Genomic DNA, 144179 nt, shown 5'->3' on the forward strand with positions numbered 1-144179 from the left:
GGGCCACTTTTGCACTCCCCTGACTTCTCTGTCCCTTTTTTGTTACAGACGGATGTGTCAGACAGAGGGCTGGGGGCCGTTTTGTCCCAGCAGGTGGGGGGAGAGGACCGCCCAGTGTTATACATCAGCCGAAAGCTGTCAGTGCGTGAGGGGCACTACAGCACCATCGAGAAAGAGTGCCTGGCGATCAAGTGGGTGGTCCTCACCCTCTGGTACTACCTGCTGGGGCGCTCTTTCACCCTCTGTTCAGACCACACGCCCCTCCAGTGGCTCCACCGCATGAAGGATGCCAACGCGCGGATCACCCGTTGGTATCTGGCGCTCCAACCTTTCAACTTCAAGGTGGTCCACAGGCCGGGGGCGCAGATGGTCGTGGCGGACTTCCTCTCCCATCAAGGGGGGGGGAGTCGGCTGCGGGCCGGACGGGCGCCCGGCCTGAGTCGGGTGGTGGGGGTATGTGGCAGCGGGGGCGTGGTCAAGCGCCGGTCTGTGACAGGAGGGCGGAGTTGGGGAAGGTAAGTGGCAGAGTCGCTTCACCTGAGTGTAATTAACCTGTGTTTGTGTGTGTTCTCCCCAGTAAACCACGCCCTATTTAAGGAGGGAGAGTGAGAGTGGAGGGGAGCTCGCCGAGAGGAGATTCACGAGTGTGCGTGTGTGTGAATCTCAGAGTGTTGCTTGGTGTGTGCCCGACTGAAAAGTGCGGCAATAAAAGCACGATATTTAATTCTGATCTCTGTCCTGCCGTCTTCTTTGCTCCACCCACACGTTAAACCCGCTACAGGCCGTAAGCCGCGTGGCATTTTAGACGTGCTGCAAGAAAATTGGGAGGAGGGACCTTCACCAAGTACAAATGAAATTCAATACGTTATTGACCTGCGCACAAAACTCCACACACTCACGCACCTAACCCAGGAGAATTTGCAGCAGGCCCAAGAACGGCAAACCCGCCTGTACGACAAGGGTACATGCCTTAGGGAGTTCACACCAGGAGATAAAGTACTCGTACTGTTGCCCACATCAAGCTCCAAATTAATCGCCAAGTGGCAAGGACCCTTTGAGGTCACACGGCGAGTCGGGGATGTTGACTACGAGGTGAGGCAAACGGACAGGGGTGGGGCGCTACAGATTTACCACCTCAATCTACTCAAACTCTGGAATGAGAAGGTCCCTGTGGCGTTGGTGTTGGTGGTTCCGGAGAAGGTGGAGCTGGGGCCAGAGGTTCAAAAGGGAGCATTGGCATCGTGTACCTCTCCGGTCCCCTGTGGAGAACACCTCTCCCCGACACAACTCGCAGAGGTTGCCCAGTTGCAGACCGAATTTTCAGACGTGTTCTCGCCCCTGTCTGGCCGCACTGACCTCATAGAGCACCACATTGAGACGCCCCCAGGGGTGGTAGTGTGTAGCCGCCCTTACAGGCTACTCGAATCCAAGAAAAAAGTGGTTTGGGAAGAACTCGAGGCCATGCTCGAAATGGGCATCGTCAAGGAGTCCCACAGCGACTGGAGCAGCCTGGTGGTCTTGGTACCCAAGGCCAACGGGTCGGTCCAGTTCTGTGTAGACTATAGAAAAGTCAATGCGGTGTCTAAATTTGACGTGTACCCAATGCTTCGTATTGATGAGTTGCTCGATCGACTAGGCACGGCTCGCTTTTACTCGACACTGGATTTGACAAAGGGTTATTGGCAGATCCCCTTGACTCCATTATCCCAAGGAAAAACGGCCTTTTCCACACCGTTCGGCTTACACCAGTTTGTCACACTTCCTTTTGGGCTGTTTGGGGCACCTGCTACGTTTCAGCGGCTGATGGATAGGGTCCTCCGCCCCCACACCACCTATGCTGCCACATACCTTGACAACATCATTATTTATAGTAATGACTGGCCGCGGCACCTACAACACCTGAGGGCTGTCCTTAGGTTGCTGAGGCAGGCGGGTCTCACAGCCAACCCAAAGAAGTGTGCAATTGGGCAAGTGGAAGTATGGTATCTGGGCTTCCACTTGGGCAATGGGCAGGTGCGTCCCCAAATTAACAAGACTGCAGCAATTGCGTCCTGCCCAAGGCCCAAGACCAAAAAGGGGGTGAGACAGTTCCTGGGACTGGCTGGCTATTATCGTAGGTTTATACCTAATTATTCGGACGTCACCAGCCCGCTGACTGATCTCACTAAAAAGGGGGCACCAGATCCGGTCCAGTGGACGGAGCAATGCCAGCGGGCTTTTTCTGAGGTAAAGGCTGCACTGTGTGGGGGGCCACTGTTACACTCCCCTGACTTTTCTCTCCCTTTTATATTGCAGACGGATGCGTCGGACAGAGGGCTGGGGACTGTTTTGTCCCAGGAGGGGGAGGGGGAGGATCGCCCGGTGCTGTATACAAGTCGAAAGCTGTCAGTGCGTGAGGGGCGCTACAGCACCATAGAGAAGGAGTGCCTGGCCATCAAGTGGGCAGTCCTTGCCCTCCGTTACTACCTGCTGGGACACCCTTTCACCCTCTGTTCAGACCACGCACCCCTCCAGTGGCTCCACCGCATGAAGGATGCCAATGCACAGATCACCCATTGGTACCTAGCACTCCAACCCTTTAAATTCAAGGTGGTCCACAGGCCGGGGGCGCAGATGGTCATGGCGGACTTCCTCTCCTGTCAAGGAGGGGGGGAGTCGGCTGCGGGCCAGACGGCTGCCCGGCCTGAGTCGGGCGGTGGGGGTATGTGGCAGTGGGGGCATGGTCAAGCATCAGCCTGTGACCGGAGGGTGGAGTCAGGGAAGGTAAGTGGCAGAATCACTACACCTGATGTGAATTAACCTGTGTTTGTGTGTCTTCCCAGCAATCACGCGGTATATAAGGAGAGAGAGGGCAGAGGAAGGGCTCTCTCCCAAACCAGATGTCTTATGTGTGTGTGTATGCATGTGGCTGGGAGAATGTACATGTGTGTCACTGAAAAGTGCAAAAATAAAGAGTTTTTGGAACTTAGTTCTGGCCTGCCGCCCTTCTGTGCTCCACCCACCCGCTCTGAAGTCTACATGGTCAAAAGAACCTTTATTAAGCAGTGATCAGAATGTGCGAGTGAAGATAAATCTCAAGGATTTATCTAACCAAAACCATCGATCCATCCGTTATCCGTAACTACTTATCCTGTGTGGGGTCACAGGCAAGCTGGAGCCTATCCCAGCTGACTATGGGCGAGAGGCGGGGTACACCCTGGACAAGTCACCAGGTCATTGCAAGGCTGACACATAGAGACAAACAACCATTCACACCTATGGTCAATTTAGAACCACCAATTAACCTAACCTGCATGCCTTTGGGGTAAACCGGAGCACACCCATGCAGACACAGGGAGAACATGCAAACTCCACACAGAAAGGCTTCCGTTGGCCAGTGGGCTCAAACCCAGAACCTTCTTGCTGTGAGGCAACAGTGCTAACCACTACACCACTGTGCTGCCCTTAACCAAAACCAGTAGCAATCGCAACAGTCTATTCCAGTTTCAAGCATGCTCAACATATATTTCTATCAATTCCCTCTTTGATCCTGAAAGGATCTGATGCATGCTTGCTCGTCCTGGACTTTCTTCGTCCATGGAGAAACAAAGACCCCAGACACACCATCTAATTCCATGTACAATTAACTCATTTATCCCTGATGAGCAAGCCTGCGGTGATGGTGGCAAGGAAAAACTCCCTCTGGTGACATGAGGAAGAAACCTTGAGAGGAACCAAACTCAAAAGGAAACCCATTGTCATTTGGGTGACAACAGAGAGCATGATTATAAATAACTTGACTCAATAACAGTGTCCTATACAGTCACAAAGTACAATTTTTGCAACCAGGAAATTTGCTATAGTTTGAACACAAAGACAATTTTGTTGAAGTATACTTGGTGATAAGTGGCATTCACAAGTCATGCCAGCATATGGGCCATAAGTGAGTGTTATGAGAAAGCTGATTCAACGTTTCCTACATGTGTATGCGAAAAGGTGGGGTGAGAAGAGGTCCCCTAAGGACTTCTTGATTGCTAAATGACTCCTGTCAAAGGTGAGATGTCAACAGGAAGGGATGACACTTTTTTAGACAACTTGCATGTATCCACTGTGGCTGAGAGTCAGTGAGGACAGCTGTTCTTGTCAGCTCTTCTCGTTCAGGCTGTGCACTAATCCTCAGTCATCTGGAAGAAATGTGTGAGTGGGCTTTTCTGTGGGCAGAGGGAGAGACACAGTGACATCACCAAGTATACTGTTCAAGTTCTCAATCAAAGCTTCAGTAATCACCGACAATGATGTCCAGATCACCGATCAATGAAACACCAAGGTTACTTTTGGTCCAAGGGGTTGGGAATGGTCGGCTCATGATTACCTCAAAAGGAGACAATCTGGATCTCAAATTGGGAGTTATTCTACTTTTGCAAGGGATGGACGGTAGAAAGTCAAGTCGGCCTCAGACGAGTCTGCAGAAGAGCTGCCGTATGTCTCGTCTGTCACAAGGTAAAGAAAAATGAGAAAACATGAAATCAATGGGTGATTCAGAAACATATGGGCAAGGTTTGCCCTCTTTGACTGCCTGCTGAGCGACTTGGTCTGCTAAGTGGTTCCCACGAGCCTCAATCAAGCCATTGGAGTCATGACCTTTGGTTTTGATGATGGACCATTGTTTTGGGCAGGGAACATGCTTTTAAAAGATCTGTGACAAGAGAAGTGTGTGATATAGGCTTACCATCAGTGGCCTTAAAGCCATGTGAGTGCCAAATTTTCGACCCCAAAGATGTAACAGGCACCTGTATAAATAGAGAATATCCATACAGAAAAACTAAATCATTCAGTTTTGAACAAGAGCTGTCAACAATCAAATGCATACCATGCTCACTGACAAGGTGGAGGTAATTTCATCAATACAGTCATGTTCCAACCATGCTGGATCTGGGCTGGACCAGCAGGATGACAACATGTGATGGACCAAAAGAGCTGCATTATTAGCTGACATGACAGGCTTGATAAGTTCTGGATGGCACACAAAATAGACTCATAAAAAGATCACCGCTCAATATTGTTTAAAATTGAGCGTGCCTGATGTGATGCATGTAAAATCACAGGGTGAGACAGTACCAGTTTTTCAGCATCAGTCACCATGAGAGCAGAGGCTGCAGCAACATGTAAACATGTGGGCATGCCCTGGGTCTTTGATACCTAAACTACAGGATGATAACCTGCACCATACTCTTGGGCCAGGACCCCCGCTGCAGTCACTCCATCCTCCAAGACATCCAGGTCAAATGGCAGATTGTAGTCAGGCAGACCCAGTGATGGAGTTGATGTGATAGCTGATGATAAGTCACATAACAGGAGAAGTGCTTCATTTCAGAGGACCAATGTCACTGAGCTGCTCTTTGAGGCAAGACTTTCTCAGGATCTTGTCATGATGAGAATAGTCTGGAATGTCCTGATGACAGTCGTTAATGAGTCCAAGAAAAGACAACATGGCAGTCTTATTCAAGGGAGGAGCCAGCTCGAGTATCAGACAGTCAATCAGATGAGAGACGACACTCACCTTGAGAGATGTCAAAGCTGAGGCATTGCAAGCGCTGACAGAACTGCAGCTTTGACCATGAGGCTTTAAATCCACACCTCGCCAGGTGCACGAGAAGAGCCAGAGAGCCTTGTTCACACATGGACTCATCTTCAGCTGAGAACAGAATGTCATCTGCATATTGGAGCAATGTGCAGCCATCATGGAGAGTCAGAGAGTTCAGTGAGTCTCAAACAACAACAGAGAAGATGCAGCAGAGTCGATCGACCCTTGAGGTAGGTGGTTCCATGTATATTATTGCCACTTTAAAGTAAAGGCAAGGGTTGAGTTTCAGCATTCACGAGGACACTGAAAAAATGCACTGCAAAGATCAATGACAGTAAAGTGGGTCTGTTGACAAAGAATAAATTTTAAAAAATGGAAACTATGTCTGGTACAGGAGGGCTGACAAAGATAACCAAGTGACCAATGCATACACAGGAACAGATGTTTTCAGACTGGCAGTGTACAGGGGTACCTTTACATGTCTGACCTTCTTGGGGTGTGACACCCAGAGAGTTTGAGGCACCTGATTCAAAATCTGAGGAACAGAGACTTCAGTGCCAGTGTCTTCCTCAGATCATACCCAGAGAAAACAGGAGAAGCAAAAGATAGGTTACCTGGTGTGCACAGAACAGTATGACCTTGTTCAAAAAAGATGGAACAGTTGAGCCAAGTCAAAATATCATGACCAAACAAATGAAAGGGGAGGTAGACATAATAAGAAAGCAATGAGAACTTAATATAAGTTTACTGAAGTGATGTTGAATTTATAATGAATATGCTTTTGTAGAGTTCATTGTTGTTGTTGTTGTTGTTTTGTTTGTTTTTTTAAATAGGGTGGTGGAGTGGTTAGTGCTGTTGCCTCAGAGCAAGAAAGTTCTGGGTTCGAGTCCAGTGGCCGGAGGGGCCTTTCTGTGTGGAGTTTGCACACAGAATTGGTGGCTCTAAATTGAACATGAGTGTGAATGGTTGTTTGTCTCGATGTGTCAGCCCTGCAATGACCTGGCGACTTGTCCAGGGTGTACCCAGCCTCTTGCCCATAGTCAGTTGGGAAAGGCTTCAGCTTGCCTGCGACCCTACACAGGAAAAGCGGTTATGGATGGGTGATTTCTTTTTTTAATTTCTTCTCTTTCTGAATATGAAGTCCAATAACTGTTAATGAAGTGTTCTTGAGAGAAATCTAGTAGTTACTAGAATTTTTAAGCTTCACATTATAGGTCTTCAAAAAAAATCATATTTTAATTTTCGGAGAAAAACTGCTCAATCTGACATTTGGAGCTCATAACATTCAGTGAGAAAAGAAAAGATTTCAACTTCAAATTCCATACTGAGTCTTGAGTCTTGCAGCTCATGTCATTGAGGGCACATGCAGTGGAAATTCTCAAAACACAAGCATTTTCAGGAAGCAGGTTATTGAAAAAGGTTGTTCTGAAAAGCAGAGTGAAATGCCTACCATCCAAAGCATGCTCATGCCATGCAGCTTTGAGGTTGTTTAACACCTGTACTTGAGCAAGGTCAGAAGCAGATTGAAATGTATTCTTAACCGTTCATCAAAATGTGCCCAGGTTGAGTTGACCGTCTGTCCATCCGACCAAATTATCAACAAAAGGTTCCACAAAATAACCTTGACATCCATGGATTAATTTAGAGTCTGATAATCGTTCTGAGACTGACCGCTTCCACTGATTTTGACACACACAACACACAAAAGGCAAAACACGAAGGAGGAGAATTTCCCTGGTGGAGTGAGTTAAAATTTCAATTAATTATAATATTGGGAAATAATTCTCAGCTTAGAGAGAATTAATCTCTCATGGCGCAGTGGTTAGCACTGTTGCCTCATAGCAAGAAGGTTCTGGGTTCGAGCCCAGTCGCCAACAGTGGCCATTCTGTCTGGAGTTTGAATGTTCTCCCCCTATCTATGTGGGTTTCCTCTGGGTGCTCCGGTTTCCCCCACAGCTCAAAGACATGCGGTTAGGTTAACATACGGCAGCCATGGCCTGAAGGTTGGGCTGAGTGCCCTTGAGCAAAGCACCGAACCCCAACTGCTCCCCAGGTACTGTAACATAGCTGCCCCCTACTCTGGGTATGTGTGTGTGCTCATTACTGACTTGTATGTGCTCATTACTTACTTGTGTGTGTGCGTGCGCACGTGTGTTCACTGCTTCAGATGGGTTAAATGCAGAGGAGGAATTTCGCTGTCTGCTTCAGTCTGTGCTTGAGTGTATGTGTAATAAATAAAGGCTTCTTGATCTTCTTGTTCAGTCTGTCTCTGGGAACACCATTGAGACCATAACCATACAGACATATGGCATGCCAAGCTGCCATATCCATGAGACATATGGCAGCTTTAGAATATGTCTGGTTGAGGAAGACTCAATGACCACCTTCTTCCCAGAAACACTTGGAGATAAGAATAACTTGGATAAATCAGACAAATCCAAAATCATAAGAATCAAGATCAGACAGATCAAATCACAGTCCTTTGCAATCAACCCGAGGAAACACCACTGGACTATTTATACAATGCATGTATGTATGTACCGTATGCATGTATGCGACTGAGATAACCGAAAACTACCACTAGATCAGCCCTACAACTGGGATAACCAAAAACTACCATCCAATTGGCCCAAGGAAACACCATGACTATTTATACAATCAGCATGTGTTCACAACCGGGATAACCAAAAACCACCATCCAGTTGGCCTGGTGACTGGGAAAAAAAAAAAAAACCCTAACATCCAATCTGCCCAAGGAAACACTTTTGGACTATTTATGTGTCAGACCCGCACGCAACAGACTTTCACTCGTGCATGCTCTGAACAGTGCATGCAACTAACTGACACTTATGTGCACTCTGAACAACTTGTGCCTCTAATTACTGACATGTGCCACGGATAAAGGCACAATCAGCAAAAGGACGGTAAGGACTCACTCAATTCGCAAAGTACTGTGTTGCGAGTCACACATTACCGAGCCTTCTTAGTGAGTTGTCCTCCTGGTTTCCTGATTCCTGTTTTGTGTTTTTGATTCTGATATTGTCTTGAGGGGCAGCACGGTGCTGTAGTGGTTAGCGCTGTCGCCTCACAGCAAGAAGGTCCGGGTTCGAGCCCCGTGGCTGGCGAGGGCCTTTCTGTGCGGAGTTTGCATGTTCTCCCCGTGTCCGCGTGGGTTTCCTCCGGGTGCTCTGGTTTCCCCCACAGTCCAAAGACATGCAAGTTAGGTTAACTGTTGACTCTAAATTGAGCGTAGGTGTGAGTGTGAATGGTTGTCTGTGTCTATGTGTCAGCCCTGTGATGACCTGGCGACTTGTCCAGAGTGTACCCCGCCTTTCGCCCGTAGTCAGCTGGGATAGGCTCCAGCTTGCCTGCGACCCTGTAGAACAGGATAAAGCGGCTAGAGATAATGAGATGAGATGAGATATTGTCTTGCCTCGTTGAGCCTATTTGTGCCTCACCTAACCCTTTGCCTGTTCCTCGTGACGAGTGCAGCCTGCCATTTTGGATTGTATTCCTGTTTCCTGTTTCTTTATCATAAAGACTCTCGACTGCACATACATCCATCTCCACTCCAGTCTACCTGCATCCCATTGCCAGAATACTTCGCCTTGCTGACAATACGATGCACGTGTGTGTGACTGGGAGAACCTGATTTCAGCTTTCCACATGGAAGAAGAGAACGCAATGTACTTCATGAAAACAAAATTCTCTGACCTTCCACTTGGATATCCCAGACAAGCCCCCATAAAACTGTTCAGTTTTGATCTGTCTGTGCGGAAGGAGCTCAAAATGACATAGGGACATCAGTAGAACATGGGAAACTCCACATAGACAGTAGCTTAAGCTCAGGCTTGAACCCAGGTTCCTGAGAAATGCATGGCTGGACCCTTTCAAATGAGTGCACAAACTCCACTCTGTGATATCTTTAAATTCTTGTTTTGGAGCAAGCCATTTCAAAATCCACAATGGTCCCCTCAGGTCATCCGTACCTTTGGGGATATGTATGGTGACAATTTCAGAACCTCCAATATTCATTCCATTTCCTTGCTTCCTCATTTTTTGTCTATCCACAGTTACACTCTACGGTCAGTGCATATGGTGTCCCATGAGCCCACCCACCAACAGTGCACTCAATGTTAGAGTGGGCATAACCATCTGAAAGTTGATGATGCAGTGTCTCTTTCATTCACAATGCTTTCTTCCATAATTCTATAGCTTCCATAAAGCTATGGGATCAGGAAAGTTCCTCATTTAATCATGACATGGATTGGGACACAATTTGGTTCAATTTATCTCAAACTTCCAGAAACATATGTAGCTCATCAGCTGATCCACTTCAAAACAATCCACAGAGAATGTGTAACTCTTTCTAAAAAAACTGTGAACGAATCGGACTTGAAGCAACAGTATAATTGCAAGATCTGTAATGCCTTCCTGGTACATTTATACACGTTTTGGGAATGCCCCAAGAGAGCAGATCTCTGGACTTTTGAAGCGGATGAACTATTTAAATTGCTTCACATTAGTGTCCCAAGAATACCAGACCTTTCTCTGTTAAATGATGACTCTGATCTTGGGTATACTCTGATTCAGGGGAAAACGTTGATAGCAGGTTTCATGGCCTCCAAGAAAGTTATTTTACAACGATGCATTTGTCCTCAGCTATCACCTTAAAGGCTCCGGATAAGTTATTTGGAAAACATTGTGAATATGGAATATAATACAGCCAAATGAAACAAGTCCACTTTATAAATGGGAGAAACATTCCTTTACAGAAGTCAAAGCCTCAGGTATGCCCCTGCATGATGAGTTATTGCATTCTGCTGGCTCGATATGGAATGTCCTGTATGTACGGTAGGCTATATCATTTTTTTTGAGTTGAGTGTTTCTCTTTCATCCGTCAACAGGCATCTATTCATTCAGGTGTGCGTATATTTATATATTTACAGTGTCTTGCAAAAGTATTCATCTCCCTTGGTGTTTGTCCCATGTTGTTGCATTCCAAGCTGGAATTAAAATGGATTTTTGGGGGGCTAGCATAACTGGATTTACACAACATGCCTACCACTTTAAAAGGTACAAACTGTTGTTTTATTGTGACACAAACAATAATTCAGATGAAAAAAAAAAATCTGGAATGTGCATAGGTATTCACCCCCCAAAGTCAATATTTTGTCGAGCCACCTTTTGCTGTAATTACAGCTGCAAGATTCTTGGGGTATGTCTCTATTAGCTTAGCACATCTAGCTCCTGGGATTTTTGCCAATTCCTCAAAGAAAAACTGCTCCAACTCCTTCAAGTTAGAGAAGTTGCATTGGGGTACAGCAATCTTCAAGTTATGCCACAGATTCTCAATTGGATTAAGGCCGGGGCTTTGATTAGGCCATTCCAAGATATTTAAAGGTTTCCCTTTAAATCACTCCAGTGTAGCTTTAGCAGTATGTTGAGGGTAATTGTCCTGCTGGAAAGTTAACCTTCACTCCAGTCTCAAACCCTCTTGCTGACTCAAACAGGTTTTCCTCCAGAATTGCCCTGTAATTAGTGCCATCCATCTTTCCTTCAGTCCTGACCAGCTTTCCAGTCCCTGCAGATGAAAAACGTCCCCACAGCATGGTGCTACCACAACCATGCTTCACTGTAGGAATGGTGTTCTCAGGTTGATGGGAAATGTTGGGCTTCCACCACACATGGAGTTTCCCATGATGGCCAAAAAGTTCAATTTTAGTCTCATCTGACGAGAGAATCTTCTTCCATGTGTTTGGGGAGTCTGCCACATACTGTTGGGCAAACTCTAAAAGTGTTTTCTTATTTTTTTTCTTTCAGCAGTGGCTTTTTTTGTGTGTGGTTACTCTTCCACAGAGCCCTGCTCTGTGGAGTGTACAGCTTAAAGTGGTCTTCTGGACAGATACTCCCATCTCCACTGTGGATCTTTGCAGCTCCTTCAGTGTCATCTTTGGTGTCTTTGTTGCATCTCTAATGAATGCCCTCCTTGCCCGGTCTGTGAGTTTTGGTGGGCGGCCTTCTCTTGTCAGGTTTGCAGTGGTGCCATGTTCTTTCCATTTTGCTATCATGGATTTAATGGTGCTCTGTGGGATAGTCAGAGTTTGGGATGTTATTTTATAACCCAACCCTGGTCAATATTTCTCCACAACTTTGTCTCTGGCCTGTTTGGAGTGGTCCTTGGTTCTCATGTTGCTTGCTTTGTAGTGTTGCAGAGGCAGGGTCCTTCCAGAACAGGCTGATTTATTCAGACATCATGTGACAGATCATGTGACACTTTGATTGCACACAGGTGGATCTTAATCAACTAATTACGTGACTTATGAAGTGAATTGGTTGGACCAGCTCTTATTTAGGGGTTTCATATGAAAGGGGGTGAATACCTATGCACACTCCAGATTTCTGTTTTTTTTTTTCCATCTTTATTACTGTTAGTGTCACAATAAAAAAAATTGCACCTTTAAAGTCATAGGCATGTTGTGTAAATCAAATGGTGCTCACCCCCCAAAAAATCCATTTTAATTACAGCTTGGAATGTGACAAAACAGGACAAACACCAGGGCAGATTAAAACTTTTGCAAGACACTGTATATGTATGTAATCTTTCACTGCTCCCTTCTACCCTAAAATGGACTAGATAATTTTTTCATCATTTCCTCATCAGACACACAAAAGCTATATCTGAAAATATCTTCCCTCAACATCCCTCCTACCCCCAAACCCCATACTTTTGGAAATTGATAAAATAATTTGATCACAAAAAAAGGCCTCCGGCCTGGCTTCATGCTCTACCTGATTTACATATAGCTGATGACCTGACTGATGTTCAACAAAATACAAATCACAAAAAAAAAAAATTCAAAGCAGACTACATGCATGCTATTGGAATAAGCTCTCACATTAACCATCACGAAAATATGTAGCATTAACATTGATCATGCCATGGCCCCTCTTTTCTGATATTAATTGCCTCTGTTTGTCTTCAGTTATTGATAAAAGAGCGACAAATCTGTCAGCAAACACCATGGTTCCTTTCAAAAGTCTGATTTTATCAAGGTAAAAAAAAAGTATGCTAGAAATGACATTAAATCAAATAAACAGAGAAACAAGGAATATAAATATACTGATTAATTTCCATAATTCTTTCAGAAGTCATTTCAGGCTAGTATCACTGTAAGAACCCACAGGCAGTAGTGCAGCAAAAAGAACAGGTGCATCCTGTTTATGTGACAGTCATATATTCATAAATGTGTATTGTAAATGTACAAAGTTGCATGAAAGTTTATGAACCTTCTGGAATTATTGTCTGGTAGAATGATCGCATGAAGTATAAAATGGCTGTTCGTCATTCAATCACACACAAAAAAAAATCAACAGTCAAGCACTTCTTCAACAGTCAATAGACTTCTGAAACAGCCACAGTATAAGTTTTTACAAGTATACGAAACTTTGTGGGCGAACAGCCTCTCCAAAAGCTCAACAGGTGTTCCAGTTCATGGATGGCATGGGAGATGTGGGGTGTAGAGGTGCTCTGCCTTATCAATAATAAATAAATAAATAAATAAATAAATACACAAATTCTGGTTACTGACAGAGTGTCTTCACTTCTGTTCACTGAAACCATGACTCGATCAAACCTAATTTCAGAGGGCAGTTGCTGAAAAACTGTACATATTGTACAAACAACTAAAAAGGAGGCAAAAAAGTATTTCAGAAGATCTGCTTGTTCAATCCCCATGAAGAAAAATATGTTTTAAATAAATACAGCACTGTTGCTCTTGATGACTTGCAACCACGTGATCAAAATGTGCTACGTCATGAGCGTCCACCATGATGGTGGATATACAAAGGAACTCGGATGGCAGCCGCTGAAAACATGTCTGTAAACAATGCTGAATTTTCTCAGTATTACCACAATTTGAACGGTCGAGCACAGATTCGATACAAAGAGAAGATAGATATGTGTGGTTTTTACCCATATTATTGAAAAAAGTCAAACTTTTCTGAAGATAAGACGCTTCTCCCGACCATCCAGTACCCAGATATCGCATTCTATCCGGTTTGGCTGCCAAAGAATCAAGTCAGACCTTGGACGAAACAAAGCCCATTTTCTGAGTGGGTGCCCAGTCTGGATTGTTTCTATCATATAATTTTGCTGGCGCTCCGAGAAGCGAAATGGTAATACACATGTTAAAATTATAACAACGACCAAGTGAACCACGACAAGCGAATGCTCATTTTATAGCAAAATTCAAGCAACACAAAATGAAATTCTTCCAAGATATTATTGAGAAAGTTTTTGAGTCTCACCTGAGATAAAATCATTCCTGCAAACACGAGCTGTTTTGGTTTTAGCCTCCTTTAGATCAGCCCTGCTGATGTTGTTCAGCCGTGCTCGTCTCCTTTCTGTACTAAGCCTCAGAGTTTCCTCGCCCTCTTTCCGAATCACAGATGGAATTCTAAAAAATCGGAACATGCCACGGTCACGAGTACTGTTGTGACCACCACCATATCCAGCACAAAAATATGACAAAGCTAAAAGAGATTTGCGCACGCGCAACGATGTTTTGTATGGAATGTCGCTTGACCCCGCATTTGTATATCCACCAATATGGCCAACATCCAGGTTTCTATTTTGCCTTGACATCACTTGCAAGTCAAGGATTCGATTCGGGACTGAACCGATCCAGTGTCGATATCAGGTGCCGATACTGACAAAAATTCACTCATCGGATATTGGACTAATGTTACCGATCTACATACTGATCCAGATTCTATTGTCGAAAGTATGCAGTACATCTCAAGCATGCAATTCTGTGCTTCAAAACATCTGGGTCAGTGTTCTACGGACAGACAAGATCAAGTATTTGGCAGAAACCCATAAAGGACAAAGAGCCACTGCACATCAACCTCAAAACCTCATTTTAAGTGTGAAGCATGGTGGTGGTAGCATCAAGGTTTCGGGCTGTTTTGCTGCTTTTCGGTTTGGAGACCAGTGACAAGAGAATAGCGCTGTGGTGGCCAGTCACCTACTTAATCAGATACTAACCTAATTTAGATGGTTAGTGGTAGTCAAAATTATTGCTGAGAACCGGATGTTTTGTCAGGCAGGATGGTCAACAATTCCTCTTTACCATTCCATAAATCTCAACAGGAAACTTTTCATCAGGGTGTTTCCTGCAAAAGGAGGTTCTACATACTTGTTTCAGCCTGGACAGCTTCATATGAAGATGGGACAGTATGGGTTGATAGCGTTGGCTGAACGAACCATTACCATATCCAAAAATGTGGAGAATCAGGAAGGAATTATTGAGTTAATGCTAAGTTACAGTTTTTACACCTTATTTGAAATGCAAATTTTCCTGTGGAAAGCCCTTATTTGTAGTTTCTAATCTTTTCTTACCCCAGCTGTAATTATCAGAGCATGAAGCCACACACACACACACACACACACGAAAACCAAGAACTGAACTTTTCTGCTTTGTTAAACAAATGTCCACTGTGCAAACAATGAGCTGAAGAGATTAAACACTAATATGACATTTGTGTTCAAATCTTCATTCATTTCATGTTGATGTATATTTCTTCAATCTCCAAAAGGAGGGAAGATTGCAAGAGAAAGTAATTTTCTCTTCGTACAATACTTCTGAGCTGTTTTTTCTGAAGAAAAAAAAATGAGACAACACAAACTCGTGATATTAATTTGAAATGAAATTGCAGTCGAACACAATTTTGTCACAAACCTGGTTATGAGTATTTTTAAAGCCAGCAGTCCAAAATCCATCATTATGATTATGAATCACTGCTACCACAACGGTTTATATTTCCAAATTATATAACTATAACTGTATTAATATCATAGAACGTTGGTGTTACAACAGCAATTTGTCATCGTTTTTTTTAATTGATTCAAGTGTTGTGGAATGAACACAAAAGTTCGTCCCTCTTGTCAGATATATTATTGTTGGCATAAACAGCTCCCTTACCACTTTTTTTTCTTTTGAAGTTAATAAGACAAAAGCTACAAGGGTCAATCTGCTTCAAATCACCCAATGACCTAAACCCCAAGTCTCTAGATTTACATGAAATTTGGGGTACATGTCAGATTTGACCCATAAAGTCCACATGTAAAATTTTAGGTCCATGCGACCAACGGTTTTGGAGATAGGGGGCGTCGTTTTTTCACGATTTTCGCGAAAAAAGGGCGTGGCTGCCAACATAAAAGGGGTCATAACTCCTGAACTAGCAGCCCGATTGAGACAAATGAGGTATCATTGGAAAGCTGAGAGCCCAAAGAATCCAAATATGTCCTTATTTGCAACATTTGGAGCATTTTAGGGGTGATGACCCTTTGACCTATATTTTGACCTTGAAATTGACAAAAAAGGTCACGTGACAGGCGGGCCAGACAAGGTTGATTTTGTACCCTAGTAAGTTACCTACAATATATCCAAAAATTGGAGATGTATTCTTTTTTGTTTTGGAGTAATCAAAAGTTGAAATTCATGCATCCTGAGCACTTCAGTGAATAAGTCAAAATAATTGGCTTCAAGATATACACAATATGCATGGTATGTATACATGTTAGTTTTCCACCAACATTCAAACTTTGGACTCCCTTGAAAGGAAGTGGTAGCCCCACATTTTCATGAAGAACATGCTCAAGAAGTTAAAACAAAAGAAACCATTCTCATCTTTCTCTTACTTTTACAGTCTAGGAATGAGTGAAGCATGTAAGTAAATCATGAATGAAAGACTTGTGCTCAAGCACCTTTGAAGACTTCAAAAGAGATTTTTAAGTCGACTGTTATTAATCTAAGTTGCTGATTGTTTTAAAAACAAACTCTATATTGGGTCTGATGCATGCACATGCATGTTTTGGCCTACAAGGCTTACTCATATGTTGTGTACATGTACTCGATCGGTCACCGTGATCACCTGAAAATTGCAAAACTGTGTGCTGACTGGGCAGCGGATGAGGAAACCTTGTAGACTACTGGATTCAGAATGACATTGGACAAGACTATGCATTTGAAGTAAAGAAGTTCATCCATTAACTAAAGCTCAGACTCTGTGATGGTCAAAACAGTTAGAGTGGAGGCCCATATGTACTTAAGTTTTGACATTATGTGCGTTTCTAATGACTTATTCACTGAAGTGCTCAGGATGCATGAATTTCAACTTTTGATTACTCCAAAACAAAAAAGAATACATCTCAGATTTTTGGATATATTGTAGGTAACTTACTAGGGTACAAAATCAACCTTGTCTGGCCCTCCTGTCACGTGACCTTTTTTGTCAATTTCAAGGTCAAAATATAGGTCAAAGGGTCATCACCCCTGAAATGCTCCAAATGTTGCAAATAAGGGCATATTTGGATTCCTTTGGCTCTCAGCTTTCCAATGATACCTCATTTGTCTCAATCGGGCTGCTAGTTCAGGAGTTATGACCCCTGTTATGTTGGCAGCCACGCCCTTTTTTTGCGAAAATCGCGAAAAAACGGCGCCCCCTATCTCCAAAACCGTTGGTCGCATGAACCTAAAATTTTACATGTGGACTTTGTGGGTCAAACACAACTTGTACCCCAAATTTCATGCAAATCTAGAGACTTGGGGTTTAGATTCTTTTTTTTTTTTGGGTGATTTGGTACAGAATGACACACAGCTTGTTATAACCTCTTATGAGAGAGGGAGAGAGAGAGAGAGAGAGAGAGAGAGAGACTGTTGGCACCCTCTGCTAGCTGTGTGTTTAATTGCCATTTGTATTTAATTTTCCACTCACCAGCCACATGTTAAAGCAGTCAGACCAGATGGTATCCCGATTGAGGCTTGGAGATGTTTGGGTGAGACGGCTGTGGAGTTCCACATGAGATTGTTTAATAAGATCCTAGAGAATGAGAAAATGCCAAATGAATGGAGAAAGAGTGTGCTAGTCCCAATATACAAGAATAAGGGAGATGTACAGAGCTGCAGTAATTACAGAGGAATGAAATTGATAAGCCACACCATGAAGCGATGGGAAATGGTATTGGAGGCGAGATTGAGAAGAGAGGTAGCAATCTGTGAACAGCAGTACGGGTTTATGCCAAGGAAGAGCACGTCAGATGCAATTTTTGCTTTAAGAATGTTAATGGAGAAATACAGGGAAGGCCAGAGAAAGCTACATTGTTTGTAGACCTGGAGAAGGCATACGATAGAGTGCCAAGAGATGAGTTATGGTATTGTATGAGAAAGAGTGGAGTGAATGAGAAGTATATGAGAGTGGTGCAAGACATGTACAACCCCGATGCCAAAAAAGTTGGAACAAAGTACAAATTGTAAATAAAAATGGAATGCAATGATGTGGAAGTTTCAAAATTCCATATTTTATTCAGAATAGAATATAGATGACATATTAAATGTTTAAACTGAAAAAATCTCATCTCATTATCTCTAGCCGCTTTATCCCTTTCTACAGGGTCGCAGGCAAGCTGGAACCTATCCCAGCTGACTACAGGCAAAAGGTGGGGTACACCCTGGACAAGTCGCCAGGTCATCACAGGGCTGACACAGACACAGACAACCATTCACATTCACACCTACGGTCAATTTAGAGTCACCAGTTAACCTAACCTGCATGTCTTTGGACTGTGGGGGAAACCGGAGCACCCGGAGGAAACCCACGTGGACACAGGGAAAACATGCAAACTCCGCACAGAAAGGCCCTCACTGGCCATGGGGCTCGAACCCAGACCTTCTTGCTGTAAGGCGACAGCGGTAACCACTACACCACCATGCCACCCTAAACTGAGAAAATGTATCATTTAAAGAGAAAAATTAGGTGATTTTAATTTTCATGACAACAACACATCTCAAAAAAGTTGGGACAAGGCCATGTTTACCACTGTGAGACTTCCCCTTTTCTCTTTACAACAGTCTGTAAATGTCTGGGGACTGAGGAGACAAGTTGCTCAAGTTTAGGGATAGGAATGTTAACCCATTCTTGTCTAATGTAGGATTCTAGTTGCTCAACTGTCTTAGATCTTTTTTGTCGTATCTTCCGTTTTATGATGCGCCAAATGTTTTCTATGGGTGAAAGATCTGGACTGCAGCCTGGCCAGTTCAGCACCCGGACCCTTCTTCTACGCAGCCATGATGCTGTAATTGATGCAGTATGTGGTTTGGCATTGTCATGTTGGAAAATGCAAGGTCTTCCCTGAAAGAGACGTCATCTGGATGGGAGCGTATGTTACTCTAGAACCTGCATATACCTTTCAGCATTGATGGTGTCTTTCCAGATGTATAAGCTGCCCATGCCACACGCACTAATGCAACCCCATACCATCAGAGATGCAGGCTTCTGAACTGAGCGCTGATAACAACTTGGGTCGTCCTTCTCCTCTTTAGTCTGAATGACATGGCGTCCCTGATTTCCATAAAGAACTTCACATTTTGATTCGTCTGACCACTTTGCCACAGTCCATTTTAAATGAGCCTTGGCCCAGAGAGACATCTGTGCTTCTGGATCGTGTTTAGATATGGCTTCTCCTTGAACTATAGAGTTTTAGCTGGCAATGGCGGATGGCACGGTGAATTGTGTTCACAGATAATGTTCTCTGGAAATATTCCTGAGCCCATTTTGTGATTTCCAATACAGAAGCATGCCTGTATGTGATGCAGTGCCATCTAAGGGCCCAAAGATCATGGGCACTCAGTATGGTTTTCCGGCCTTGACCCTTACGCACAGAGATTCTTCCAGATTCTCTGAATCTTTTGATGATATTATGCACTGTAGATGATGATATGTTCAAACTCTTTGCAATTTTACACTGTCGAACTCCTTTCTGATATTGCTGCACTATTTGTCGGTGCAGAATTAGGGGGATTGGTGATCCTCTTCCCATCTTTACTTCTGAGAGTCGCTGCCACTCCAAGATGCTCTTTTTATACCCAGTCATGTTAATGACCTATTGCCATTTGACCTAATGAGTTGCAATTTGGTCCTCCAGCGGTTCCTTTTTTGTACCTTTAACTTTTCCAGCCTCTTATTGCCCCTGTCCCAACTTTTTTGAGATGTGTTGCTGTCATGAAATTTCAAATGAGCCAATATTTGGCATGAAATTTCAAAATGTCTAACTTTCAACATTTGATATGTTGTCTATGTTCTATTGTGAATACAATATCAGTTTTTGAGATTTGTAAATTATTGCATTCCGTTTTTATTTACAATATGTACTTTGTCCTAACTTTTTTGGAATTGGGATTGTATGAGAACAGTGAAACAGCAGTGAGCAGTTGGAACAACTGAATGGTTCAAGGTGAAGGTGGGACTCCATCAAGGATCTGCTTTGAGTCCTTTTTTGTTTGCCATCGTGATGGATAGCTTGACGGACAAAGTGAGGCAAGAGTCACCATGGAACATGACGTTTGCGGATGATATTGTGATATGTGGTGAAAGTAGAAAGGAGGTTGAGTTGGGTTTGGAGAGATGGAGGTATGCATTGGAACGAAGAGGAATGAAGGTGAGCAGTAGCAAAACAGAATACATGTGCATCAAAGAGAATGGGGATGAGTGGAGTGAAGATGCAAGGAGTAGATGTAAAGAAAGTTGGTGAATTCAAGTACCTGGGGTCGACTGTGCAGGAAAATGGGGGCTTCAATAGTGAGATGAGAAAGAGAGTGCAGACAGGGTGGAGCAGCTGGAGAAGGATTTTGGGAGTCATTTCTAATAGGAAAGTCCCAGCAAAAGTGAAAGGTAAGATGTAGAAGATAGTCGTGAGATCAGCTGTAATGTATGGATTGGAGACAGTACCTTTAACGAAGAGACAGGAGGCAAAGTTGGAGGTGGTGGAGTTGAGGATGTGAAGGTTTGCGATGGGAGTGACAAGATTGGACAGGATAAGGAACAAACACATCAGAGGGACAGCACATGTGGAGAGCATGGGAATTAAGCTCAGAGACATGAGACTGAGATGGTATGGGCACATTCTGAGAAGAGATGTAGAGCATGTGGGAAGGAGAATGTTGAGGACGGAGCTGCCAGGCAAACGAAAACGAGGAAGGCCAAAGAGGAGAAACATGGATGTGGTGAGAGAGGACATGAAAGTGGCAGGTGTGGTAGAGAAGGATGCAGAAGAAAGGGAGCAATGGAGACTAAAGATCCGCTGTGGCGACCCCTAATCGGGAGCAGCCAAAAGAAGAAGAAGAAGAAGACCTCCATGAATACACTGCTGATGGAAGTGCGAGATTGTCATGTGACTACAGCAAAAATGTTTGTTTGTTTTTTTACTGCTGTCTTAGGAGAAGTATCACTGTGTGTCGAGCGCAGTAATACTCGACAGTGTCTTCTGTCCTCACGCTGTTCATGTGCAGATACACCTGCTTCTTACTGTTGTCTCTGGAGATGGTGAAGCGGCCATTAACTGCACTGGAGAAAAACTTCCTGTCACTATCATCCTCGATAGTTGCAACAAATTCCAGCCCTTTTCCAGGAGCCTGTCTGATCCAAGCCATCCATGAGCTCCCAAAGTCAAATCCAGAAGCTGTGCAGGTCAGGTTATGAGACTGATCAGGTTTGATGATCACTGAATCAGACTCAATCAGTGTCTGACTGCAGGAATCTGAAATACAAGAACACACAAAAACAGGTGTTACAGTTAAAATGAAAGAAATAAAGAAGGGAAAAGATGTTATATTTTAATTGTGAAATCGATGAGACTAACATTGAATGAACATTGCGAGAGCAAAGTAACTCAAAACTCTGCCTCGTCCCATCTCAAAGAATTCAAATGATTCCTGTTGCTGTAAATGAACATAAACTGCTGGTATGTTGTTGAGCTGAATGTATCGGCATAAATGGTTCAAACGCAGGATTTCATTTGCATGTCACGCCCACTGGAGACATAAAGAGTCACAGAGGAACAGCCATGAAGATAAAAAGTTGACTGTAAAACTCCAGCTGTGTTTCCTGCTGTCAAGTCCATAACTGCTCTTTACTCATTAGATCTCATATGTCTTTTAGTGCATCACTGTGTATCACTGTAACACCCAGAAGAACATGAAATTTTCTGATCACTGATCATCACTGAACAACACAAACTTTACAGATTTAATTTTTCAGCTGTGTCTCTCATCCAGTTTATCCGAGAGAAACTGATTGTAGTTCCAGAAATAATTCAGCTCACAAATCATCACTGACTCATTCAGTCAGGAGCTCACGCCAATCCTTGCCTGTTGTTAAAGCTTTGTCAGGTCTATAATATGAAGATCCACGGGCTGATTTTGCATGTGCCGAGGATGAGAGCGATGACACATTTTACAGTTTGTCAGTTCAGTTTAGTCATTGTTTTTAATAATTGGTGAACATGCAAGTGAGCTTCAAAGTTCTTGTAATTTAGTAATTTCCTTCACTTTAGAGATGGTTGTTAATTATTCATGAACATATTTGATAGAATGAAGAAATGTTTTGAGTCACTGTTTATTTCAGTGTTTATAATATACATGTTGAAAGTGTCTGAATTAATATGTTGAGTGTTGCTGTTGTTATTGAGACGATGTCTCTGCTCCTAATTCTGAGAGATAATACTTGTGTCTTTTCTCATTTCAGAAAAAAAAAAAAAATCAAGTTTCATGAGTTTAACCTCAGGAGAAGTGAGATACTGCCCTCTATAGGTGCAGAAACATTTACACATTTATTTTCACTCTTCATGAAATATTCTGTCAAATGAATGAAACGTTCAATCTGACGAATATTGAAAGAATATAATTTGAATACAGTTCTTTGATTAAAACTTCATTCCAGTGAAATTTATTTTAAAACATGGGGAGGAGATTCATCTGATGGAGAATGTGTGACTTTTCATGGAACAGAAACCTCTTTATTAAATACTATAATTTTCAATCAAATATGAAAGTATCAGTGAAACAGGATTGATAAGTTTTGTATCTTGTGGACATTCTGTTATACTGTAAACTGTATGAGGTGTTTTTGTACAGGGATGTTGTTGATTTGTCTCACTGTGGATAACGAGCGCAGTAATACACAGCTGTGTCTTCAGTCTGAAAGTTTTGCCCGTGTAAAATCACAGTGTTGCTGGAAGCCTCAGCTGAGAAACGGATCTTGCTCTTAAGTGAATCTTTGCTGCCAGTATTACTGGAGCTGCAGTACCAGCCGATCCATTCCATCGCGTGTCCTGATGCCTGTCGTATCCAGTTAGTACAGGAACTTGTGGCTGAGTATCCAGTGATCTTACAGGGGACTGAAAATGATTCTCCAGGCTTACCCACCATGACTGCAGGCTGAACCAGTTCAATACATTTAATTCCTGTGAACAACAAACAATTATTCAGGTGCCTTCTTTCTAAAGGAAATATGTCCACAATTATCTGTTTCTCTCCAAAATTCTCCACATACTTACCAGATGCAGCTGTTAACAGCAGGAGTAGAAATGTTGAGACCATGGTTTGAGTGGAACCTGAACCTGGAACCTCACTTCTCTTGAGTGCACCTCAAATATTTTATAGGGGGTTTGATTTGCATGACAGTGTTGAAGCTTTCATAAAGGCACAGCAGGCTTAAAGACATGAGGCATTTCCTGCAAATGGAAAAACACGTACACATTCACAAAATATAAGAGTTCCTGATGATATACTGACTAATTCACCAAACAGTGTGGATTCTGCAGCCTGGTTTAATGAGACACTGCTATAATCGATCTGTAAGGTCTTAGCTTCATAACAATGTTATAGTTAGAGTTTATGACTTTAATGTAAATCCCAGGAGAACATGTTCTCATATTTATTCCACTCTCTCAGTCCTTTGAAGCTCAGCATGTTGGGTAGATGTTGTGTGAATAGAGAAAGAGCGCCCCTCACAGGCCATAAAGCTGAAAGAAAAACATCATGTTCAGACATTTCTAATGTGGCTGCAGGATAAATATACAGGAGAAACTACAAGACCAAAGGTGCAGGAAACTTTCTAAGTTTGACTGTTTGTCAAAAAAGGAAAATAATTTTCACTTCTATTGGTGAGAAGCAGCTGCATTATTTTTCTCTGGCTGTTCAATAGCTTCTTGATGGCAGAGAATAGATTTATGGATGATTTACTCGACCTTCCTTTTTCTCCAGAATGCCTTTGGAGGAGAAACTAAAAGTCAGTGGACTAATGACACATTTTCTGATCAAATACAAATTACACAAAAGGACAGACAACAAAACTGCACTTTTAGTGTTTTGTTGTAATAATTTACTCCACATTATTCCCCTTACAGAAAAAACACATGAACTTCACATGTGATTTCTCACATGTGAAATATGTGGAAAATGTGTTTTGCACATGGGAAACATGTTATTTGCACTTGGGAAACGTGGTTTTGGCCCAATTTTATGTGAATCACATGTGGGAATGTTTTACACATGTGGTAACATGTTTTCCACATGTGCTCTACATGGTAACACGTTACAAAATCTGATACCATGTATTCCACATGTGGTAACATGTGATCACTTGTGAAATACATGGGAAATTCATGTGTTTTTTCTGTAAGGGTCGGATGATGCCATGGTTCTAAAAATAGCACAAACTATTCAAACTTAGTTTCTTGCAATGGAAAGAAAATTATGACTGAGAGGGTGTGGCAGCGGGGGCGTGGTCAAGCCCCAGTTTGTGACTGGAGGGTGAGGCCGGGGAAGGTCAGTGGCAAAATGATCACACCTGTGTCAAATTACTGGTCCGTATATATATATATATATATATATATATATATATATATATATATATATATATATATATATATATATATATGTGTGTGTGTGTCTTTCAGTGTCAGCTGAGGGCTGATGTGGAGGGAGAAAGTGCCTCCCTGTGTGCTGTGTTTGGATGTGAAATCAGCATAAAAGCTGAAAAGCTGAAATAAAAATTGCCCTGCAGTGAACCCGCCTGTCCCAGTGCTTCAATGTTTCACCACCCAAAAAAAAAAAAAGTGTTACAGATGGTTTGCAGAGCTATAAGCACCGTGTTCATGATTGAAGTGAAACTCACCGGATGAAGCTGCCAGCAGCAGCAAAAATGGAAGGAACATCGTTGAACTAAAAGCAGTGCTAAATTCTCCAGAACCCACAGTGACCGAGGCTGATATTTCTCTATCTGTAGTTGGAAGGGGGGGGAATTTGGCAGAAACATTTGCATATTGTGATGCTGATCCATTCAAAACAGCCTGCTGGTTTCTGTCCTAGACAGGTTTTAATCATCAGGATGAAAAATGTTCTTTGGTGCTGAATTTGGTTTGTTTTTATGAAAGACTGAATGTAAGAATGATGATTATTCTCAATGCTTGAGGACATTGGGATCATGAGAATGGAAAAATTCTACTTTTCTTCAAAGTCATGATAAAATGCTCTCACACTTTCTCACACATGATACACAAACTCTGATTTGCTGGGGTGATTATTCTTATTTAATGATCTAACAGTAGAACAAGTTCTTGACAGAGATGTGATTATAATAGCGTGTATAAATGTGCAGCAGTGTTAGAGCTGTAGCACTGTGGTTTCTACGCCACAAAAGAATAAAAAAAATTAACATGAAACTCTGTTGTAATTTGTGGGATTATTTATTTTTTAGTTCGATGTGGATGGATAAGTTTCGTCTCTTGTGGTCATTCTGTTATACTGTATGCTGTCTGAGGTGTTTTTGTACAGGGATGTTGTTGATTTGTCTCACTGTGTGGATAATGAGCGCAGTAATACACAGCTGTGTCTTTACTCTGCATGTTCTGTCCCCGTAAGGTCACAGTGTTACTGGAAGTGTCTAGAGAAATGACAGATTTGTCTTTCAGTGAATCTTTCTGTAGCCCTGTCTAGATTAAAAAAAACATCTAAAAAGATAAATAAGTAATAAGTAAGTTCTGTTTATAAGTTAATTTCATTAAAATGCATGTCTTTGTGATTGAGATAATTACATAAAATCCATGTCAGTTCATATTTCATACAAAAGGTTAAAAATAACTATGGTTGATGATATTACATGTGAGAATTATATGTTAATAAGCAATGTTGTTTATTACAGTGTATAGGCATCTGATGTACTCATTTTGTAACATATCCTTATTCTACCTGTCAGTTTGCTCAGTTTCCATAGTTATGAAAACCTCTCATCCAATCAAACAGGCTAAGGGGGTGGGACATCCGGGACGTACAGGGAACAGCAACAGAGAGAGACTGGATACACGAGCGGGAAAAACGCATGCGATGTAGCGTGTGCTATCGTGCCGAGTATTGCCTTCATTTCCAGTGTTAAATGCAGAGTTTACCAGAGGAACAGGGCATACTAAGGTGTACTGAAGGTAAATGTTTATGGAAGTTGTGGTAAATACGGACTGTTTTACTACTGTTTGTGATGATGAATGCTAAACGTGATGAGCATCTAGCTCGTGCTAACATGCTAGTAGCAGTGGTGTAGTGGAGATTTTTAAAGTGGGGGTACGCGATTCGTGACGTCATCGATTTGATATCATGTCAGAAGCGGTAGCCTTTGTTTGGTCGCCTATGTTTGGTATGAATGATTTGTATAAATGTTACATTCTTTTAACAACACAAGAGGGCACAAGAAGACACTTTTTTCAGACATTTTTATGTGTGCAATTTTCATTCGTGTTTGTCAGTACAGCCCAACTGTTATGGCGAAAAGCCACGGTTTATTTTGTCTCCAATAAATATGCCGAAATGGCTAAAGAGGAACAAATTCGCCTTCTCCTTCCGAATGCATCGTTGTAGACAGCACCACTCTGCTGCTGGAACCCAACATAAACCTTGCATAGGTTTAACATGGACTATCAGGCGTGAAGCCAAAATATTGGAAATTATGATACACAAACACCTTTGTTCATGTTCAATTCATGTTCATTTGAGCCGAGCTGCATTCGGAATTCGATATTTTTACTAGCCTACTTACTGCCGTGGCAACAGCTACAGCATGTGTCCAGAAGTTCAAAAATAGTCACGTCACTTACTCACATCGCATACAAACAAGCAATGGGCTGAAATTTATTATAAAAGGCACCAATTGAATAAATCAAGCATTTAGTCTGGCGCGATTGAGGCACCTGCATATACAAAATACATGACATGCAGCCATTAAAATGGCGGAGTCAACCGTTTACATAATTCTAATATCTCGGCTGCATTTAGAATGCATTCTACTTTGCGTCGCTACATTTTACGTAACGTTCGATGGGGGGGCATTGATGATGAGCACAAAGGCACGTGTCACTTACTGTAGAGCGTATAAACTCAGGCCATTGAATGACAGTTTTTTTTTTTTAATCTCACCTCGGGAGAAGTGGGTGGACGGCGTACCCCCGTGTACCACGCCCACTACACCCCTGGCTAGTAGTGATTTTACACACATTTGAATGTAGTAGCCTAACGTTACTCTATGTGTTTAATGTGTGTACTGAAGTATGCTATGTGAACTCGGAAGGAGCTCGCGGAATTGCACAGAGACTATGAATATGAGTGATTTAGAGCCGTGTGTATATGCTCGCCAGGGAATCCAGAACAGGACACACATCCTGGACCTTTTTTTTTGTTTACCTTCAACGGCGAGTGGCGGCTAGTGGCAGCGGGTGTGACCAGTCAGCAGTCCCCGGGTTTTTCTTTCCTCTCTCCCTCCTCATTCATTCACAACATTCATCCCCATTCCTGACAAGCAGCATACAAACTGACTGAGGCCAGACTGTGAGTACAAACAGTTACAAATATACCGGATCGACTCACTGCATTTTATTTCGCTTGTTTAAGTGAAGTGGTCACCCAGTTTAAGACCTCACCGCTCACAAGCCACGATTCAGGCCTGCACCGTTTTGTTTTTTTGGGTTGTGTGCACACAAGGGTTTATGTTAAATGTGAAATAATTTGCTTTGTATTTATGACGTTATTCATATAAAAAAAGACAAGTTAAACTTGGAGGAATTTCTGTTTATTCATCGTAGGATTTTACATTATTTAATTTGAAGTTCTACTAAGTGGAGGCACCAAATAACTTATGCACTTACCTTATTTCTGAAAAGAAGAAAAAAGAGAGTCTTCTCCTTAGTTACATTTTATTAAGGTTAATACGGCACCACACACCAACAAAATTAAGAACCTAGAGCCCACCCTAATAGTTAAGGTGATTCCTCAGTTCATAGGGCAGGGTGCTACATTTCTTTGCAATATCCCCATCCTAATAAATGATATCTCGTCTCATTATCTCTAGCCGCTTTATCCTGTTCTACAGGGTCACAGGCAAGCTGGAGCCTATCCCAGCTGACTACGGGCGAAAGGCGGGGTACACCCTGGACAAGTCGCCAGGTCATCACAGGGCTGACACTTAGACACAGACAACCATTCACACTCACATTCACATCTACGGTCAATTTAGAGTCACCAGTTAACCTAACCTGCATGTCGTTGGACTGTGGGGGAAAACGGAGCACCCAGAGGAAACCCACGCGGACACGAGGAGAACATGCAAACTCCGCACAGAAAGGCCCTCGTCGGCCATGGGGCTTGAACCCAGGACCTTCTTGCTGTGAGGCAAAAGCGCTAACCACTACACTACCGTGCCACCCAATAATAATTATGAGAAAAACAAGCTTTTATATCATTATCAGCCCTGGTCAGACTGCACTCTTGAGAACTGCATGAAGACAGAGATCAATCTCATGTGTATGAAGATCCTATTTTATGTTTTTTAAAGTTTATGATGGCAATGTCAAATCCTGAAGTTTCATTTATCGGTCCAGAAGAGCAGTATGTCACTGAACCCCTCATTCTAATGGTGCTGGTTCTCAACTAATGAGCACAGTTACTTGTTGTCTTGTGGACTCCTGAACACAAATCATTCTGGTGTTGCTCAGAGCATGAATTTAAACAGCTAAATTTGTGAGATTATTTTGTCATTGTGCACTGAATGAAGTGAACATACTTTCCAGGAAACAAGAGGCACAACTTCTGAGCTCCGTCACATCTGTAGATGAAGAGATTTACCTCCAACTGATCAGAGCAGTTTAGAGAACTGGAATATGATCATCATTAAAGCTGTTAAAGCCAAACTTTCAGTGTCCAAAGACAGACATTATCTTAAAATTATAAACTGTGATATTCATATCACCTGGCCTTTGGAGAGTCTGAATGCTGCAGTAACACTTCACCTCATTCACATTAACTATGGATTGGAATGGAATGGATTGACAGATTATTCATGATGGATTAACTGTATATCCAGCTCAGGACAAGAAATAATTTCAGTTGAGGTCAAAGATGAAACATGATGTTGATTTCCCTTTGTCTTTGAAACAGAGAGGGGTCTGAGCCCTGCAAGCTCATTTATACCAGGCGTCCCTGGGGACAAGTGGACTACAGGGAGATGAAAATGAACAGGGATGTTTTTGTACAGGGCTGCAGGGAGTCTGTAGTGCTGTGTGTCTGGCGCAGTAATACACAGCTGTGTCCTCGGTCTGAGAGTTTTGTCCTCTTAAATAAACTGTTCTGCTGGATGTGTCCTGGCTGAAACTGATCTTGCTCTTCACTGTATCTTTGAGATCAGTGCGACCATCATTACACAGATATCCGAGCCATTCCAGAGCCTTCCCAGCAGGTTGTCGTATCCAGTGAATACAATAGCTCGACGCTGAGGTCTTACAAGAGATGGAGAACGACTCTCCAGGTTTCACGAGTGCAGAGGCTGACTGAGTGAGCTCCACAGCACCAACACCACCTGAGAACAACAACAATAAAACATCATCAAATCATTTGCCCAACCAGGTATGAAATCTAAACTCATTCAGCCAAAATGGAGACTTACAGAATGCAGCTGTGAGCAGCAGCAGCACTGATGAGAGCATCGTTGTTTGGGATAAAACTGAAGTGAATTAAACTGTTCAGCTGCTCTCCTCCTCACCACACACACACACACTCACCAACCTCATATAAGAGACATCAGTGAAGGATTTGCATCAAATGCATCACATGACCTTGAAGACTCGGGTTTTAAAACTAAACACTTGCGTATCTCTGTGACCAAGTGATTCAAGTTTCAAGTTTCAAAGTGTCTCAAAGTGTTTATTGTCATATGCACAGTAAGGAACATATCCTCTTGCACAATGAAATTCTTAGTTCGCCGTCCACCAAGAGTGCCAAATTACAACAATAAATACGTGGAAGAAATAATACAACGTAAAGCCAATATAGTGCAAAATAAAAAGCAAAAAACAAAACAGTATTTTACAAAATCAAGGTAATGTAGTGCACAATAGGCAGTATAATACAAAAATAAGGCAATGATAGAACGTAGCAGCAAAAAAGGGCAGTCATGTGCAAACATGGGCAAACAGATGTAAACAGTCAAGAACAGTTTACAGGGAGGTAGTCCCTGGTTATCGACTCCTGTCAGCTGTTCAGGAGTCTGATGGCGGTGGGAAAGAAAGAGTTCTTTAACCTGACCGTCCTGCATTTCACACTTCTGTACCTCCGGGCTGAGGGTAGAAGTGTGAACAGTCCATGCTGGGGGTGGGTGGGGTCTTTGAGGATGGAGGCAGATCTCCTGTGGACTCTGTGGTGGTAAATGTTCTGCAGAGAGGGCAGTGGAGTTCTGGTGATTCTCTCAGCAGTCTTTGCCACTCTCTGCAGGAGTTTGCAGTCCATAGCCGTAGTGCTGCCAGACCACACAGTGAAGCAGTTGGTCAGAATGTTCTCAATTGCGCAGCTGTAGAAGTTGCTCAGGATCTTGGGAGACATACCAAACTTCTCAGCCTCCTCAGAAAGTACAGCCACTGTTGAGCCTTCCTAACCAGCTGTGTGGCGTTAGGTGTCCATGTGAGGTCCTCACTGATGTGAACATCCAGGTATTTGAAGTTGCTCACCCTCTCTACTTCAAGCTCCCGGATGAACAGTGGCAGATGAGGTCTCGTCTCCTTCCTCATGTCCACTATCATCTCCTTCATCTTGTCTATGTTGAGGGTGAGGTTGTTGTCCTCACACCATGACACCAGACTAGCCACCTCCCTCATGTAGGCTGTTTTGTCTCCACCAGTGATGCGTCCTATCGCTACGGTGTCGTCCGCAAACTTCAGGATGATGTTGTCCTTGTGGGAGGCAACACAATCGTGGGTGAATGGGGTGTAGAAGATGGGGCTGAGGGGGCATCCCTATGAGGTGCCAATGTTTGTGGTAATGCTGTCTTTCATTCTATTACCAATTCTGACAGTCTGAGGCCTGCCAGTCAGGAAGTCAAGGAGCCAGTCACTGAGGGTAGGGTGCAAAGCAAGTGTGGACAGTTTTTGGTTGAGTTTGTGGGGGATGACCCTGTTGAAGGCAGAGCTGTAGTCAACAGAGTCTTCTGATGTAGGAGTATTTTTTTTCCAGGTGGGAGAGGATATAATGGAGGGCAGCAGCGATGGCATCTGAGGTGGACCTGTTGGGCCTGTAGGCATACTGCAGGGGGTCCAGTATACTGCTTTGAATGTGGGCCACTTTCTGAAAGCACTTTGAGATGATTGGAGTGAGTGCTATCGGCCTGTAATCATTCAGGCAGGTGGGTGGGCTCTTCTTGGGAAGAGGGACGATGGTTGTGGTCTTGAAGCAGGAGGGAACGGTGCTCTGGCTGAGGGAAAGGTTGAAGATAGCAGTGAAAACATCAGCCAGCTCATTGGCACATACTCTGAGGGACCTCCCAGGGATGTTGTCTGGTCCTGCTGCCTTCCTGGGGTTGATCTTCCTCAGAGCTTTGTGTACCTGGCCTGATGAGACTGTGGGTGGTGGTGGTGGTGGTTTTTTTTTTGGGGGGGGGTTGGTTGCTGCAGGTGTGTGTGCCTCCTCTCTGTGCTGTAGCTGGAGGTCTCAAAGTGGGTTTAGAAAGTGTTGAGGTCATACCGGCAGGCTGTCTGTGGAGCTGATGGTGCTGGTGGTGGTCCTGAAGTCTGTGAAGTGCTGTAGGCCTTGCCACATCCGCCCGGGGTCAGCAGTAGAATAGAAGCGGTCCAACTTCTCTCTGTACTCCCTCTTGGCCGCTGTAATGGCTTTCCTCAGTCCATACTTTGCCGCTTTGTACTCCATTTCATTGCCTGATCTAAATGCAAGAGATCGAGCATGCAGCATGTGTCATACCTGACTGTTTATCCAGGGCTTTTGGTTGGGGAACTTCCTGATCTGTATGGTGGGCATGATGTTGCAGACCCTCACATTTTCAGAACAGCGGCTCTGACAGTAGATTAGGCGACAAGGTTGACAGAACAGCGCTTGTTCTAAGATATTTTCATTTCTAAATAATTTACACAGACACTTATATCATGGATGCTCCACATAAATGTATTTAAAACATGGGGAGGAGATTCATCTGATGGAGAATGTGTGGCTTTTCATGGAACAGAAGCCTCTTTATCAAATACTACAATTTTCAATCAAATATTCAAGGATCAGTGATATAGGCAATAAGGATTAAATACTGAATTTAGAATGATAATTATTATCAATGCTTGAGGATACTGGGATCATCTCATCTCATTATCTCTAGCCGCTTTATCCTTCTACAGGGTCGCAGGCAAGCTGGAGCCTATCCCAGCTGACTATGGGCGAAAGGTGGGGTACACCCTGGACAAGTCACCAGGTCATCACAGGACTGACACATAGACACAGACAACCATTCACACTCACTTTAGAGTCACCAGTTAACCTAACCTGCATGTCTTTGGACTGTGGGGGAAACCAGAGCACCCAGAGGAAACCCACACGGACAGAAGATGCAAACTCCGCACAGAAAGGCCCTCGCCGGCCATGGGGCTCGAACCCGGACCTTCTTGCTGTGAGATGACAGCACTAACCACTACACCACCGTGCCGCCCTACTGGGATCATGATTGTGGAAAAATTCTACTTCTCTTCAAAGTCATGACAAAATGCTCTCACACTCTCTCACACATGATACACAAACTCTGATTGGTTGAGGTGATTATTGTTCCTGAATGATACTACAGAATAACAAGTTCTTGTTCGTGATGTGATTATAATAATGTGCAGAATGTGAAGCAATAATGGAGATGTCACACAGGGGTTTAAAATCTATGCTACAAACTACTTAAAAATAATTTACATGAAACTTGTTGTAATTTGTGGGATTATTTATTTTTTAGTTTGACTCAGATCTACAAGACATTTTCAACAGAAGAATAAGAATAAGCCTTTATTTGTCACATGCACACTCAAGCACAGTGAAATTCATCCTCTGCATTTAACCCATCTGAAGCAGTGAACACACGCGGACACACACTCACAGCAGTGGGCAGCCATAGTACAATGCCCAGGGAGCGGTTAGGTACCTTGCTCAAGGGCACTTCAGCCAAAGGCAACCCCATGAAGACAATCTGTTATACTGGACACTGGATGAGATGTTTTTGTACAGGGATGTTGCTGATTTGTTTCACTGAGGAGAGCGAGCGCAATAATACACAGCTGTGTCTTCAGTCTGCAGATTCTGTCCTCGAATTGTGATTATGTTAGTAGCAGTGTCTCTGGAGATGCTGAACTTAGTTTTTAGCTTCTCATTGGAATACAGAGTCCCACCACTATAGATGTGTCCAATCCACTCCAGACTTTTTCCTGCAGGTTGTCAGATCCAAGATGTACCTTTGCTTGTAACTGAAACCTTGCAGTGGATGGAGAGACTCTGGCCTGGCTGGACTGTCATGGAAGCAGGCTGAGTCAGTTCCTCACCATGCACATCTGTGGAGGAAAACACATGGTGATTTCTCACACAATATATGCTGCACATTTATTGATATTGTCGTATATGAATGAATCTGATAAAGCACTCACAGGAAGCAGCTGCCAGCAGGAGCAGTAGAGATGGAGAGAACATGGTGTGTGTTGTTTGTACTGGGGTCTTCTCTGTTCTCCAAAGTTGTACAGAAACCATCACAGCACATAAATTGAGTGATATCCAGCCCTGATGCTTGTATTTGCTTATCTGCTGATGATGGGAGGAGAACGGATTTAAAATTTATTTAAATCATGAGGAGGAGATTCATCTCAGAGAGAATGTGAGGCTTTTTAATGGAACAAATCTTTTCCATGACAGAAAGGTCTTTCAAAACTTCCATTATTTATAAATCAATAATAGAGGGAATTAAACATTTAGAGAAACTCATAACAAGAATTAGAGACTAAATTTCGGGCAATAATTATTATCTGTCTTTGAGGACATAAATCCCCTTCTGCCCACTTCTGCATTTATTTTTCTTTGCAATATTTTCTCACAAACTCTGTTGGTTATTTTCCCCACAATATAAATGTTAGGACTGGGACTGTTTTGGCCTCTAGAAGCCACTGTTATTTCCATCTTGTCATGTTTGTTTTGGCCTCTAGTTGCCGCCACTGTGTTTTTGTGTTTGTCTTCATTGCCTGTTTCCTGCCCCACCCTGTTCGTTAATTAGTGTGTGTATATATACCCCTCTGTTTGTTCCCTTGTCACGGAGTCTTTTTCCTATGCTATGCCTGTTAGTGCTAGTTCCATGTTCCTTGCCCGTGTCTTTGTGGTTTTTGTACTTTGCTTTCTTTTTGAAACTTTTTGTATTTTGTTTGTACGATTTTTGAGATCTTTTGGGCGTTTGCATTTTTGCCTTTTCTTATTTTTGGACTTTGAACTTTTGGATATTTTTTATTTTCCCTTTATCTTCTGAGCTTTTGGATTACTTTTGTTTTTTTGCCACGGATTGTACATTTTGTAAATAAGCTTTTTGATACTTTTCTACTTCCGCCTCACGCCTCTGCACTTGAGTCATCCCCCTGGTGGTCTAGTGGGGGTTTGCTGGATTATCACACCAGCGAACCAGGTTCGAATCCCAGCAAAACCCTAACAGAAAGTCTATCTGTCTACCCGGCCAACCTTCAGGGAATGATGGCTGCGTTAACATGCCTCGGATCCGCCATGGACACTCATGGACGGACTCTCGCAAGCCAACGTGAGACCCTTGCTCACCACGAGGTACTGCTTCAGCAGATTGGGAAAACCCTGGCACAGCTGACTTCTCTGCCCCCATCTCCTCCGCCTGATTCCGCTCCTGCTCCAGTGCCTCCTGCCATGCTGCCTTCTTCACCTCGCGAACCCAGCCTTCCTGCACCACAGAGGTATGACGGCAAGCACAGTGAGTGTCGAGAGTTCCTTACCCAGTGCCAACTCACCTTTGAGCTTCAGCCTACCACCTACACTACGGATCGCCGCAAGATTGCCTTTGTGATAACCTTGTTAGCTGGTAAGGCGCGGGCCTGGGCCACTGCTATCTGGCAGAGACAGGGACCCGAGTGCTCTGATTTCCAGCTGTTTACTGAGGAGATGCTTCGTGTCTTCGATCAAGCAGACATCAGTAACGACGCAGCCAGAAAGCTCATGTCCATCCGGCAAGGGGGAAGCGTCGCAGACTACCCCATCTCGTTCCAGACGCTCGCAGCAGTAAGTGGATGGAACGAGACTGCCCTGGTGTCAGCCTTCCACCATGGTCTGTCTGACCCCATCAAAGATGGTCTGGCTTCTATCGGATGCCCTAGTGACCTCGAAACACTGATCTCACATTCTACTCGTCTGGATAACAGGATGAGAGAACGCCACCAAGTCCTGAGCCTCCCCGGCCTCCCTGCCTCTACCTGGAGCCCGTCTACCTCCTCCAGTGACTGTCCAGAACCCATGCAAGTGGGTCATACTCGCCTCTCTGCATCTGAGAGGGAGCGCAGAAGGAGGGAAAAGTGCTGCATCTACTGTGGCAAGCCTGGTCACTTCCGAGCATCATGTCCCGAACTCTCAGGAAAAGGACCAGCCCGTCCAGCCGAGGGAGGATTGTGATGGGGCCTACCCTCTCTCCTGAACTTCCTGGCCAAGGAGTTTACATCCCAGTTTCCATCTCCTGGGGTGAGTCCGTCCACTCTTGTCAAGCCTTGTTAGACTCCGGGGCAGCTGGAAACTTTATGGATGTTCACTTTGCCCAAAGTATCAATGTCCCGGCTGCACCTCTTGAAGTCCCACTGTCTGTGTCTGCCCTGGATGGCCAAGCCTTAGGTGATGGAAGAGTCACCCAAGTAACTTCTCCAGTCTTCCTCCAGTCTCAAGGTCACAAGGAAGAAATATCCCTGCACCTGATTCCTTCACCAGAGTTCCCAGTGATTCTAGGCCTTCCTTGGCTTACCCGCCACAACCCTCGCATAGACTAGGTAACAAGCCAGGTTGTGGAATGGGGCCCTGCGTGCCATGCCACTTGTCTGCTCTCTAGCTCTTCTGTGTCTCCTGCCGAGCCCCCTGATCTCACCGAGCTATCTCAAGTTCCCACAGAGTACTGGGATTTGAAGGAGGTATTCAGCAAAAGCAGGGCCACCATTCTTCCTCCGCACTGGGCCTATGACTGTGCCATCGACTTGGTCCCTGGGACTACCCCTCCTCATGGCAGACTGTTTTCCCTCTCTCAGCCAGAACGCAAGGCCATGGAGGAATACCTCAAAGATGCCCTAGTCTCTGGGTTCATTCGACCCTCCACCTCACCTGCTGGTGCCGGCTTCTTCTTTGTCGGCAAGAAGGATGGGGGGGCTCCGACCTTGTATTGACTACAGGGGCCTGAACAAGATCACTGTGTGCAACCGATATCCCCTTCTGCTGATGTCCACAGCATTCGACCTGCTCCAAGGCGCCACCGTCTTCACCAAGTTGGACCTATGGAACGCTTACCACCTCATCCATATCCGACAGGGAGATGAGTGGAAGACTGCCTTTAACACCCCGTCTGGGCACTACGAACACCAGGTGATGCCCTTCGGACTCACCAATGCACCAGCTGTTTTTCAGGCCCTAATCAACGACATCTTGAGGGACATGATTAACCTGTATGTTTTTGTCTACCTCGACGACATCCTTATCTTTTCCAAGACCATGCAGGAGCACCGCCACCATGTCTGCCAGGTTCTCCAGAGGCTGCTACAGAACAATCTGTTCGCCAAGGCCCAGAAATGCGAATTTCATGTTCCCGAGGTCTCCTTTCTGGGTTTTATTGTACGGACAGGCCAACTCCAAATGGACCCAGCCAAGACCCTGGCTGTCCGGGACTGGCCCACTCCCAAGTCCGTCAAAGAGGTTCAGCGGTTCTTAGGATTTGCTAACTTCTACCGCAAGTTTATCAGGAACTTTAGTTCTGTAGCAGCACCCATGTCGGACCTCACCAAAGGGACTGGTGGATCTTATGTCTGGTCTTCTCAGGCGGAAAAGGTGTTCAAAGACCTCAAGCACCGCTTCTGCACGGCACCCATTCTGGTCCTCCTGGACACCTCCCAACCATTCATCGTGGATGTGGACACCTCGGACAGTGGTGTCGGCGCGGTGCTCTCTCAACGTTCGGAAGGAAAGCTGCACCCCTGCGCATACTTTTCCCACCGCCTGAGTCCTGAGGAGTCCCGGTACGATGTGGGGGATCGAGAACTGCTAGCGGTCAAACTGGCCCTTGAGGAGTGGAGGCACTGGCTGGAGGGAGCGCAACATCCATTCCTGGTTTGGACGGACCACAAGAACCTGGAGTACCTCCAGCAAGCCAAGAGACTGAACCCACGACAGGCTAGGTGGGCCCTGTTTTTCAGTCGGTTTGACTTCACCCTATCGTACTGCCCCGGCTCCAAGAACACCAAACCTGATGCACTGTCCAGGCTGTTCTCTGCCACTAACAGGGAGAGTGAAGTCGGGCCTATTATCCCTATGTCCCGGATTGTGGCCCCTGTCCACTGGGGTATTGAGGAGGCCGTCCGACGAGCCCAACGCCAGGACCCTGGTCCTGGGACGGGGCCACCGGGCCTCTTGTATGTCCCACATCAAGCCCGGGCCAAGGTTCTCCAGTGGGGTCACTCTTCCCCTCTCACCGCCCACCCGGGAGCTCGAAGGACCCTGGACTTTTTGAGAAGGCGCTTCTGGTGGCCTAGCATGGAGAAGGAAGTGAGGTCATTCGTCCTTTCCTGCGAAGTGTGCACCAGAAGCAAGAACCCATGACAGCACCCCCAGGGTCTCCTGCATCTTCTGACCATTCCCCGGCGTCCCTGGTCCCACGTGGCAGTCGACTTCATCACGGGTCTCCCCGAGTCACAAGGTAACACTGTCATATTGGTCATAGTTGACAGATTCTCCAAGGCCTGCCGCTTTTTACCACTGTGCAAGCTCCCTTCTGCTCTTGAAACTGCTAAGCTATTATTCACTCATGTCTTCCGAGTCTTTGGTCTCCTGCAGGACATTGTCTCAGACCGAGGGCCCCAGTTCTCCTCCTGAGTGTGGCACAGGTTCTGCAAGGTCATCAGAGCCACTGCCAGCCTCTCCTCTGGGTTTCACCCACAGTCCAATGGCCAGACGGAGAGGCTCAACCAGGACCTGGAAACCACCCTGCGAGGCCTGGCTATGGATAACCCGACATCGTGGAGCACCTGGCTGCCATGGGCAGAGTACGCCCACAACACCCTGCAGTCATTGGCCACCAAGCTGTTGCCATTCCAGTGCCAATTCGGGTTCCAGCCACCTCTGTTCCTGGACCAGGAGGAGGACGCGGGGGTGCCCTCGGTCAACCAATATGTGAGACGGTGTCGCAAGACCTGGAGCAAGGTCAGGAAGACCCTAATCCAGACCTCCAGAACCAACCAGACTCAGGCCAACCGCCATAGAAGACCTGCCCACTCCTTCCGCCCTGGGCAGCGGGTTTGGCTGTCCACCAAGGACCTTCCGCTGCGGGTGGAGAACCACAAGCTTGCTCCTTGCTACATTGGCCCCTTCAAGATGGTGCGCAGGGAGAACCCTGTCGCCTACCGGCTCCAGTTGCCCCGGACTCTGAGGATCAACCCCACATTCCATGTTTCCCTGTTGCGGCCCGTACTGACGTCCACGTATGCCCCTGCCCCTAGGAACCCCCCCACCCCACCCCAGCATCTTCCAGGGTCAGACTGTGTTCACCATGCATCGCCTGCTTGACTCCCGCTGGGTCCGCGGCGGGCTTCAATATCTAGTAGATTGGGAGGGCTATGGCCCTGAGGAACGCTGTTGGGTCCCCGCCCGGGACATTCTAGATAAAGGACTATGCCGGGGCTTCCATTCGGCCCATCCGGATCGCCCTGGGAACGTCAGGAGACGCTCCTGGGGGGGGGGGGGGTCCTGTTAGGACTGGGACTGTTTTGGCCTCTAGAGGCCGCTGTTATTTCCATCTTGTCATGTTTGTTTTGGCCTCTAGAGACCGCCACTGTGTTTTTGTGTTTGTCTTCATTGCCTGTTTTCTGCCCCGCCCTGTTTGTTAATTAGTGTGTGTATATATACCCCTCTGTTTGTTCCCTTGTCACAGAGTCTTTTTCCTATGCTATGCCTGTTAGTGCTAGTTTCCTCTGTTCCATGTTCCTTGCCTGTGTCTTTGTGGCTTTTGTACTTTGCTTTCTTTTTGGACCTTTTTGTATTTTGTTTGTACCATTTTTGAGATCTTCTGAGCGTTTGCATTTTTGCCTTTTCTTTTCTTATTTTTGGACTTTGAACTTTTGGATATTTTTTATTTTCCCTTTATCTTCTGAGCTTTTGGATTACTTTTGTTTTTTGCCATGGATTGTACATTTTGTAAATAAACTTTTTGATACTTTTCTACTTCCGCCTCACGCCTCTGCACTTGAGTCATCCCCCTGGTGGCCTAGTGGGGGTTTGCTGGATTATCACACCAGCGAACCAGGTGCAAAACCCTAACAATAAACACATTAGTTCTTTAAACCACAGTGACCTGAAGAAGGATGAAGCAGAAAACGTGTCACGCAGCATCACATGAGCTCCCAGACACTGCCATGTTTCTGGTCTTTTGTTGCTCCCACAGGTTTCATATCTGACCACATGCTCCTGTGACTTTATTAGAGCTGATTCCCCTCCTGATGCACACCTCAAGTTTGGATTTTTCTCACAACTCTTTTTTTTTTCAGAATGAAACATAATTCCAGCCACATTGTTGGACATCAGTCCTCTTTCAGTCCGATTAAGCCTAGGTCACAATCGGACGTACAATTTTTTGGCCGTGCGATTTTTGGCATTTCCCAAATCGCTGCGTTTTTTTTTTTGTTGTTCATGGAGAAAGACGCACGTTGGCAGTAAGTTTGTCTTGCAACCTGGAAAAAAAACATAAGTGCCCGTAGAGTTTGTTTGACATGACAAAGAACCTCTGCGGCCAGTCTCCGGCTCGAAAATCAGCACATCACACGCGCAACCTCCGTGCGTTTCTTGCATTTTTTGCATGTAGACCGGCCGTAGGAGCACGTACGGCCGGTTGTGACCGAGGCTTTAATCTCTCAGTCAATTTAACCTCAATATGTTGGGCAGATGTTGTCAAAGTAGAGAAAGGGGGCCTCTCAGAAGCAAAATAAAAAGCAGAATGTTCATGATGATGTTTATCAGAAATGACTCTGGGGTTCAGTTTCCTGCTGCACTGAAAAAAATGGCCTGTTAAATTAACAGAAAAAAATCTTGCATATCGGTTGCACCTATTAAAATCATATCCACTAAGACCAATTAAGTCATGTTCTGTTTGACTGCAGCTCCATTTTTTCAGTGTGAGGGAATGTTTACAGCTCATGAGGATGTACTTGTGTAAGTTTTTGTACAGCTCTGGAGTCTGTTGTGTCAGTGTGAGTCTCGTGCACAATTATAAACAGCCATGTCTTCAGTTTTCAGACTCTTCACGTCGAGGTACAGCATGTTTTTATTGGTGTCTTTAGTGATGGAGAACTGGCCCTGCAGAGACTGAGCGAATATCGTTTCACTGTAAATGCGCCCGATCCACTCCAGTCCTCGTCCGGGTTTCTGACGGATCCAGTGCATCCAGTAGCTGCCCATTGAGAATCCGGAGACAGTACAGGACAGAGTGACTGACTCTCCAGGTCTCTTCATCACAGATGCAGAGGAGGTCAGGGACTGTCCATAAGAATCTGGAAGAGAAGAATATAACTCGGTCATATTATAATGTTTATCAGGACAGAATGGCTCTTTTTCCTTCCAATAATCTCATGAAAAATCTGAAACTTACATGAAATAAGTCCAAATAAAATACACTGTCCGAAAATCATCCTTCTCTGAGTTCTACTTCAGCCAGATTTAAAGTGTATGGGAGTGTTATCTATCACACAACTCACTGGAAACTAGAAGAGCCAAGAACATGCTGTTTATACCCGACTCTATTTGAATAGGGAGTGTCCATGAGCACTGTGGATGGATTAAAACCACAACCACAGGGAGCTCAGTGTAGAGATGAGTGGATGATTAGAAGGTTCTATGTGGAACCTGACAACAGAATGTTTCACTCTTCGAAATAGTTCACAGTGGAACCATTTTGAGAATGAAAAAAGGATATGATTTTATCCAGTCTAACATCATGCAGATTCACATTTCATATGAGAAGTTTAAACAGAGGTTTATTTTTATAAAATTAGACAATCGATCAACTTCCTTCTTTCAATCCTTATGAATTTACCATGAAAACAGGTTCTCCAGAACAAGGAGCCTTATCTACTGATCAACACAACACAGGCTGCTGATACGCTGTATGTAATTCTGTTTAATCTGAGGGTCATGATTCACAGCAGTGTGTGAGAAGAAAAATGGCCTGAATGTGCAGAGAGCAACAGGTTGAGATGGTTGAGTTTGTACAGACTGCCCTCTAGAGGCACAAAAGTCCTGTTTTCAAAAATATCCAGAACTGGCAGGAGAGATTTTAAAGAAAAAGGTTCAAATGTTCTTGCTGTCAGTAAAAAGGTCTCCCATGGAGCAGCGATACAAATGAAGGAAGTCTGAATTCCAGATTGGAGCATTTATATCAGCAGGGTTTAAAAGAGAGAAAGCACTCAGATACAGTATCAGTGGGAAATTAAGTCATTTAGAAGCGTGTCTTTCTGATGGAGTTTTTCTTCACTCTCTGTGATGAAGCGTCTTTAATGTAATTTAAAGAGCAAAATAAAGAAACGTCCTGAAAGATTAATGAAATGGATGAAATGCATTGATACCACTGTGCTGCTGAATTCTTGAATCTGATTAAAGTGTTGATTCATTTTTTTGTGTTTTTTTTTTTTGAGGTCGACTTGTTGGACACGTTTTGTATCTTGTGGACATTCTGTTCAACTGTACACTGTATGAGGTGTTTTTGTACAGAGATGTTGTTGATTTGTCTCACTGTGGTGTTCGAGCGCAGTAATACACAGCTGTGTCTTCAGTCTGCATGTTCTGCCCTGTTAATGTTACTGTGCTGCTGGACGTGTCTCTGGAAACCTGAAACCGGCTTTTCAGTTTCTCACTGGAGCCAGTGCTCCCATCATAACCTACCCATCCGATCCACTCCAGAGATTTTCCTGCAGGCTGTCAGATCCAGTGTGTAGCATAATTACTATCAATGAATATCCAGACACTTTACAGGTCAGAGTCAGTGACTGACCAGGGGTTAATACTGTGGATCCGGTCTGGATCAGCTCAACACAGTGAACACCTGGGAAAGAAAAGATATTTTAATGTTGGAAAAGCAAAAAGCTGCCAGTAAAAATACAACTGTATTAAATATCAAATGTAAAAACACTTCCAGTGTACGGCTGCCAGCAGCAGCAGCAGGAGGGATGTAGAGATCATGGTATGTGTTGAAGCAGAAGAAGTAAAAGCTCTTGGTCTTCACTGCTTAAATATATACAGTAACAGGGAATGACATTTGCATGGAGACACTCCTTATCTTCAGGGAAATTTGATGGTTTCTTTGATATGAGAAAACCTCCCATCTCTCAAACATCTCTAATCTGTGAGTTTAAAAAATAATAATTTGGACCAAATATTTGAACAATTAAAAAGATGAAAACAGTTGTTCAGGGGTGAGCTTATGGACTATTACCTGTTTTCAGGTTAATTTATTTGAAGCAATCATATGAGAATATCACCACATTCGCGAATGAATAAAACACAACAGTTATAGAGTGTGCAGTTATAGAAAAATAATCAACGTTGGGGTGAATTGAAAAAAAAAAACGCTCAAAGAAATCCATGAGAAGATTCACTTTTTATTTAGAAATGTCAAATGACTGTATTCCATTTTCTCTCAGCATTCATTCATTTCTTGATGTGAGAAATTATTCTGACACATTGTCCTCCCAAAGTACAAATCACACAAAAGGACAAACATCAGAACCATAAATTTAGTGTTTGTTTGTGAAACTTTGTTTGTCATGTTTGGTATGAGGAGGAAAAATGGCATGAACCCAGGAGAGGATTATAGACTTGAAACACTGAGATAATTAGAAATGATAATTGCAGGTGTCTGGCTGTCTTGGGGTGTGTATTTGTTTTCTACACATCATTCTTATTCTGCCATCAGTGAGACCTCGTGATATAATTCATTACTCAGCCTTAATATATTTAATGTCAAGTGACTGATAGATGTTGCCTTGTTTCTGTTCGAGTGGAGGACAAACCTAATATGAACACGAATAATTAAATGTCGTTCAATAAGCTGAACTTTTTTTAACAAGTTCAAACTTTTCAATAAAGCATTCATGCGATATTCATGATGTAGAAGGACTGAATGAGGAAATCTTCAACACTAATTAATAGAAATATTGCTGATCGGAAATGTTTCACTGAAGTGGACAAAGTTTTTGGTGTCAGAAATGTTTTGGGTAAATTAATTGAATCATAAGAAGATAAAAAGTAAAAGTGTGACTGAGAGGGTTTATTAGTTGCATTGAGAGGATGTCTCTAACACGGCTCAAAGTTTTTGTAAGGGGAATCCACTAATCTGTGTCACTGTGTGTATCTTGCGCAGTAATAGACAGCTGTGTCTTCAGTCTGCAGATTCTGTCCTCGAATTGTAATTGTGTTAGTAGCAGTGTCTCTGGAGATGCTGAACTTATTTTTCAGTTTCTCACTGTAACCTGTACTACCACCACTATAGAAGTATCCAATCCACTCCAGACTTTTTCCTGCAGGTTGTCGGATCCAAGCTGTACTATAGCTCGTAACTGAGTATGAAACCTTGCAGTGGATGGAGAGACTCTGGCCTGGCTGGACTGTCATGGAAGCAGGCTGAGTCAGTTCCTCACCATGCATATCTGTGGAGGAAAACACATGGTGAGATCTCACACAATATACGCTGCACATTTATTGTTATTGTAGGACATGAATGAATTTGATAAAGCACTCACAGGAAGCAGCTGCCAGCAGGAGCAGTAGAGATGGAGAGAACATGGTGTGTGTTGTTTGTACTGGGGTCTTCTCTGCTCTCCAAAGTTTAACAGAGACCATCACACCATATAAATAGAGCGATATCCAGCCCTGACGCTTGTATTTGCTTATCTGCTGATGATGGGAGGAGAACGGATTTAAAATGTATTTAAATCATGAGGAGGAGATTCATCTTATGGAGAATGTGTGGCTTTTTTAATAGAACAAATCTTTTCCATGATAGAAAGCTCTTTACCAAGTTCCATTATTTATCAATCAATAATAAAGGGAATTATACATATAGAGAAACTCACAACAAGGATAAGATACTAAACTTAGGGAGATGATTATTATTTGTGTTTGAGGACATAAATTCCCCTCCTGCCCACTTCTGCATTTTTTTTTTTTGTAATATTTTCTCACAAACTCTGTTGGTTCTTTTTGCCACAATATAAACACATTAGTTTTTTTTAAACTATAGTGAGAGAGTATGGGACAATGGAAAACTCACTGCCCATACAAAAGTGCAGGTGTACAGAGCCTGTGTCATCAGCACACTCCTGTATGGTAGTGAAACCTGGACACCATACTCATAAGAGCGGCGGCTAAACAGCTTCCACCTTCGCTGCCTGAGGCGTATACTGGATATCACCTGGAGGGATAGGATCACCAACACAGCAGTCCTGGAGAGAGCGCAGCTTCCCAGCATGTACTCTCTTCTGAGGCAGCGACGTCTCCGCTGGCTGGGCAATGTCCGGCAGATGGACGATGGACGAATCCCGAAGGACATCCTCTATGCAGAACTGTCATCTGGCAAGAGACAAACTGGCCGCCCCCAGATTCGCTACAAGGACGTCTGTAAGCAAGACCTCAAGTGCTTCAACATCAGCTCTGTCACTTGGGAAAATGCAGCTCAGGACTGCCTTCAGTGGCAGCAGGCACTCCGCAGGGGGCTGCTAGAATATGAAACCACCCTGGCTTGTCACCAGGAAGCAAAGAGGACAAGGAGGAACCAACAACAGGACACCACCACACCACCAACATTAACGGAACCGATCTACGCATCTGATATCTGCAGCTGAGTCTGCCTCTCACGGATTGGTCTTCTCAGCCAAAGCAGATGCTGCGCGAAAACCTAACTCCAGGCACAAGAAATCCATGGTCTTCTGAGACTGCGATGCCGATGAGTGACATGAACAAGGATGAAGCAGAAAACATGTCATGCAGCATCACAGGAGCTCCCAATACACTGCCATGTTCATGTTTCTGGTCTTTTGTGGCTCCCACAAGCTTCATATCTGACCACATGCTCCTGTGACTTTATTAGAGCTGATTCCCCTCCTGATGCACACCTCAAGATTGTACTTTTCTGATAACTTTTTTTTCAAAATCAAACTAATTCCAGTCACAATGTTGGACATCAGTTCTCTCTCAGTGATTTTAATCTCTGCCCTTTTAACCTCAACATGTTGGGCAGATGTTGTTGAAGTAGAGAAAGAGTGTGTCTCAGAGGACTTGAAGCAAAATGAAAAGCAGAATGTTCATGCATTTCTAATGTTGCTGCAGATCTCTCGAACCCCATTTCTGGAAAATTTGGGATATTTTCCAAAATGCAATAAAAACAAAAATCTGTGGTCCGTTAATGAATGTGAGCATTTATTTAATTGACAAAAGTACAAAGAAAAGATTTTCAATAGTTTTACTGACCAACTTCATGATATTTTGTGTATATGAACAAAGTTAGAATTTGACGCCTGCAACACACTCAAACTAGTTGGGACAGAGGCAAAATAAGACTAAAATGTTGATACGATATTCAAGTCCCACTGTTTTGGAAGATTCCACAATTCACAGGTATTGTATCTGACCAGGTGGGTGGAGCACAGAAGCACGGCAGGCTAGGACTGAGTTCACAAAAACTCTTATTCTTTAGCTTTTCAGCTTTCTACACTCTCCCAGCCACACGCAAGTGTTCTGGTTGGGGAGAGAGCACCCTTTCTCTGCTCTCTCTCTCCTTTTAAAGGGTGCGGTCACTGGGGAAGACACACAAACACAGGTTAATTCTCATCAGGTGTAATGATTCCACCACTGACCTTCCCTGACTCTGCCCTCCATTCACAGACTGACGCTTGGCCACGCCCCCACTGCCACAGCAGGTTAATTGGAGAGATGGAAAAATTCTACTTTTCTTCAAAGTCATGACAAAATGCTCTCACACTTTCTCACACATGATACACAAACTCTGATTTGTTGGGGGTGATTATTGTTATTTAATGATATAACAGCAGAACAAGTTCTTGTTAGTGATGTGATTATAATAGTGTGTATAAATGTGCAGCAGGGTGAGAGATGTAGCAGTGTGGTTTCAAATCTACGCCACAAATGAATAAAAAAAAATTAACATGAAACTCTCTTGTTATTTTGTGGGATTATTTATTTTTTACTTCGACGTGAATGGATGAGTTTTGTATCTTGTGGACATTCTGTTATCCTCTCCACTGTATGAGGTGTTTTTGTACAGGGATGTTGTTGATTTGTCTCACTGTGTGGTTGACGAGCGCAGTAATACACAGCTGTGTCTTCAGTCTGCATGTTCTGTCCCTGTAAGGTCACAGTGTTACTGGAAGTGTCGCGAGAGACGACAAATTTGTCTTTCAGTGAATCTTTCTTGTAAATATCCCCATTATAATAAATGATATTGATCCATTCCAAAGATTTTCCTGCAGGTTGTCGAATCCAAGCTGTTCCAAAGTGGCTGCTGCTATCAGTGATCGAAGCTCCAGACACTCTACAGGTGAGGGTTAAAGTCTCTCCTGGCTTTATCACCACTGAGTCTGGCTGGATGAGCTCAGTAGCACAGAACACATCTGTGAAAAGAGAAAAAGAAAAGGTTGCCATGTTGAACTGAAAGGATCAGATGAACTCATAAAGCTTCAATCTAAACACTCACAGGGGGCGAGAGCCAGCAGCAGCAGTGGACCTGAAACAAACATGTTTGTGTTGAAGCAGGACGAATGAGAACCGCTTCCTCTCGAGATAAGCACGGTGCTAATATTACAAGAGGAGACGGAGATTTGCATAAACATTACAGAGGAACTGTGTTGAGTGCAGCTCTGCAGATGTTCATCACAGTCACATCGCATATCTCGATTTAACATCAATTTAATGTTGGAAATAATTAATTTATGATTATTACTAGTAAGATTTTTTTGTTGAAAATAATGGTTCATAAATAAATAAATAATGCAATTCTCCCTTGTTATATTGGTTGTCGTGAAAAATAAACTGAATTTTTGCCATAATACATCAAAATAATAATAATAATGAGAAAAACAAGTTTTTATATCATTATCAGCCCTGTTCAGACTGCACTCTTGAGAATTGCACGAAGACAGAGACCAATCTCATGTGTATGAAGGTCCTAGTTTCTAGTTTTTAATGTTTATGATGGCAATGTCAAATCTTAAAGTTTCATTTATTGATCCAGAAGAGCAGTACGTCACTGAGCCCCTCATTCTAATGGTGCTGGTTCTCAACTAATGAGCAGCGTTATTTGTTGTCTTGTGGACTCCTGAACACAAACAGGGCTGTGAAAAATCCGCGGAATTCTGCGAATTTGGCCGCCAAAAATATAATTTTAGTAAATCATCTAATTTTGCAATAAAAAATTGGGGGGGGGGGGGGGGGGATTGTTGTCACCGAGCCGGCGAGTCTGGGAAAGAGCCTACTGCAAATTGTTCTTTCTGTCACGACATTGTAATTTTTTGGTATCTTTTTTTCTTTTGCGACAATGACAGACCAGTTTACCGCATTTGTGCCATGCTTACAAACCACGGCGCGAATCTTGTGTTCTTTTCATTTTACCATTGTGCTCTTTAAACACGCTTTCGATATCAACGGTTTTGAAAAGGAGAATTTTGCGGTATGTCCCCGTCACGGAGGGACGTCGTTCAGAGGGAGGACGGTGAGACCGACGATGTCAAAACAATTGACAAGGAAAACGGTATCAAAAATCCATGGAATTGGCGATGGCTGGAGTTTAAAGCCGGTAGTGAATATCTCCATGAGCACATACGGAAGATAAAAGAACCGGGGAAAGCTTACTGCATCTTGTGCCATCAGGATGTGAAGTACGGTTCTGGTGGAAGAACACGTTTAGTTGACCATGTTAAAGGAAAAAAACATGCGGAATTGGTGAAATTGAAGCTGTCAAACTATAGATTACCAGGTAGACCATCTTGTTCACATTTATTATTTATGTAGTTTTAACTTATGTTATTGTTCATAATGTTCATGATTATCATGAATACGTAATGAAAGAGAGACCAAAAGAGCAAGGAAAAGCCATATAGAAAATCAGAAAGAAAAGAGTAGGCTTTCTAAGCTGAAGAAACTGCTAACAAAGAAAAGGAAATAAATATAAATATTGACTTGTAAATAGTTGTATATAGTTTTTGACTAGAATCTGTCTAACATGAACAAGAAAGACATTTTGGTATTGAATCAGTTCAAAAACAAGAACATTCGTGACTATTATTTAATAGTCAGTCTAGAATTTCCCCCCTGGGAAAGACATTACGGTACCCAATGAATTGATACGAATCAACAGAAGAATATAAGTGAATTTACAATATGAGGAAGGTTATTGATATATTTTCATTCTTCAAGTGAACCCTTATCAGTTAAAAGGTAAATCAGTTCATATTGTATTATTTCAACATAATAATAACAGTTCAAATTAAATGGCATGTTTGAGAAAATATTCGCTTTCAGGAGATGCTTCAAATCTTTCAATATACACAAAATCTGTTCAGCTTCTGGGGGGATGCGCCCCCCAGACCCCCTGCTAAAATTGTTTTGGATTTTGTCATTTCTATTTCACAGTCCTGCACAAATTATTCTGGTGTTGCTCAGAGCATGAATTTAAACAGCTAAATTTGTGAAATTATTTTGTCATTGTGCACTGAGTGAAGTGAACAGACAGTTAGGTCCATAAATATTTGTACAGAGACCACGTTTTTCTAATTTTGGTTCTGTACATTACCACAATGAATTTTGAACAAAACAATTCAGATGCAGTTGAAGTTCAGACTTTCAGCTTTAATTCAGTGGGTTGAACAAAATGATTGCATAAAAATGTGAGGAACTAAAGCATTTTTTAAACACAATCCCTTCATTTCAGGGGCTCAAAAGTAATTGGACAAATTAAATAATTGTAAATAAAATGTTCATTTCTAATACTTGGTTGAAAACCCTTTGTTGGCAATGACTGCCTGAAGTCTTGAACTCATGGACATCACCAGATGCTGCGTTTCCTCCTTTTAAATGCTCTGCCAGGCCTTTACTGCAGCGGTTTTCAGTTGTTGCATGTTTGTGGGCCTTTCTGTCTGAAGTTTAGTCTCGAACAAGTGAAATGCATGCTCAATTGGGTTGAGATCAGGTGACTGACTTGGCCATTCAAGAATATTCCACTTCTTTGCTTTAATAAACTCCTGGGTTGCTTTGGCTTTATGTTTTGGGTCATTGTCCATCTGTATTATGAAACGCCGACCAATCAGTTTGGCTGGATTTGAGCACACAGTATGTCTCTGAATGCCTCAGAATTCATCCGGCTGCTTCTGTCCTGTGTCACATCATCAATAAACACTAGTGACCCAGTGCCACTGGCAGCCATGCATGCCCAAGCCATCACACTGCATCCGCCGTGTTTTACAGATGATGTGGTATGCTTTGGATCATGAGCTGTACCACGCCTTCGCCATACTTTTTTCTTGCCATCATTCTGGTAAAGGTTGATCTTGGTTTCATCTGTCCAAAGAATGTTCTTCCAGAACTGTGCTGGCTTTTTTAGATGTTTTTTAGCAAAGTCCAATGTAGCCTTTTTATTCTTGAGGCTTATGAGTGGCTCGCACTGTGCAGTGAACCCTCTGTATTTACTTTCATGCAGTCTTCTCTTTATGGTAGATTTGGATATTGATACGCCTACCTCCTGGAGAGTGTTGTTCATTTGGTTGGCTGTTGTGAAGGGGTTTCTCTTCACCATGGAAATTATTCTGCAATCATCCACCACTGTTGTCTTCTGTGGGTGTCCAGGTCTTTTTGCATTGATGAGTTCACCAGTGCTTTCTTTCTTTCTTTCTTTCTTTCTTTCTTTCTCAGGATGTACCAAACTGTAGATTTTGCCACTCCTAATATTGTAGCAATTTCTCGGATGGGTTTTTTTCTGTTTTCGCAGCTTAAGCATGGCTTGTTTCACCTGCATGGAGAGCTCCTTTGACCGTATGTTTTCTTCACAGCAAAATCTTCCAAATGCAAGCACCACACCTCAAATCAATTCCAGGCCTTTTATCTGCTTAATTGAGAATGATATAACGAAGGAATTGCCCACACCTGCCCATGAAATAGCCTTTGAGTCAATTGTCCAATTACTTTTGGTCCCTTTAAAAACGGGGTGGCACAGGTAAAGGAGCTGAAACTCCTAAACCCTTCATCCAATTTTAATGTAGATACCCTCAAATGAAAGCTGAAAGTCTGGACTTTATGTCCATGTCCATTATATAACTATAACTTGAATATGTTTCAGTAAACAGGTAAAAAAAATAAAATTTGTGTCAGTGTCCAAATATATATGGACCTAACTGTACTTTCCAAGCAACAAGAGGCACAAATTCTGAGCTCCGTCACATCTGTAGATGAGGAGATTTACCTCCAACTGATCAGAGCAGTTTAAAGAACTGGAATATGATCATCATTAAAGCTGTTAAAGCCAAACTTTCAATGTCCAAAGACAGACATTATGTTCAAATAATAAACTGTGATGTTCATATCACCTGGCCTTTGGAGAGTCTGAATGCTGCAGTCACACTTTACCTTCTTCACATTAACTATGGATTGGAATGGAATGGATTGACAGATTATTCATGATGGATTAACTGTATATCCAGCTCAGGACAAGAAATTATTTCATATTGAGGCCAAAGATGAAACATGATGTTGATTTCCCTTTGTCTTTAAAATACAGAGGGGTCTGAGCCCTGCGAGCTCATTTATACCAGGCGTCCCTGGGGACAAGTGGACTGCAGGGAGATGAACATGAACAGGGATGTTTTTGTACAGGGCTGCAGGGAGTCTGTCGTGCTGTGTGTCTCTGGCACAGTAATACACAGCCGTGTCCTCGGTCTGAGAGTTTTGTCCTCTTAAATAAACTGTTCTGCTGGATGTGTCGTGGCTGAAACTGATCTTGCTCTACACTGTATCTTTGAGATTCATGCTACCACCACTACACAGATATCTGAGCCATTCAAGAGCTTTCCCAGCAGGTTGTCGTATCCAGTAAATACAATAGCTTGACTCTGAGATCTTACAAGAGATGGTGAACGACTCTCCAGGTTTCACGAGCACAGAGGCTGACTGAGTGAGCTCCACAGCACCAACACCACCTGACAACAACAACAATAAAACATCGTCAAATCATTTGCCCAACCAGGTATGAAATCTAAACTCATTCAGCCAACATGGAGACTTACAGAATGCAGCTGTGAGCAGCAGCAGGACTGATGAGAGCATCGTTGTTTGGGACAGAACTGAAGTGAATTAAACTGTTCAGCTGCTCTCCTCCTCACCACACACACACACTCACACTCCCCAACCTCATATAAGAGAGATCAGTGAAGGATTTGCATCAAATGCATCACATGACCTTGAAGACTCGGGTTTTAAAACTAAACACTTGCGTATCTCTGTGACCAACTGATTCAAGTTTCAAAGAGTTTCAAAGTGTTTATTGTCATATGCACAGTAAGGAACATGTCCTCTTGCACAATGAAATTCTTAGTTTGCCGTCCACCATGAGTGCCACATTACAACAATAAATAGGTGGAAGAAATTTTACAAAGTCAAGCAAATATAGTGCAAAATAAAAAGAAAAAAAACAGTATATTACAAAATAAAGGTGATGTATTTACCTTTTTTTTCCTTATTTACCTCAGAGCTAGTCACTGAGGGTGGGGTGCAAACCAAGTGTGGACAGTTTTTGAATGAGTTTGTGGGGGATGACCCTGTTGAAGGCAGAGCTGTAGTCAACAAAGAGTCTTCTGATGTAGGAGTCTTTGTTTTCCAGGTGGGAGAGGGTATAACGGAGGGCAGCAGCAATGGCGTCTGAGGTGGACCTGTTGGGCCTGTAGGCATACTGCAGGGGGTCCGGTATACTGCTTTGAATGTGGGCCAGTACCACTCAATCAAAGAATTTTGAGATGATTGAAGTGAGTGCTTTCGGCCTGTAATCATTCAGGCAGGTGGGTGGGCTCTTCTTGGGAAGAGGGACAATGGTTGTGGTCTTGAAGCAGGAGGGAACAGTGCTCTGACTGAGGGATAGGTTGAAGATAGCGGTGAAAACATCAGCCAGCTCATTGGCACATACTCTGAGGGACCGCCAAGGGATGTTGCCTGGTCCTGCTGCCTTCCTGGGGTTGATCTTCCTCAGAGCTTTGTGTACCTGGCCTGATGAGACTGTTGATGGTGGGGTGGGGGGATTGGTTGGTGCAGGTGTGTGTGCCTCCTCTCTGTGCTGTAGCTGGAGGTCTCAAAGCGGGTGTAGAAAGTGTTGAGTTCATCCAGCAGGCTGTCTGTGGAGCTGATGCTGCTGGTGGTGGTCCTGAAGTCTGTGAAGTGCTGCAGGCCATGCCACATCCGCCCGGGGTCAGCAGTAGAATAGAAGCTGTCCAGCTTCTCTCTGTACTGCCTCTTGGCCGCTGTAATGGCTTATCTCAGTCCATACTTTGCCGCTTTGTACTCCATTTCATTGCCTGATCTAAATGCAAGAGAGTGAGCATGCAACATGCGTCACACCTGACTGTTTATCCAGGGCTTTTGGTTGGGGAGCTTCCTGATCTGTATGGTGGGCACGATGTTGCAGACTCTCACATTTTTAGAACAGCGGTTTTGACAGTAGTTTCGGCAACAAGGTTGACAGAACAGTGCTTGGTCGAATATGTTTTCATTTCGAAATAATTTACACAGACACTTATATAATGGATGCTCCACATAAATTTATTTAAAACATGGGGAGGAGATTCATGTGATGGAGAATGTGTGGCTTTTTATGGAACAGAAGCCTCTTTATCATATCCTATAATTTCAATCAAATATTCAAGGATCAGTGATATAGGCAATAAGGATTAAATACTGAATTTAGAATGATAATTATTATCAATGCTTGAGGATATTGGGATCATGATCGTGGAAAAATTCTACTTCTCTTCAAAGTCATGACAAAATGCTCTCACACTTTTTCACACATGATACACAAACTCTAATTGGTTGAGGTGATTATTCCTGCTGAATGATACTATAGTACAACAAGTTCTTGTTCGTGATGTGATTATAATCGTGTGCAGAATGTGAAGCAATAATGGAGATGTCACACAGGGGTTTAAAATCTATGCTCCAATCTACTGAAAAAATAATTAACATGGAACTTTGTTGTAATTTGTGGGATTATTTATTTTTTAGTTTGACTTGGATCTATAAGACATTTTCAACAGAAGAAGAAGAATAAACCTTTATTTGTCACATGCACACTCAAGCACAGTGAAATTCATCCTCTGCATTTAACCCATCTGAAGCAGTGAACACACGCACACACACACCCAGAGCAGTGGGCAGCCATCCTACAGTGCGCGGGGAGCAGTTAGGGGTTAGGTACGGTACCTTGCTCAAGGGGAATTCAGCCCAAGGCCACCCCATGAAGACATTCTGTTACAATGGACACTGCATGAGGTGTTTTTGTACAGGGATGTTGTTTATTTGTCTCACTGTGGAGAGAGAGCACAATAATACACAGCTGTGTCTTCAGTCTGCAGATTCTGTCCTCGAATTGTGATTGTGTTAGTAGCAGTGTCTCTGGAGATGCTGAACTTAGTTTTTAGTTTCTCATTGGAATATAGACTCCCACCACGATAGATGTGTCCAATCCACTCCAGAGTTTTTTCCTGCAGGTTGTCGCATCCATGACGTACCTTCACTCGTGACTGACTATGAAACCTTGCATTGGACGGAGAGACTCTGGCCTGGCTGGACTGTCATTGTGATATCTCACACTGTAAAAAATTTTACGGGCGGGTGTTGATTGAACATAGATTTTACATATCATTTGACTCAGAAATGTCATTTTCACTTACAACCAACTAAACCAGTTCAGCCTAATACACTTTCTCTCATTGTGATATCATGTTGAGCTATCAAGAATTTTAACATCCAAATATCAAAGATATCCTTGTTGATAGAACTAGCTGCAACCTGTTGCAACGCTGCATGTTGGTATCCTTGTTGGTAGAACCAATGACGCATATATACACGTGCTGTATGGGGTTTCCTTACCTCTGCACAGGGGCAAATCACATCAAGGAGGAACGTGCTTGTTCTGAAGAACTTTGCCTTGCTTGGAGTATTGGTTGTCTTTCATGGTGAGTAGTGTATGTTTGCTTGTTTTAGAAGACGGGTTGTGCTCGTCATCGTGTTCTTCTATAGGACTATATAAAATGGATCAGTTATTGTGAATGTTTATTGTCTCCAACGAACTGCATTCGCCAAGTTGGGATTGTTAACTGGTGTTAGCTTCGCTAGTCATGTTCACCATGTTAGCCATACAACAGTTTCGAATCCATTAACTTTCATGTGGGATTAAATAGTATTCCTAAAAATAACTGCACCACAGAGTCTACGTTTTGAGGTGACGATCATACATTTCGCAGAAATTGCACTAGCATTTATGGCACTGTGAATGAACATTTACAGGGAACATGGTATTGGAGACAGGATCTTCAAGCACGGGTGCGGGCACGTATGCTATTACATAGTCCACGGTACAAGTGTGAAAAGGTGTATCAAGCTTGCCGAGCCTACTGTGTGTTTTTGGCTGTTGACCACAATGTCGGAGTTGCCAGAAGGACATGCTGGCCTACATACTATGTGGACCTCTTCCCTCCCCTCTTCTGCTTGTGACCAATCTGACAGCAACATCTCTGGATCAATCTCCTCCTTGGACACAGCAAGTTTACATTCAGACGATTCCAGGCCCAGCTCTTCTCTCCAAACAGACACTGTCAAGAGCCCACTGAGAGAGGACAGGAAGTGGCCCTCTCCATTCCCCATCCCAAAACTCTCCTATGACATTGAGCTAAAATTGCAGAAAGGAAATGAGGTCTATGCAAAAGAAAATAAGGCTCTTGAGGTGAGCAGAGCTATAAAAACAGAAATTTTGGATAAACTTGCACAGGCCATTTTTGACCTCAGAGGAGGCTACCCTGCCAAAGATGAACTTGAATCAGTTGTATCTGCTCTGGTACTCAAGTATCCATGCCTAAGAGACACAGACAGCATAACCGGTTACAATGCATGGCTTGTGAGTCTCAAGTACAAGCTTGGCAACTACAGGGCAAAACTGCATGAGGCAGGATGCAATGAGATGGACGTGAACAGTAAAAGGCGACAAGGAGATGGGGAAGATATCCCATTCACTCTCAAAAAAGCCAGAAGGGGAGAAGTGAATCACATCCCAGACGACCCTGACCACCATGATGATCGTACACTTGAAGAGGAGCGGCTTGCTCTGGTGGAAGAATTCAAGAAAAAAAACAAGAACACGGCCGAGATGAGGATGAAGATGAGTCTGACCTTTTCCCTATGCCATAAGGAAATTGTGGAGATGCAGCCTATGGTGTCTGAGGTCCAGGAGAGATGGCCTGCACTGTTTTCACCGAGGGAGGTAAGGATTAGAGGTCTGCGCGGGTCGGATTTTTCAGTCCCGCTCCCGCTCGTTCCCGCATTGTGCAGTCCCGCTCCCGCCCGCGCCTGCAAAGAATTATGATTTTTCAGTCCTGCTCCTGCCCGCGCCCACAAAGAATTATGATTTTCAGTCCCGCTCCTGCCCTCGCCTGCCATATTTTATCCCGCTCCCGCCCGCAAACCCCGCATGATGCAGACGTTCGTGTTATTTCTCAGGAAAGTTCTTGTCTTGACACAGCGTGATGGTGCCCCGCCCCCTACTTTGAGTGGATTTGAGCATAAATATCTACAGCTCACATTCACATTTGTTATTATTTACCTTGTTTCTGAATTCAGCATGTAGTGTCTCTAATAATAATAATTAGTGCTGTCAAGCGATTAAAATATTTAATTGCAAATCGCACATTTTTGTCACATGAGAAACCATTGTAATTCTCTGATCAGCATAAAAAAGTGAATGGGCTTGCTTTGTACCATGAGTGAAGTGATTTACTGCTTGAGTTAGTCTACAACTCTAATCAGAGAGACAGGTTACACAGTGACCGTAGGCTTGACTCAATGCTATCCCAGAAATCCTTCCTGTAATATGCAAATTTGGCCGCCTCTGATTGGACAGCCAAATTTGCATATTACAGGAAGGATTTCTGGGATAGCATTGAGTCAAGCCTACCGTCACTGTGTAACCTGTTTAAAACACATTTTTAGTTAGCGGGACTGCAGCTTATCACTGCTCCCACCTGCGCCTGCATATGTGCACTCCCACTCCCGCCCGCATATGTGCACTTCCGGTCCCACCTGCGCCCTCAATGAGCTTTCAAAATTTGTCCCACGCCGCACTGCTTTGCGGCGGGTCCCGCGAGTCCCACGGGACTCCCGCGGGAGTGCAGGGCTCTAGTAAGGATTTACCATTTGAAATGTTCTTATCCTATTGTTGTATGACTATTGAAAACCTGTTAAAATCCGGATTTCAGACACCCTTTTTCCTGGCATGGAAGTCATGTATTTGAACTTCAACTAAGGTTTAAACTGGAGGACAATACATTGTATCACAGAAGTGAGTACACCCCTCATATTTCTGCAGATTTGTAAGTATATCTTTTCATGGGACAACATTAAAGAAATTTCACTGTGACACAATGAAAAGTAGTCAGTGTACAGCTTATATAACTGTTTCAATTTATTCACTCAAAATAATTCAGAATACAGCCATTAATGTCTCATCCTCTGGCAACAAAAGTGAGTACACCCCTATGTAAAAAATGCATAGAGGGGGTTGTGATCATCTTCAGTAGTCACAGTACATGTTGACATGCATGTTTCTTTGGGTGATCTTCAGCTTCCCAATGTTAACGGCATTAATTCAGCCCCCAACCAGTCCCACTACCATGCTTGACTGTAAGCATGGGACACTTTTCTTTGTACTACTCACTTGGTTACCGCCACACATGCTTGACTTTTCATTGTATCAAAGTTACATTTCTTTACTGTTGTCCCATGAAAAGATATACTTGCAAATCTGCAGAAACTTGAGGGGTGTACTCAATTCTGTGATACACTGTATATTTATGATACATTTGTTCATGAAGTGAACACAATGGAAATATCAGTCATTAAAAACGTTAACATTTTGGTAAGTGTTTTCCTTTGACAATTATTTGTAAGTGTCTTTTTTGCGCCAGTGATTTATTGTATGTTTTAAGGTACAGGTAACTTGAAAAAAACATCATATGAAATGTAGAAATACATGTTATTATAGCAAACATTTATTTGTTATTATAAGAAGAGTAGCCTAATTTGGGTAACAGCAAAAATACGTTGGTTGAAATCAAATGTAAACTCAAATTTTCTAGGCAACATGATGCAAGAGAATTTTGAGTTGAGATGGTCAACAACAAGTAGTATGTTGGCTGAACTCAAATTTAAACTCAGAAATCCTTGTTGACTTAACAAGGATCTTTGTTGACTTAAGAAGGATTTTCTTGTTTAAATTTGAGTTCAACCAACTTACCTTTTGTTGTTGACCATCTCAAAACAAAATTCTCTTGCATCATGTTGCCTAGAAAATTTAAGTTGAGATGGTCACTTTTTTTTTTTTACAGTGCACGCAATATATGCTACACATTTATTGTCATTGTAGTAAATGAATGAATTTGATAAAGCACTCACAGGAAGCAGCTGCCAGCAGGAGCAGTCGAGATGGAGAGAACAAGGTGTGTGTTGTTTGTACTGGGGTCTTCTCTGTTCTCCAACGTTTAACAGAGACCATCAGACCACATAAATAGAGCGATATCCAGCCTTGGCGTTTGTATTTGCTTTTCTGCTGATGATGGGAGGAGAATGGATTTAAAATTTAATTAAATCATGAGGAGGAGATTCATCGAATGGAGAATGTGTGGCTTTTTAATGGAACAAATCTTTTCCATAACAGAAAGTTCTTTACCAACTTCAATACCAGATCAATCATAGAGGGAATTGTACAGAGAAACTTGCAACAAGGATTAGATACTATATTTAGGGTGATAATTATTATCTGTGCTTGAGGACGTAAATTCCCCTCCTGCCCATGTCTGCATTTATTTTTATTTTATAATATTTTCTCACAAACTCTGTTAGTTCTTTTTCCCACAATATAAACACATTATGCCTTGAAACCACAGTGACGTGAACAAGGATGAAGAAACGTGTCAAGCAGCATCACATGAGCTCCCAATACACTGCCATGTTCATTTTTCTGGTCTTTTGTGGCTCCCACAAGCTTCATATCTGACCACATGCTCCTGAGACTTTATTAGAGCTTATTCCCCTCCTGATGCACACCTCAAAATTGGACTTTTCTGACAATTCTTTCTTTCTTTCTTTCTTTCTTTCTTTCTTTCTTTCTTTTTAAATGAAAAATATTTCCAGACACATTGTTGGACATCAGTCTTCTCTCAGTCATTTTAACCTCAACATGTGGGGCAGATGTTGTCAAAGTAGAGAAACAGCGCCACTCAGAGGACTTGAAGCAAAATGAAAAGCAGAATATTAATGAAGACGTTCTTGATAAATGACTCTGGGGTTCAGTTTCCTGCTGAGGGAATATTTACAGCTCATGAGGATGTGCTTGTCTAAGTTTTTGTACAGCTCTGGAGTCTGTTGTATCAGTGTGAGTCTCGTGCACAGTAATAAACAGCCGTGTCTTCAGCTTTCAGACTCTTCACTTCGAGGTACAGCATGTTTTTATTGGTGTCTTTAGTGATGGAGAACTGGCCCTGCAGAGACTGAGCAAATGTCGTGCCAGTGCCAGTGTCAATGTAGCCGATCCACTCCAGTCCTTTTCCTGGTTTCTGACGGATCCAGTGCATGTAGTAGCTGCCCATTGAGAATCCAGAGACAGTACAGGACAGAGTGACTGACTCTCCAGGTCTCTTCACCACAGAAGCAGAGGAGGTCAGGGACTGTCCATAAGAATCTGGAACAGAAGAGTATAACTCGGTAATGTTATCATGTTTATCAGGACTGAATGGCTCTTTTTCCTCCCAATAATCTCATGAAAAATCTGAAACTTACATGAAATGAGTCCAAATAAAATACACTGTCCTAAAATCATCATTCTCTGAGTTCTGCTTCAGCCAGATTGAAAGTTTATGGGAGTGTTATCTATCACACAGCTCACTGGAAACTAGAAGAGCCAAGAACATGCTGTTTATACCCGACTCTATTTGAATAGGGAGTGTCCATGAGCACTTTGGATGGATTAAACCCACAACCACAGGCTGCTCAGTGTAGAGATGAGTGGATGATTAGAAGGTTCTACCGGTATGTGGAACCCGACAACGAAAGAGTTGAGAGTAAAACCATTTTTAGAAGCTGAGAACCCTTAATCATCCACAGAACCTTTAAACCATTTGAATGTCTCTGAATGGAAAAAAGGATATGATTTTATACAGTGTAACATCATACAGATTCACATTTCATAGGAAAAGTTTAAACAGGGGTTTATTTGTATAAAATTAGACTATTGATCAACTTCCTCATTTCAGTCCTTATGAATTTACCATGAAAACAGGTTCTCCAGAACAAAGAGCCTTATCTACTGATCAACACAGCACAGGTCGCTGAACGCTGGATGTAAGTCTGTTTAATCTGAGGGTCATGATTCACAGCAGGATGTGAGAAGAAAAATGGCCTGAATGTGCAGAGAGCAACAAGTTGAGATGGCTGAGTTTGTACAGACTGCCCTCTAGAGGCACAAAAGTCCTATTTTCAAAATATCCAGAACTGGAAGGAGAGATTTTAAAGAAAAAGGTTCAAATTTTATGCTTATCCAAAAAAATATCAAAAAGAAAAACATGAAAAATGACAGTCAACCATGTCATTTACATTTGGCCTATAACCTATAACACAGGAATTTGGATAAAACATCATTAAACATTACTGAACAACAAAAACATTAGTCTAGAATGTTCATTTGCTCATCCAGGCATCATTTAGGCTCTTCCTCCATTCTGGTCTTTTTGCTCTGCTCTGCTCTGACTGCTCTGCCAATTCACCTAGGAGAAAGCCGACAGTATTAATTTATTTGAAATACTGAATCACATTTTAATTTACATTAAATGATTTTGTTGTAATAAGCCTATAACTTTTTAGATAAAGGCTAATGCCATGGGTAACCACTCACCAGAGATGTTTTAGGCTAGGCCTACTTCTTATATTTCAGCCCTTTCCTGGCTACCTCCAAAAGTGCCTTATTGGCCAGGAACTTCTCGTACATCTCTGTGCAATCCTCTGTAAGGTTGATTCAGACCTGGAGCTCTGCCTTCACTGAGTCTACCTCGAGACGATTCCTTTCATTATGCCATGCAGTGGTCATTATGGAAAACACTCTTTCAGTATGAGCATTGCTGCAGGGAATGGAAAATAGGTAGGCACTGATGATCTTCAAGCTGTTCAGAGATACATCTGTCTGGGTGAAGAGTTTCAAATATCTCTCCTCAGTGCTCCAGTTCTCCACCTCCACAGAGCTGCTGACAAATTTCTCCACAAAGGAATACTCTTCATAGAGGTCATCCATTTCCACATCCACTCTGCACACCTTCACTGCTTCACAGAACTGATCAAAGAGGACTGCATGTTTCAGACTTAACTTGCTCACCTGGCTGTGGAAGCTCTGTTCAGAGAAGTCATATCTGTCTTGGAGATATTTGAGTGCCCTTTCGTAGACCACAACAAACTCAGCCTTGTATCTCTTGCTCAGATGTGGAGTGAGCTCTTTCAGCTTATTGTTCACAGTGAATCTGAAGTAGCTGTCTCGTTGTCTCCTCTCCAGCTGGTTCTGTAAATTGGTCATCAGGTGGTAGACGGAGGTGATGCAGAAGGATTTCCCTTCAAGTGCCTGAATGCACTCACTGAATAGCACCAATACATGGCTGAGGGAAAAAAAAAAAAAGTACAGCTCATGCAGTGACTGCTCTTCATCTCCGAAGCACTCCCACAGGACTTTTGAACATGCATCCTCTCCCAGGCTCCTGAAGTAGCTTGAGAGTGGTCCCCAGTACTTCACAATCTTGTCCACAGCTGGCAGTAGAGATAGCCACCGTGTCATCACATGTCGCACAATGTTGCATCGATCCATTTCGAGGAACTCGCAAAATTCCTGAAGGTGCGCTGTCCTTGTGGCAGAGGTGCTGAAATGGCTGTAGATTTTGAGGACAACATTTTCCACGTCCACACTCATTTTTGCTGTTGTGAATTTACTGGTATTGTGCAACAGATGTGCGAGGCAGTTGGCAGAACGAATGCCTTCATTTGCGTCATTTAGTTTCTGAAACACACTGTTATGCTTCCCGTAATTAACGCTGGCATTATCTGCTGTGTAAGCCGACACTTTGTTCAAATCCAGACCAGCGGATTCCAGCTTGCTCATTATTTGGTTGGCAAAAGCTGCAGATGTCTCGTCACTGTCATTATAAAAATCCATCAGGAAGTGTTGGAGTCCCAGTTCGAAGTGGAAATATCTGAGAACCATAGGGAAACACTTGATTGCGCCCTTGTTCGAGGCATCTGAGGCGAGAGAAAAATACAGATCGTTTTCTTTTATGTAGTCGATGTGGGTGCGTGTGGAATATGGGGCTAACACATTCGAGCACAGCGCTTGTGCTTTCGTTCTGCCCAATGTCAATCCTTTGGCCACTGCTGAATCACTATATACCTGCCTGTCAACTTTCGCAGAGCAGTCTAAACTCCTGTACGAGTGATGGTGTTTAATGGTGTGGAACAATTTAGTCAGCTCAGCAGCAGTGGTTTTGTCATCGATTGGGGTTGGTAGAGCTGGGGCAAAAAACGAAACTAAAGATGACTGTCCAGCCCTGCTGGCATTCTCTCTGTGGCGGTCTGTGTCCGCGTGTCTGGCTATCGCACCTTTACCTCTGCTCCCCACATCAATGTCAATGCGACAGAGCTTGCAGAAGGCGAAGTGTTCTCCTTTTTGGCTCTTGCCGACAAAACGATGCTCTAAGCACCAAGCATTTTTAAAGGATGTCTTTCGTTTCGGCATGAGTATTGTTCAACAGCATGCGTGCCAACATTCATAGGTTTTTCCGTACAAACATTCGCACTGCGCGCGCAGCTCGGAGGAGCAAAAATCAGTCAATCGCGTGAGCGCAGCTTTTGAGTGACAGCAGCTTCCTGACAATCAGAGGCTGCAGAGGCTCCATCAGCTGCGCGCGCAGCGCGAATGTTTGTATACGAGAAATCCCTGTAGGCTATCTTTGCCTGTATGTCATTGCAGAATAGCAAGTGTAAATAATGGGCGGGGATTTGTGACGATTGATGCAACGGTGGCGGCTGAGGGTCCGAAATGAGGACAAAATGTAAAAAGTGAGGACGCGTGACAGACGTCCGGACAGACGGCTCTAAAACCGGACTGTCCGGACGAAATCCGGACGAATGGTCACCCTAAGTATCACTGTGTGTGTCGGGCGCAGTAATACACTGCAGTGTCTTCTGTCCTCACGCTGTTCATGTGCAGATACACCTGCTTCTTACTGTTGTCTCTGGAGATGGTGAAGCAGCCATTAACTGCACTGGAGAAAAACTTCCTATCACTATCATCCTCGATAGTTGCAACAAATTCCAGCCCTTTTTCAGGAGCCTGTCTGCCATCCAGGAGCTCCCAAAGTCAAATCCAGAAGCTGTGAAGGTCAGTTTATGAGACTGATCAGGTTTGATGATCACTGAATCTATCTCAGTCTGACTGCAGGAATCTGAAATACAAGGACACACAAAGACAGGTGGTACAGTTAAAACGAAAGAAATAAAGAAGGGAAAAGATGTTATATTTTAATTGTGAAATCGATAAGACTAACATTGAATGAACATTGTGAGAGCAAAGTAACTCAAAACTCTGCCTCGTCCCATCTCAAAGAATTCAAATGATTCCTGTTGCTGTAAATGAACACAAACTGCAGGTGTGTTATTGAGCTGAATGTCTCGGCATTAATGATTCAAACGCAGGATTTCATTTGCATGTCACGCCCACTGGAGACGTAAAAAGATTCACAGAGGAACAGCCATGAAGATAAAAAAGTTGACAGTAAAACTACAGCTGTGTTTCCTGCTGTCAAGTCCATAACTGCTCTTTACTCATTAGATCTCATGTCCTTTTAGTGCATCACTGTGTATCACTGTAACACCCAGAAGAACATGAAGTTTTTTGATCATCACTGAACAACACAAACTTTACAGATTTCATTTTTCAGCTGTCTCTAATCCAGATTATCAGAGAGAAATTGAATGGAGTTCCAGAAATAATTCAGTTCACAAATCATCACTGACTCATTCAGTCAGGAGCTCATGCCAACTTGCCTGTTGTTAAAGCTTTGTCAGGTCTATAATATGAAGATCCAAGGGCTGATTTTGCATGTGCCGAGGATGAGAGCGATGACACATTTTACAGTTTTTCAGTTCAGTTTAGTGGTTGTTTTTAATAATTGGTGAACATCCAAGTGACCTTCAAAGTTCTTGTAATTTCGTAATTTCCTTCATTTTCGAGATGGTTGTTAATTATTAATGAACATATTTGATAGAAAGAAGAAATGTTTTTAGTCACTGTCTATTTCAGTGTTTATAATATTGTTGAAGGTGTCTGAATTGATATGTTGAGTGTGTTACTGTTGTTATTGAGACGATGTCTCTGCTCCTAATCCTGAGAGATAAGACTTGTCTTTTCTCATTTCAGAAAAAAAAGCAAGTTTCATGAGTTTAACCGCAGGAGAAGTGAGATACTGCCCTCTATAGGTGCAGAAACATTTACACATTTATTTTCACTGTTCATGAAATATTCTGTGAAATGAATGAAAGGTTCAATCTGACGAATCTTTTATAATTTGAATACAGTTCTTTGATTAAAACTTCATTCCAATTAAATTTATTTAAAACATGAGGAGGAGATTCATCTGATGGAGAATGTGTGGCTTTTAATGGAGCAGAAGCCTCTTTATTAAATGCTATAATTTTCAATCAAATTTGAAAGTATCAGTGAAACAGGATTGATAAATTTTGTATCTTGTGGACATTCTGTTATACTGTACACTGTATGAGGTGTTTTTGTACAGGGATGTTGATTTGTCTCACTGTGGATCACGACCGCAGTAATACACAGCTGTGTCTTCAGTCTGCATGTTCTGCCCTGTTAATGTTACTGTGCTGCTGGACATGTCTCTGAAACGGATCTTGCTCTTGAGTGAATCTTTGCTGCCGGTATCACTGGAGCTGCAGTACCAGCCGATCCATTCCAGCGCGTGTCCTGATGCCTGTCATATCCAGTTAGTACAGGAACTTGTGGCTGAGTATCCAGTGATCTTACAGGGGACTGAAAATGATTCTCCAGGCTTAACCACCATGACTGCAGGCTGAACCAGTTCAATACATTTAATTCCTGTGAACAACAAACAATTATTCAGGTGCCTTCTTTCTAAAGGAAATATGTCCACAATTATCTGTTTCTCTCCAAAATTCTCCACATACTTACCAGATGCAGCTGTTAACAGCAGGAGTACAAATGTTGAGACCATGGTTTGCGTGGAACCTGAACCCAGAACCTCACTTCTCTTGAGTGCACCTCAAATATTTTATAGGGGGTTTGATTTGCATGACAGTGTTGAGGCTTTCATAAAGGCACAGCAGGCTTAGAGACATGAGGCATTTCCTGCAAATGGAAAAACACGTACACATTCACAAAATATAAGAGTTCCTGACGATTTACTGACTAATTCACCAAACAGTGTGGATTCTGCAGCCTGGTTTCATGAGATACTGATATAATCGATCTGTAAGGTCTTAGCTTCATAACAATGTTGTAGTTAGAGTTTATAACTTTAATGTAAATCCCAGGAGAACATGTTCTCATATTTATTCCACTCTCTCAGTCCTTTGAAGCTCAGCATGTTGGGTAGATGTGTGATTAGAGAAAGAGCGCCCCTCACAGGCCTTAAAGCTGAAAGAAAAACATCATATTCAGACATTTCTCATGTGGCTGCAGGATAAATATACAGGAGACACTACAAGACCAAAGGTGGAGGAAACTTTCTAAATTTGACTGTTTGTCAAAAAAGGAAAATAATTTGCACTTTTCCTGATGAGAAACAGTTGCATTATTTTTCTCTGCCTGTTCAATAGCTTCTTGATGGCAGAGAATAGATTCATGGATGATTTACTCAACCTTCCTTTTTCTCCAGAATGCCTTTGGAGGAGAAACTAAAAGTCAGTGGACTAATGACACATTTTCTGATCAAATACAAATTACACAAAAGGACAGACAACAAAACTACATATTTAGTGTTTTGTTGTAATAATATACTCCACATTATTCAGATGATGCCATGGATCTAAAAATAGCACAAACTATTCAAACTTTCTTGCAATGGAAAGAAAATTATGACTGAGAGGGCGTGGCAGCGGGGGCATGGTTGAGCCCCAGTTTGTGACTGGAGGGCGAGGCCGGGGAAGGTCAGTGGCAAAATGATCACACCTGTGTCAAATTACTGGTCCGTATGTGTGTGTGTGTGTCTTTGTCTTTCAGTGCCAGCTGAGGGCTGATGTGGAGGGAGAAAGCACCTCCCTGTGTGCTGTGTTTGGATGTGAAATCAGCAAAAAAGCTGAAATAAAAATTGCCCTGCAGTGAATCCGCCTGTCCCAGTGCTTCACCGCCCCCCCCAAAAAAAAAAAAAAACGTGTTGCAAATGGTTTACAGAGCTATAAGCACTGAGTTCATGATTGAAGTGAAACTCACAGGACGAAGCTGCCAGCAGCAGCAAAAATGGAAAGAACATCGTTGAACTAAAAGCAGTGCAAAATTCTCCAGCGCCCACAGTGACTGAGGCTGATATTTCTCTATCTGTAGTTGGAAGAGGGGGATTTGGCAGAAACATTTGCATATTGTGATGCTCTTCCATTCAAAACAGCCTGCTGGTTTCTGTCCTCGACAGGTTTTAATCATCAGAATGAAAAATGTTCTTTGGTGCTGAATTTGGTTTGTTTTAATGAAAAACTGTAAGAATGATAATTATTCTCAATGCTTGAGGACATTGGGATCATGATCATGGAAAAATTCTACTTTTCTTCAAAGTCATGACAAAATGCTCTCACACTTTCTCACACATGATACACAAACTCTAATTTGTTGGGGGTGATTATTGTTATTTAATGATATAACAGTAGAACAAGTTTTTGTCAGTGATGTGATTATAATAGTGTGTATACATGTGCAGCAGTGTTAGAGCTGTAGCACTGTGGTTTCAAATCTACACCACAAACGAATAAAAAAAAATAACATGAAACCCTGGTGTAATTTGTGGGATTATTTATTTTTTAGTTCGATGTGGATGGATATGTTTTGTATCTTGTGGACATTCTGTTATACTATACACTGTATGAGGTGTTTTTGGACAGGGATGTTGTTGATTTGTTTCACTGTGTGGTCTTCGAGCTCAGTAATACACAGCTGTGTCTTCACTCTGCATGTTCTGTCCCCGTAAGGTCACAGTGTTACTGGAAGTGTCTCGAGAAACAACAAACTTGTCTTTCAGTGAATCTTTCTTGTCAATATCCCCATCATAATAAATGGTGTTGATCCATTCCAAAGGTTTTCCTGCAGGTTGTCGAATCCAAGCTGTTCCAAAGTGGCTGCTGCTATCAGTGATCGAAGCTCCAGACACTCTACAGGTGAGGGTTAAAGTCTCTCCTGGCTTTATCACCACTGAGTCTGGCTGGATGAGCTCAGTAGCACAGAACACATCTGTGAAAAGAGAAAAAGAAAAGGTTGACATGTTGAACTGAAAGGATCAGATGAACTCATAAAGCTTCGATCCAAACACTCACAGGGGGCGAGAGCCAGCAGCAGCAGTGGAGATGAAGCAAACATGTTTGTGTTGAAGGAGGACGGATGAGAACCGCTTCCTCTCGAGATAAGCACGGTGCTAATATTACAAGAGGAGATGGAGATTTGCATAAACATGACAGAGGAGCTGTGTTGAGTGCAGCTCTGCAGATGTTCATCACAGTCAAATCACATGTCTCGATTTAACATCAATTTAATGTGGGAAATAATTAATTTATGATTATTACGTGTAATATTTTTTTTGTTTAAAATAATGGTTCATAAATAAATAAATGATGCAATTCTCCCTTCTTATTTTGGTTGTCATGAAAAATAAACTGAATTTTTGCCATAATACAACAAAATAATAATCATAATAATGAGAAAAACAAGCTTTTATATCATTATCAGCCCTGTTCAGAATTGCATGAAGGCAGAGATCAATCTCATGTGTATGATGATCCTAGTTTATGATTTTTAATGTTTATGATGGCAATGTCAAATCTTGAAGTTTCATTTATCGATCCAGAAGAGCAGTGCATCACTGAACCCCTCATTCTAATGGTGCTGGTTCTCAACTAATGAGCACAGTTATTTGTTGTCTTGTGGACTCCTGAACACAAATCATTCTGGTGTTGATCGGAGCATGAATTTAAAGAGCTAAATTTGTGAGATTATTTTGTCATTGTGCACTGTGTGAAGTGAACATACTTTCCAGGCAACAAGAGGCACAAATTCTCAGCTCCATCACATCTGTCGACAAGGAGATTTACTTCCAACTGATCAGAGCAGTTTAGAGAACTGGAATATGATCATCAATCAAGCTGTTAAAGCCAAACTTTCAATGTCCAAAGACAGACATTATGTTCAAATCATAAACTGTGATGTTCATACAGTATCACCGGACCTTTGGAGAGTCTGAATGCTGCAGTTACACTTCACCTCCTTCACATTAACTATGGATTGGAATGGAATGGATTGACAGATTATTCATGACGGATTAACTGTATATCCAGCTCAGGACAAAAAATAATTTCATGTTGACGCCAAAGATGAAACATGAGGTTGATTTCCCTTTGTCTTTGAAATAGAGAGGGGTCTGAGCCCTGCGAGCTCATTTATACCAGGTGTCCCTGGGGACAAGTGGACTGCAGGGAGATGAAAATGAACAGGGATGTTTTTGTACAGGGCTGCAGGGAGTCTGTAGTGCTGTGTGTCTCTGGCACAGTAATACACAGCCGTGTCCTCGGTCTGAGAGTTTTGTCCTCTTAAATAAACTGTTCTGCTGGATGTGTCCTGGCTGAAACTGATCTTGTTCTTCACTGTATCTTTGAGATTCGTGCTACCACCACTACACAGATATCCAAGCCATTCCAAAGCTTTCCCAGCAGGTTGTCGTATCCAGTTAATACAATAGCTCGACTCTGAGGTCTTACAAGAGATGGAGAACGACTCTCCAGGTTTCACGAGCACAGAGGCTGACTGAGTGAGCTCCACAGCACCAACACCACTTGAGAACAACAACAATAAAACATCATCAAATCATTTGCCCAACCAGGTATGAAATCTAAACTCATTCAGGCAACATGGAGACTTACAGAATGCAGCTGTGAGCAGCAGCAGCACTGATGAGAGCATCATTGTTTGGGATAAAACTGAAGTGAATTAAACTGTTCAGCTGCTCTCCTCCTCACCACACACACACACTCACAATCACCAACCTCATATAAGAGACATCAGTGAAGGATTTGCATCAAACGCATCACATGACCTTGAAGACACGGGTTTTAAAACTAAAACACTTGCGTATCTCTGTGACCAACTGATTCAAGTTTCAAAGTGTTTATTGTCATAGGCACAGTAAGGAACATGTCCTCTTGCACAATGAAATTCTTAGTCTATCGTCCACCATGAGTGCCAAATTACAACAATAAATAGGTGGAAGAAATCATAGAAAGTAAAGGCAATATAGTGCAAAATAAAAAGCAAAAAAAAAACAGTATATTACAAAATAAAGGTAATGAATTTACCTTTTTTTTTTTCTTATTTACCTCAGAGCCAGTCACTGAGGGTGGGGTGCAAACCAAGTGTGGACAGTTTATGGGTGAGTTTGTGGGGATGACCCTGTTGAAGGCAGAGCTGTAGTCAACAAAGAGTCTTCTGATGTCGGAGTCTTTGTTTTCCAGGTGGGAGAGAGTATAATGGAGGGCAGCAGCGATGGCATCTGAGCTAGACCTGTTGGGCCTGTAGGCATACTGCAGGGGGTCCGAAATACTGGTTTGAATGTGGGCCAGTACCACTCTCTCAAAGCACTTTGAGATTAATGGAGTGAGTGCGATCGGCCTGAAATCATTCAGGCAGGTGGGTGGGCTCTTCTTGGGAAGAGTGACAATGGTTGTGGTCTTGAAGCAGGAGGGAACAGTGCTCTGGCTGAGGGAAAGGTTGAAGATAGCAGTGAAAACATCAGCCAGCTCATTGGCACATACTCTGAGGGACCGCCCAGGGATGTTGTCTGGTCCTGCTGCCTTCCTGAGGTTGATCTTCCTCAGAGCTTTGTGTACCTGGCCTGATGAGACTGTTGATGGGAGACTGTTGATGGTGGTGGTGCGTTGGTTGGTGCAGGTGTGTGTGCCTCCTCTCTGTGCTGTAGCTGGAGGTCTCAAAGCGGGTGTAGAAAGTGTTGAGGTCATCTGGCAGGCTTTTTGTGGAGCTGATGGTGCCGATCCTAAAATCTGTGAAGTGCTGCAGGCCTTGCCACATCCGCCCAGGGTCGGCAGTAGAATAGAAGCTGTCCAGCTTCTCTCTGTACTGCCTCTTGGCCACTGTAATGGCTTTCCTCAGTCCATACTTTGCCGCTTTGTACTCCATTTCATTGCCTGATCTAAATGCAAGAGAGTGAGCATGCAACATGCATCATACCTGACTGTTTATCCAGGGATTTTGGTTCGGGAACTTCCTGATCTGTATGGTGGGCACGATGTTGCAGACCCTTATATTTCTAGAACAGCGGCTCTGACAGTAGTTTCAGCTTCAAGGTTTACAGAACAGTGCTTGTTCTAATATGTTTTCATTTCTAAATAATTTACACAGACATATCATGGATGCTCTACATAAATTGATTTAAAACATGGGGAGGAGATTCATCTGATGGAGAATGTGTGGCTTTTAATGGAACAGAAGCCTCTTTATCATGTACTATAATTTTCAATCAAATATTCAAGGATCAGTGAAATAGGCAATCAGGATTAAATGCTGAATTTAAAATGATTATGATTATCAATGCTTGAGGATATTGGGATCATGATTGTGGAAAAATTATACTACTCTTCAAAGTCATGACAAAATGCTCTCACACTTTCTCACACATGATATACAAACTCTGACTGGTTGAAGTGATTACTGTTCCCGAATGATATGACACTATACCAAGTTCTTGTTTGTGATGAGATTATCATAGTGTGCAGAATGTGAAGTGTAGCTCTTGTACTCTGGACCTGTGGAAAAGCACTAAATATCTACCTAGGCTCGGTAGAGAGGTATGGCTTAAAAAATCTCACAACTCTGGAAAAAAAAAAACTAATCAGGAAACACTTATTGAGAAGTGGAACAATTGGCAGATTTATTGAATATATACACCAGCTGTGCACTCCAGGCACAGCGTTAACATGGAAATGTTGTGACTGAGTCACAGACAAGAAAAGAAAAATTTAAAGAAGAGCTCTTCAAAATAAAATAAATAAGGATAATTCAGTCCTTGGTTCCCGAAAATATCAAAAATGTGTCCCCAATAAGAGTCCGTTCCTAAAAAATAATCCTATATAACAGTTCAAACTCAGGTTGAGTCAATGGAGTTAACTGGTCAAGAGTACTCTTATCTGGTATCAGTGATTCAAGTGGGTTCCGCTGAGGCAGTCACACAGCTGGCCACACCGCTCTCCTGACCATCCTCAAGGCCAATTTATGCTGACAACCCAGTCCTCGCAGACGTTGTCGCAGACAGCGTCTGCGTAGCCCCCCCCACTTTCACAGACGCTCTGTGCGCACCTCCCAAAAATTGTGACCACGGCAGAAGCCTCGCAGACAGTGTCGCAGACAAGAGGGCTCTGACTGGTCCACTCTACATCCGCTGTACACGCACTTCCGCTTCCCTACTTTCCCGGTTTGTTTTGTTTTCATGACCGGCATTTTTAAAAACACGAGCGAAGATGGAGCAGCATGAAGAGCGGTTGATTGAGGAAGTACATACATCTATACAACTCCAGATCTAGTCATTATATAAAAAAGTTCTAGTCATTATAAGTAACCGGAGGATAAACACTCCACTAACCACACCCACCAACTACTCCTAGCGACTTCCCGCCCCCTTGCGTTGTGCCGGTGAATAACATCGCGCACGCCTATACTCCCCGCTCAACAATAAATTACAACTGTCTGCGAAAAGCTATCTGAGAAAGCCTTGTCGCAAGAGCATGCAGAGGCCTTACGTCCTCGCTGGGCTTGGCTCGCCATCTTGGAATCTGTTTCTTTATCCACAAAAAAAACCCAGCCTACACAAAATGTATACTCATGAGTGTTCTAATTCTGAGATCTCATTTCTTCATATTCTGTTACTCATTTCTGTAACCAGTATCCAAGGGTACATCCCTTTTTAACCATAATGTGAATAACTCATTACATTAACCCACAATGTTACAATATACAGTAAGCATTCACATTACTTTCTCCCCAGTGTAAAGAATATGTATTGCATGAATTAAACAATAAATTTTCTAGTTCAATCTTAAGTGTGTATTGTGTCTTTTCATATATTGTTAATTGCTGTATCAACACCTTTTAACCATTACAACACTATTATAACATATTTACATTATTAGTAATGACATTTCCTTTTCTTAGCTTCAGCAAAAATATACACATGAACTCAAAATGATTGCATATGCAACGCAGTTACAGTGAAAACCATCACCACTCGCTAACTGGCTTAAAGCAAGTGGTTTAATGTGAACAAATAAATGCCATGTTCCTTTCAGATTGTTCAGAACACAGTTCGGTGCAGTGCTGGCCACTGTATTAGGCAGCACGGCATACTAGAGCATTCACTAACTAGTCAGGACACGATGATATGCGGTATACCAAAGTGGGTAAAAACATTAACACTACTTCCAAATAGGAAGCGCAATTGCAAATGGGATAACTAATATAAAGGTTCATTATGAAAATAATACAATTCTATCTCATGCAATATACGCTGATATCTCATACGGTGATCTCTCATGCAATATACGCTGCACATTTACTGTTATTGTTGTAAATGAATGAATTTGATAAAGCACTCACAGGAAGCAGTTGCCAGCAGGAGCAGTCGAGATGGAGAGAACATGGTATATGTTGTTTGTACTGGGGTCTTCTCTGTTCTCCAATGCTTAACAGAGACCATCACATAAATAGATCGATATCCAGCCCTGATCCTTGTATTTGCTTATCTGCTGATGATGGGAGGACAACAGATTTAAAATTTATTTAATTCTTGAGGAAGATATTCATCTTATGGAGAATGTGTGGCTTTTTAATGGAACAAATCTTTGCCATGACAGAAAGCTCTTTTCCAACTTCAATACGAGGTCAATAATAGAGGGAATTATACATACAGAGAAACTCACAACAAGGATTAGATACTAAATTTAGAGCGATAATTATTATCTGTGCTTGAGGAAATAAATTCCACGCCTGCCCACTTCTGCATTTATTTTTCTTTGCAATATTTTCTCACAAACTCTGTTGGTTCTTTTTCTCACAATATAAACACATTAGTCCTTGAAACCGCAGTGACGTGAACAAGGATGAAGCAGAAAACGTGTCACGCAGCATCACATGAGCTCCCAATACACTGCCATGTTCATGTTTCTGGTCTTTTGTGGCTCCCACAAGCTTCATATCTGACCACATGCTCCTGTGACTTTCTTACAGCTGATTCCCATCCTGATGCACACCTCAAGTTTGGACTTTTCTGACAATTGTTTCTTCTTCTTTTTTTTTCAAAATGAAACATATTTCTAGACACATTGTTGGACATAAGTCCTCTCTCAGTCCGTTTAATCTCTCAGTCATTTTATCCTCAATATGTGGGGCAGATGTTGTCGAAGTAGAGAAAGAGCGCCTCTCAGAGGACTTGAAGCAAAATAAAAAGCAGAATGTTCATGAAGATGTTCATAATAAATGACTCTGGGGTTCAGTTTCCTGCTGAGGGAATATTTACAGCTCATGAGGATGTGCTTGTGTCAGTTTTTGTACAGCTCTGGAGTCTGTTGTGTCAGTGTGAGTCTCGTGCACAGTAATAAACAGCCGTGTCTTCAGTTTTCAGACTCTTCACTTCGAGGTACAGAATGTTTTTACTGGTGTCTTTAGTGATGGAGAACTGGCCCTGCAGAGACTGAGCAAATATTGTGCTAGTGCCAGTGTCAACGCGCCCGATCCACTCCAGTCCTCGTCCTGGTTTCTGACGGATCCAGTGCATCCAGTAGCTGCCCATTGAGAATCCGGAGACAGTACAGGACAGTGTGACTGACTCTCCAGGTCTCTTCACCACAGAAGCAGAGGAGGTCAGAGACTGTCCATAAGAATCTGGAAAAGAAGAGTATAACTCGGTAATGTTATAATCTTTATCAGGACAGAATGGCTCTTTTTCCTCCCAATAATCTCATGAAAAATCTGAAACTTACATGAAATGAGTGCAAATAAAATACAATGTCTAAAAATCATCCTTCTCCGAGTTCTGTTTCAGCCAGATTTAAAGTGTGTGGGAGTGTTATCTATCACACAGCTCACTGGAAACTAGAAGAGCCAAGAACATGCTGTTTATACCCGACTCTATTTGAATAGGGAGTGTCCATGAGCACTATGGATGGATTAAACCCACAACCACAGGCTGCTCAGTGTAGAGATGAGTGGATGATTAGAAGGTTATATGTGGAACTCGACAACAGAATGTTTCACGGTTAGAAAGAGTAGAGAATAAAACCATTTTTAGAAGCTGAGAACCCTTAATCATCCACAGAACCTTTAAACCATTCGAACGTCTCTGAATGGGAAAAAAAGGATATGATTTTATACAGTGTAACATCAAACAGATTCACATTTCAGATGAAAAGTTTAAACAGGGATTACGGTATTTGTATAAAATTAGACAAATCGCTCAACTGCCTTATTTCAATCCTTATGAATTTACCATGAAATCAGGTTCTCCAGAACAAAGAGCCTTATCTACTGATCAACACAACGCAGGTTGCTGATATGCTGTACGTAATTCTGTTTAATCTGAGGGTCATGATTCACAGCAGAATGTGAGAAGAACTAGATAGAACTCGACACCAACGGCGTCGATGGGATGCCTCCGCCCGGTAGACTTCACGCCTTATTAAGTTGTGATTTGGGGATGGATATTTGACCTCACAGTAACCTTGACCTGGTGAAATTACTTGTATTAGCCTTGGAGATAGTGTTCACAAGGTTTTCGGACAGACATTTGACCTCACAGTGACCTTGACGTTAGACCTTTTGATCTCAAAATCTAATCAGTTCATGTTTGTCCCAATGCGCATAGATGGTGAAAGTTTGGTGAAATTCCTTTCAGTAGCCTTTGAGATATCGTGTTCACAAGGTTGCGGGACGGACGGACGCACGCACGGATGGACACACGGACAACCTGAAAACATAATGCCTCCTGCACCTTAAGGCGGCAGAGGCATAACAACCCCCCCAAAAAAAGCAACAAAATATGGAATAAAAGTATTTGATGGTATGAACGCATCTTTTTTATTTTTCAATAATTATTATTCTAGCATTTTTCACAAATTGCTACTGTCATTTTGCCAGTTTGTTTACATTCTAAGCAGAAATTATCTTGTTGTACGGAAGCCGTGAGAGGCCCTTCATATAATCTTTTTTTATTCACCTTGTTATCCCGAGATAACGACATAATTAATTCAGGATCTCGAGAAAACAACACAACTAATTTGAGATCTCGAGAAAACAAAACCGTTATTTTGTGATCTCTAGAAAACAAAACAATTGTTTCATGATCTCAGCTGGATCACTGTGTCTCCGTCGGTAGAGACGAAGCCGGGCCAGTCTTCTGCGGAGGTGCCGCAGACTAATTTTGAAATTATCCCTTATTAAAAGACTTAATGCAATCTCTCCCTGTGTCAACCCCTGATCAAAATATTGCCTTATTAGGTGATCGATTATTCTAGTCATTCTAATGACCAAAGTTGCGTCTATACAGAATGAGAAATATCCCCAAAGTCAGCATATCACAAGTCTCTTCTTGGCGCACCTGAATGAACCATTTCTCAGCTGTTTACTCGAGATCATGAAATAATTGTTTTGTTTTCTCGAGATCACGGAATAATTGTTTTGTTTTCTCGAGATCACGGAATAATTGTTTCCTCGAGATCTCGAAATAACGGTTTTGTTTTCTCGAGATCTTGAATTAGTTGTGTTGTTTTCTCGAGATCCTGAATTAATTGTCGTTATCTCGGGATAACAAGGTGAATAAAAAAAGGATTATATGAAGGGCCTTTCTCGGCTTCCGTATTGTTAGACATTTTGTATCAAGTTTTTATTTATCGAATTTGTTAAAAATAAAAATAAAGATAGAACTCGACGCCAATGGCGTCGATGGGGATGCCTCCGCCTGGGAGACTACACACCTTATTAAGTTGTGATTTTGGGATGGAAATTTGACCTCACAGTAATCTTGACCTGGTGAAATTACTTGTATCAGCCTTGTAGACATTGTGTTCACAAGGTTTTCGGACAGACATTTGGCCTCACAGTGACCTTGACCTTAGACCTTTTGATCTCAAAATCTAATCAATTCATGTTTGTCCCAAAGTGCACAAATGGTGAAAGTTTGGTGAAATTCCTTTCATCAGCCTTTGATATATCGTGTTCATAAGGTTTCGGGACAGCTGCATGCACGGACGCACGGACAGACGGCCAACCCGAAAACATCATGCCTCCTGCACCTTAAGGTGGCGGAGGCATAAATATGTGGAAGTTAGATGTTGCCTGTTTACCTATGACAATATACAGAGGATGTACAAAGTTATTTGCATGTTTGTATCACATTTAATTACAAATACATGTATAAATGTGACCGGGTGCAGGGGCTAAAGTTTTATGTAACTATTTGCAGACAGGAGTAGTGACAGTGGAAGTTTTTGAGGATTGTCCTTGTAAGCAGTTTATGTTTAAAGATAGAACTCGACACTAACGGCGTCGCTGGGGATGCCTCCGCCTGGTAGACTACATGCCTTATTAAGTTGTGATTTGGGGATGGACATTTGACCTCACAGTAATCTTGACCTGGTGAAAGTACTTGTATTAGCCTTGGAGATATTGTGTTCACAAGGTTTTCAGACAGACATTTGACCTCACAGTGACCTTGACCTTAGGCCTTTTGATCTCAAAATCTAATCAGTTTATCTTTGTCCCCAGATGCACAAATGGTGAAAGTTTGGTGAAATTCCTTTCATCTGCCTTGGAGAAAGTGTGTTCACAAGATTTTCGGACAGACATTTGACCTCACAGTGACCTTGACCTTCGCCCTTTTGATCTCAAAATCTAATCAGTTCATGTTTGTCCTAAAGCGTACAAATGCTGAAAGTTTCGTGAAATTCCTTTCATCGGCCTTTGAGATATCGCGTTCACAAGGTTTCGGGACGGACGGACACACGCATGACAGACGGACAACCGAAAACATAATGCCTCCTGCAACTTACGGTGGTGGAGGCATAAAAATGGCCTGAATGTGCAGAGAGCAACAGGTTGAGATGGTTGAGTTTGCACAGACTGCCCTCTAGAGGCACAAAAGTGTTGTCAAAATATCCAGAACTGGAAGGAGAGATTTAAAAAAAAAAGGTTCAAATGTTCTTGCTGTCAGTAAAAAGGTCTCCCATGGAGCAGCGATACAAATGAAGGAAGTCTGAATTCCAGATTGGAGCATTTGTATCAGCACGGTTTAAAAGAAAGAAAGCGCTCAGATCCAATATCAGTGGGAAATTAAATAATTTATAACCGTGTCTTTTTGATGGAGTTTGTTCTTCACTCTCTGTGATGAAGCTTCTTTAATGTCATTTAAAGAGCAAAATAAAGAAACTTCCTGAAAGATGAAATGCACTGACACCACAGTTCTGCTGAATTCTTGAATCTGCTTAAAGTGTTGATTTATGTTTTGTGGGATTTTTTTTTTTTTTAAGGTCAACTTGCTGAATAAGTTTTGTATCTTGTGGAGATGTGAATCTTCCACTAAACCTGGTTGAGACTAGAGGTGTGGATTGGGACTGGGATGACTCTTAGTTTGTTGGGTGAAGAACCATCAGAGCCACAATTCACACACCATGCTGACACTGATGCCCTTTCTACCTCTGGGAGTTTTTCCAGTGTTTCCAGGGGCAAAGTTCATAGATATATGTATCCATTTTGAAGAAAAAAAAAATCTAGTTCAGGCCCTTCCTACATTTGTTTTAAATCCAGAAGCACGTGGATATTTGGAGCAGTAAACAGATACAGAGAATGTTTTCCTGTCTATCAATTCCAGCTGAAGCAGCTTCAGTTAGTTCAGATACAGTCTGTGTCTGGTTTTTGTACAGCTGCTTCCTCAGCTCCAGTCACTGTGGCTCTTCGGGCGCAGTAATAAACCGCAGTGTCCTCTGTCCTCAGACTCTTGGCCTCTAAGTACTGTGTGCTTGCTGGGACGTTTTCTGTCATGGTGAACTGGTTCTTCACAGACTCTGCATATGTTGCTTGATTATTGCCTGTACTCATCTCACCAATCCATTCCAGAGCTTTCCCTGGTTTCTGCCGTATCCAGTGCATGTTGTAGCTCGTCATCGAATATCCACTTATTTTACAAGAAATCTTCACAGTTTCTCCAGGTCTCTTGACCACAGCAGGAGACTGGTCCAGTCTGATCTCAGCACTGCAAAAACCTGCCAGATAAAGCAATCAGAAATAATCATGAACACATTCAATCATACACTCAGTGGGAAACATACTGTATAAAGAAGTCTCAGAGACCTTGTGTTAACATGAGGATAAAAATGCACTGGTGAATGACGCTCAGCCCCATAATCAAACTCTGTGATGGCTGGAAGTTCTGGAATTCAGCTGGGTGATATGAGTTTTAGCTGAGCAACAAGCTGATTTTTATGCAGAGCAAATAAGAACAGGATGGATTTGCATCGACATCCTTTTAGCCAATTGAGTCAGGTCTATAATATGAAGATCCACGGGCTGATTTTGCATGTCCCGAGGATGAGAGCGATGACACATTTTACAGTTTGTCAGTTCAGTTTCGTGGTTGTTTTTAATAATTGGTGAACATGCAAGTGGCCGTCAGAGTTCTTGTAATTTAGTAATTTCCTTCACTTCAGAGATGGTTAATTATGAATGAACATATTTTATTGAACGACTAAGGCACTGTCGATATCAGTGTTTATAATATACATGTTGAAGGTGTCCGAATTGATATGTTGAGTGTGTCTCCTCTCATCTCATCTCATTATCTCTCGCCGCTTTATCCTGTTCTACAGGGTCGCAGGCAAGCTGGAACCTATCCCAGCTGACTACGGGCGAAAGGCAGGGTATACCCTGGACAAGTCGCCAGGTCATCACAGGGCTGACACATAGACACAGACAACCATTCACACTCACACCTACGGTCAATTTAGAGTCACCAGTTAACCTAACCTGCATGTCTTTGGACTGTGGGGGGAAACTGGAGCACCCAGAGGAAACCCACATGGACACAGGGAGAACATGCAAACTCCGCACAGAAAGGCCCTCGCCAGCCATGGGGCTCGAACCCGGACCTTCTTGCTGTGAGGCAACAGCGCTAACCACTACACCACCGTGCCGGCCATGTTGAGTGTGTTACTGTTGTTATTTAGACGATGTCTCTGCTCCTAATTCCGAGAGATAATACTTGTTTCTTTTCTCATTTCAGAAAAAAAAGCAAGTTTCATGAGTTTAACCTCAGGGGAAGTGAGATACTGCCCTCTATAGGTGCAGAAACATTTACACATTTATTTTCACTGTTCATGAAATATTCTGTGAAGTGAAGAAATGAAAAAAGGTTCAATATGACTAATCTTGAAAGAATATAATTTTAATGCAATTCTTTGATTAAAACTATTGTTTGTGTGTTTGAAATGACACAAACTATGAAAATTTCATTCCAGTGAAATTTACTGAAAACATGGGGAGGAGATTCATCTGATGGAGAATGTGTGGCTTTTCATGGAACAGAAGCCTTTTTATCATATCCTATAATTTTCAATCAGATAGGAAAGGATCAGTGAAACAGGATGGATAAGATTTGTATCTTGTGGACATTCTGTTTTACTGCACACCAGTGGCGGCTGGTAGTCTTTCAAACAGGGGAGGCTGGTCGGTTACGATATTTCCAGATTTTAAAAGAAAAAACACCAATTTTGCGCATACTCTTGCCTCTGATCTGGCTGATTGTTGGCAGGGTCACAAACTGTGAAATAACAGGTTCTTTTGGCCCATTAGCCTATACTGTCCAATATACATGATGGTGGTGTTGGGGGGGGGGGGGTATATTTTAACATTTTATATTTTAAAATTGTGGCATGTTTAAAAATTGATCATTATTGAAAGCAGCTCTTTGTCAGGAACCTCAGCAGTAGAGCTGGGTGCCACACATTTCATTCAGTGACACTTTCCCTATATTTTACTTATTTTGACTGAGAAATGTTTTATTGACAATTTTGTTAACCCTTCACTTTTAATCCAGGTCTGTAGTGTGAAATGTTCTCGGCTGTGTTTTTGTTTAAAAATGTTTTCCAAATTGTAGCTGTGTTTAATTCATATCCAGAAAAATATATATTCCAATATAATATACTCAGCATAAACATTTTAAATAGATTCTATATTTTTGGTCCATCCATGACATATTACTAAAGTAGCCTATTTACTGTTGTTGATGTGGGTCACTTGCTGTTAGCCAATTCACTTTCTCATACCAGGAGAGCTGAAAGGAACGAGTATTATTCCCTACCTTTTTCACCAAGTCAATTTGAGGCGTTGGTCTACCCTCCTCTTTAATTTTTTCCTCCAAAGGAAGACTGGCAAATGGCTTCGCCAAAATTAAATCAGCAATGCTTGGCATCCGTGCGCAGCTTTCTTGCTAGCTGACTAGCCCCCTCAAGTTCAGTCACTCAAATAAACAAAATTTCTGGAACTAAGATAGCAAACTTGACAACACTATATTTACACTTTATTTACAATGAAAATATATACAAACTAAAAAAGCTGGTAGACACCGTATGTAATGAATGAAATCGAAATATAAGCTGATCTCTTACAATACACCACAGCACTTGCGAATCCGCATGGGACTGAACTGAAATTCACCGCTGCCTGTCTATAGTTGAAGCGAGCTGTCAATCCAAGAAAATATCCAGCCGCTTTCACCAATCACCAGTCTCCTCGCGGAAACTGCCATGTCCCTCCCATGTGAGGCTGGGAGTCCGTAGGCGGGCGTTTTCGCAGTATTTGTCCAATAATCGTCTTGCATTTTGAGATTGAAAAGCACATAGCTCCCAAATGCCGTTGAAGTCCACAGAGGCTGGGAGTCCGTAGGCGGGCATTTTCGCAGTATTTGTCCAATAACCGTCTTGCATTTTGAGATTGAAAAGTGCAGAGCTCCCAAATGCCATTGAAGCCCACTGAGGCTGCGCTGCATCGCGCTGTCACGAGGGGAGAAACTCACGCACACATTAAAGTTATAAGGGCATTTTTAGAGGAGGCTGAGCCTTCCTCGTTGTCTTAGAGCAATCGCCCGTGGTGGGGAATGTGGAGAGGGGTTAGCTGAGATGAGCAACCAGAATCAGGAGGGTGGGGAACGTGGAGAGTTAGCTGAGTTAGCTGAAGTGAGCAGCATGATTCCCATGGAATCATCAAACCCAGCTAATTTTCCAACAGATCATGGTAATTTCCCTGAAAACATTGCAGATGCTAATGTGAAGAGGTATATCCTTCAAACTGGCCCATGTAAGCCAAATGGTCCCTTTCCCGTCACTGGCAATTGCAGTTTTTCAACCCATTACTACACATCTGTCACTAAAGCTGGTTTTAAACTTCCATGAAGCTGGTTATGCTACTTGCCCAAGCTTGACTGTGCATATTGCGAGCCTTGCTGGCTTTTTGCTAATCGTCAAACCCCCTCCTACAATAATGCCGGGGTAAACGGAGTTAGAGATTGGAAACATATCTCCTCCAAAATTGCAGTGCATGAATCTACCCAGATCCATCTCGGTGCACGTGTAGTCTATGAGCAGTGGTACAATAGATGCTGATATGGAGAGGGATGTTCATAATGCGGCTAACTTTTGGAGGCAAGTGTTAGAGCGCATTGTGAATGTCACACTGACTTTAGCGTCATGTAACATGGTATTTAGGGGACACCGAGAGTCCATTGGGCAGGGGAATGCAGGAAACTTTTTGTCCATCATTGAACTGTTGGCCCGCTATGACCCTGTCCTGAAAGAACTGATCAGCCGGCCCGAGGGATCAGTTAAATATCTGAGCCATGCTATTCAGGATGAGATCATTTATATATTATCACAGAGAGTCAAGATCAACATAGTTCATGAAATAAATGCATCTCCATTTTATTCCATCATTATGGACACAACTCAAGATGTAGCAAAGCGTGATCATCTGAGCCAGGTCTCCAGGTATGTTTTAATTGATCAAGATGAAATGGGTGTTGCTACAGATATCAGGATAGTTGAGGCTTTTCTTGGATTCGAGATAACTGTGAATGCATCCGCTTCTGAACTGGAGGGCCGAATTTTTAGCTGCATTGAAGGGAATGGCTTAGCTCTCTCCAGATGCCATAGACAGGGTTATGATGGCGCAGCGAACATGAGCAGAATTTATTCTGGTGTTCAAGCGAGAATAGCGGACTGGGAGCCCCTTGCTTTGTACGTGCACTGTGCGGCTCATTGTCTGAATTTGGTACTGAATGATTCTGTCAAAACTATCCCAGAGTTCCCACAGAGTATCACAGAGTATCCCACAGTTTTATGATGTGGTTGAACAACTGTACAACTTTTTTGCCAACAGTGTTAAGAGATGGGAATTATTTGGCGACTTATTGAGCCCAGAGAGCAAGGACATAACCTTGAAACGCCTCTGCCCAACCTGCCGGTCCTCCCACTATGATGCACTTGTTGCGTTAAAGTACAGATATGGAGACGTCATTAAAGCTCTTGACAAGCTCTCACTTACAAGCGAGAAAATGAATGAACGAGATGAGGCAGATGCACTTACAAAGGCCATTACTAAATTTCAGTTTGTATTTTTAATCAGCCTTCAGACAAAGATTTTGGAGTGCACTAATGCCATCTCAGGCCTAGAAATTCATATATTTTTTCACCAGCCAGCCAGACTAGTTACCTTCCAAACAGAAAATCAACTAGCCAAAATTTGTTCATGTATGAATTTTACTTCTGTCAAAAATAACGCAAAAGAGAGTAGTTACCATTGTTCATGACTAATGTGCACTTATTTCAAGACCCGAGTATTTTGATACTGTTGTTAAATACATAAATGAGAACAACACAGAGCACCATAATATCAACAAATAATAATATATTGGAAAACTTGGCAATTTGGTGTATGAGTATTGAAAACAAATATACTTACTATCGTGACTATAGCACACAAAATATGTCCAACATGCTTTCTGTATTTAACCATTTATGAGAGAGAAAGCATTAGGAGCTTCATATTGACTAGGAAACAACTTGAAAAAAATTAATTATTCCATAAAAATCGTATCGCAGCCAAGGCCTACCCTGCTCCCACATTTGCTTATAAGTCCTTTGTTGTTTCTCCTTCTCGTATGCTTTATCGGTGGCCTTTTTCTCCTCTTCAGACCGAGGTCGCTTTGTCCCCGTCTCTGGCGGTTTCTGTACACCTTTCAGAAAATTCCACGTCGCAACGTAGCTTTGGCAGATGTAGATGTAAACAACAAAAAAACACACGTGTTTAAATGGGCGATAATGTGGCCACATCTATTGAATTTGATAACGTGATGTGGCAGTGGGGGCGTGGCCAAGCGTCGGTCTGTGAATGGAGGGCGGAGTCAGGGAAGGTAAGTGGTGGAATCATTGCACCCGTGTTTGTCTGTCTTCCCCAGTGACCGCGCCCTTTAAAAGGAGAGGAGAGCAGAGAAAAGGAGCTCTCCCCGACCAGAACACGTGTGTGTGTTTGTGCACGCGCAGCTGGGAAATGATAAAAGGCTGAAAAGCTAGCAATAAACAGTTCATTGAGAATTCAGTTCTGGCCTGCCGTGCTTCTGTGCTCCACCCACCAGGTCCAATACTACACATGATTACCGCGATATTCAACGAGATGCGTTATATGCATGCGCAGTAGAGAAAAAAACGACAGCCTGACTCGTACACGATATGATTCGGAATTCTTTGGTAATTTCCGTTCTGCCGATAAACACATCGATTAACACAGACACGGCACACGTTTAATATGTGGCGGCTTTAGTTGACGGTGTGCCTGAATCTTCGCTTCATATATATATTTTTTTATTTTCAACTAGCCAGCTGGGCTGGCTAGTGACAGGAATTACCCGCCAAATGACAAATTAAGTCGCCTCGGGCGACTGGACCACCGCGAATTTCGAGCCCTGCATCTCAAAGTTACTGCAGGAGAAGACCACTGATGTCCTCAAAGCGTCTGCATTATTGCAGAATGCTGTACGAACTCTACAGGAGTACAGGGAGCAATTTGATGAGGCAAAGGCTTCCACTCTGGCACTGGCTGTGAAATGGGGCAGTCAAACGCAATTTGTAGCCACCAGGTTGAAAAAAGTGAAGCGCCACTTTGATCACCTTAGCGAAGACAGTCGGCTTTCCGATGCAGAACATTATTTTCGGGTGAATGTGTTCTATGCACGCCTTGATGTAATCATTCAGCAGCTGTCACAAAGGTTTGTCAGTTTAAATCGGACTGCTCATTTGCATCCAAATACGCTCCAGCATGCCAAGGACAAGGAGCTATACGAAGTGGCCTGTCGACTGTGTGATCACTATAGAGGATGTGCAGTCACGTGACCTGTCCGTGTTTAATCCGCCTACTCCGCCATATTGGACGGCTTCAGGATTGTTTACCTTGCATGAGTGTAATGGATCCAGGGAGTAATCCCCAAGAAAATTCGGAAAATACCCCATCTACATCGCGCAATTACTTGTCTAAGTTTGTTCAGCATTTTGAAGGTGACGTGAGGCAGCGTTACATGGAAAAGTGTTCCAGGTTGGGGATTGCAGATCCGTACAACTTGCCGCAATCCTTGTTCAGGGAAATTCGGAGCTGCGGTGCCGGCGATTTGCCCGATCTGGCCTACCACGACATTTACAATTTTCTTGTTAATCGTAAATCGTGTTACACTGGCAAAGCCCTCAAAGCTTACAAGAGCCTGGAAGCTTATAAATATTTTGTTGCGGGATGGATATCTCAACTATACCTCTGGAAGGTTCCGAAGAAGGAAGTCTACTTGATAACCTCATGGGTAAGTGGCATTAAGACATTTATCATAAAGAGACTATGCAGGACGTTTTATCGCTTATTTAGCAATTTTAATACAGAATTTACTCTGATGAAATTATTCAGACACTCCAACGCCCCCCCTAAAGAAAAAAATCGGATCTGCGCGATTCAGCCGTGAAAAAGGCGCATCCGCCATTTTCATCCCTGTTTAAACTCATAGGTTAACCGACTTTAACTGGCTAATGAGGCTCGGTGGTCGGTCAAGATTTTTTTTTAGTTTTTGCCATCCCTACTATGGATTGGCCTTTCAAAGGCATATATGAGCCAAAAAGATAAAACATTGTCATAGACTAGGCCAGGGTAGTAGGGCTAGGCATAGCCATTTTAAACATTAGAGACTGTCTAGTTTCTAAGTATGCAGTTATCATTCAATCCGAAAATCAACTTAACAGATGTACTAGGAGTATTGAATTAGAAGATTACACCTACCTGATATGAAGTGTTCACTACAAATTCAGCTGGTAGAACTGGGGTACCAGTTTTCTCTTCGCACAGCGGACACCCATTTTGCGCGTCTCTCCTCGTCTGCGGGGAATCTATAAAATGACAGGCCCTCCTTTTGGCCCTGTCTATTGGTACAACCAAATGCTGAACAAGATATAACCATTCTCGAAAGATCTACTCCCACACACTTGATAATTAGAACGGGTTCGTCTAAGTTCTATGCGCGTCCTTGCCGTCCAAAAAGGCAGATAAACAAATATCACGTGACCTCGTGACGTCATGTGCACGCTCTCTATAGTCGGGATATTGACTCCAGCTTTCCTGGTCAACTAGTGTCATTTAGGGCTTGTTTCAAGGAGCAGATAGCGAGACACACATCTGTGCTTAGCCTGGCCAGGTTGCTGGTAGTAGATCATCCAGCAGTAACCTCTACATTTAGTGAGGTGTGCACGGCCTTTTTGTTTTTTCTCACTCTCCCCATCTCAGTTGCGACAGCAGAGTGATCTTTCTCCAAATTAAAATTGATAAAAAATTATCTCAGGAGCACAATGGGTCACGAGAGACTCTGTGGATTGGCCATTTTATCAATTGAGAATGAGCGAGCAAGAGCGCTTAACATCCCTCAAATAGTCGACAATTTTTCGGCGCGCTAGGCACGTCGAATGCCTTTTTAATGACGAACGCAGGTTTCAGTGTCGGCTTTGTAGTTGAAGACGTGCTTACACAATGAGAGTGTATCATTCATGATTGCTGGATTTTTTTTGTTGTTGTTTCATGTCTATTTGGAACATAATAACAAATGAATGGAAAATACAGGCTATGAAGGCCTATAAAAATAAAAAAGAAAATAATAATAAAAAAAACTTTGAGCAAGTTCTGTTCTCATATAGCCTGATTATATGCTGCAGGCCTTCTGTTTATTTGAAATTTCGCCATGGCTAGGTCCAAAGGCTACATTCTTAAAAACTCTGGGCTCACGCTAGCCGCTCGCACGTCCGCAAATTGCGAAGTTTTATTCCAATTTGCGAAAAAAAATCATCTGTATTCGCATTTTATGCGAAAGTCATTTAAAGTTTAAGCAAAATCCATCAAACAATTGTGATTTCTCAAGATAAACAGTACCTTTCAGGGCCTGAATTTGGGTGTGGGATTGCGGGTATCGCGCATATATATATTTTTTAATTCCCACACCTTTAACGATTCCAATGCAAGAGATTCCCGCACACATTACTGCATTGCCTGACAACGTCAATCTAATAATGGATCAGTGTGAATGCGCGACTACCTTCTGTTCTCAAGGTTACTTGAATTGAACCATCCTTTTACTGACTGACCCCCCTCTTATCTCCCCCCGTAGCCTACTCAGAAAAAAAAAAAAAACAGCAGACACAGACAGTTCACACACACACACAGATACAGCGCACGCACTCTTCCTCTCTCGGACTTTAGCTGTAAAACAAACCTGGACCGCTGGCTAAAACGTACAAGTGCAGTGGCAGAAGTTTCCCCTGCTAAGAGGAAAACTCCTGAATCCGATGGTGGTAATAGCAGTGTGAACGATACCGTTGAGAATACACAGGACGAGACAGCTAACGTTAACGTCGACGTTGTGAAGGGGATTAGATCAGAGCATGGCTATAAGAAAAAAGTATTTACAAGGAAAAGCAAAGGACACTGATGCTGACAAAAGGGATGACCACTAGGAGAAAGAGTAGGAAAGACTACATATGTACAAGAATCCTGCACTCAGCAAAGATGAATTGTTCAGTGTTGAGAACAATTTGATTTTTTTTAATTAAAGATGGCATATGACACAGGAGACAGGGCTATATGGTATAAGAGAATCCTGAAAAGTCAACAAAGACTGTTGTCATGTTAACGTTCTATATGTGGACTGAAACAAAGTTTGTAAATTCATTTAGTGTTAAAGGTCCCATGGCATGGTGGTTTGTTGATGCTTTAAACGGGCTCATGGAGGTTTCCGGATGTTATATCTGCAGCCTTTCTCGAAATGAACCCTCGGCACGTAGATATAGCCTCCTGGGAGAAAGCCCCATTTCAGCGCTTTTCCCAGTGCGTCGTTTTGCTAATGAGAAGCAGGAGGCGGGGAAGGGTAGAGGGTGGGGGCGGGTCTTATCATTAATATTCATGACATGTAAACGTGTTACCTCTGATTGGTTAACAGCACTGTGACGCTACCTCCAGTGGGTCAGAACAAGCGGATGTGGGTGTCTTACTATGGCGAGAGAGAAGGAACAAACCGCGAAGGGAAAAATACCGCGCGCTGACGTCATTAAGGTGCGACGCGAGGAAATAAAATAAATTCAACAAATGTTTGGGTTTTTACTGAACAAACAAACAAATAAAATGAACGAGTGACTTAAAAAAAGAATGTGGGTGTCTTTGTAAAAACTGTTTTGATTGGCTATTATAACAGAGCATGCTGCATGCTTTTTGGTTTTGTAGCGCAGAGTACCTGGCTAACTGCAGGAAGCGGTTAGCTGCACAGCTAATGTAGCCATTGCAAGGCTAACGTGGCACCGATTTTAAAACACGGCAAAACATAAGCTCATAAGTTATAGTCAATTTCCCGACTAAACTCAGTTTAACAGAGCATGCTGCATGCTTTTTGGTTTTGTAGCGCAGAGTACCTGGCTAACTGCAGGAAGCGGTTAGCTGCACAGCTAATGTAGCCATTGCAAGGCTAACATGGCACCGATTTTAAAACAACTTTTGAGCTGGGCGGGCAATCCATACAGTGGGTGGGAATCCGGGGGGGGCATGGGGATCATCTCCCTTGCTGACGTAGGCAAGGGAAGAGTTTATCAACGCGCCGTTTTGATGCGCCATTCTCAAATGTTGGGCATAGTTTGGTTTACACATTATGAAATTTCTAGCCACTGGGGTGACTTAAGAAGGTCAGAGGAACTCATTTTAACGTTAAAAAACCTCAGAAAGTGAAAATTTCATGCCATGGGACCTTTAAGAACAGTTTGATAGTGTTTTCTTATTTTAATTGTAGACATTAAACAGAGGACAGGGATGATCAGATCAAACATGAGAATAGAAAAATGATATAAAAGCTGATAAAAAAGATGATATAAAAATGTTATCAAAGGAAAAAGCAAAGGTCACTGATTAAAGAGATGGTCACAAAAAGAAGAGACAAATAACACAAACATAGTTAAGAGAATCCTGAAAAGTCAGCAGACTGGTTTAAGTTAGATTTTAAGTTAGACTTGTTGTGTCAATAAATTCATTGAGTGCTATTAAGAACAGACTGATTTTTTTTCTTTTTTTATAATTAAACAAAGCAGTGACACTTAAAGAATAGTGCATGAAGATGAGGAAGAAGCAGCTGTGTAAAGCAACACTAAGGAGATTGTAAAATTAGCTTAACTAAAAGGCACACAACCTTCCAAACTCTTCCTAGAGCCTTACTCGCACTGCTAGAAAAAGGCTATTGGTGTTTGATGGCATAATACAGTCAGTCAGCAATGTCATGCTGTAAAGGATCTCTTTCATTTTGTGGTGGTTTTCTACCCTCCACCCGAAACTGAACAGTCCATATCTTAGACGGCTGGTGGGAATAATACTTGCATTTATCCACCCGGCCTTTGTCTGACAATGCTATCCAAATTTGGAGATATCAAAATGAAAAGTCTACTAAAAAGGATACCTCAAATGGTGACAAAAGGTTACATACTGTAGAGATCTTCAATCTGAGTAGTAGCAGAAGGTAAGACCTAAGCTATTTAAGCCCACAAGTAGCGTTCCCCACAAACTGTATAAATCCCCCCCATTTGAGTCACTGAGGGGGGAATTTCCCCCCATTCTGAAAATGAAATTCAGGCCCTGCCTTTCGTGTCCATCTTCGATGTTTTGATTTATAACCAACGCCCCCGAGTTTCGAAGCTTCTTATTGGTTGACCGCAAATTACGTCTTCCAATAGCATCGGACCTTACATATAAAATGATCAATTTCCGAGTTGCGCTGATAATGTCAGCAATTCTCGCTCATTAGTGAACAAGATTATAGCGAGGTTTGTTTAAAATAAATTATCCGACTTTACGTATGACAAAAACTTATCTAAAAAGTGAGAACATATTAGAATATTCTGTTAGCTTTCTCAGTTAGGGATAAAAACACGATATAACCATTCTAAAGATGTATTTTCTATATAATATCAACCCTGACAGAACTTTGGAAGAACTCACAGATGAACCAGGATATATCGACCAAGTGTACCTTGTTTTCAGAGCGTTTTGACGCACATGGTTCAAAGTTTTGACTGCAAGTGTTTCATTTGAGAAATTAATGGTGAATATCATTATATTTGGGTTATGAGATTAATTTATAAGAAACAAACATTGATTTTAACTCCCTGAGCTCCCTTCATCCTACCCATAAAGACACCCCCCTCCCCCTAAACACACACACACATGGATCCCAATTATACACACACACACACACACACACACACACACACAGGCCAGTCAGCATACTGGCCTATGCATAGATAGCAAAGAATGCAAAGCACATCACACCAGATGTTAGATATAATTATAATGAAAAATATGGACTCCGTAAACCAGATTAAGCGGGTTAAATTAAACACACAATTTCATTACATATATACAGTTGGTGAAATGATCAAAATAAGAGGATTCACCAACAAACTACAATAACAATTCATTTTTCAATATTATGTCAGTGCAAGAAACATTTAGAAGTATAACATATCTTGCTAAAAAATTACTTTGCTAAAAAGAAAATTGTTCTTTTAGCATTTCTTGCTAAGGGAAATTGCAAATTGCTAAAGAAAAATTTGAGTCTTTAGCACTTTTTGCTAAAACAATTTGGGTCCTAGAGTGAGCACAGAAACTGCTTTTTGTTAGATATAGCCTGAGTAGGCCTATATGCCACAAGCCTTCTAATTTGTTTGCAATTTCACCATGTGAGCGGGGGACCTGATTGGTGTTTTGCCCCGGGGCCTTGTGTGCAGTTGTTCCGCCACTGATTATTATTATCAGTACTTGAGTAAATTGGGATCATGAACAGGGAAAAAAAAATCTACGTCTCTTCAAAATCATGACAAAATGGTCTTACACTTTCTCACACAAGCTCTGATTTGTTGAGGTGATTATTGTTCCCTAATGAGACTACAGTATCACAAGTTCTTGTTTGTGAAGTGATTAGATTAGTGTGTATAATGTGAAGCAACGTTAGAGATGTCATCCTGGGTTTCAAATCTACACTACAAACTACTTGAAAACTAATTAACATGCAACACTGTTGTAATTTGTGGGATTATTTATTTTTTAGTTTGACTTGCATCAACAAGACATTCTGTCATACTGTACACTGAATGAGGTGTTTTTGTACAGGGATGTTGTTGATTTGTCTCACTGTGTGGTTCACGAGCGCAGTAATACACAGCTGTGTCTTCAGTCTGCAGATTCCGTCCTCGAATTGTTATTGTGTTAGTAGCAGTGTCTCTGGAAATGCTGAACTTATTTTTCAGTTTCTCACTGTAATCTGTACTCCCACCACTGCTCATTTTTCCAAACCACTCCAGAGTTTTTCCTGCAGGTTGTCGAATCCAATGTGTATGATAGCTCATAACTGAGTATGAAACCTTGCAGTTGATGGAGAGACTCTGGCCTGGCTGGACTGTCATGGAAGCAGGCTGAGTCAGTTCCTCACCATGCACATCTGTGGAGGAAAACACATGGTGGTATCTCACACAATATACGCTGCACATTTATTGTCATTGTAGTAAATGAATGAATTTGATAAAGCACTCACAGGAAGCAGCTGCTAGCAGGAGCAGTAGAGATGGAGAGAACATGGTGTGTGTTGTTTGTACTGGGATCTTCTCTGTTCTCCAAAGTTTAACAGAGACCATCACCCACATAAATAGAGCGATATCCAGCCTTGATGCATGTATTTGCTTATCTGCTGATGATGGGAGGAGAATGGATTTCAAATTGATTTAAATCATGAGGAGGAGATTCATCTTATGGAGAATGTGAGGCTTTTGAATGGAACAAATATTTTCCATGACAGAAAGTTCTTTACCAACTTCCATTATTTATAAATCAATAATAGAGGAAATTATACATGTAGAGAAACTCACAACAAAGATTAGATCCTAAATTTCAGGTGATAATTATTATCTGTGCTTGAGGACATAAATCCCCTCCTGCCCACTTCTGCATTTATTTTTCTTTGCAATATTTTCTCACAAACTCTGTTGGTTCTTTTCCTCACAATATCAACACTTGAATCCTTGAAACCACAGTGACGTGAACAAGGATGAAGCAGAAAATGTGTCACGTAGCATCACATGAGCTCCCAATACGCTGCCATGTTCATGTTTCTGGTCTTGTGTGGCTCATCCATACAGTTTTAAATACAATACCTACAATTCAAAACAATTAGTTTTTATTGCACTTATTTAATTCCTGGGCTCCCATTAGTAACAGGGAGTGATGTTGCATCCCATTCCAACTTTCCAACAGATTATTAGACTCTAATAGAATAGATGAGCCAAAATAATTGGGGATCTTTTATAATGGGCCCTGAATCGTGACCAGTATGAAAAGGTGGGCCTCAAAGCAGAAAAGGTTGAGAACCCCTGATTTAGACGATGTCTCTGCCCCTAATTCTGAGAGATAATCATTGTGGGGTTTTTTCTCATTTCAGAACAAAAAGAAAGGTTCATGAGTTTAACCTCAGGAGAAGTGAGATACTGCCCTCTATAGGTGCAAAAACATTTACACATTTATTTTTACAGTTCATGAAGGATTCTGTGAAATGAAGAAATAATAAAAGGTTCAAAATGACTAATCTTGAAAGAATATCATTATTATGCAGTTCATTGATCAAACTTACTTTTTGTGTGTTTGAAATGACACACACTATTAAAACTTCATTCCAGTGAAATTTATTGAAAACATGGGGAGGAGATTCATCTGATGGAGAATGTGTGGCTTTTAATGAAACAGAAACCTCTTTATTAAATACTATAATTTTCAATCAAATACTAAAGTATCAGTGAAACAGGATGGATAAGTTTTGTATCTTGTGGACATTCGGTTATACTGTACACTGTATGAGGTGTTTTTGTACAGGGATGTTGTTGCTTTGTCTCACTGTGGTCTTCGAGCGCAGTAATACACAGCTGTGTCTTCAGTCTGCATGTTCTGCCCTGTTAATGTTACTGTGCTGCTGGACGTGTCTCTGGAAACCTGAAACCGGCTTTTCAGTTTCTCACTGTAGTAAGTGTTACCACTACCACATACATATCCGATCCACTCCAGAGTTTTTCCTGCAGGTTGTCGGATCCAGCCTGTACAGTAGCTGCTATCAGTTACTGAATATCCAGACACTTTACAGGTCAGAGTCAGTGACTGACCAGGGGTTAATACTGTGGATCCGGTCTGGATCAGCTCAACACAGTGAACACCTGGGAAAGAAAAGTTATTTTAATGTTGGAAAAGCAAAAAGCTCTCAGGAAGAAAAAGTGTATTAAATGTCAAATGTAAAAACACTTACAGTGTACGGCTGCCAGCAGCAGCAGCAGGAGGGATGTAGAGATCATGGTGTGTGTTGAAGCAGAAGAAGTAAAAGCTCTTGGTCTTCACTGCCTAAATATATAACAGGGAAGGACATTTGCATGGAGACATTCCTTATCTTCAGGGAAATTTGATGGTTTCTTCGATATGAGAAAATCTCCCATCTCTCAAACATCTCTAATCTGTGAGTTTTAAAAATAATAATTTGGACCAAATATTTGAACAATTAAAAAAATGAAAACAGTTGTTCAGGGGTGAGCTTATGGACTATTACCTGTTTTCAGGTGAATTTATATGAAGCAATCACATAAGAATATCACCACATTTGGGAATGAATAAAACACAACAGTTATAGAGTGTGCAGTTCTAGAAAAATAATCAACGATGGGGGAAATTGAAAAAAAAAAAAACTCAAAGAAATCCATGATAAGATTCACTCTTTATTTAGAGATTTGCAAATGACTGCATTCCATTTTCTCTCAGCATTCATTCATTTCTTGATGTGAGGAATTATTCTGACACACTGTCCTCCCAAAGTACAAATCACACAAAAGGACAAACATCAGAGCCATAAATTTAGTGTTTGTTTGTGAAACTTTGTTTATCATGTTTGGTATTTGGAGGAAACATGGCATGAACCCAATAGAGAATTATACATTTGAAACACTGAGAAAATTAGAAATGATAATTGCAACTGTCTTTAAGTGTGTGTATTTCTTTTCCACACATCATTCTTATTCTGCCATCAGTGAGACCTCGTGATATAATTCAATACTCATCTTTAATATATTCAGTGTCAAGCGACTGATAGATGTTGCCTTGTTTCTGTTTGAGTGGAGGACAAACCTAATGTTAACACGAATAATTAAATGTCGTTCAATAAGCTGAACTTTTTTTAACAAGTTCAAACCTTCTTGAAAAGCGTGCATGTGATATTCATGATGTAGAATGAAGAAATCTTCAACACTAATTAATATAAATATTGCTGCTCGGAAATGTTTCGCTGAAATGAACGAGGTTTTTGTTGTCAGAAATGTTTTGGGTAAATGAATTGAATCAGAAGAAGATAAAAAGTAAAAGTGTGACTGAGATGGTTTATTAGTTGCATTGAGAGGATGTCTCCAACACGTCTCAAAGATTTTGTCAGGGGAATCCACTATTCTGTGTCACTGTGTGCATTACGAGCGCAGTAATACACAGCTGTGTCTTCAGTCTGCAGATTCTGTCCTCGAATTGTTATTGTGTTAGTAGCAGTGTCTCTGGAGATGCTGAACTTAGTTTTCAGTTTCTCACTGTAATAGAGACTCCCACCACCACTGATGTGTCCAATCCACTCCAGAGTTTTTCCTGCAGGTTGTCGGATCCAATCTGTATAATAGCTTGTAATTGAGTATGAAACCTTGTAGTGGATGGAGAGACTCTGGCCTGGCTGGACTGTCATGGAAGCAGGCTGAGCAGGCCCGGCGCCATGGGGGGGCGAAAGGGGGCGTCGCCCCCTCGTGGCTACAGCCCCGCCCCCTCAACGGAGACTCAGATCACTTAATTGTTCATCTCATTATCTCTAGCCGCTTTATCCTTCTACAGGGTCGCAGGCAAGCTGGAGCCTATCCCAGCTGACTATGGGCGAAAGGCGGGGTACACCCTGGACAAGTCGCCAGGTCATCACAGGGCTGACACATAGACACAGACAACCATTCACACTCACATTCACACCTACTGCCAATTTAGAGTCACCAGTTAACCTAGCCTGCATGTCTTTGGACTGTGGGGGAAACCGGAGCACCCGGAGGAAACCCACGCGGACACGGGGAGAACATGCAAACTCCACACAGAAAGGCCCTCGCCGGCCCCGGGGCTCGAACCCAGGACCTTCTTGCTGTGAGGCAACAGCGCTAACCACTACACCACCGTGCCGCCCACACTTAATTGTTTTCTTATGAAAATATAATGTATTATAGACGTATTAATAATTTGCATTTTCAAATACAAAATATTAAGTGGTTGCGCATTGCACAAAAATACATTTCACATAAATCACTACTAAAACTGGCATGGTAGAACAAATCTGATTGGTTGTTATGATTCTTACGTTGCAATCGTAGAATTCAACGCTATTAAGGTAGGATTATTTCAAAAGGCCTGAATTTAATACTAACCCTGTTTTAGACATATGTATCAATCCTAACTACTGGGGACTACTAGTTATTGTGGGTGTATGTGTGAAATGCTGACACAGCCGCACACACACAGACCTGTGATAAGGACAAGGGTCGTGCGGGCAGGGGTTTTACATGTACACTTACAAGTGCACTGTCTCTGCAATATCCTGCAATATGCAGTCAGTTTACGGGAGTAGTCTTTCCCCTTCCGAATTAAACGAATTCAATCACAATATTGTGAATCATTTTCTTTCTTTGTCGGCTAAGTTTATCTCCGTTTATGTTGGTGTATGTGTTCATATATGGTCCGCTTTGTGCGCAAATAGCGTAAGAATATGTGTCGTTGACGTCACCCCCCATGCAGCGGGGGTGAAAATTCATCACTTCAGAGTGTTTAGTCCCCTACACGCCTAAACTGGGATCGCGGATTAAGTGGTTAGCGTTGACTCGGTGCGAGTCAGGAAGGCTATTACTGGTGCGGCCGCGGGGTCTGTTGATTTTTTTAAATTATGATTTTGGCCGCCGAGCCAAGTACCTTAGACTTGCATTGACGTTTTGTTTTCATGCCACGGAGCTATTTGTATGTATTTTAAATGTAAAGGACTTGCCTGTAGGTTTGTGTGTGTTGTTTTATGTTTGGCATCTTTCCGGTTGTAACGCGTGTCTGTGAGAAAATTGGAGGGGAGGGTTAACAGGTGGGCACGGGAGTTGATAAAACTGCCCTGGTAATATGCCACATGATTTTCCCGGACTAAAGCAACCTTCGGGGCCATGGTTTTGTGGTTGGCGCAGTTAATTGTTTGAAACACGTTGTCAGACCGCCATCACTACTACACACTATATGAAAAAATATTTGCCCCCTTGCGATTTCTAATTGCCCCCTTAGTAAACTGTTCCTGGCACCGGGCCTGAGGCTGAGTCAGTTCCTCACCATGCATATCTGTGGAGGAAAACACATGGTGACATCTCCCACAATATACGCTGCACATTTATTGTTATTGTCGTCAATAAATTAATTTGATAAAGCACTCACAGGAAGCAGCTGCCAGCAGGAGCAGTAGAGATGGAGAGAACATGGTGTGTGTTGTTTGTACTGGGGTCTTCTCTGTTCTCCAGAGTTTAACAGAGACCATCACACCACATAAATAGAGCGATATCCAGCCCTGACGCTTATATTTGCTTATCTGCTGATGATGGGAGGAGAACGGATTTCAAATTTATTTAAATTGAGGAGGAGATTCATCTTATGGAGAATGTCTGGCTTTTTAATAGAACAAATCTTTTCCATGATAGAAAGCTCTTTACCAACTTCCATTATTTATCAATCAGTAATAGAGGGAATTATACATATAGAGAAATTCACAACAAGGATTAGATACTAAACTTAGGGAGATGATTATTATTTGTGTTTCAGGACATAAATTCCCCTCCTGCCCACTTCTGCATTTATTTTTGTTTTGTAATATTTTCTCACAAACTCTGTTGGTTCTATTCGCCACAATATAAACACATTAGTTTTTTAACCATAGTGAGAGAGTATGGGACAACGGAAAACTCACTGCCCATACAAAAGTGCAGGTGTACAGAGCCTGTGTCATCATCACACTCCTGTATGGTAGTGAAACCTGGACACCATACTCATACCAAGAGCGGTGGCTAAACAGCTTCCACCTTCGCTGCCTGAGGCGTATACTGGGTATCACCTGAAGGGATCGGATCACCAACACAGCAGTCCTGGAGAGAGCGCAGCTTCCCAGCATGTACTCTCTTCTGAGGCAGCGACGTCTCCGCTGGCTGGGCCATGTCCGGCGGATGGACGATGGATGAATCCCGAAGGAGATCCTCTATGCAGAGCTGTCATCTGGCAAGAGACAAACTGGTCACCCCCAGATTCGCTACAAGGACGTCTGTAAGCAAGACCTCAAGTGCTTCAACATCAGCTCTGTCACTTGGGAAAATGTAGCTCAGGACCGCCTTCAGTGGCAGCAGGCACTCCGTAGGGGGCTGCTAGAATATGAAACCACCCTGGCTTGTCACCAGGAAGCAAAGAGGACAAGGAGGAACCAACAACAGGACACCATCACACCACCAACATTAACGGAACCGATCTACGCATGTGATATCTGCAGCCGAGTCTGCCTCTCACGGATTGGTCTTCTCAGCCAAAGCAGATGCTGCACAAAAACCTAACTCCAGGCACAAGAAATCCATGGTCTTCCGAGACTGCGATGCCAATGAGTGACAAGAACAAGGATGAAGCAGAAAATATGTCACGCAGCATCACATGAGCTCCCAATACACTGCCATGTTCATGTTTCTGGTCTTTTGTGGCTCCCACAAGCTTCATATCTGACCACATGCTCCTGTGACTTTATTAGAGCTGATTCCCCTCCTGATGCACACCTCAAGATTGTACTTTTCTGATAACTTTTTTTTTTCAAAATCAAACTAATTCCAGTCACATTGTTGGACATCAGTTCTCTCTCAGTCATTTTAATCTCTGTCCTTTTAACCTCAACATGTTGGGCAGATGTTGTTGAAGTAGAGAAAGAGCGCCTCTCAGAGGACTTGAAGCAAAATGAAAAGCAAAATGTTCATGCATTTCTAATGTTGCTGCAGATCTCTCGAACCCCATTTCTGGAAAATTTGGGATATTTTCCAAAATGCAATAAAAACAAAAATCTGTGGTTCGTTAATGAATGTGAGTGTTTATTTAATTGACAAAAGTACAAAGAAAAGATTTTCAATAGTTTTACTGACCAACTTCATGATATTTTGTGAATATGAACAAAGTTAGAATTTGACGCCTGCAACACACTCAAACTAGTTGGGACAGAGGCAAAATAAGACTAAAATGTTGATACGATATTCAAGTCCCACTGTTTTGGAAGATTCCACAATTCGCAGGTATTGTATCTGACCAGGTGGGTGGAGCACAGAAGCACGGCAGGCTAGAACTGAGTTCACAAAAACTCTTATTCTTTAGCTTTTCAGCTTTCTACACTCTCCCAGCCACACACAAGTGTTCTGGTTGGGGACAGAGCACCTTTTCTCTGCTCTCTCTCCTTTTAAAGGGTGCGGTCACTGGGGAAGACACACAAACACAGGTTAATTCCCAACAGGTGTAATGATTCCACCACTGACCTTCCCTGACTCCGCCCTCCATTCACAGACTGATGCTTGGCCACGCCCCCGCTGCCACAGCAGGTTAATTGGAGAGATGTAAAAATTCTACTTTTCTTCAAAGTCATGACAAAATGCTCTCACACTTTCTTACACATGATACACAAAAGCCCTATTTGCACGGGATAAGTATTACCTATGGACCTCTGGTAATTCGCAATTACCCCCGCACCTCTGTGTTATTGTGTGGCGCATTCGGACGGGATAAGCAAAAGTCTGTAATTCACTGAATTTACAGACATTGTGACCGGATGTGTCGTAAGTTCACAGCATCCTGTTTCGTCTTGTAGACAGGAGTTTCTGCTTATCTGGTTCAAATACAGGATAGGCCTACTACCACTTGCCCCTGAAATGCTGTTTCTCAAAATTTCGCCCGTATCCTCCATTATTCACTCCAGAAAAGTACAAGAGACATGCGTTTAATAATTACAAACACAGACATGCGCATTCACACGGGACTTGTATTACCACTGGACGTCTGTGTTTTGCCGAAACACAGTAGGTAATTCGCGGCGGAATTATTACTTGGCAAATTACGGACATGGCGCATTCGCACGGGACTAAGAACTCAGACATTCTCTGTAATTACCAGAGAATTACCAGAGGTCCACAGGTAATACTTATCCCGTGCAAATAGGGCAAAACTCTAATTTGTTGGGGTGATTATTGTTATTTAATGATCTAACAGTAGAACAAGTTCTTGTCAGTGATGTGATAATAGCGTGTATAAATGTGCAGCAGTGTGAGAGATGTAGCACTGTGGTTTCAAATCTACGCCACAAACGAATAAAAAATTAACATGAAACTCCGTTGTAATTTGTGGGATTATTTATTTTTTAGTTTGCTATGGATGGACAAGTTTTGTAGCTTGTGGTCATTCTGTTATACTGTACACTGTCTGAGGTGTTTTTGTACAGGGATGTTGTTGATTTGTCTCACTGTGTGGATAACGAGCGCAGTAATACACAGCTGTGTCTTCACTCTGCATGTTCTGTCCCTGTAAGGTCACAGTGTTACTGGGAGTGTCGTGAGAGATGACAAATTTGTCTTTCAGTGAATCTTTCTTGTAAATATCCCCATTATATTAAATGATATTGATCCATTCCAAAGGTTTTCCTGCAGGGTGTCGAATCCAAGCTGTTCCAAAGCGGCTGCTGCTATCAGTGATCGAAGCTCCAGACACTCTACAGGTGAGGGTTAAAGTCTCTCCTGGCTTTATCACCACTGAGTCTGGCTGGATGAGCTCAGTAGCACAGAACACATCTGTGAAAAGAGAAAAAGAAAAGGTTGACATGTTGAACTGAAAGGATCAGATGAACTCATAAAACTTCGATCCAAACACTCACAGGGGGCGAGAGCCAGCAGCAGCAGTGGAGCTGAAGCAAACATGTTCGTGTTGAAGGAGGACGAATGAGAACCGCTTCCTCTCGAGATAAGCACGGTGCTAATATTACAAGAGGAGATGGAGATTTGCATAAACATGACAGAGGAGCTGTGTTGAGTGCAGCTCTGCAGATGTTCATCACAGTCACATCACATGTCTTGATTTAACATTAATTTAATGTGGGAAATAATTAATTTATGATTATTACTAGTAAGATTTTTTGTTGAAAATAATGGTTCATAAATAAATAAATAATGCAATTCTCCCTTCTTATATTGGTTGTCGTGAAAATTAAACTGAATTTTTGCCAAAATACATCAAAATAATAATAATAATAATAATAATAATAATAATAATAATAATGAGAAAAACAAGCTTTTATATCATTATCAGCCCTGGTCAGAATGCACTCTTGAAAACTGCACGAAGACAGAGATCAATCTCATGTGTATGAAGATCCTAGTTTCTGTTTTTTAATGTTTATGATGGCAATGTCAAATCTTGAAGTTTCATTTATTGATCCAGAAGAGCAGTGCATCACTGAACCCCTCATTCTAATGGTGCTGGTTCTCAACTAATGAGCACCGTTATTTGTTGTCTTGTGGACTCCTGAACACAAATTATTCTGGTGTTGCTCAGAGCATGAATTTAAACAGCTAAATTTGTGAAATTATTTTGTCATTGTGCACTGAGTGAAGTGAACATACAGTTAGGTCTATAAATATTTGGACAGAGACAACATTTTTCTAATTTTGGTTTTGTACATTACCACAATGTATTTTGAACAAAACAATTCAGATGCAGTTGAAGTTCAGACTTTCAGCTTTAATTCAGTGGGTTGAACAAAATGATTGCATAAAAATGTGAGGAACTAAAGCATTTTTTAAACACAATCCCTTCATTTCAGGGGCTCAAAAGTAATTGGACAAATTAAATAATTGCAAATAAAATGTTCATTTCTAATACTTGGTTGAAAACCCTTTGTTGGCAATGACTGCCTGAAGTCTTGAACTCATAGACATCACCAGACGCTGTGTTTCCTCCTTTTTAATGCTCTGCCAGGCCTTTACTGCAGCGGTTTTCAGTTGTTGTTTGTTTGTGGGCCTTTCTGTCTGAAGTTTAGTCTTTAACAAGTGAAATGCATGCTCAATTGGGTTGAGATCAGTGACTGACTTGGCCATTCAAGAATATTCCACTTCTTTGCTTTAATAAACTCCTGGGTTGCTTTGGCTTTATGTTTTGGGTCATTGTCCATCTGTATTATGAAATGCCGACCAATCAGTTTGGCTGCATTTGGCTGGATTTGAGCACGCAGTATGTCTCTGAATACCTCAGAATTCATCCGGCTGCTTCTGTCCTGTGTCACATCATCAATAAACACTAGTGACCCAGTGCCACTGGCAGCCATGCATGCCCAAGCCATCACACTGCCTCCGCCGTGTTTAACAGATGATGTGGTATGCTTTGGATCATGAGCTGTACCACGCCTTCACCATACTTTTTTCTTGCCATCATTCTGGTAAAGGTTGATCTTGGTTTCATCTGTCCAAAGAATGTTCTTCCAGAACTGTGCTGGATTTTTTAGATGTTTTTTAGCAAAGTCCAATCTAGCCTTTTTATTCTTGAGGCTTATGAGTGGCTTGCACTGTGCAGTGAACCCTCTATATTTACTTTCATGCAGTCTTCTCTTTATGGTAGATTTGGATATTGATACGCCGACCTCCTGGTGAGTGTTGTTCACTTGGTTGACTGTTGTGAAGGGGTTTCTCTTCACCATGGAAATTATTCTGCAATCATCCACCACTGTTGTCTTCTGTGGGCGTCCAGGTCTTTTTGCATTGATGAGTTCACCAGTGCTTTCTTTCTTTCTTTCTTTCTTTCTTTCTTTCTTTCTTTCTTTCTCAGGATGTACCAAACTGTAGATTTTGCCACTTCTAATATTGTAGCAATTTCTCGGATGTTTGTTTTCTGTTTTCGCAGCTTAAGGATGACTTGTTTCACATGCATGGAGAGCTCCTTTGACCGTATGTTTTCTTCACAGCAAAATTAGTTAGTTAGTTAGTTAGTTAGTTAGTTAGTTAGTTAGTTAGTTAGTTAGTTAGTTAGTTAGTTAAAACTTTATTTTTCGAGGGTGGCATAAAATATCACATGATAATATACATATGGCCCTCAAATCTTCCAAATGCAAGCACCACACCTCAAATCAATTCCAGGCCTTTTATCTGCTTAATTGAGAATGACATAACAAAGGAATTGCCCACACCTGCCCATGAAATAGCCTTTGAATCAATTGTCCAATTACTTTTGGTCCCTTTAAAAATGAGGTGGCACATGTTAAAGTGCCATTCCACCACTGGATGTATTCTTTGGCATAAAATACAATATATTTTATGAAAACATGACTAGACAGAGAAATCTTTTAGCTTCAAAATGATATCTCATCTCATTATCTCTAGCCGCTTTATCCTTCTACAGGGTCGCAGGCAAGCTGGAGCCTATCCCAGCTGACTACGGGCGAAAGGCGGGGTACACCCTGGACAAGTCACCAGGTCATCACAGGGCTGACACATAGACACAGACAACCATTCACACTCACATTCACACCTACAGTCAATTTAGAGTCACCAGTTAACCTAACCTGCATGTCTTTGGACTGTGGGGGAAACCGGAGCACCCGGAGGAAACCCACGCGGACACGGGGAGAACATGCAAACTCCACACAGAAAGGCCCTCGCCGGCCCCGGGGCTCGAACCCAGGACCTTCTTGCTGTGAGGCGACAGTGCTAACCACTACACCACCGTGCCGCCTTCAAAATGATATATCAATCATAATTTTTTGACAACGACAAGTATATTAATTTTGCGACCAAAGTCACCTACCCTTTTAATTTCCGCGTGGTAGTGAAACGTGATGTCATCGGCAGGTTCCCCTTCTTGTGTTCCACGTGTTGGTCTATTTTTAGACCAGGAAACCCCCAAAGTGAGAGAGTCATTTCTCCTCGTATATGGGGGCCAAAAAAATTGCGAAAAATTTTGAGTTAATCTTTCAGTTAGCTAGATTTATTGGTATTAGCTAGATTTATTGGTATTATTTTTATCGTGTGCTATCCGCCATTGCTGATAATATGTGCCACGTTACACGTCACGTGGTACACAAGAAGGGGAACCTGCTGATGACATCATGCGCGGAAATTAAAAGGGTAGGTGACTTTGGTCGCAAAATTAATATACTTGTCGTTGTCAAAAAATTATGTTTGATATATCATTTTGAAGCTAAAAGATTTCTCTATCTAGTGATACCATTTATATATGTTGTCAAAATATATTGTATTTTATGCCAAAGAATACATCCAATGGTGGAATCGCACTTTAAGGAGCTGAAACTCCTAAACCCTTCATCCAATTTAAATGTGGATACCCTCAAATGAAAGCTGAAAGTCTGGACTTTATGTCCATGTCCATTATATAACTATAACTTGAATATGTTTCAGTAAACAAGTAAAAAAACAAAATTTGTGTCAGTGTCCAAATATATATGGACTTAACTGTACTTTCCAAGCAACAAGAGGCACAAATTCTGAGCTCCGTCACATCTGTAGATGAGGAGATTTACCTCCAACTGATCAGAGCAGTTTAAAGAACTGGAATATGATCATCATTAAAGCTGTTAAAGCCAAACTTTCAATGTCCAAAGACAGACATTATGTTCAAATCATAAACTGTGATATTCATATCACCTGGCCTTTGGAGAGTCTGAATGCTGCAGTCACACTTTACCTTCTTCACATTAACTATGGATTGGAATGGAATGGATTGACAGATTATTCATGATGGATTAACTGCATATCCAGCTCAGGACAAGAAATTATTTCATGTTGAGGCCAAAGATGAAATATGATGTTGATTTCCCTTTGTCTTTGAAATACAGAGGGGTCTGAGCCCTGCGAGGTCATTTATACCAGGCGTCCCTGGGGACAAGTGGACTGCAGGGAGATGAACATGAACAGGGATGTTTTTGTACAGGGCTGCAGGGAGTCTGTAGTGCTGTGTGTCTCTGGCACAGTAATACACAGCCGTGTCCTCGGTCTGAGAGTTTTGTCCTCTTAAATAAACTGTTCTGCTGGATGTGTCCTGGCTGAAACTGATCTTGCTCTTCACTGTATCTTTGAGATTCGTGCTACCACCACTACACAGATATCCAAGCCATTCCAGAGCTTTCCCAGCAGGTTGTCGTATCCAGGTAATACAATAGCTCGAATCTGAGGTCTTACAAGAGATGGAGAACGACTCTCCAGGTTTCACGAGCACAGAGGCTGACTGAGTGAGCTCCACAGCACCAACACCACCTGAGAATAACAACAATAAAACATCATCAAATCATTTTCCCAACCAGGTATGAAATCTAAACTCATTCAGCCAACATGGAGACTTACAGAATGCAGCTGTGAGCAGCAGCAGCACTGATGAGAGCATCGTTGTTTGGGATAAAACTGAAGTGAATTAAACTCTTCAGCTGCTCTCCTCCTCACAAACACACTCACACTCACCAACCTCATATAAGAGACATCAGTGAAGGATTTGCATCAAATGCATCACATGACCTCGAAGACTTGGGTTTTAAAACTAAACACTTGCGTATCTCTGTGACCAACTGATTCAAGTTTCAAAGTGTTTCAAAGTGTTTATTGTCATATGCACAGTAAGGAACATGTCCTCTTGCACAATGAAATTCTTAGTTTGCCGTCCACCATGAGTGCCAAATTAGAACAATAAATAGGTGGAAGAAATTTTACAAAGTCAAGCCAATATAGTGCAAAAGAAAAAGAAAAAAAAACGGTATATTACAAAATAAAGGTAATGAATTTACCTTTTTTTTCCCCTTATTTACCTCAGAGCCAGTCACTGAGGGTGGGGTGCAAACCAAGTGTGGACAGTTTATGGGTGAGTTTGTGGGGGATGACCCTGTTGAAGGCAGAGCTGTAGTCAACAAAGAGTCTTCTGATGTAGGAGTCTTTGTTTTCCAGGTGGGAGAGGGTATAATGGAGGGCAGCAGCAATGGCGTCTGAGGTGGACCTGTTGGGCCTGTAGGCATACTGCAGGGGGTCCAGTATACTGCTTTGAATGTGGGCCAGTACCACTCAATCAAATAATTTTGAGATGATTGGAGTGAGTGCTTTCGGCCTGTAATCATTCAGGCAGGTGGGTGGGCTCTTCTTGGGAAGAGCGACGATGGTTGTTGTCTTGAAGCAGGAGGGAATGGTGCTCTGGCTGAGGGAAAGGTTGAAGATAGCGGTGAAAACATCAGCCAGCTCATTGGCACATACTTTGAGGGACCGCCCAGGGATGTTGTCTGGTCCTGCTGCCTTCCTGGGGTTGATCTTCCCCAGAGCTTTGTGTACCTGGCCTGATGAGACTATTGATGGTGGTGGTGGTTGGGTGGGGTCAGGGGGGTTGGTTGGTGCAGGTGTGTGTGCCTCCTCTCTGTGCTGTAGCTGGAGGTCTTAAAGCAGGTGTAGAAAGTGTTGAGTTCATCCGGCAGGCTGTCTGTGGAGCTGATGGTGCTGGTGGTGGTCCTGAAGCCTGTGAAGTGCTGCAGGCCATGCCACATCCGCCCGGGGTCAGCAGTAGAATAGAAGCTGTTCAGCTTCTCTCTGTACTGCCTCTTGGCCACTGTAATGGCTTTCCTCAGTCCATACTTTGCCGCTTTGTACTCCATTTCATTGCCTGATCTAAATGCAAGAGAGTGAGCATGCAGCATGCGTCATGCCTGACTGTTTATCCAGGGCTTTTGGTTGGGGAGCTTCCTGATCTGTATGGTGGGCACAATGTTGCAGACTCTCACATTTTTACAACAGCGGCTCTGACAGTAGTTTCGGCTACAAGGTTGACAGAACAATGCTTGGTCGAATATGTTTTCATTTCGAAATAATTTACACAGACACTTATATCATGGATGCTCCACATAAATTTATTTTAAACATGGGGAGGAGATTCATCTGATGGAGAATGTGTGGCTTTTTATGGAACAGAAGCCTCTCTATCATATCTTATAATTTCAATCAAATATTCAAGGATCAGTGATATAGGCAATAAGGATTAAATACTGAATTTAGAATGATACTTATTATCAATGCTTGAGGATATTGGGATCATGATCGTGGAAAAATTCTACTTCTCTTCAAAGTCATGACAAAATTCTCTCACACTTTTTCACACATGATACACAAACTCTAATTGGTTGAGGTGATTATTGCTGCTGAATGATTCTATACTACAACAAGTTCTTGTTAGTGATGTGATAATAATAGTGTGCAGAATGTGAAGCAATAATGAAGATGTCACACGGGGTTTTAAAATCTATGCTCCAAACTACTGAAAAAATAATTAACATGGAACTTTGTTGTAATTTGTGGGATTATTTATTTTTTAGTTTAACTTGGATCTATAACACATTTTCAACAGAAGAAGAATAAGAATAAGCCTTTATTTGTCACATGCACACTCAAGCACAGTGAAATTCATCCTCTGCATTTAACCCATCTGAAGCTGTGAACACATGCACACACACCCAGAGCAGTGGCAGCCATACTACAGTGCACGGGGAGCAGTTAGGGGTTAGGCACCTTGCTCAAGGGGAATTCAGCCCAAGGCAACCCCATGAAGACATTCTGTTACAATGGACACTGAATGAGGTGTTTCTGTACAGGGATGTTGTTTATTTGTCTCACTGTGGAGAGCGAGCACAATAATACACAGCTGTGTCTTCAGTCTGCAGATTCTGTCCTCGAATTGTTATTGTGTTAGTCGCAGTGTCTCTGGAGGTGCTGAACATAGTTTTTAGTTTCTCATTGGAATGTAGACTCCCACCACGATAGATGTGTCCAATCCACTCCAGAGTTTTTCCTGCAGGTTGTCGCATCCATGACGTACCTTCGCTCATGACTGACTATGAAACCTTGCAGTGGATGGAGAGACTCTGGCCTGGCTGGACTGTCATGGAAGCAGGCTGAGTCAGTTCCTCACCATGCACATCTGTGGAGGAAAACACATGGTGATATCTCATGCAATATATGCTACACATTTATTGTCATTGTAGTAAATGAATGAATTTGATAAAACACTCACAGGAAGCAGCTGCCAGCAGGAGCAGTGGAGACGGAGAGAACAAGGTGTGTGTTGTTTGTACTGGGGTCTTCTCTGTTCTCCAAAGTTTAACAGAGACCATCAGACCACATAAATAGAGCGATATCCAGCCCTCACATTTATATTAGCTTTTCTGCTGATGATGGGAGGACAACGGATTTAAAAGTTACTTAAATCATGAGGAGGAGATACATCGAATGGAGAATGTGTGGCTTTTTAATGGAACAAATCTTTTCCATAACAGAAAGTTCTTTACCAACTTCAATACCAGATCAATAATAGAGGGAATTGTACATACAGAGAAACTTGCAAGGATTATTATCTGTGCTTGAGGACATAAATTCCCCTCCTGCCCATGTCTGCATTTATTTTTATTTTATAATATTTGCTCACAAATTCTGTTCGTTCTTTTTCCCACAATATAAACACATTAGTCCTTGAAACCACAGTGATGTGAACAAGGATGAAGCAGAAAACATGTCAAGCAGCATCACATGAGCCCCCAATACCCTGCCACGTTCATGTTTCTAGTCTATTGTGGCTCCCACAAGCTTCATATCTGACCACATGCTCCTGAGACTTTATTAGAGCTGATTCCCCTCCTGATGCACACCTCAAGATTGGACTTTTCTGACAATTCTTTCTTTCTTTTTTTTTTTTAATGAAACATATTTCCAGACACATTGTTGGACATCAGTCTTCTCTCAGTCATTTTAACCTCAACATGTGGGGCAGATGTTGTCAAAGTAGAGAAACAGCGCCACTCAGAGGACTTGAAGCAAAATGAAAAGCAGAATATTAATGAAGACGTTCTTGATAAATGACTCTGGGGTTCAGTTTCCTGTTGAGGGAATATTTACAGCTCATGAGGATGTGCTTGTGTCAGTTTTTGTACAGCTCTGGAGTCTGTTGTGTCAGTGTGAGTCTCGTGCACAGTAATAAACAGCCGTGTCTTCAGCTTTCAGACTCTTCACTTGGAGGTACAGCATGTTTTTATTGGTGTCTTTAGTGATGGAGAACTGGCCCTGCAGAGACTGAGCGAATCCAGTGCCAGTGCCAGTATCAATGTAGCCGATCCACTCCAGTCCTTGTCCTGGTTTCTGACGGATCCAGCTCATGTAGTAGCTGCCCATTGAGAATCCGGAGACAGTACAGGACAGAGTGACTGACTCTCCAGGTCTCTTCACCACAGAAGCAGAGGAGGTCAGGGACTGTCCATAGGAATCTGGAACAGAAGAGTATAACTCGGTCATGTTATAATGTTTATCAAGACAGAATGGCTCTTTTTCCTTCCAATAATCTCATGAAAAATCTGAAACTTACATGAAATGAGTCCAAATAAAATACACTGTCCTAAAATCATCCTTCTCTGAGTTCTGCTTCAGCCAGATTGAAAGTGTGTGGGAGTGTTATCTATCACACAGCTCACTGGAAACTAGAAGAGCCAAGAACATGCTGTTTATACCCGACTCTATTTGAATAGGGAGTGTCCATGAGCACGATGGATGGATTAAACCCACAACCACAGGCTGCTCAGTGTAGAGATGAGTGGATGATTAGAAGGTTCTATGTGGAACCCAACAACAGAATGTTTCACGGTTCGAAAGAGTTGAGAGTAAAACCATTTTTAGAAGCTGAGAACCCTTAATCATCCACAGAACCTTTAAACCATTCAAATGTCTCTGAATGGAAAAAAAGGATATGATTTTATACATTGCAACATCATACAGATTCACATTTCATAGGAAAAGTTTAAACAGGGGTTTATTTGTGTAAAATTAGACTACTGATCAACTTCCTCATTTCAATCTTTATGAATTTACCATGAAAACAGGTTCTCCAGGACAAAGAGCCTTATCTACTGATCAACACAGCACAGGTCGCTGATATGCTGGATGTAATTCTGTTTAATCTGAGGGTCATGATTCACAGCAGGATGTGAGAAGAAAAATGGCCTGAATGTGCAGAGAGCAACAGGTTGAGATGGTTGAGTTTGCACAGACTGCCCCCTAGAGACACAAAAGTCTCATCTCATCTAATTATCTCTCATCTCATCTCATTATCTGTAGCCGCTTTATCCTGTTCGACAGGGTCGCAGGCAAGCTGGAGCTTATCCCAGCTGACTACGGGCGAAAGGCGGGGTACACCCTGGATAAGTCACCAGGTCATCACAGGGCTGACACATAGACACAGACAACCATTCACACTCACATTCACACCTACGGTCAATTTAGATTCACCAGTTAACCTAACCTGCATGTCTTTGGACTGTGGGGGAAACCGGAGCACCCGGAGGAAACCCACGCGGACACGGGGAGAACATGCAAACTCCGCACAGAAAGGCCCTCGCCGGCCACAGGGCTCGAACCCGGACCTTCTTGCTGTGAGGCGACAGCGCTAACCACTACACCACCGTGCCGCCCATATCCAGAACTGGAAGGAGAAATTTTAAAGAAAAAGGTTCAAATGTTCTTGCTGTCAGTAAAAAGGCCTCCCATGGGGAGGCGATACAAATGAAGGAAGTCTGAATTCCAGATTGGAGCATTTGTATTGGCATGGTTTAAAAGAGCGAAAGCAGTCAGATACAGTATCAGTGGGAAATGAAGTCATTTATCACCCTGTCTTTATGATGGAGTTTGCTCTTCACTCTCTGTGATGAAGCTTCTCTGATGTCATTTAAAGAGCAAAATAAAGAAACATCCTGAAAGATAAATGAAATGCACTAATACCACAGTTTTGTTGAATTCTTGAATCTGATTAAGGTGTTGATTAATTAATCAATTAATTAATTATACTGCAGGTCTGTTTACTATAGAAAGGCAACACACAGGTTAATATTAATTATAAATTGTAATCGTTTATCATTCCATAGGAACAACTGACACATGATTTGGATGGTGGATGTTTCACACAGATTTCAAAAATAAGAAAGAAAATAGTGAGATTTCATGTAATGTTCCTTTTTCCAGATGTTCTTCTCAGCATTGAGGAAAGTCATACAGTTCAGTTTTTGTCTCAATGTTTCCTTTGTTCTTCAACACTGATGATGAAAATGTGAGATAAACTTTTGACAACAGCATGCATGTGTTTTTGTATTGACACCTCAACAGAAGCATCAGTGTGTGTTGCGAGCGCAGTAATACACAGCTGTGTCTTCAGTCTGCAGATTCTGTCCTCTCAGAGTCACCGTGCTGCTGGAGCCGTCTTTAGAAATACTGAACTTGTTTTTTAGAGAATCTTTAGAACCAATTGTTCCACCACCCCAGATGTCGTTTATCCATTCCAGAGTTTTTCCCGCAGGTTGTCGGATCCAAGCCGTGGCGTAGCTGTTGTCAGTAACAGAGTAGCCGGATACTTTACAGTTGAGGGTTAAAGAATCTCCTGGCTTTAACATCACTGAGGTGACCTGAGTGAGTTCTACTGCACAGTCCACATCTGAAAAAAATAAGAGATGTCACAATTTCAGTCAGAAATGTCTTTACAGTATGTTATAACTGCAATAATTTGCTCTGAGCTCTGAGTACATGATTGAAGTGAAACTCACAGGATAAAGCTGCCAGCAGCAGCAAAAATGGAAGTAACATAGTTGAACTAAAAGCAGTGCTAAATTCTCCAGAGCCCACAGTGACCGAGGCTGATATTTTTCCATATGTAGTTGGAAGGGGGGAAATTTTGCATCAACATTTGCATATTGTTATGCTCTTCCATTCAAAACAGCCTGCTGGTTTCTGTCTTCGACAGGTTTTAATCATCAGAATGATAAAAAAAAATGTTCTTTGGTGCTGAATTTGGTTTGTTTGTATTAAAGACTGAATATGGAAGTGAAATTTAGTCCTGTAAATGATTTTAAATCTCCTTACTCATGGAAACTGGAAGTCCAGATCATCACACACTTGTCTCATGGGACATTATTTTGTTAAAATCTTGAATAAATTTGCTGATCTGAGCAGAAATGTCCATCAATGTCAATCATTTCACACTAAAAGACAACAGCAATGTTTTGGGAGGCACATCACATTAGAATGAAAAACTCCTTCATTCATTTACAGTAAACACTTTATCCTGGTCAGGGTTGCAGTGGATCTGGAGACTATTCCAGGTAATACTGGGTGTGGTGAGTGGATGTGTACAGGATGAGACATCATTCTATCGCAGGCCACTACACACATATTCTTATGTTCACTCCCAAATATATGGGATTTTTAAAGTCAATAAACACACACACAGACACACACACACACACACAACATGCAGTAAAACTCACTCAGTAATAACATGTAAGTCATACAAGAGACAATCTAAAAGTTTTGGTTCTTTGACCTCCATGAATACACTGCTGATGAAAGTGCAAGATTGTTATGTGACTACAGCAAAAATGTTCTTTTTTATTGATGTCTCAGGAGAAGTATCACTGTGTGTGTCGAGCGCAGTAATACTCTACAGTGTCTTCTGTCCTCATGCTGTTCATGTGCAGATACACCTGCTTCTTACTGTTGTCTCTGGAGATGGTGAAGCGGCCATTAACTGCACTGGAGAAAAACTTCCTATCACTATCATCCTCGATAGTTGCAACAAATCCCAGCCCTTTTCCAGGAGCCTGTCTGATCCAAGCCATCCAGGAGCTCCCAAAGTTAAATCCAGAAGCTGTGAAGGTCAGTTTATGAGACTGATCAGGTTTGATGATCACTGAATCAGACTCAATCAGTGTCTGACTGCAGGAATCTGAAATACAAGGACATACAAAGACAGGTTTTACAGTTAAAATGAAAGAAATAAAGAAGGGAAAAGATGTTATATTTTAATTGTGAAATTGAGAAGAATAACATTGAATGAACATTGCGAGAGCAAAGTAACTCAAAACTCTGCCTCGTCCCATCTCAAAGAATTCAAATGATTCCTGTTGCTGTAAATGAACATAAACTGCTGGTGTGTTGTTGAGCTGAATGTCTCGGCATAAATGGTTCAAACGCAGGATTTCATTTGCATGTCACGCCCACTGGAGACGTAAAAAGATTCACAGAGGAACAGCCATGAAGATAAAAAATTGACGGTAAAACTCCAGCTGTGTTTCCTGCTGTCAAGTCCATAACTGTTCTTTCCTCATTAGATCTCATGTCCTTTTCGTGCATCACTGTGTATCACTGTAACACCCAGAAGAACATGAAGTTTTCTGATCACTGATCATCACTGAACAACACAAACTTTACAGATTTCATTTTTCAGCTGTGTCTCTCATCCAGATTATCCGAGAGAAACTGAATGGAGTTCCAGAAAAAATTCAGTTCACAAATCATCACTGACTGATTCAGTCAGGAGCTCATGCCAACTTGCCTGTTGTTAAAGCTTTGTCAGGTCTATAATATGAAGATCCACGGGCTGATTTTGCATGTGCCGAGGATGAGAGCAATGACACATTTTACAGTTTGTCAGTTCAGTTTAGTGGTTGTTTTTAATAATTGGTGAACATGCAAGTGACCTTCAAAGTTCTTGTAATTTCGTAATTTCCTTCAATTTCGAGATGGTTGTTAATTATTAATGAACATATTTGATAGAAAGAAGAAATGTTTTTAGTCACTGTCTATTTCAGTGTTTATAATATTGTTGAAGGTGTCTGAATTGATATGTTGAGTGTGTTACTGTTGTTATTGAAACGATGTCTCTGCTCCTAATCCTGAGAGATAAGACTTGTCTTTTCTCATTTCAGAAAAAAAGCAAGTTTCATGAGTTTAACCTCAGGAGAAGTGAGATACTGCCCTCTATAGGTGCAGAAACATTTACACATTTATTTTCACTGTTCATGAAATATTCTGTGAAATGAATGAAAGGTTCAATCTGACGAATCTTTTATAATTTGAATACAGTTCTTTGATTAAAACTTCATTCCAATGAAATTTATTTAAAACATGAGGAGGAGATTCATCTGATGGAGAATGTGTGGCTTTTAATGGAATAGAAGCCTGTTTATCAAATGCTATAATTTTCAATCAAATTTGAAAGTATCAGTGAAACAGGATTGATAAGTTTTGTATCTTGTGGACATTCTGTTATACTGTACACTGTATGAGGTGTTTTTGTACAGGGATGTTGATTTTGTCTCACTGTGGATCACGAGCGCACAGTGGCGGTTCTAGACCAAAATTACTAGGGGGGCCGAGGTGGGGCCAGTGTTTTTTCAGGGGGGCACATATGGGCAAAACATGGCAATATTTAAGCGTTCAAAATGTTTTGTTTAGTTTATTTAAAACCAAAACAAAATACATTGAGCATAAATACAATGAGATAAACATTCTGTCTCAATAGCCTAAACATAAAATAAACTGTGCTCAGTAAATCTTAAAACCATGTTTCTCTTTTTTGTAAAATAAGATTTCTATTTTTGCATACAATGAACCTTTTCTTCAGACGTGGCTGCACTGGAGTGTTGTCCAAGCACTTGCTGATATCTGGAGAAAGGTGAATACAGTAAATATGAGAGTGCGACTGAGAACAACATTTATTTATCATTATTCATTTATTATTATATCTATTATTTGTATTTTATATTTATTAATTGGCGGCACGGTGGTGTAGTGGTTAGCGCTGTCGCCTCACAGCATGAAGGTCCTGGGTTCGAGCCCCGGGGCCGGCGAGGGCCTTTCTGTGCGGAGTTTGCATGTTCTCCCCGTGTCCGCGTGGGTTTCCTCCGGGTGCTCCGGTTTCCCCCACAGTCCAAAGACATGCAGGTTAGGTTAACTGGTGACTCTAAATTGACCGTAGGTGTGAATGTGAGTGTGAATGGTTGTCTGTGTCTATGTGTCAGCCCTGTGATGACCTGGCGACTTGTCCAGGGTGTACCCCGCCTTTCGCCCGTAGTCAGCTGGGATAGGCTCCAGCTTGCCTGCGACCCTGTAGAAGGATAAAGCGGCTAGAGATGATGAGATTTATTAATTATTATTCAGACTTCACACTTTCAGGGTAGGCTATATGAATTGTAGGTCGACACTGCTCACACACATACATTTATTCAACATCACAAACCTGATGGTGCTGTACTTGATATGCATGGTGAATCTGGTTGTCCCAATGACTTGTTGGGTTGTCCCTCATTCTGTCCCTCAATCTGATCCTGAATGTCTTCATCCTCACTCTCAGATTGCCTTTCAGATGCCTCACTTTCCACCTCTCCAACCACCACCTCTGGCTCTCTCTCCACCTCTGGCTCTCTCTCCTCTTTCATAATCTTCATCTTCCTTACTCTCTCTATGTTGCTTTTTGCCAACAGGGACAAAAAAGGACATAATCTCCTTCTTGCTTCTTTCCATGATGATAGCCTACAGTAGGTCTGTACTAAAAAGTAAACGGAGAGGAATGTAGCCTCTACATATCAAAAGGCCATTCAAGTTTTACAAGCAGGTTAAACACTGTCGGTTATTTTACCCATTTCCCAAAAATATTAAGTTAGGCTACTTATTGCTGTGCAACGCACTTTTAAGAAAGCGCAATAAAACGGATTTATTATTGTAGTGAACAACAACAGTAAAACACGGATATGTGCAAACACTGACGTTACGAAATTGAATAATTTTCCTTACCTTCGCCTCTTTGCAGTAGCCTAGTTCTTGCAGGGCTGCAATCTCTCACGTCCGAAGTTTACACACTGTAAAAAAAAATATATTTGTTGTTTTAACTTAAAAAAGTTAGTGCAAGGGTTGCCTTAAGGGCTGCCTTAAAATTTTGAGTTCACTGAAAATTAATATAGTAAGTTCACAACAATTTAACTTACTATGTGAATTCCAGTGAACTCAAAATTTTAAGGCAGCCCTTGCACTAACTTTTTTTAAGTTAAAACAACAAATATTTTTTTACAGTGCAATTCGCGCTGCTGCGGGTCTTTCTGCTGCAGGTAACAGTGTGCGTGTAGCGCTTTAAGGAGTCCGTGTAGAACACTCCGTCATGTCAGTTCCGATCTTCGAGCCAGCGCACGTCAAAATTAATAAATCTTGTTACCTGTTCAGCACAGGGGCCACAACAGGGGCCAGGAGCAATTTTACAGGGGCACTGGCCCCCCCTGGCCCCCGTTTAAAACCGCCTATGCGAGCGCAGTAATACACAGCTGTGTCTTCAGTCTGCATGTTCTGCCCTGTTAATGTTACTGTGCTGCTGGACGTGTCTCTGAAACGGATCTTGCTCTTGAGTGAATCTTTGCTGCTGGTATCACTGGAGCTGCAGTACCAGCTGGTCCATTCCAGCGCGTGTCCTGATGCCTGTCGTATCCAGTTAGTACAGGAACTTGTGGCTGAGTATCCAGTGATCTTACAGGGGACTGAAAATGATTCTCCAGGCTTAACCACCATGACTGCAGGCTGAACCAGTTCAATACATTTAATTCCTGTGAACAACAAACAATTATTCAGGTGCCTTCTTTCTAAAGGAAATATGTCCACAATTATCTGTTTCTCTCCAAAATTCTCCACATACTTACCAGATGCAGCTGTTAACAGCAGGAGTACAAATGTTGAGAACATGGTTTGCATGGAACCTGAACCTGGAACCTCACTTCTCTTGAGTGCACCTCAAATATTTTATAGGGGGTTTGATTTGCATGACAGTGTTGAGGCTTTCATAAAGGCACAGCAGGCTTAGAGACATGAGGCATTTCCTGCAAATGGAAAAACATGTACACATTCACAAAATATAAGAGTTCCTGACGATTTACTGACTAATTCACCAAACAGTGTGGATTCTGCAGCTTGGTTTCATGAGATACTGATATAATCGATCTGTAAGGTCTTAGCTTCAGAACAATGTTGTAGTTAGAGTTTAGGACTTTAATGTAAATCCCAGGAGAACATGTTCTCATATTTATTCCACTCTCTCAGTCCTTTGAAGCTCAGCATGTTGGGTAGATGTTGTGTGAATAGAGAAATAGCGCCCCTCACAGACCTTAAAGCTGAAAGAAAAACATCATGTTCAGACATTTCTAATGTGGCTGCAGGATAAATATACAGGAGACACAACAAGACCAAAGGTGGAGGAAACTTGCTAAATTTGACTGTTTGTCAAAAAAGGAAAATAATTTTCACTTCTACTGGTGAGAAACAGCTGCATTATTTTTCTCTGGCTGTTCAATAGCTTCTTGATGGCAGAGAATAGATTTATGGATGATTTACTCAACCTTCCTTTTTCTCCAGAATGCCTTTGGAGGAGAAACGAAAAGTCAGTGGACTAATGACACATTTTCTGATCAAATACAAATTCCACAAAAGGACAGACAACAGAACTGCACTTTTAGTGTTTTATTGTAATAATTTACTCCACATTATTCGGATGATGCCATGGATCTAAAAATAGCACAAACTTCAAACTTTCTTGCAATGGAACGAAAATTATGACTGAGAGGGCGTGGCAGCGGGGGCGTGGTCAAGCCCCAGTTTGTTATTGGAGGGCGAGGCCGGTGATGGTCAGTGGCAAAATGATCACACCTGTGTCAAATTACTGGTCCGTGTGTGTGTGTGTGTGTGTGTCTTTGTCTTTCAGTGCCAGCTGAGGGCTGATGTGGAGGGAGAAAGCGCCTCCCTGTGTGCTGTGTTTGGATGTGAAATCATCAAAAAATCTGAAACATAAATTGCCCTGCAGTGAACCCGCCTGTCCCAGTGCTTCAGTTTTTCACCACCCCGAAAAAAAAGTGTTACAGATGGTTTACAGAGCTATAAGCACCGAGTTCATGATTGAAGTGAAACTCACAGGATGAAGCTGCCAGCAGCAGCAAAAATGGAAGGAACATCGTTGAACTCAAAGCAGTGCAAAATTCTCCAGAGCCCACAGTGACTGAGGCTGATATTTCTCTATCTGTAGTTGGAAGGGGGGGAATTTTGCAGATTTGCATATTGTGATGCTGATCTATTCAAAACAGCCTGCTGGTTTCTGTCCTTGACAGGTTTTAATCATCAGAATGAAAATTGTTCTTTGGTGCTGAATTTGGTTTGTTTTTATGAAAGACTGAATGTAAGAATGATAATTATTCTCAATGCTTGAGGATATTGGGATCATGAGAATGGAAAAATTCTCCTTTTTTTTCAAAGTCATGACAAAATGCTCTCACACTTTCTCACACATGATACACAAACTCTGATTTGCTGGGGTGATTATTCTTATTTAATGATATAACAGTAGAACAAATTCTCGACAGAGATGTGATTATAATAGTGTGTATAAATGTGCAGCAGTGTTAGAGCTGTAGCACTGGGGATTCAAATCTACACCACAAACGAATAAAAAATTAACATGAAACCCTGGTGTAATTTGTGGGATTATTTTTTTTTTTAGTTCGATGTGGATGGATAAGTTTTGTATCTTGTGGTCATTCTGTTATACTGTACACTGTATGAGGTGTTTTTGTACAGGGATGTTGTTGATTTGTCTCACTGTGTGGTCTTCGAGCGCAGTAATACACAGCTGTGTCTTCACTCTGCATGTTCTGTCCCCGTAAGGTCACAGTGTTACTGGAAGTGTCTCGAGAAACAACAAACTTGTCTTTCAGTGAATCTTTCTTTTCAATGTTCCCATTATAATAAATGGCGTTGATCCATTCCAAAGGTTTTCCTGTAGGTTGTCGAATCCAAGCTGTTCCATAGTGGCTGCTGCTGTCAGTGATCGAAGCTCCAGACACTCTACAGGTGAGGGTTAAAGTCTCTCCTGGCTTTATCACCACTGAGTCTGGCTGGATGAGCTCAGTAGCACAGAACACATCTGTGAAAAGAGAAAAAGAAAAGGTTGACATGTTGAACTGAAAGGATCAGATGAACTCACAGGATGTGAGTTCACAGGATGAAGCTGCCAGCAGCAGCAAAAATGGAAGGAACATCGTTGAACTCAAAGCAGTGCAAAATTCTCCAGAGCCCACAGTGACTGAGGCTGATATTTCTCTATCTGTAGTTGGAAGGGGGGGAATTTTGCAGATTTGCATATTGTGATGCTGATCTATTCAAAACAGCCTGCTGGTTTCTGTCCTTGACAGGTTTTAATCATCAGAATGAAAATTGTTCTTTGGTGCTGAATTTGGTTTGTTTTTATGAAAGACTGAATGTAAGAATGATAATTATTCTCAATGCTTGAGGATATTGGGATCATGAGAATGGAAAAATTCTCCTTTTTTTTCAAAGTCATGACAAAATGCTCTCACACTTTCTCACACATGATACACAAACTCTGATTTGCTGGGGTGATTATTCTTATTTAATGATATAACAGTAGAACAAATTCTCGACAGAGATGTGATTATAATTGTGTGTATAAATGTGTAGCAGTGTTAGAGCTGTAGCACTGGGGATTCAAATCTACACCACAAACGAATAAAAAATTAACATGAAACCCTGGTGTAATTTGTGGGATTATTTTTTTTTTTAGTTCGATGTGGATGGATAAGTTTTGTATCTTGTGGTCATTCTGTTATACTGTACACTGTATGAGGTGTTTTTGTACAGGGATGTTGTTGATTTGTCTCACTGTGTGGTCTTCGAGCGCAGTAATACACAGCTGTGTCTTCACTCTGCATGTTCTGTCCCCGTAAGGTCACAGTGTTACTGGAAGTGTCTCGAGAAACAACAAACTTGTCTTTCAGTGAATCTTTCTTTTCAATGTTCCCATTATAATAAATGGCGTTGATCCATTCCAAAGGTTTTCCTGCAGGTTGTCGAATCCAAGCTGTTCCATAGTGGCTGCTGCTGTCAGTGATCGAAGCTCCAGACACTCTACAGGTGAGGGTTAAAGTCTCTCCTGGCTTTATCACCACTGAGTCTGGCTGGATGAGCTCAGTAGCACAGAACACATCTGTGAAAAGAGAAAAAGAAAAGGTTGACATGTTGAACTGAAAGGATCAGATGAACTCATAAAGCTTCGATCCAAACACTCACAGGGGGCGAGAGCCAGCAGCAGCAGTGGAGCTGAAGCAAACATGTTTGTGTTGAACGAGGACTAATGAGAACCGCTTCCTCTCGAGATAAGCACGGTGCTAATATTACAAGAGGAGATGGAGATTTGCATAAACATTACAGAGGAGCTGTGTTGAGTGCAGCTCTGCAGATGTTCATCACAGTCAAATCACATGTCTCAATTTAACATCAATTTAATGTGGGAAATAATTAATTTATGATTATTACGAGTAAGATTTTTTTGTATAAAATAATGGTTCATAAATAAATAAATGATGCAATTCTCCCTTCTTATTTTGGTTGTCATGAAAAATAAACTGAATTTTTGCCATAATACATCAAAATAATAATAATAATAATAATAATAATAATAATGAGAAAAACAAGCTTTTATATCATTATCAGCCCTGTTCAGAATTGCATGAAGACAGAGATCAATCTCATGTGTATGAAGATCCTAGTTTATGATTTTTAATGTTTATGATGGCAATGTCAAATCATGAAGTTTCATTTATCGATCCAGAAGAGCAGTGCATCACTGAACCCCTCATTCTAATGGTGCTGGTTCTCAACGAATGAGTAACATTATTTGTTGTCTTGTGGACTCCTGAACACAAATCATTCTGGTGTTGATCGGAGCATGAATTTAAACAGCTAAATTTGTGAGATTATTTTGTCTTTGTGCACTGTGTGAAGTGAACATACTTTCCAGGCAACAAGAGGCACAATTCTCAGCTCCATCACATCTGTAGACGAGGAGATTTACCTCAAACTGATCAGAGCAGTTTAAAGAACTGGAATATGATCATCAATCAAGCTGTTAAAGCCAAACTTTCAATGTCCAAAGACAGACATTATGTTCAAATCATAAACTGTGATGTTCATATCACCTGGCCTTTGGAGAGTCTGAATGCTGCAGTTACACTTCACCTCCTTCACATTAACTATGGATTGGAATGGAATGGATTGACAGATTATTCATGATGGATTAACTGTATATCCAGCCCAGGACAAGAAATAATTTCATGTTGAGGCCAAAGATGAAACATGAGGTTGATTTCCCTTTGTCTTTGAAATACAGAGGGGTCTGAGCCCTGCGAGCTCATTTATACCAGGCATCCCTGGGGACAAGTGGACTGCAGGGAGATGAAAATGAACAGGGATGTTTTTGTACAGGACTGCAGGGAGTCTGTAGTGCTGTGTGTCTCTGGCACAGTAATACACAGCCGTGTCCTCGGTCTGAGAGTTTTGTCCTCTTAAATAAACTGTTCTGCTGGATGTGTCCTGGCTGAAACTGATCTTGCTCTTTACTGTATCTTTGAGATTAGTGCTACCATCACTACACAGATATCCGAGCCATTCAAGAGCTTTCCCAGCAGGTTGTCGTATCCAGTTAATACAATAGCTCGACTCTGAGGTCTTACAAGAGATGGAGAACGACTCTCCAGGTTTCACGAGCACAGAGGCTGACTGAGTGAGCTCCACAGCACCAACACCACCTGAGAACAACAACAATAAAACATCATCAAATCATTTGCCCAACCAGGTATGAAATCTAAACTCATTCAGCCAACATGGAGACTTACAGAATGCAGCTGTGAGCAGCAGCAGCACTGATGAGAGCATCGTTGTATGGGATAAAACTGAAGTGAATTAAACTGTTCAGCTGCTCTCCTCCTCACCACACACACACTCACAATCACCAACCTCATATAAGAGACATCAGTGAAGGATTTGCATCAAATGCATCACATGACCTTGAAGACTCGGGTTTTAAAACTAAACACTTGCATATCTCTGTGACCAACTGATTCAAGTTTCAAAGTGTTTCAAAGTGTTTGTCATAGGCACAGTAAGGAACATGTCCTCTTGCACAATGAAATTCTTTGTCTATCGTCCACCATGAGTGCCAAATTACAACAATAAATAGGTGGAAGAAATCAGAGAAAGTAAAGGCAATATAGTGCAAAATAAAAAGCAAAAAAAAAAAGTATATTACAAAATAAAGGTAATGTATTTACCTTTTTTTTTCCTTATGTACCTCAGAGCCAGTCACTGAGGGTGGGGTGCAAGCCAAGTGTGGACAGTTTATGGGTGAGTTTGTGGGGGTTGACCCTGTTGAAGGCAGAGCTGTAGTCAACAAAGAGTCTTCTGATGTCGGAGTCTTTGTTTTCCAGGTGGGAGAGAGTATAATGGAGGGCAGCAGCGATGGCATCTGAGCTGGACCTGTTGGGCCTGTAGGCATACTGCAGGGGGTCCGGTATACTGGTTTGAATGTGGGCCAGTACCACTCTCTCAAAGCACTTTGAGATGAATGGAGTGAGTGCGATCGGCCTGAAATCATTCAGGCAGGTGGGTGGGCTCTTCTTGGGAAGAGTGACAATGGTTGTGGTCTTGAAGCAGGAGGGAACAGTGCTCTGGCTGAGGGAAAGGTTGAAGATAGCAGTGAAAACATCAGCCAGCTCATTGGCACATACTCTGAGGGACCGCCCAGGGATGTTGTCTGGTCCTGCTGCCTTCCTGAGGTTGATCTTCCTCAGAGCTTTGTGTACCTGGCCTGATGAGACTGTTGATGGGAGACTGTTGATGGTGGTGGTGCGTTGGTTGGTGCAGGTGTGTGTGCCTCCTCTCTGTGCTGTAGCTGGAGGTCTCAAAGCGGGTGTAGAAAGTGTTGAGGTCATCTGGCAGGCTTTTTGTGGAGCTGATGGTGCCGGTCCTAAAATCTGTGAAGTGCTGCAGGCCTTGCCACATCCGCCCAGGGTCGGCAGTAGAATAGAAGCTGTCCAGCTTCTCTCTGTACTGCCTCTTGGCCACTGTAATGGCTTTCCTCAGTCCATACTTTGCCGCTTTGTACTCCATTTCATTGCCTGATCTAAATGCAAGAGAGTGAGCATGCAACATGCATCATACCTGACTGTTTATCCAGGGATTTTGGTTCGGGAACTTCCTGATCTGTATGGTGGGCACGATGTTGCAGACCCTTATATTTCTAGAACAGCGGCTCTGACAGTAGTTTCAGCTTCAAGGTTTACAGAACAGTGCTTGTTCTAATATGTTTTCATTTCTAAATAATTTACACAGACATATCATGGATGCTCTACATAAATTGATTTAAAACATGGGGAGGAGATTCATCTGATGGAGAATGTGTGGCTTTTAATGGAACAGAAGCCTCTTTATCATGTACTATAATTTTCAATCAAATATTCAAGGATCAGTGAAATAGGCAATCAGGATTAAATGCTGAATTTAAAATGATTATGATTATCAATGCTTGAGGATATTGGGATCATGATTGTGGAAAAATTATACTACTCTTCAAAGTCATGACAAAATGCTCTCACACTTTCTCACACATGATATACAAACTCTGACTGGTTGAAGTGATTACTGTTCCCGAATGATATGACAGTATACCAAGTTCTTGTTTGTGATGAGATTATCATAGTGTGCAGAATGTGAAGTGTAGCGCTTGTACTCTGGACCTGTGGAAAAGCACTAAATATCTACCTAGGCTCGGTAGAGAGGTATGGCTTAAAAAATCTCACAACTCTGGAAAAAAAAAAAACTAATCAGGAAACACTTATTAAGAAGTGGAACAATTGGCAGATTTATTGAATATATACACCAGCTGTGCACTCCAGGCACAGCGTTAACATGGAAATGTTGTGACTGAGTCACAGACAAGAAAAGAAAAATTTAAAGAAGAGCTCTTCAAAATAAAATAAATAAGGATAATTCAGTCCTTGGTTCCCAAAAATATCAAAAATGTGTCCCCAATAAGAGTCCGTTCCTAAAAAATAATCCTATATAACAGTTCAAACTCAGGTTGAGTCAATGGAGTTAACTGGTCAAGAGTACTCTTATCTGGTATCAGTGATTCAAGTGGGTTCCGCTGAGGCAGTCACACAGCTGGCCACACCGCTCTCCTGACCATCCTCAAGGCCAATTTATGCTGACAACCCAGTCCTCGCAGACGTTGTCGCAGACAGCGTCTGCGTAGCCCCCCCCCACTTTCACAGACGCTCTGTGCGCACCTCCCAAAAATTGTGACCACGGCAGAAGCCTCGCAGACAGCGTCGCAGACAAGAGGGCTCTGACTGGTCCACTCTACATCCGCTGTACACGCACTTCCGCTTCCCTACTTTCCCGGTTTGTTTTGTTTTCATGACCGGCATTTTTAAAAACACGAGCGAAGATGGAGCAGCATGAAGAGCGGTTGATTGAGGAAGTACATACATCTATACAACTCCAGATCTAGTCATTATATAAAAAATTTCTAGTCATTATAAGTAACCGGAGGATAAACACTCCACTAACCACACCCACCAACTAGCGACTTCCCGCCCCCTTGCGTTGTGCCGGTGAATAACATCGCGCACGCCTATACTCCCCGCTCAACAATAAATTACAACTGTCTGCGAAAAGCTATCTGAGAAAGCCTTGTCGCAAGAGCATGCAGAGGCATTACGTCCTCGCTGGGCTTGGCTCGCCATCTTGGAATCTGTTTCTTTATCCACAAAAAAAACCCAGCCTACACAAAATGTAGACTCATGAGTGTTCTAATTCTGAGATCTCATTTCTTCATATTCTGTTACTCATTTCTGTAACCAGTATCCAAGGGTACATCCCTTTTTAACCATAATGTGAATAACTCATTACATTAACCCACAATGTTACAATATACAGTAAGCATTCACATTACTTTCTCCCCAGTGTAAAGAAAATGTATTGCATGAATTAAACAATAAATTTTCTAGTTCAATCTTAAGTGTGTATTGTGTCTTTTCATATATTGTTAATTGCTGTATCAACACCTTTTAACCATTACAACACTATTATAACATATTTACATTATTAGGAATGACATTTCCTTTTCTTAGCTTCAGCAAAAATATACACATGAACTCAAAATGATTGCATATGCAACGCAGTTACAGTGAAAACCATCACCACTCGCTAACTGGCTTAAAGCAAGTGGTTTAATGTGAACAAATAAATGCCATGTTCCTTTCAGATTGTTCAGAACACAGTTCGGTGCAGTGCTGGCCACTGTATTAGGCAGCACGGCATGCTAGAGCATTCACTAACTAGTCAGGACACGATGATATGCGGTATACCAAAGTGGGTAAAAACATTAACACTACTTCCAAATAGGAAGCGCAATTGCAAATGGGATAACTAATATAAAGGTTCATTATGAAAATAATACAATTCTATCTCATGCAATATATGCTGATATCTCATACGGTGATATCTCATGCAATATACGCTGCACATTTACTGTTATTGTTGTAAATGAATGAATTTGATAAAGCACTCACAGGAAGCAGTTGCCAGCAGGAGCAGTCGAGATGGAGAGAACATGGTATATGTTGTTTGTACTGGGGTCTTCTCTGTTCTCCAATGCTTAACAGAGACCATCACATAAATAGATCGATATCCAGCCCTGATGCTTGTATTTGCTTATCTGCTGATGATGGGAGGACAACAGATTTAAAATTTATTTAATTCTTGAGGAAGATATTCATCTTATGGAGAATGTGTGGCTTTTTAATGGAACAAATCTTTGCCATGACAGAAAGCTCTTTTCCAACTTCAATACCAGGTCAATAATAGAGGGAATTATACATACAGAGAAACTCACAACAAGGATTAGATACTAAATTTAGAGCGATAATTATTATCTGTGCTTGAGGAAATAAATTCCACGCCTGCCCACTTCTGCATTTATTTTTCTTTGCAATATTTTCTCACAAACTCTGTTGGTTCTTTTTCTCACAATATAAACACATTAGTCCTTGAAACCGCAGTGACGTGAACAAGGATGAAGCAGAAAACGTGTCACGCAGCATCACATGAGCTCCCAATACACTGCCATGTTCATGTTTCTGGTCTTTTGTGGCTCCCACAAGCTTCATATCTGACCACATGCTCCTGTGACTTTCTTACAGCTGATTCCCATCCTGATGCACACCTCAAGTTTGGACTTTTCTGACAATTGTTTCTTCTTCTTTTTTTTTCAAAATGAAACATATTTCTAGACACATTGTTGGACATAAGTCCTCTCTCAGTCCGTTTAATCTCTCAGTCATTTTATCCTCAACATGTGGGGCAGATGTTGTCGAAGTAGAGAAAGAGCGCCTCTCAGAGGACTTGAAGCAAAATAAAAAGCAGAATGTTCATGAAGATGTTCATAATAAATGACTCTGGGGTTCAGTTTCCTGCTGAGGGAATATTTACAGCTCATGAGGATGTGCTTGTGTCAGTTTTTGTACAGCTCTGGAGTCTGTTGTGTCATTGTGAGCCTCGTGCACAGTAATAAACAGCCGTGTCTTCAGCTTTCAGACTCTTCACTTCGAGGTACAGAATGTTTTTACTGGTGTCTTTAGTGATGGAGAACTGGCCCTGCAGAGACTGAGCAAATATTGTGCCAGTGCCAGTGTCAATGCGCCCGATCCACTCCAGTCCTCGTCCTGGTTTCTGACGGATCCAGTGCGTGTAGTAGCTGCCCATTGAGAATCCGGAGACAGTACAGGACAGTGTGACTGACTCTCCAGGTCTCTTCACCACAGAAGCAGAGGAGGTCAGGGACTGTCCATAAGAATCTGGAAAAGAAGAGTATAACTCGGTAATGTTATAATCTTTATCAGGACAGAATGGCTCTTTTTCCTCCCAATAATCTCATGAAAAATCTGAAACTTACATGAAATGAGTGCAAATAAAATACAATGTCTAAAAATCATCCTTCTCCGAGTTCTGTTTCAGCCAGATTTAAAGTGTGTGGGAGTGTTATCTATCACACAGCTCACTGGAAACTAGAAGAGCCAAGAACATGCTGTTTATACCCGACTCTATTTGAATAGGGAGTGTCCATGAGCACTATGGATGGATTAAACCCACAACCACAGGCTGCTCAGTGTAGAGATGAGTGGATGATTAGAAGGTTCTATGTGGAACTCAACAACAGAATGTTTCACGGTTAGAAAGAGTTGAGAATAAAACCATTTTTAGAAGCTGAGAACCCTTAATCATCCACAGAAACTTTAAACCATTCGAACGTCTCTGAATGGGAAATGATTTTATACAGTGTAACATCAAACAGATTCACATTTCAGATGAAAAGTTTAAACAGGGATTATGGTATTTGTATAAAATTAGACAAATCGATCAACTGCCTTATTTCAATCCTTATGAATTTACCATGAAATCAGGTTCTCCAGAACAAAGAGCCTTATCTACTGATCAACACAATGCAGGTTGCTGATATGCTGTACGTAATTCTGTTTAATCTGAGGGTCATGATTCACAGCAGAATGTGAGAAGAACTAGATAGAACTCGACACCAACGGCGTCGATGGGATGCCTCCACCCGGTAGACTTCACGCCTTATTAAGTTGTGATTTGGGGATGGATATTTGACCTCACAGTAACCTTGACCTGGTGAAATTACTTGTATTAGCCTTGGAGATATTGTGTTCACAAGGTTTTCGGACAGACATTTGACCTCACAGTGACCTTGTCGTTAGACCTTTTGATCTCAAAATCTAATCAGTTCATGTTTGTCCCAATGCGCACAGATGGTGAAAGTTTGGTGAAATTCCTTTCAGTAGCCTTTGAGATATCGTGTTCACAAGGTTGCGGGACGGACGGATGGACGCACGCACGGATGGACACACGGACAACCTGAAAACATAATAAATAAATTTATTAAATAAATAAATTTCCAGTATCGTCTTCATTTTTATTATACTGTCGCTTTCATTTTTGTACTTTTCACTTTCGCTTTCCTTTTTCCGGTTTTTTTTTTTCCGGTTTTTTCTCTTTCTTTTTTCGGAAGAACCCCGAGACCGGAAGCTTTCTTTTTTTCTCCTCCACAAGCGGAGGCCATCTGATCTGCTTTAATATCAACAGATCTTCATTTAAGGTACGTGAATCTTTTCATCATGGCACACCTTCAGCCTGTTCAGTGTGCTGAGTGCAGGATGTTTAGTCATTCTTCCTCCGTCACTAGCGATAGCTCTATTAGCTTTACTTGTGATAAGTGCAGATTAGTTAGCTCTCTGACGGAGAAGATTTCAGTGCTAGAAGCGCGTGTCCAGGCTTTAGAGCAGGTTAGTGAGCGTGAGAACAGTGTAGTTTCTGTTAGGGAAAGTCTGGACGCCCTAGGTGGAGTTAGCAATCCCCCAACTCCGGCATTAGAGCCCTTACAGCGGGGCGAATGGGTGACGGCTCGGCGGCATAAGCGTAGAGCCAAAGCTACCGCTGAGGCTCACCCACGGGAGCACCACTCCTCTCCGCGTCACGTGTCGAACAGGTTTGCTCTCCTTAGTGATGCACCCACTGAGAAACCTGAAAGAGCTCTGGTTATAGGGGACTCTATCATACGGCACGTGAAATTAGCTCAGCCTTTAGGGGCACCAGCAGCTTTAGTCAGGTGTATACCGGGAGCCAGGGCGCCGGACATAGCAGGTAATCTTAGGGTCCTAGGCAAGCACAGGTTCTCAAAGATAGTTATCCATGCAGGAGCTAATGATATACGCCTTCGTCAGTCTGAGGTTACTAAGAGTAACTTTGTAGAGGTGTTTAAATTAGCGAAGGCGATGTCCGATGCTGTAGTATGCTCTGGCCCCATCCCAATGCGGCGTGGCGATGTAGCTTACAGCAGGTTATGGTCGCTGAACTGCTGGCTGTCCAGGTGGTGCTCTGAAAACAGTGTGGGCTTTATAGATAATTGGGCTAATTTTGAGGGCACTGCTGGCCTGTTAGGGCGGGACGGTATCCATCCCACTCGGGAAGGTGCTGCTCTCATTTCCTGCAGCATAGGTCATAGTCTCAGAACAGGCCTAGTTAATTTCTGACAATCCAGAGCCAAGGCCAGGGAGCAGACGAACAGGCTAAACCGACTGTCTGCTAGCTGCACAGAGTCGTCACTCAGGGCCCACTACATCGAGACTGTGTCTGTTCCCCGAGCTCAACAAAAATGTAGAAATTTTCAGAGAGTTTGTTCCAGTAACCTAATCAATATAAAATTAGATCAGACTGACTGTACAGCTGCTGCCAGCACCTTTGATCTAAAGGTGGGGCTATTAAATATTAGATCTCTTACATCTAAAGCGCTAATGGTTAATGAACTCATTACTGATCAGGAGTTTAATGTACTGTGTTTAACAGAAACATGGATTAAGCCAAATGAATATATAGCATTAAATGAAGCGAGTCCTCCTGGATACAGTTATATACACCAGCCTCGTCTAACTGGCAGAGGAGGAGGCGTCGCGGTTATTTATAACGATTATCTAGGTGTAACACACAAACCTGGTTATAAATTTAATACATTTGAAGTTCTTCATACTCATATAATGTATGTAGCCTCAAAAGATAAGTCTACCCAGTTAATTCCATTGCTTATTATTTACAGGCCCCCGGGGCCATATTCTGAGTTTCTTTCTGAATTTGCAGATTTTATCTCAGATTTGGTTATTTCCTTAGACAAAGCTTTAGTTGTCGGAGATTTTAATATTCACTTTGATAACCCAGAAGACCCTTTAAAAACAGCGTTTGTGTCCATCTTAGATTCAGTCGGGATTAAGCAGAATGTCATAGGACCGACCCATAATGGTGGTCACACCCTTGATCTAATACTAACATTCAGATTAAACGTAGACAATATAGTCATACTTCCACAGTCTGAAGTTATCTCAGATCATTGTCTCATCTCATTCAAAATATGTCTGAGTAATAATATATGCACCTCACCACGCTACTGTATTAAACGTACTTTCACGTCAACTACTGCACAGAGCTTTATAAATGATCTCCCAGAGTTATCAACTTTGATTGGGTCATTGTCAGCCCCTGCAGAACTCGATCAGGCAACTGAATGCTTAGAGTCAACATTCCGCCATACTTTAGATAATGTAGCTCCTCTAAAAAGGAAAATGGTCAGAGACAAAAAATTAGCACCCTGGTATAATGATGACACTCGCACATTAAAACAGACCACTCGAAAATTGGAACGTAAATGGCGTCAAACAAAATTGGTAGTGTTCAAATTGGCGTGGAAGGAGAGCTTCCTGAAGTATAAAAAAGCTCTTAGTGCTGCGAGATCAACATATCTCTCCTCCCTAATAGAAGATAACAAAAATAATCCTAGATTCCTATTTAATACTGTAGCAAAATTAACCAGGAATAAGTCCACTATCAACACATGCACACCTGCAGTATGTAGTAGCAACGACTTCATGAATTTTTTTAATGACAAAATTGAGAATATCCGACAAAAAATTCAAACTACTAATTTAAGGTTAGACAATGAAAGCGACCTTGTAGTTAACAATATAACTGTATCAGATCATCAGTTAGAATGTTTTACTCCCCTAAAAGAAACGGAATTACTCTCATTAATCTCTACATCAAAAGCCTCAACTTGCGTACTAGATCCCTTACCGACACATCTATTCAAACAGATAATGCCTGGAGTAATTGAACCGCTTCTAAAAATAATAAATTCTTCTCTTATGATTGGCTATGTACCCAAATCCTTTAAACTAGCAGTTATCAAACCCCTGATTAAAAAACCTGACCTTGATCCCTGTCAGCTGTCCAATTATCGGCCAATATCAAACCTCCCCTTTATCTCCAAGATCCTTGAAAAAGCTGTGGCACAGCAGTTATGCTCATATTTACATAGGAATAACATCCATGAAATGTATCAGTCAGGATTTAGACCTCATCATAGCACAGAGACAGCTCTGGTTAAAGTAGTAAACGACCTACTGCTGGCGTCTGATCAGGGCTGTGTCTCGCTACTTGTGTTGCTTGACCTTAGTGCAGCATTTGATACCATTGATCATTCCATTCTTCTGGATAGACTAGAAAATGTTGTGGGAGTTAAGGGAATGGCCCTCTCCTGGCTCAGGTCTTATCTAACTGATCGTTATCAGTATGTCGATATAAATGGTGATATTTCTAGACGTACCGAGGTAAAGTTTGGTGTTCCACAAGGTTCTGTCTTGGGTCCACTGCTTTTTTCTCTATATATGTTACCTTTGGGCGATATTATTCGTAAACATTGTATTAGTTTCCACTGTTATGCTGATGACACACAGTTGTATGTCTCTGCAAAACCTGATGAGAGACACCAGCTTAATAAAATTGAGGAATGTGTTAAGGACATTAGACACTGGATGCTTATAAATTTCCTTCTGCTTAACTCTGACAAGACTGAAGTACTTGTGCTAGGACCACATAAAGCTAGAAGTAAGTTTTCTGATTACACAGTAACTCTGGATGGCCTTTCTGTTTCTTCACGTGCAGCAGTAAAAGACCTCGGAGTGATTATTGACCCCAGTCTTTCATTCGAAACTCACATTGATAACATCACCCGGATAGCTTTCTTTCATCTCAGAAATATTGCAAAGATAAGAAATTTAATGTCATTGCATGATGCAGAAAAACTAGTCCATGCTTTCGTTACCTCCAGGTTGGATTATTGTAATGCCTTACTGTCTGGATGTTCCAATAAGTGCATAAACAAGCTCCAGTTAGTTCAAAATGCCGCAGCAAGAGTCCTTACTAGAACTAGAAAATATGACCACATCACGCCTGTCTTATCCACACTGCATTGGCTCCCAATCAAATTTCGTATTGATTATAAAATACTACTATTGACCTTTAAAGCACTAAATGGTCTCGCACCACAGTACCTGAGTGAACTTCTGCTCCTCTATGACCCGCCACGCCTACTTAGATCAAAAGGTGCAGGCTATCTGCTGGTACCTCGTATAGTGAAGGCTACATCAGGGGGCAGAGCCTTTTCTTACAAAGCCCCACAGTTATGGAACAGCCTTCCAAGTAATGTTCGGGAATCAGACACAGTCTCAGCATTTAAGTCTAGGCTGAAAACATATCTGTTTAGTCAAGCCTTTTGTTAATGGTGTTTATGAGGTAAAGGAGTAGATCTGGAGGGTCCTCAGACATAGAGTGTTTTGGTAAACTGGGATGTATGGATGCTGTCAGTCCCCACTCGCTTGCTCACTCGAGTTTGTTGACGGTGCAGTGGCTGGCTGCTTTATGTCCCGGGGCTCCCTCATGCCTGTGTTACCTTCTGGCTCTCTCCTTTTAGTTATGCTGTCATAGTTAGTTGCCGGAGTCCCTGCTTGTACTCGGTGCAATATGTATACTGTTCCTACTTATTCAGGTGACATTGGGCATACCTAACCACCTGTGTTTTCTTTCTCTTCCCCCCCCCCCCCCCCCACCCCAAATCTGTCCCTCTGAGTTACATGGAGTCAACAGGAAATCTTTTGGTGGAGACGGTGGGGACCTCGACTGGCTATCGTAGCCTGCAGGGAATCGGCCGTCAGACGTTCTGTCGCATGTCCCAGACCCGGTGAAATGTAACTGAATTGTCTTGGCCAGGCCTAAGGGTCCCATCTGCATCTCATCATTGCTGAGGAGTGTGCTCCCATCACCCAATCAAGCATCCAGCCAGAGCAGGTCATGATATATTTTTTACCATATTAACATGCCATTGTGCGTCATGCCTGATGTAAAGACTCTCGTCTCTGTGAGCCTACCACACAGATTTAATACTTGTCATTTTTAGGGCATACCTAACAACGTGTTTTCTTTCTCTCCCCCCCCATCTGTCCCTCTGAGTTACATGTTGATCCTGGGATTGAGATGCTGGCCTCTTCTGCCCCTCGGACCTGCTTGATCCATCCTGGTGCCCTGTGTCTGGTCGGAGTTTTATCGCCCCACTCCTGTGAAGGACGGCCCCATGAGGACAGTTGAGGGTTATACCTGTTAAAACTGTTAATATTATAGTCAGGCTGTCTGTTGTTGCCCAAATGAGGATGGGTTCCCTTTTGAGTCTGGTTCCTCTCGAGGTTTCTTCCTCATGTCGTCTGAGGGAGTTTTTCCTTGCCACCGTCGCCACAGGCTTGCTCATTGGGGATAGATAGATTAGGGATAAAATTAGCTCATGTTTTAAGTCGTTCAAATTCTGTAAAGCTGCTTTGCGACAATGTTTATTGTTAAAAGCGCTGTACAAATAAACTTGATTTGATTTGATTTGATAATGCCTCCTGCACCTTAAGGTGGCGGAGGCATAACAACCCTCCCCCCCAAAAAAGCAACAAAATACGGAATAAAAGTATTTGATGGTATGAACGCATCTTTTTTATTTTTCAATAATTATTATTCTAGCATTTTTCACAAATTGCTACTGTCATTTTGCCAGTTTGTTTACATTCTAAGCAGAAATTATCTTGTTGTATGGAAGCCGTGAGAGGCCCTTCATATAATCTTTTTTTATTCACCTTGTTATCCCGAGATAACGACATAATTAATTCAGGATCTCGAGAAAACAACACAACTAATTTGAGATCTCGAGAAAACAAAACCGTTATTTTGTGATCTCTAGAAAACAAAACAATTGTTTCATGATCTCAGCTGGATCACTGTGTCTCCGTCGGTAGAGACGAAGCCGGGCCAGTCTTCTGCGGAGGTGCCGCGGACTAATTTTGAAATTATCCCTTATTAAAAGACTTAATGCAATCTCTCCCTGTGTCAACCCCTGATCAAAATATTGCCTTATTAGGTGATCGATTATTCCAGTCATTCTAATGACCAAAGTTGCGTCTATACAGAATGAGAAATATCCCCAAAGTCAGCATATCACAAGTCTCTTCTTGGCGCACCTGAATGAACCATTTCTCAGCTGTTTACTCGAGATCATGAAATAATTGTTTTGTTTTCTCGAGATCACGGAATAATTGTTTTGTTTTCTCGAGATCACGGAATAATTGTTTTGTTTTCTCGAGATCACGGAATAATTGTTTTGTTTTCTCGAGATCACGGAATAATTGTTTTCTCGAGATCTCGAAATAACGGTTTTGTTTTCTCGAGATCTTGAATTAGTTGTGTTGTTTTCTCGAGATCCTGAATTAATTGTCGTTATCTCGGGATAACAAGGTGAATAAAAAAAGGATTATATGAAGGGCCTCTCTCGGCTTCCGTATTGTTAGACATTTTGTATCAAGTTTTTATTTATCGAATTTGTTAAAAATAAAAAGATAGAACTCGACGCCAATGGCGTCGATGGGGATGCCTCCGCCTGGGAGACTACACACCTTATTAAGTTGTGATTTTGGGATGGAAATTTGACCTCACAGTAATCTTGACCTGGTGAAATTACTTGTATTAGCCTTAGAGACATTGTGTTCACAAGGTTTTCGGACAGACATTTGGCCTCACAGTGACCTTGACCTTAGACCTTTTGATCTCAAAATCTAATCAATTCATGTTTGTCCCAAAGTGCACAAATGGTGAAAGTTTGGTGAAATTCCTTTCATCAGCCTTTGATATATCGTGTTCATAAGGTTTCGGGACAGCTGCATGCACGGACGCACGGACAGACGGCCAACCCGAAAACATCATGCCTCCTGCACCTTAAGGTGGCGGAGGCATAAATATGTGGAAGTTAGATGTTGCCTGTTTCCCTATGACAATATACAGAGGATGTACAAAGTTATTTGCAGGTTTGTATCACATTTAATTACAAATACATGTATAAATGTGACCGGGTGCAGGGGCTAAAGTTTTATGTAACAATTTGCAGACAGGAGTAGTGACAGTGGAAGTTTTTGAGGATTGTCCTTGTAAGCAGTTTATGTTTAAAGAGATAGAACTTGACACTAACGGCGTCGCTGGGGATGCCTCCGCCTGGTAGACTACATGCCTTATTAAGTTGTGATTTGGGGATGGACATTTGACCTCACAGTAATCTTGACCTGGTGAAAGTACTTGTATTAGCCTTGGAGATATTGTGTTCACAAGGTTTTCAGACAGACATTTGACCTCACAGTGACCTTGACCTTAGGCCTTTTGATCTCAAAATCTAATCAGTTCATGTTTGTCCTAAAGCGTACAAATGCTGAAAGTTTGGTGAAATTCCTTTCATCGGCCTTTGAGATATCGCGTTCACAAAGTTTCGGGACGGACGGACACACGCATGACAGACGGACAACCCGAAAACATAATGCCTCCTGCAACTTACGGTGGTGGAGGCATAAAAATGGCCTGAATGTGCAGAGAGCAACAGGTTGAGATGGTTGAGTTTGCACAGACTGCCCTCTAGAGGCACAAAAGTGTTGTCAAAATATCCAGAACTGGAAGGAGAGATTTAAAAAAAAAAAAGGTTCAAATGTTCTTGCTGTCAGTAAAAAGGTCTCCCATGGAGCAGCGATACAAATGAAGGAAGTCTGAATTCCAGATTGGAGCATTTGTATCAGCATGGTTTAAAAGAAAGAAAGCGCTCAGATCCAGTATCAGTGGGAAATTAAGTAATTTATAACCGTGTCTTTTTGATGGAGTTTGTTCTTCACTCTCTGTGATGAAGCTTCTTTAATGTCATTTAAAGAGCAAAATAAAGAAACTTCCTGAAAGATGAAATGCACTGACACCACAGTTCTGCTGAATTCTTGAATCTGCTTAAAGTGTTGATTTATGTTTTGTGGGATTTTTTTTTTAAGTTCATCTTGCTGAATAAGTTTTGTATCTTGTGGACATGTGAATCTTCCACTAAACCTGGTTGAGACTAGAGGTGTGGATTGGGACTGGGATGACTCTTAGTTTGTTGGGTGAAGAACCATCAGAGCCACAATTCACACACCATGCTGACACTGATGCCATTTCTACCTCTGGGAGTTTTTCCAGTGTTTCCAGGGGCAAAGTTGATAGATATATGTATATATTCATCTCATCTCATTATCTCAAGCCGCTTCATCCTTCTACAGGGTCGCAGGCAAGCTGGAGCCTATCCCAGGTGACTACGGGCGAAAGGCGGGGTACACCCTGGACAAGTCGCCAGGTCATCACAGGGCTGACACATAGACACAGACAACCATTCACACCTACGGTCAATTTAGAGTCGCCAGTTAACCTAACCTGCATGTCTTTGGACTGTGGGGGAAACCGGAGCACCCGGAGGAAACCCATGCGGACACGGGGAGAACATGCAAACTCCATACAGAAAGGCCCTCGCCGGCCCCAGGGCTCGAACCCAGGACCTTCTTGCTGTGAGGCGACAGTGCTAACCACTACACCACCGTGCCGCCCATATGTATATATTTTGAAGAAAAAAATCTAGTTCAGGCCCTTCCTACATTTGTTTTAAATCCAGAAACACGTGGATATTTGGAGCAGTAAAGAGATACAGAGAATGTTTTCCTATCAATTCCAGCTGAAGCAGCTTCAGTTAGTTCAGATACAGTCTGTGTCTGGTTTTTGTACAGCTGCTTCCTCAGCTCCAGTCACTGTGGCTCTTCGGGCGCAGTAATAAACCGCAGTGTCCTCTGTCCTCAGACTCTTGGCCTCTAAGTACTGTGTGCTTGCTGGGACATTTTCTGTCATGGTGAACTGGTTCTTCACAGACTCTGCATATGTTGCTTGATTCCTGCCTGTATCCATCCTCCCAATCCATTCCAGAGCTTTCCCTGGTTTCTGTCGTATCCAGTCTATGTAGTTGCTCGTCATCGAATATCCACTTATTTTACAAGAAATCTTCACAGTTTCTCCAGGTCTCTTTACCACAGCAGGAGACTGGTCCAGTCTGATCTCAGCACTGCAAAAACCTGCCAGATAAAGCAATCAGAAATAATCATGAACACATTCAATCATACACTCAGTGGGAAACATATAAAGAAGTCTCAGAGACCTTGTGTTAACATGAGGATAAAAATGCACTGCTGAATGACGCTCAGCTCCATAATCAAACTCTGTGATGGCTGGAAGTTCTGGAATTCAGTTGGGTGATATGAGATTTAGCTGAGCAATGCACTGATTTTTATGCAGAGCAAATAAGAACAGGATGGATTTGCATCAACATCCTTTTAACCAATAGAGTCAGGTCTATAATATGAAGATCCACGGGCTGATTTTGCATGTGCCGAGGATGAGAGCGATGACACATTTTACAGTTTGTCAGTTCAGTTTCGTGGTTGTTTTTAATAATTGGTGAACATGCAAGTGGCCGTCAGAGTTCTTGTAATTTAGTAATTTCCTTCACTTCAGAGATGGTTAATTATGAATGAACATATTTTATTGAATGACTAAGGCACTGTTGATATCAGTGTTTCTAATATACATGTTGAAGGTGTCCGAATTGATATGTTGAGTGTGTCTCCTCTCATCTCATCTCATTATCTCTCGCCGCTTTATCCTGTTCAACAGGGTCGCAGGCAAGCTGGAACCTATCCCAGCTGACTACGGGCGAAAGGCAGGGTACACCCTGGACAAGTCGCCAGGTCATCACAGGGCTGACACATAGACACAGACAACCATTCACACTCACACCTACGGTCAATTTAGAGTCACCAGTTAACCTAACCTGCATGTCTTTGGACTGTGGGGGGAAACTGGAGCACCCAGAAGAAACCCACGCGGACACAGGGAGAACATGCAAACTCCGCACAGAAAGGCCCTCGCCAGCCATGGGGCTCGAACCCAGACCTTCTTGCTGTGAGGCAACAGCGCTAACCACTACACCACCGTGCCGGCCATGTTGAGTGTGTTACTGTTGTTATTTAGACGATGTCTCTGCTTCTAATTCCGAGAGATAATACTTGTTTCTTTTCTCATTTCAGAAAAAAAAGCAAGTTTCATGAGTTTAACCTCAGGGGAAGTGAGATACTGCCCTCTATAGGTGCAGAAACATTTACACATTCATTTTGACTGTTCATGAAATATTCTGTGAAGTGAAGAAATGAAAAAAGGTTCAATATGACTAATCTTGAAAGAATATAATTTTAATGCAGTTCTTTGATTAAAACTATTGTTTGTGTGTTTGAAATGACACAAACTATGAAAATTTCATTCCAGTGAAATTTACTGAAAACATGGGGAGGAGATTCATCTGATGGAGAATGTGTGACTTTTCATGGAACAGAAGCCTTTTTATCATATCCTATAATTTTCAATCAGATAGGAAAGGATCAGTGAAACAGGATGGATAAGATTTGTATCTTGTGGACATTCTGTTATACTGTACACTGTATGAGGTGTTTTTGTACAGGGATGTTGTTGATTTGTCTCACTGTGGTTCACGAGCGCAGTAATACACAGTTGTGTCTTCAGTCTGCATGTTCTGCCCTGTTAATGTTACTGTGCTGCTGGACGTGTCTCTGGAAACCTGAAACCTGCTTTTCAGTTTCTCACTGTATAAAATGCTCCCATCATAACATATCTGTCTGATCCACTCCAGAGTTTTTCCTGCAGGTTGCCGGATCCAGTGTGTACAGTAGTTGCTATCAGTTAATGAATATCCAGACACTTTACAGGTCAGAGTCAGTGACTGACCAGGGGTTAATACTGTGGATCCAGTCTGGATCAGCTCAACACAGTGAACACCTGGGGAAAAAAAGTTATTGTAATGAAAAGCAAAAAAGCAATCACAAAATGAATGTATTAAATATCGAATGTAAAAACACTTACAGTGTACAGCTGCCAGCAGCAGCAGCAGGAGGGATGTAGAGATCATGGTGTGTGTTGAAGCAGAAGTAGTAAAAGTTCTTGGTCTTCACTGCTTAAATATATAACAGGGAAGGACATTTGCAGGGAGACACTCCTTATCTTCAGGGAAATTTAATGGATTCTTCTACATGAGAAAACCTCCCCATCTCTCAAACATCTCTAATCTGTGAGTTTAAATATATCATAATTTAAAACATTTTGTCATGTCTGTTTGTAGCTTGATCTATCAGTCCTGTTTGTGTTTCTGTTTTAACAAATCAGAAGCTGAAGGCAGTTATTAATGAGTGAGTTTATCAGGTGTTTTCATGTGAATTCATTCAAAGAACAGGAAATTGTATTTTTATTCATTTATAGTTATTTTTAATTTGAATCCTTACTTTATAACAGCATGATAAAATGCGTCTTGTCATGTTCTTGAGAAATCTCACACCGCAGAAGGATGTCGTCCCATAATACACAACTGTGTCTTCAGTTTCTGTTCTTTTTGAGTCTTAATTTATCCAACCTGTGCTGTGGATTTTCCTCCAACTGATATCAGATGAAGTGATGAGGCCACATTGTTACAACCCGAAGGTCCTAGGTGCAGATTTGGATCCAATGAGCAACTCCAGAAATCACAGATAAAAGACAGGTGGACCTGTTGAGCAGAGCAGTGAGGCACACAGACTGGAAGCAGTCACAGCAACACAGTCAGTCCTTTCCTGGCAAAGATCCGAAAAAGGCAGGGTAGACACATTATACATGTCACATAAATACCAGGAAGACATCCAAAAACAGCCAGCAAATGGTAAATTGGAAAAAACAGAATCCAGATTCAGTCACAGTCAAACAATCAGAAAACCAGGGAAAAGTAGCAGAGAAAAACCAAAAGCGTGAATTAGACAAAACCTGATGGCGAGTCTTTTTCTGTGTCATGTCATTCTCCATGCTGTATTTATACAGAGTGACTGAAAGCAAATTCAGAGCAGGTGTACTAGCACAGCATGTGGAGAACGGGGAAACACGGTGTGGAACACAAATGCACGTGTCAGGATTTGGAAGTTCTGGGCTGGATCATGACAGTACACCCCCCCCCCCCCCCCCTTACGGATGCTTCCAGGTGCCCCAGACAGAGTTTCCGCATTCTTATGGTGGAAGTCCCTGAGGATCGAAGGGTCGAGGGTGAAGTGTGCTGGCACACAACACCTCTCCTTCAGGCTGTAATCCTTCCAGTTAACCAAATACTGTAACCGCCGACCACATCGACAGACCTCAAGTTGTTTACCAATCATGTAGGCCTTGCCTCCATCTATGATCTGAGGGGGAGGGGCCTCAGTCACACAAAGACACAAAAGGACAGGTAGATGCGCTGCATGGACTTGGGCAATGACAATCGAACCACTGTGGTGTTAATGACCTTAGAAATAGGAAAGGGACCAACAAACCCGGGGGCCAGCTTATGGGAGAAGACCTTAAGGGGGAGATTAGCTGTGGATAACATGATCCTCTGTCCCACATGGTAAGCAAGAACTGGCCTGCAATCCTCTTGTATGCATGACTGGAGCGTAACAGGTGACGTCTGGCTTAAGCCCCCCTAAAATGTTCCCAAGCCCCCCTATAATTTTCAGTGTTTTTATATATGTACCTGTATATTGAAAATAGTGCAGAATTGCACATAACACAAACCAGCAAGAAAACGAGTCAATATGTCTACAAGTTCTAGCTATGACACGAATAAAATTATCGTTATGTTTCCCAGCATAGCCAGGTAGGCGGGCATGCGCGGTTCAGGCGGGAGCTGTATGCTATTAGGCCTATTTGCTGTCACGTTACGGTACGTTCCTGAGGCCAGCAGAGTTGTTAAGAGAAGAAGAGGACTTAATTCGCAGTGAATGATACAGTGAACAAGAGATTGTAAGTTGATGTCAGTCATTGTTAATTGCTTAACGTTACCTACGTTTATCTAAGGGGAAGAAAATGTGATGTTGTAGGCTACTTGTCCCTTTTAACATTATGGCAGCATATGGAAAATGTTAGCCAATATTAGCATGAACAGTTAAACTTGACAGCTTTCTATATTCTGTCCCATCTGTGTATTGGTATGTTCTTCAACTATTGTGAGTGAAAACTAAATGCCATTAGTAGCAATAGTGATGGCGAGAGAAGATTTAATGTGTCCTTTCAATTCATTGGTGAGATGGATATATGACGATTTTTTAAGAGAGTGAGTGAGGAACAGGAGAGTGACAAGGGAGCTGATGCTGAAGAGGTCTGCGTGATCGAGGTCAGTAAATGTCAACAGAGAAAACAGGGCCGAGTTCAACCAATGCACCGTTTTGAGACGGTTTAGCTCCAGTTTGATCTAGCCACTAATTGAAAGAGGTAGCCTATTTGGCTGCAACGTAGTAGCCCACAACGCTTTCCTCGAGTTAAAGATGACAACACATTGCATAAGAATGGAAACTGTAGGAAAACATTTCAAAACATTGTGACCGCATTGGCCTTTGCAATAGGCTTCTGAATTTGTTTTCTTTCGTTTGGTGGGTGTATCAGAAGTCAGCATATCAGCACTGATGTGCAGGCTATCAAAAACCCACTGAATTAAAAAGAAAAAAAGACAACATGCACGGTAGGCTATCCACCTCCAGTTGAATGATATAAGAGTGAAAATAAAGTAATCCCCATATTTATATGCCTTAATTAAGCTTGGATAAAAGCAAATGGCAAGCGATGGCCCACTCAGCTGCTCCTGTCTGATCAACACCTTTAGTGCACCTCTGTTTCTGTTGAATTAGCCGTCTTGCATGGCATAAACTAGTCCCTTATTTCATATTCAGTTCACAACAGTGATAAGAATGGATAGTTGACTTTCTGTATTATAAGTTCTTCTACTTAGTTATATACTGTAATTTTGTCTTTAATTGTTGATTTAAAGATATTTCCTCCTCTGTTCTCTAACATATCACTGTTACTTACATTAAAACTCTTATGTCAGACTCAGTCAGACATACACATTGAGTTTATAAGAATGCGTACTGTGAAATAGTCTCAAGGATGTTCATCTTTCCTGTGATGTTGTTGTACAACTTGGCAACTTATGACAACTTATATTTTGGGCTAAACTAAGTAAGACCAAGTAAGACCTTAGTTTTTTTCTTTGTGTTTTAGCCCATCTCGTAAAGTAGCTCTAGCTAGCACTTAAATAATGAAAGCTGTTTTTGAGATAGGACAGAAATGGTGAGCAAATTTTCTTTCTAAACTTCACTATCACTTTAAGCTTATTTATTTGTTTGATATCTGCTCTGAAAAGGGTTAAGGTATACTGTATTCTCATTTGGCAGAATAAATGTTTGAGTAGCATCAGTGCTTAATTTGTGAAGTGGGAGGTCCCGGAACGCAGGAGGTGGGTGGGTCCGGCGACTCAAAAAAAATAAAAATAAAAAAAGGCGGGGGGTGGTTTACTATAACTTTACGCACACACACCTCCTTATAATATCAGACATTATGATCTTAGAAAACGCTTTAGTGATGAACAGTTAGTACAGACAGTAATATGTTGTGATATTATGTTATAAAATATTTTTTATTAGGCTATATATTAAATTATATATTAAATTTATCTTCTAAAATAACAGACTACTCATATCACAACCGGTTTATTTCACCACTGGAGATCAGATCACACAAGACAAGCGTTAAATGACTCATTTTAACGATTTAAGTACGGTATTTAAAAGCAGCGCCAGCGGGTTTTTGTGGCTCAGGTGGATAAGGTGCCATGCCATATCATAAATCCGGCGACCCGGATTCGATTCCAACCTGCGGTCATTTTCTGCGCCCTCCCTGTTTTTCTCCTGCTCATTTCCTGTCTCTACACTAGCCTGGGAAATCCCATGCTGCTTTGCACAATCGTTCCGATCTGAAAAGACAGCATGGAAACTATGGTCTAAAGGCTCGCCTGAGTTAGGGAGCCAATCAGAGAGTGGGGAGGGGTGGAAAGATGGTGACGCATACTACTTGACAAACGGAAGCTTGTAGTTTATTTGGGACTGTTTACGGATCACATTTAACATGGCGGCGAGCGATACGAACCAAACTTTCGATCAAGCTTTAGACACTGTTCTGAATAGTTTAGAGCGAAAGTTTGTTTTAAAACGGCAGTAATCGTTCGGTGCCATTGTTTTCCTATTTTTGTTTTGCCTTCTCTTTCCTTCTAGTGGTGTGTCGTTCACGAACGAACCATTCTTTTTGAACGAGTCTTCGAAGTGAACGACTAGAACTAGTTCGCGCTGCCTCTCGTTCTCGGTCGTTCGCGAATCAGCAGTCTCTGCTCGCTGGCAGCAGGGCGGTCGCTGAATCTCGGTCGTTGGCGAATCAGCAGGATCTGTTCAGTAGCAGAAGGGCGTCCAACTTGCATTTTGATCTGTGCAGAGCAGCGCCACTTTACTTCTTTAAGGGCTATCTGAGCCCTATTATCAGAGCGTTGACACATGCCAGGTCTTTAGTTTACAATTTAGAGCTCTCACTCAGCAATACATTTCAGTTCACAGCGAACGAGCTCAGCAGTTCGCGAACGAACGAACAGCCAGCCTGCCTGCTGCCAATACTGGGCTGGGCGCATAGCAACGGTTTCCATGACTGTGATAAACAATGAAGAACGTGGCTCTGGAGATCGCGGCATACTGTGTTCGTTTTTTTAATGTTAATGCAATTTGTAATAAAGTGGTTTGTTCTTTGTAATGAGCGTTGCTGTTGAATATGAGCAAAATGGGTGTTACTTAATGGGTTTAAAGGAGGTCTCTTGCTCAAACAGCTGGAAAAGGTCTCGCTAGACGTGACGTCAATCGAATGTTCGTGCATAACAACCGTTTCCATGTCCATGACCAGGCCAAACAATGAATGATCATGAATGCAGCAGAGAGACATCGCAGGCTACTGTTCGCTGAATACGATGACTTGTAAAGTTGTTTATTCTCTGAAATGAGTGTTGCTGTTAAATAAGCAATTTTTTTTTTTTTTTTGCTTAATGGGTTTGAGAGAACAACTGCATAGCCGGCAGACCATGGCTCTACTAAAATAAATATAATAAATATAAAAACAGCTTTATTCTCATCTACATTTAATTAACTTTCAGAGCTTTGTTTATGTAGTCTTTTTCAGATAATGCTAGGATAATGTTTTTCTTCCATCTTTTTCTCAAGCACATTGTAATGTATGAAAATCTATTGTGGATGGCACCTCTGCCGCCTCTCGTTCACTCAAGATGAACTAAACTTCGGACGACAGCCATTGTTGTGCCGCTTTGGTGTGACGTCATCAAAGTGAACGAACTGAACGAACGAATTTCTTTGCTGAACTGACCGACATGAACGAACTGGCGGAAATGAATCGCTATGTCCCACCAATATTTCCTTCTCTTCTTCGTCGCTCTAACTACGTCACCGGGTACAACTGCCATGATTGGCCATACCCCAAATGATAGACATTCACAACGTCCAATAAACGGCCGTTGACAATCGTAAACCACACCTCCCCTACGAGAAATTCAATAGGCGGATTCCAGACCATATTTCACTTGTGATATGGTCTGGTGTTAACCAGACTACCTCTACACTGTCCTATCCAATAAAGGTGGAAAAAGCCCAAAAAAGAGAATGATTTAAAAGCAGTGCCAGCAAACATAAGTGCAATCAATGCAAGTAATAGTTAAGAAATAAAGGGTTTACAAAACAAGTTGGAGAATTCATTTTAAACATTTTAGTAAGCTTTCTTGTTTTTTTTGTTTTTTTGCCATTTTTTTCCACAGCGCAAGCTAACGGCTACAAAAAAAAACCCGGTGTTCTATTGAGCGGAAGTATACACCCCATGTCCCCCCCCCCCCCCCCCCCCCGCATATAGATTTTGTGGATGTCATAGGAGAGAAATCAATAACAGATATCAAAATCAAAACCGAACACGAAACAAATTTTTATTTACTTATTTATTTAATTTATTGTTTGATTTTTTCCCCCTTTGTGATGGCCACGGAGGTGATACTGCGCATGCGCAGAACACATGACGTCATATCTTGGAATTTGGACTGAGTTTTGTCCTGAATTAGAAGAGAATTTTATATACCTGTGATTAAAAATAATAATGTGGAGGCAGTAACCAATCAAGAAAAAGCAGAAGTGCTGGCCAAGGCTTTTGTTAAAGTTCATAGCTCAGATAATCTATCTGATGAAGAATTGCGCTGGAGGAATAGGGTAATAGATGAAAACAGAGAGATATTGGGAAAGAAATTGACTGGTGAAAGTGTGATTGATAAGGAGTTTACATTAAGTGAGATTAAAAGTGCCCTGAATAGAGTCAAGAACACTTTGCCAGGGAAGGACGGCGTGTGTTATAAGATGATTCATGAAATTGATGATGTTGCTAAATGTGTTATCTTAAAACTTTATAATAAGATATGGAATCAAGGGAAATTACCTAGGAACTGGAAACATTCAGTAGTGGTCCCCATTGGTAAACCAGGGAAAGATAAAACTGAAGTTAAGAGTTATAGACCTATTGCTTTAACGTCAAATTTATGCAAGATTATGGAAAGAATGGTAACGAAAAGGCTAGTGTATGAAGTTGAGAAAAGAGGACTATTCTCACCCCATCAAAGTGGGTTTCGCAGTGGGCGGACCACTATGGATCCTGTTATTTGTCTGGAGAATGAAATAAGAAAAGCCCAAATCAACAAAGAATGTGTATTAGCAACCTTTTATGATATTGAGAAAGCATATGATATGCTATGGAAAGAAGGTCTGCTGCTTAAACTGAATAGGATGGGCTTTGGTGGCAAAATGTTTAACTGGGTCAAAGATTTTCTAAAGGATAGAACTATAGAAGTAAGAGTGACAAATCTATCAAGTATCTACTCAGTAGAAAATGGAACACCTCAGGGAAGTGTGTGTAGTCCTGTTTTATTCAACATTATGATAAATGATGTTTTTAATGCAATAGAAGATATTAGAGTTAACAGAGCTTTATATGCTGACGATGGAGCTCTTTGGATAAGAGGCCGAAATATAGATAACTTAAGAACCAAAATGCAAGCAGCAATAAACGAAGTAGAAAGGTGGACTAATGAGTGGGGTTTTAGGTTGTCTATAGAGAAAACACAATATATCTGTTTTTCAAAGAAAAGGGTAAATTCCACAATTCAGCTTAAACTATATGGTCAAAATCTTAAGCAAGTAAATGTCATCAGATATTTGGGTGTGTGGTTGGACATTAAGTTAACTTTAAGG

At 42.0% G+C, this 144179-nt stretch overlaps 1 pseudogene and 13 gene segments (V, D, J or C); all 14 read right to left on the reverse strand.

The window, feature by feature from the left end:
* Positions 1-20826: 20826 nt before the first annotated feature.
* LOC132869001 (immunoglobulin heavy variable 3-7-like) lies at positions 20827-21315 on the reverse strand. The segment is given in 2 exon segments: positions 20827-21161; positions 21264-21315. Coding segments are annotated over 2 exon segments (387 nt in total).
* A 1781-nt stretch (positions 21316-23096) lies between these two features.
* On the reverse strand, positions 23097-29426 carry LOC132869002 (Ig heavy chain V region PJ14-like). The segment is given in 3 exon segments: positions 23097-23135; positions 28977-29299; positions 29387-29426. Coding segments are annotated over 3 exon segments (402 nt in total).
* Positions 29427-40218: 10792 nt separating this feature from the next.
* LOC132869003 (immunoglobulin heavy variable 3-74-like) lies at positions 40219-40551 on the reverse strand. The segment is given in 1 exon segment: positions 40219-40551. A coding segment is annotated over 1 exon segment (333 nt).
* Positions 40552-43365: 2814 nt separating this feature from the next.
* On the reverse strand, positions 43366-43809 carry LOC132868354 (Ig heavy chain V region 5A-like). The segment is given in 2 exon segments: positions 43366-43673; positions 43767-43809. Coding segments are annotated over 2 exon segments (351 nt in total).
* A 2532-nt stretch (positions 43810-46341) lies between these two features.
* LOC132868353 (immunoglobulin heavy variable 4-39-like) lies at positions 46342-46778 on the reverse strand (the record flags this gene model as incomplete). The annotated part of the segment is given in 2 exon segments: positions 46342-46652; positions 46736-46778. Coding segments are annotated over 2 exon segments (354 nt in total), but the record flags the coding sequence as incomplete, so codon positions are not given.
* An 11931-nt stretch (positions 46779-58709) lies between these two features.
* LOC132869004 (immunoglobulin heavy variable 1-46-like) lies at positions 58710-59202 on the reverse strand. The segment is given in 2 exon segments: positions 58710-59020; positions 59119-59202. Coding segments are annotated over 2 exon segments (354 nt in total).
* A 3310-nt stretch (positions 59203-62512) lies between these two features.
* Positions 62513-62967, reverse strand: LOC132869005 (Ig heavy chain V region 6.96-like; annotated as a pseudogene).
* A 1683-nt stretch (positions 62968-64650) lies between these two features.
* Positions 64651-66970, reverse strand: LOC132869006 (immunoglobulin heavy variable 4-61-like). The segment is given in 3 exon segments: positions 64651-64756; positions 66547-66844; positions 66928-66970. Coding segments are annotated over 3 exon segments (447 nt in total).
* A 6265-nt stretch (positions 66971-73235) lies between these two features.
* LOC132869007 (immunoglobulin heavy variable 3-74-like) lies at positions 73236-73731 on the reverse strand. The segment is given in 2 exon segments: positions 73236-73546; positions 73645-73731. Coding segments are annotated over 2 exon segments (351 nt in total).
* Positions 73732-99034: 25303 nt separating this feature from the next.
* Positions 99035-103807, reverse strand: LOC132869008 (Ig heavy chain V region PJ14-like). The segment is given in 4 exon segments: positions 99035-99213; positions 99297-99394; positions 103356-103680; positions 103768-103807. Coding segments are annotated over 4 exon segments (642 nt in total).
* Positions 103808-107391: 3584 nt separating this feature from the next.
* On the reverse strand, positions 107392-107883 carry LOC132869009 (immunoglobulin heavy variable 3-11-like). The segment is given in 2 exon segments: positions 107392-107702; positions 107801-107883. Coding segments are annotated over 2 exon segments (351 nt in total).
* A 7193-nt stretch (positions 107884-115076) lies between these two features.
* On the reverse strand, positions 115077-117320 carry LOC132869010 (immunoglobulin heavy variable 4-61-like). The segment is given in 3 exon segments: positions 115077-115115; positions 116898-117205; positions 117281-117320. Coding segments are annotated over 3 exon segments (387 nt in total).
* A 466-nt stretch (positions 117321-117786) lies between these two features.
* Positions 117787-118411, reverse strand: LOC132869012 (immunoglobulin heavy variable 4-39-like). The segment is given in 3 exon segments: positions 117787-117792; positions 117978-118285; positions 118369-118411. Coding segments are annotated over 3 exon segments (357 nt in total).
* Positions 118412-118503: 92 nt separating this feature from the next.
* On the reverse strand, positions 118504-120012 carry LOC132869013 (Ig heavy chain V region 914-like). The segment is given in 3 exon segments: positions 118504-118531; positions 119561-119885; positions 119973-120012. Coding segments are annotated over 3 exon segments (393 nt in total).
* Positions 120013-144179: the final 24167 nt, after the last annotated feature.

The sequence above is a fragment of the Neoarius graeffei genome, chromosome 20 (assembly GCF_027579695.1).
Source record: "Neoarius graeffei isolate fNeoGra1 chromosome 20, fNeoGra1.pri, whole genome shotgun sequence".
Taxonomy (NCBI): Eukaryota; Metazoa; Chordata; class Actinopteri; order Siluriformes; family Ariidae; genus Neoarius; species Neoarius graeffei.